Source organism: Brassica napus, unplaced genomic scaffold, assembly GCF_020379485.1.
Source record: "Brassica napus cultivar Da-Ae unplaced genomic scaffold, Da-Ae ScsIHWf_1237;HRSCAF=1767, whole genome shotgun sequence".
In the NCBI taxonomy this organism is placed as follows: domain Eukaryota; kingdom Viridiplantae; phylum Streptophyta; class Magnoliopsida; order Brassicales; family Brassicaceae; genus Brassica; species Brassica napus.
In genome coordinates, this window is record NW_026014658.1 from 610,528 (window position 1) to 754,706 (window position 144,179).

Sequence of the window (144,179 nt, forward strand, 5' to 3'; positions counted from 1 at the left end):
GACCAAATGGGTCTTAGGCTTGGGACAGGGAGTGGGCAAACTTCCAGAGTGTGAGCTGAGGCTCAGTGATCGATTTGCCAAAGGAAGAAAAGGGGAGAAACCGCCAATGGGCGGTTATGGGGCGGTTATGGGGCAGTTTTGGGAAGAAGGGATGTGATTGGTTGGTAACTGTTCGCCCAGGCGGTTGGGGACAGTTTAAATCGTCTTCTCCCTCTCATTTCTGCCATTCTGGTCGATTTTTACTCAACTAGACACAGAGAGAAACACAGAGAAAATTCAAGAGAGAAAGAGAGACACAAACCTTGGATTGGCCGATTTGATCCAAGAGATTGCTCTTGAGTGTTCCTGGTGTGTTTGGGCGTGTGATCAAGAGAATGGATTTGAGACAGAAAGACAAGGAGAAGGCAAAGGAGAAAGAGAAGGAAGTCGCCCCTGGAGACCGAACTCCTAAGGTGAGAGGTGTGGCCAAGAGTAACCGGACAAGGCCGCGGATGATGGCCGTGTGAGCCTGGCCGGTTTGGATCGATTGGCCACTCCTTACTCTGACTTCTTCTACTCTGTTTCTTCATATATGTTGTGCTATGGATTGTTTTATGATGTTACAGGGAAGGATCCATTGATCTTAAGGCCTTGGCCTGATCAAATCCCCATGAAAGTCCCTTGTTCTTGTGTGGGCTGTTCATGGCCGAGATCACTATGATCTGAGCCGATTCTTTTGAATCTGATTATGGGAATATTTTTCTTCTGAATTATCATGAGTTTTCATGAATTTTATTTGGTATTTGGATCTCTTTTTAGAGGGGTCAGATTTGACATTTTTGATGATTGTTCTTGATTAGATTGGATCCGACCATGCAATGTGATTGATGCTTGTTTTGTAATCTAACCTTGCGATTGTGTGTTTGTTTGTGTTGGATCCAGGACCAGAAATGGACCGTGGTAAGGGAAAAGCACCATGAGGACCGCGGCCATGGGAAGATGTGTGGTGATTGGGTTGATTCTGAAAATTGTGTGATTATTGTAGCCTATTGTGCAACTTGTGAACTTATGCGATTCTAGTGTGTATTCTATTTATTAGGATGATGAATGATGTATGAACCTTGGTTAATATCTATGAAATATCTATTTGCATTAGTTGTTGCTTGATTGTTTAAGTGTGAACGTTGGAACCTCCAAAACTCTGAAAAAGACTTAGAATTATTTAACACTTGAACTTGAATATGAAACATGGAACTGGTTGTGTTGTTTAGTGAGGCCGCGGTCTGGTTGGATTGAGGAATCCAGGATCGGGTCTTACAGCCACGGACACACACGGACAGCCACAGACGTCCTATGTGTGCTGACGGACAGCAACGGATAGCCACAGACGTGTTGTGTGCGCTGGTGGACACCCACGGACGTCCTGTGTGTACTGAAGATACAGCCCACGTGGGCCTAAATCACCCAAACAGTCCACGGAAAGGGCCAGTGTGCTGAGTCGAAGGACCAACGTGCTGATATGTGTACTGATGGACAGCCACAGATGTCCTATGTGTGCTGACGGACACAGACGAACACACACGAACACACACGGACAGCCACGGATGTCCTGTGTGTGCTGGTAGACACCCACGGACGTCCTGTATGTACTGACCAGACAGCCCACGTGGGCCAAAATCACCCAAACAGTTCACAGGAAGGGTCAACGTGCTGAGTCCAAGGACGAACGTGCTGATATGTGTACTGATGGACAGCCACGGACGTCCTGTGTGTGCTGACGGACACACACGGACGTCCTGTGTGTGCTGAGGGACACACACACGGACGTCCTGTGTGTGCTGACGGACACCCACGGACGTCCTGTGTGTACTGAACAGACAGCCCACGTGGGCCCAAATCACCCGAACAGTCCACGGGAAGGGTCAGCGTGCTGAGTCCAAGGACCAACGTGCTGATATGTGTACTGACGGCACCCACGGACGTCCTGTGTGTGCTGACGGACACCCACGGACGTCCTGTGTGTACTGAACAGACGCCCACGTGGGCCAAAATCACCCGAACAGTCCACGGAAGGGTCAGCGTGCTGAGTCCAAGGACCAACGTGCTGATATGTGTACTGACAGTCACCCACGGACGTCCTGTGTGTACTGAACAGACAGCCCACGTGGGCCAAAATCACCCAAACAATCCACGGGAAGGGCCAGCATGCTGACTCCAAGGACCAACGTGCTGATATGTGTACTGATGGACAGCCACGAACGTCCTTTGTGTGCGGACGGACACAGACGGACACACACGGATGCACACAGACAGCCACAGACGTACTGTGTGTGCTGGCAGACACCCACGGACGTCCTGTGTGTACTGAACAGACAGCCCACGTGGGCCAAATCACCCGAACAGTCCACGGGAAGGGTCAGCGTGCTAAGTCCAAGGACCAACGTGTTGATATGTGTACTGATGGACAGCCACGTACGTCATGTGTGTGCTGACGGACACACACGGACAAACCCAGATGTCCTGTGTGTGCTGACGGACACACACGGACGTCCTGTGTGTGCTGACGGACACCCACAGACGTCATGTGTGTACTGAACAGACAGCCCACGTGGGCCTAAAATCACTCAAACAGTCCACGGGAAGGGCCAACGTGCTGAGTCCAAGGACCAGCGTGCTGATATGTGTACTGATGGACAGCCACGGACGTCCTGTGTGTGCTGACGGCACACATGGACACACATGGACGTCCTGTGTTTGCTGACGGACACACACAGACATCCTGTGTGTGCTGGCGGACAGCCACGGACACACACGGACACACACGGACAGCCACAGACGTCCTATGTGTGCTGACGGACAGCAACGGATAGCCACAGACGTGTTGTGTGCGCTGGTGGACACCCACGGACGTCCTGTGTGTACTGAAGATACAGCCCACGTGGGCCTAAATCACCCAAACAGTCCACGGAAAGGGCCAGTGTGCTGAGTCCAAGGACCAACGTGCTGATATGTGTACTGATGGACAGCCACAGATGTCCTATGTGTGCTGACGGACACAGACGAACACACACGGACACACACGGACAGCCACGGATGTCCTGTGTGTGCTGGTAGACACCCACGGACGTCCTGTATGTACTGACCAGACAGCCCACGTGGGCCAAAATCACCCAAACAGTTCACAGGAAGGGTCAACGTGCTGAGTCCAAGGACGAACGTGCTGATATGTGTACTGATGGACAGCCACGGACGTCCTGTGTGTGCTGACGGACACACACGGACGTCCTGTGTGTGCTGAGGGACACACACACGGACGTCCTGTGTGTGCTGATGGACACCCACGGACGTCCTGTGTGTACTGAACAGACAGCCCACGTGGGCCCAAATCACCCGAACAGTCCACGGGAAGGGTCAGCGTGCTGAGTCCAAGGACCAACGTGCTGATATGTGTACTGACGGCACCCACGGACGTCCTGTGTGTGCTGACGGACACCCACGGACGTCCTGTGTGTACTGAACAGACAGCCCACGTGGGCCAAAATCACCCGAACAGTCCACGGGAAGGGTCAGCGTGCTGAGTCCAAGGACCAACGTGCTGATATGTGTACTGACGGTCACCCACGGACGTCCTGTGTGTACTGAACAGACAGCCCACGTGGGCCAAAATCACCCAAACAATCCACGGGAAGGGCCAGCATGCTGACTCCAAGGACCAACGTGCTGATAAGTGTACTGATGGACAGCCACGAACGGCCTTTGTGTGCGGACGGACACAGACGGACACACACGGATGCACACAGACAGCCACAGACGTACTGTGTGTGCTGGCAGACACCCACGGACGTCCTGTGTGTACTGAACAGACGGCCCACGAGGGCCAAATCACCCGAACAGTCCACGGGAAGGGTCAGCGTGCTAAGTCCAAGGACCAACGTGTTGATATGTGTACTGATGGACAGCCACGGACGTCCTGTGTGTGCTGACGGACAGCCATAGACAGCTACGAACGTCCTGTGTGTTCTGGCGGACACACACAGACACACACGGACACACACGGACAGCCACAGACGTCCTATGTGTGCTGACAGAGAGCCACGGACAGCCACAGACATGCTGTGTGCGCTGGCGGACACCCACAGACGTCCTGTGTGTACTGAACATACAGCGCACGTGGGCCTAAATCACCCAAACAGTCCACGGGAAGGGCCAGTGTGCTGAGTCCAAGGACCAACGTGCTGATATGTGTACTGATGGACAGCCACGGATGTTCTATGTGTGCTGACGGACACAGACGAACACACACGGACACACACGGACAGCCACGGATGTCCTGTGTGTGCTGGCGGACACCCATGGACGTCCTGTATGTTCTGACCAGACAGCCCAAGTGGGCCAAAATCACCCGAACAGTTCACGGGAAGGGTCAACGTGCTGAGTCCAAGGACGAACGTGCTGATATGTGTACTGATGGACAGCCACAGACGTCCTGTGTGTGCTGACGGACACACACGGACGTCATGTGTGTGCTGACAGACACACACACGGACGTCCTGTATGTGCTGACGGACACCCACGGACGTCCTGTGTGTACTGAACAGACAGCCCACGTGGGCCAAAATCACCCGAACAGTCCACGGGAAGGGTCAGCGTGCTGAGTACAAGGACCAACGTGCTGATATGTGTACTGACGGACACCCACGGACGTCCTGTGTGTGCTGGGGGAAACCCACGGACGTCCTGTGTGTACTGAACAGACAGCCCACGTGGGCCAAAATCACCCAAACAGTCCACGGGAAGGGCCAGCATGCTGACTCCAAGGACCAACGTGCTGATATGTGTACTGATGGACAGCCATGGACGTCCTTTGTGTTTGGACGGACACAGACGGACACACACGGACGCACATAGACAGCCACGGACGTATTGTGTATTCTGGCAGACACCCACGGACGTCCTGTATGTACTGAACAGACAGCCCACGAGCGCCAAAATCACCCGAACAGTCCACGGGAAGGGTCAGCGTGCTAAGTCCAAGGACCAACGTGTTGATATGTGTACTGATGGACAGCCACGGACGTCATGTGTGTGCTGATGGACACACACGGACACACACGGAAAGCCCCGGATGTCCTGTGTGTGCTGACGGACACACACGGACGTCCTGTGTGTGCTGACAGACACCCACAGACGTCATGTGTGTACTGAACAGACAGACCACGTGGGCCAAAATCACTCAAGCAGTCCACGGGAAGGGCCAGCGTGCTGAGTCCAAGGACCAGCGTGCTGATATGTGTACTGATGGACAGCCACAGACGTCCTGTGCGTGCTGACGGACACACACAGACGTCCTGTGTGTGCTGACGGAAAGCCACAGACAGCTACGAATGTCCTGTGTGTGCTGGCGGACACCCACAGACACACACAGACACACACGGACAGCAACAGATGTCCTATGTGTGCTGACAGACAGCCACAGACGTGCTGTGTGCACTGGCGGACTCCCACGGACATCATGTGTGTACTGAACAGACAGCCCACGTGGGCCAAAATCACCCAAACAGTTCACGGGAAGGGCCAGCATGCTGAGTCCAAGGACCAACGTGCTTATATGTGTACTGATGGACAGCCACGGACGTCCTGTGTGTGCTGACGGACATAGACGAACATACACGGACACACACGGACAGCCACGGATGTCCTGTGTGTGCTGGCGGACACCCACGGCCGTCCTGTGTGTACTGACCAGACAGGCCACGTGGGCCAAAATCACACGAACAGTCCACGGGAAGGGTCAACGTGCTGAGTCCAAGGACCAACGTGCTGATATGTGTACTGATGGACAGCCACGGACGTCCTGTGTGTGCTGACGAACACACACAGACACACACGGACAACCCGGACGTCCTGTGTGTGCTGACGGACACACACGGACGTCCTCTGTGTGCTGACGGACACCCACAGACGTCATGTGTGTACTGAACAGACAGACCACGTGGGCCAAAATCACTCAAACAGTCCACGGGAAGGGCCAGCGTGCTGAGTCCAAGGACCAGCGTGCTGATATGTGTACTGATGGACAGCCACGGACGTCCTTTGTGTGCTGACGGACACAGACGGACACACACGGACGCACACAGACAGCCACGGAAGTACTGTGTGTGCTGGTAGACACCCACGGACGTCCTGTGTGTACTGAACACACAGCCCACGAAGGCCAAAATCACCCGAACACTCCGCGGGAAGGGTCAGCGTGCTGAGTCCAAGGACCAAAGTGTTGATATGTGTACTGATGGACTGCCACGTACGTCCTGTGTGTGCTGATGGACACACACGGACACACACGGACAGCCCCAGATGTCCTGTGTGTGCTGACAGACACACACGGACGTCATGTGTGTGCTGACGGACACCTACAGACGTCATGTGTGTACCGAACAGACAGCCCACGTGGGCCAAAATCACCCAAACAGTCCACAGGAAGGGACAGCGTGCTGAGTCCAAGGACCAGCGTGCTGATATGTGTACTGATGGACAGCCACGAACGTTCTGTGTGTGCGGAATGGCACACATGGACACACACAGACATCCTTTGTGTGCTGACGGACACACACAGACGTCCTGTGTGTGCTGACGGACAGCCACAGACAGCTACGAACGTCCTGTGCGTGCTGGCGGACACCCACAGACACACACGGACAGCCACGGACGTCCCGTGTGTGCTGACGGACAGCCACAGACAGGCACAGACGTGCTGTGTGTGCTGGCGGACTCCCACGGACGTCCTGTGTGTACTGAACAGACAGCCCACGTGGGCCAAAATCACCCAATCAGTCCACGGGAAGGGCCAGCATGCTGAGTCCAAGGACCAACGTGCTGATATGTGTACTGATGGACAGCCACGGACGTCCTGTGTTTGCTGACGGACACAGACGAACACACACAGACACACACGGACAGCCACGGATGTCATGTGTGTGCTGGCGGACACCCACGGCCATCCTGGGTGTACTGACCAGACAGCCCACGTGGGCCAAAATCACCCACAGTCCACGGGAAGGGCCAGTGTGCTGATATGTGTACTGATGGACAGCCACGGACGTCATGTGTGTGCTGACGGGCACACATGGACACACACGGACGTCCTGTGTGTGCTGACGGACACAGACAGACGTCCTGTGTGTGCTGACAGACAGCCACGGACAGCTACGAACGTCCTGTGTGTGCTGGCGGACTCCCACAGACACACACGGACACACACGGACAGCCACAGATGTCCTGTGTGTTCTGATGGACAGCCACAGACGTGCTGTGTGCGCTGGCGGACACCCACGGACGTCCTGTGTGTACTGAACAGACAGCCTACGTGGGCCAAAATCACCTAACCAGTCTACAGGAAGGGCCAGTGTGCTGAGTCCAAGGACCAACGTGCTGATATGTGTACTGATGGACAACCACGGATGTCCTATGTGTGCTGACGGACACAGACGAACATACACGGACACACACGGACTGCCACGGTTGTCCTGTATGTGCTTGCGGACACCCATGGACGTCCTGTGTGTACTGACCAGACAGCCCACGTGGGCCAAAATCACCCGAACAGTTCACGGGAAGGGTCAACATGCTGATTCCAAGGACCAACGTGCTGATATGTGTACTGATGGATAGCCACAGACGTCTTGTGTGTGCTGACGGCCACACACAGACACACACGGACAGCCTTGGACGTCATGTGTGTGCTGACGGACACACACGGACGTCCTGTGTGTGCTGACGGACACACACGGACGTCCTGTGTGTGCTGACGGACACCCACGGACGTCCTGTGTCTGCTGGCAGACACCCACGGACGTCCTGTGTGTACTGAACAGACAGCCCACGTGGGCCAAAATCACCCAAACAGTCCACGGGAAGGGCCAGCGTGCTGACTCCAAGGACCAACGTGCTGATATGTGTACTGATGGACAGCCTCGGACGTCCTTTGTGTGCTGACGGACACAGACGGACACACATGGACAGCCCCAGATGTCATGTGTGTGCTGACAGACACACACGGACATCCTGTGTGTGCTGATGGACAGCCACAGACGTCATGTGTGTACCGAACAGACAGCCCACGTGGGCCAAAATCACCCAAACAGTCCACAGGAAGGGACAGCGTGCTGAGTCCAAGGACCAGCGTGCTGATATGTGTAATGATGGACAGCCACAGAGGTCCTGTGCGTGCGGAATGGCACACATGGACACACACAGACGTCCTGTGTGTGCTCAGACGTCCTGTGTGTGCTGACGGACGCACACGGACGTCCTGTTTGTGCTGACGGACAGCGACAAACAGCTACGAACGTCCTGTGCGTGCTGACAGACACCCAGATACACACACGGATAGCCACGGACGTCGTCTGTGTGCTGACGGACAGGTACAGACGTGCTGTGTGTGCTGGCGGACTCCCACAGACGTCCTGTGTGTACTGAACAGACAGCCCACGTGGGCCAAAATTACCCAAACAGTCCACGGGAAGGGCCAACATGCCGAGTCCAAGAACCAACGTGCTGATATGTGTACTGATGGACAGCCACAGACGTCTTATGTTTGCTGACGGGACACAGACGAACACACACGGACACACACGGACAGCCACATATGTCCTGTGTGTGCTGGCGGATACCCACAGCCGTGTGTGTACTGACCAGACAGCCCACGTGCGCCAAAATCACCCAAACAGTCCACGGGAAGGGTCAACGTGCTGAGTCCAAGGACCAACGTGCTGATATGTGTACTGATGGACAGCCACGAACGTCCTGTGTGTGCTAACGGACACACACAGACACACACGGACAGCCCCGGACGTCCTGTGTGTGCTGACGAACACACACGGACGTCCTGTGTGCTGACGGACACCCACAGACGTCCTGTGTGTACTGAACAGACAGCCCACGTAGGCCAAAATCACCCGAACAGTCCACGGGAAGGGTCAGCGTGCTGAGTCCAAGGACCAATGTTCTGATATGTGTACTGACGGACACCCAAAGACGTCCTGTGTGTGCTGACGGACACACACGGACACACACGGACAGTCACGGACATCCTGTGTGTGCTGACGGACAGCCACGGACTTCCTGTGTGTGCTGGCAGACACCCACGGATGTCCTGTGTGTACTGAACAGACAGCCCACGTGGGCCAAAATCACCCAAGTAGTCCACGGGAAGGGCCAGCGTGCTGAGTTCAAGGACCAACGTGCTGATATGTGTACTGATGGACAGCCACAGACGTCCTCTGTGTGCTGACGGACACAGACGGACACACATAGACAGCAACAGACGTCCTGTGTGTGCTGGCGGACACCCACGGACATCCTGCGTGTACTAAACAGACAGCCAAAATCACCCGAACAGCCAACGAGAAGGGTCAGCGTGCTGAGTCCAAGGAACAACGTGCTGATATGTGTACTGATGGACAGCCACGGACATCCTGTGTGTGCTGACGGACACACACGGACAGCCACGAACATCCTGTGTGTGCTGACGGACACCCATGGACGTCCTGTGTGTGCTGACGGACACCCACGGACGTCCTGTGTTTGCTGAACAGACAGCCCACGTCGGCCAAAATCACCCGAACAGTCCACGGGAAAGGACAGCGTGCTGATATGTGTACTGATGGACAGCCACGGACGTCCTGTGTGTGCTGACGGACACACACAGACACACACGGACAGCCACAGACGTCCTGTGTGTGCTGACGGACACCCACGGACGTCCTGTGTGTGCTGACGGACGTCCTGTGCGTGCTGGCGGACACCCACAGACACACACGGACAGCCACGGACGTCCCGTGTGTGCTGACGGACAGCCACAGACAGGCACAGACGTGCTGTGTGTGCTGGCGGACTCCCACGGACGTCCTGTGTGTACTGAACAGACAGCCCACGTGGGCCAAAATCACCCAAACAGTCCACGGGAAGGGCCAGCATGCTGAGTCCAAGGACCAACGTGTTGATATGTGTACTGATGGACAGCCACGGACGTCCTGTGTTTGCTGACGGACACAGACGAACACACATGGACACACACGGACAGCCACGGATGTCATGTGTGTGCTGGTGGACACCCACGACCGTCCTGTGTGTACTGACCAGACAGCCCACGTGGGCCAAAATCACCAAAACAGTCCACGGGAAGGGTCAACGTGCTGAGTCCAAGGACCAACATGCTGATATGTGTACTGATGGACAGCGACGAACGTCCTGTGTGTGCTGACGGACACACACAGACACACACGGACAGCCCCTGACGTCCTGTGTGTGCTGACGAACACACACAGACACACACGGACAGCCTCGGACGTCCTGTGTGTGCTGACGGACACACACGGACGTCCTGTGTGTGCTGACGGACACCCACAGACGTCCTATGTGTACTGAACAGACAGCCCACATGGGCCAAAATCGCCCAAACAGTCCACGGGAAGGGTCAGCGTGCTGAGTCCAAGGACCAACGTGCTGATATGTGTACTGACGGACACCCACGGACGTCCTGTGTGTGCTGACGGACACACACGGACACACACGGACAGTCATGGACGTCCTATGTGTGCTGACGAACAGCCACTGACAGCCACGGACGTCCTGTGTGTGCTGGCAGACACCCACGGATGTCCTGTGTGTACTGAACAGACAGCCCACGTGGGCCAAAATCACCCAAATAGTCCACGGGAAGGGCCAGCGTGCTGATATGTGTACTGATGGACAGCCACAGACGTCATGTGTGTGCTGATGGGCACACATGGACACACACGGACGTCCTGTGTGTGCTGACGGACACAGACGGACGTCCTGTGTGTGCTGACAGACAGCCACGGACAGCTACGAACGTCCTGTGTGTGCTGGCGGACTCCCACAGACACACACGGACACACACGGACAGCCACGGACGTCCTGTGTGTGCTGACGGACAGCCACAGACGTTCTGTGTGCGCTGGCGGACACCCACGGACGTCCTGTGTGTACTGAACAGACAGCCCACGTGGGCCAAAATAACCCAAACAGTCTACGGGAAGGGCCAGTGTGCTGAGTCCAAGGACCAACGTGCTGATATGTGTACTGATGGACAACCACGGATGTCCTATGTGTGCTGACGGACACAGACGAACACACACGGACACACACGGACAGCCACGGTTGTCATGTATGTGCTTGCGGACACCCACGGACGTCCTGTGTGTACTGACCAGACAGCCCACGTGGGCCAAAATCACCCGAACAGTTCACGGGAAGGGTCAACGTGCTGAGTCCAAGGACCAACGTGCTGATATGTGTATTGATGGACAGCCACAGACGTCTTGTGTGTGCTGACGGCCACACACAGACACACACGGACAGCCTTAGACGTCATGTGTGTGCTGACGGACACCCACGGACGTCCTACGTGTACTGAACAGACAGCCCATGTGGGCCAAAATCACCCGAACTGTCCTCGGGAAGGGTCAGCGTGCTGAGTCCAAGGACCAACATGCTGATATGTGTACTGACCGACACCCACGGACGTCCTGTGTGTGCTGGCAGACACCCACGGACGTCCTACGTGTACTGAACAGACAGCCCACGTGGGCCAAAATCACCCAAACAGTCCACGGGAAGGGCCAGCGTGCTGACTCCAAGGACCAACGTGCTGATATGTGTACTGATGGACAGCCACGGACGTCCTTTGTGTGCTGACGGACACAGACGGACACACACGGACAGCCCCAGATGTCCTGTGTGTGCTGACAGACACACACGGACGTCCTGTGTGTGCTGATGGACAGCCACAGACGTCATGTGTGTACCGAACAGACAGCCCACGTGGGCCAAAATCACCCAAACAATCCACAGGAAGGGACAGCGTGCTGAGTCCAAGGACCAGCGTGCTGATATGTGTACTGATGGACAGCCACGGACGTCATGTGCATGCGGAATGGCACACATGGAAACACAGACGTCCTGTGTGTGCTGACGGACACACACGGACGTCCTGTTTGTGCTGACGGACAGCCACAAACAGCTACGAACGTCTTTTGCGTGCTGGCAGACACCCACAGACACACACGGATAGCCACGGACGTCGTGTGTGTGCTGACGGACAGGCACAGACGTGCTGTGTGTGCTGGCGGACTCCCACAGACGTCCTGTGTGTACTGAACAGACAGCCCACGTGGGCCAAAATCACCCAAACAGTCCACAGGAAGGGCCAACATGCTGAGTCCAAGGACCAACGTGCTGATATGTGTACTGATGGACAGCCACAGACGTCTTATGTTTGCTGACGGGACACAGACGAACACACACGGACACACACGGACAGCCACAGATGTCCTGTGTGTGCTGGCGGATACCCACGGCCGTGTGTGTATTGACCAGACAGCCCACGTGCGCCAAAATCACCCAAACAGTCCACGGGAAGGGTCAACGTGCTGAGTCCAAGGACCAATGTGCTGATATGTGTACTGATGGACAGCCACGAACGTCCTGTGTGTGCTAACGGACACACACAGACACACACGGACAGCCCCGGACGTCCTGTGTGTGCTGACAAACACACACGGACGTCCTGTGTGTGCTGACGGACACCCACAGACGTCCTGTGTGTACTGAACAGACAGCCCACGTGGGCCAAAATCACCCGAACAGTCCACGGGAAGGGTCAGCGTGCTGAGTCCAAGGACCAATGTGCTGATATGTGTACTGACGGACACCCACGGACGTCCTGTGTGTGCTGACGGACACACACGGACACACACGGACAGTCACGGACATCCTGTGTGTGCTGACGGACAGCCACAGACTTCCTGTGTGTGCTGGCAGACACCCACGGATGTCCTGTGTGTACTGAACAGACAGCCCACGTGGACCAAAATCACCCAAATAGTCCACGGGAAGGGCCAGCGTGCTGAGTTCAAGGACCAACGTGCTGATATGTGTACTGATGGACAGCCACAAACGTCCTCTGTGTGCTGACGGACACAGACGGACACACATAGACAGCAACGGACGTCCTGTTTGTGCTGGCGGACACCCACGGACGTCCTGCGTGTACTAAACAGACAGCCAAAATCACCCGAACAGCCAACGAGAAGGGTCAGCGTGCTGAGTCCAAGGAACAACGTGCTGATATGTGTACTGATGGACAGCCACGGACATCCTGTGTGTGCTGACGGACACACACGGACAGCCATGAACATCCTGTGTGTGCTGACGGAAACCCATGGACGTCCTGTGTGTGCTGACGGACACCCACGGACGTCCTGTGTGTGCTGAACAGACAGCCCACGTCGGCCAAAATCACCCGAACAGTCCACGGGAAAGGACAGCGTGCTGATATGTGTACTGATGGACAGCCACGGACGTCCTGTGTGTGCTGACGGACACACACGGACACACACGGACAGCCACAGACGTCCTGTGTGTGTGACGGACACCCACGGACGTCCTGTGTGTGCTGACGGACACCCACAGTCGTCCTGTGTGTACTGAACATACAGCCCACGTGGGCCAAAATCACCCGAACAGTCCACTGGAAGGGCGAGCGTGCTGAGACCAAGGACCAGCGTGCTGATATGTGTACTGATGGACAGCCACGGACAGCCACGGACGTCCTGTGTGTGCTGGCGGACACCCATGGACGTCCCGTGTGTACTGAGCAGACAGCCCACAAGGGCCAAAATCACCCGAACAGTCCACAGGAAGGGTCAACGTGCTGAGTCCAAGGACCAATGTGCTGATATGTGTACTGATGGACAGCCACGGACGTTATGTGTGTGCTGACGGACACACACGGACACACACGGACAGTCACGGACGTCCTGTGTGTGCTGACGGACACACACGGACGTCCTGTGCGTACTGAACAGACAGCCCAAGTGGGCCAAAATCACTCAAACAATCCACGGGAAGGGCCAGCGTGCTGATACGTGTACTGATGGACAGCCACAGACGTCCTTTGTGTGCTGACGGGCACACATGGACACACACGGACGTCCTGTGTGTGCTGACGGACACAGACGGACGTCCTGTGTGTGCTGACAGACAGCCACGGACAGCTACGAACGTCCTGTGTGTGCTGGCGGACTCCCACAGACACACACGGACACACACGGACAGCCACGAACGTCCTGTGTGTGCTGACGGACAGCCACAGACGTTCTGTGTGCGCTGGCGGACACCCACGGACGTCCTGTGTGTACTGAACAGACATCCCACGTGGGCCAAAATAACCCAAACAGTCTACGGGAAGGGCCAGTGTGCTGAGTCCAAGGACCAACGTGCTGATATGTGTACTGATGGACAACCACGGATGTCCTATGTGTGCTGACGGACACAGACGAACACACATGGACACACACGGACAGCCACGGTTGTCATGTATGTGCTTGCGGACACCCACGGACGTCCTGTGTGTACTGACCAGACAGCCCACGTGGGCCAAAATCACCCGAACAGTTCACGGGAAGGGTCAACGTGCTGAGTCCAAGGACCAACGTGCTGATATGTGTACTGATGGACAGCCACAGACGTCTTGTGTGTGCTGACGGCCACACACAGACACACACGGACAGCCTTAGACGTCATGTGTGTGCTGACGGACACCCACGGACGTCCTACGTGTACTGAACAGACAGCCAATGTGGGCCAAAATCACCCGAACTGTCCTCGGGAAGGGTCAGCGTGCTGAGTCCAAGGACCAACATGCTGATATGTGTACTGACCGACACCCACGGACGTCCTGTGTGTGCTGGCAGACACCCACCGACGTCCTGTGTGTACTGAACAGACAGCCCACGTGGGCCAAAATCACCCAAACAGTCCACGGGAAGGGCCAGCGTGCTGACTCCAAGGACCAACGTGCTGATATGTGTACTGATGGACAGCCACGGACGTCCTTTGTGTGCTGACGGACACAGACAGACACACACGGAGAGCCCCAGATGTCCTGTGTGTGCTGACAGACACACACGGACGTCCTGTGTGTGCTGATGGACAGCCACAGACGTCATGTGTGTACCGAACAGACAGCCCACGTGGGCCAAAATCACCCAAACAGTCCACAGGAAGGGACAGCGTGCTGAGTCCAAGGACCAGCGTGCTGAGTCCAAGGACCAGCGTGCTGATATGTGTACTGATGGACAGCCACGGACGTCATGTGCATGCGGAATGGCACACATGGACACACACAGACGTCCTGTGTGTGCTGATGGACACACACGGACGTCCTGTTTGTGCTGACGGACAGCCACAAACAGCTACGAACGTCTTTTGCGTGCTGGCAGACACCCACAGACACACACGGATAGCCACGGACGTCGTGTGTGTGCTGACGGACAGGCACAGACGTGCTGTGTGTGCTGGCGGACTCCCACAGACGTCCTGTGTGTACTGAACAGACAGCCCACGTGGGCCAAAATCCCAAACAGTCCACAAAAAGGGCCAACATGCTGAGTCCAAGGACCAACGTGCTGATATGTGTACTGATGGACAGCCACAGACGTCTTATGTTTGCTGACGGGACACAGACGAACACACACGGACACACACGGACAGCCACAGATGTCCTGTGTGTGCTGGCGGATACCCACGGCCGTGTGTGTATTGACCAGACAGCCCACGTGCGCCAAAATCACCCAAACAGTCCACGGGAAGGGTCAACGTGCTGAGTCCAAGGACCAATGTGCTGATATGTGTACTGATGGACAGCCACGAACGTCCTGTGTGTGCTAACGGACACACACAGACACACACGGACAGCCCCGGACGTCCTGTGTGTGCTGACGAACACACACAGACGTCCTGTGTGTGCTGACGGACACCCACAGACGTCCTGTGTGTACGGAACAGACAGCCCACGTGGGCCAAAATCACCCGAACAGTCCACGGGAAGGGTCAGCGTGCTGAGTCAAGGGACCAATGTGCTGATATGTGTACTGACGGACACCCACGGACGTCCTGTGTGTGCTGACGGACACACACGGACACACACGGACAGTCACGGACATCCTGTGTGTGCTGACGCACAGCCACAGACTTCCTGTGTGTGCTGGCAGACACCCACGGATGTCCTGTGTGTACTGAACAGACAGCCCACGTGGGCCAAAATCACCGAAATAGTCCACGGGAAGGGCCAGCGTGCTGAGTTCAAGGACCAACGTGCTGATATGTGTACTGATGGACAGCCACAAACGTCCTCTGTGTGCTGACGGACACAGACGGACACACATAGACAGCAACGGACATCCTGTGTGTGCTGGCGGACACCCACGGACGTCCTGCGTGTACTAAACAGACAGCCAAAATCACCCGAACAGCCAACGAGAAGGGTCAGCGTGCTGAGTCCAAGGAACAACGTGCTGATATGTGTACTGATGGACAGCCACGGACATCCTGTGTGTGCTGACGGACACACACGGACAGCCATGAACATCCTGTGTGTGCTGACGGACACCCATGGACGTCCTGTGTGTGCTGACGGACACCCACGGACGTCCTGTGTGTGCTGAACAGACAGCCCACGTCGGCCAAAATCACCCGAACAGTCCACGGGAAAGGACAGCGTGCTGATATGTGTACTGATGGACAGCCACGGACGTCCTGTGTGTGCTGACGGACACACACGGACACACGCGGACAGCCACAGACGTCCTGTGTGTGTGACGGACACCCACGGACGTCATGTGTGTGCTGACGGACACCCACAGTCGTCCTGTGTCTACTGAACATACAGCCCACGTGGGCCAAAATCACCCGAACAGTCCACTGGAAGGGCGAGCGTGCTGAGACCAAGGACCAGCGTGCTGATATGTGTACTGATGGACAGCCACGGACAGCCACGGACGTCCTGTGTGTGCTGGCGGACACCCATGGACGTCCTGTGTGTACTGAGCAGACAGCCCACAAGGGCCAAAATCACCCGAACAGTCCACAGGAAGGGTCAACGTGCTGAGTCCAAGGACCAATGTGCTGATATGTGTACTGATGGACAGCCACGGACATTATGTGTGTGCTGACGGACACACACGGACACACACGGACAGTCACGGACACCCTGTGTGTGCTGACGGACACACACGGACGTCCTGTGTGTACTGAACAGACAGCCCAAGTGGGCCAAAATCACTCAAACATCCACGGGAAGGGCCAGCGTGCTGATACGTGTACTGATGGACAGCCACGGACGTCCTTTGTGTGCTGACGGGCACACATGGACACACACGGACATCCTGTGTGTGCTGACGGACACACACGGACATCCTGTGTGTGCTGACGGACAGCCACGGACAGCTACGAACGTCCTGTGTGTGCTGGTGGACACACAAAGACACACACGGACACACACAGACAGCCACAGACGTCCTATGTGTGCTGACGGACAGCAACAGATAGCCACAGACGTGCTGTGTGCGCTGGCGGACACCCACAAACGTCCTGTGTGTACTGAACATACAGCCCACGTTCTGATATGTGTACTGAGGGACAACCACGGACTTCCCGTATGTGCTGACGGACACACACGGACAGCCACAGACGTCCTGTGTGTGCTGGCGGAGACCCAGGGACGTCCTGTGTGTACTGAATAGACAGCCCACGTGATAGAACCCAGGTGATCCGGATTTGTGGTCAAATCCTTTTGAAGAGGGAGGGAATGATAGAACCAAGGACCTGGACCAGGTCGTGGAGCAGACTCAGCATGGTGACCAGGACGATCAGATCAGTCCAACTGAGGTTCAGCCATTCATCCGTACCAGATCAACGGACAGAGTCGTGTACCGGATCGACCCGCGTGCACCCGGACGTGATCTAAGGATGGATCCACGACCTGATGACCAAATCAGCCAAACCACAGGCGTTCTTCCCCGACCCATTCGCCATTCTAGAGCCAACAGTCAAGCCAGAACCCATGATCATCGAGAAGAATTAGATTTCGGACTTAGCCTATCTTTCCTGGCCCGTTTGGGACGTACCGCACGCCCAGATCAGGCTGATCACGACCTTTCCAACCACTTTGATGATTTCATGATGATCGATGCTTCCAACTACTGCAAAGGAAGGATACTTAAGCTCTCTGAAGATTTGGGTCGAGCTATCTCTGCATCCGTTCATGGATCATCGACGATCAACCATGCGGGTAGCCTTACATCCATCCTGCTCCTTACCACGGACGACCTGATCACCACAGAATGAACCTGGACATCTTTGTGAATCTGGACCAGTCAACACAAGAATCCGCACCTTGACCAGTCTTTAGTCAAAGTCTTCATTTCTAGTTTCTATGTCTTGTTTTCATTCATTTCTATCTTCTATGTTGTCTTTTCCCACAAATGTCTTTATGTTTCCTTGACTCACAAACCTTATAAGTATGTGATGATCCCCCTTAATAAAATCACATCGATTTTCCTTTGCTTCTTTTGAGTCTTCTCTCATTGTTCTTTGCTTAGAACATTCATACTTCTCTTGGTGAGGTCATCTCCAAGCGAACCACTTCGTTGTGTTGGACCGGTGCGTCACATCCGGCAACCTTCGAATCTATGGTAGTATCTTTGGGCTATTCCGCAACCCTTAGTGTCACCCCTCGATCCATCAGTTCTCAATCCTCTCGGATCTGAGTTCATATCAACCTTACCGAAAGAGTGATCCTTATTTTGGTTATATCAAGTGGTATCAGTGCCACTCTCTCGGTAACTGTTTTTCAATCCATTTCATTTCATCTTCCATATTCTTCATCTAAATTTCTTATCTCTCTATCTTGAACCCGGGCCCCTCATTACCCCCATATATAAAAAAAAAGAGAAAGATCTATATAAAAAAAAAGAAAAGTATAAAAAAAAAAGGATATTCCAAAGTTTGATTTGTTTGTGGTGTGGTGGTGGAAGAGAAAGCCTCCTGGCCGAAGAGAAATCCGGTATTTGATGTGGTTAAGGCGGGTTCCCCTCTAAATCTCTTATCTTTCTCTCTTCATCTTTGGTTCACTTGGATTTGCTCATTGGGTGATCTAGTTTTCTCTCTTAGAACTTTGGGAGGAACTCTCTTGTGTGATTACCAACAAAAATTGAGTGAAACACGTGTGTGGGTGAGAACACCTGAGTGTGTGAGGTTTTTAATCTAACTTTACCTTGTTTAAGTTTTCAGGTAACCATGGATAGTGAAGAAGAAAGAAACCGACCCGAAAATTCATATGCCGGATTATCTAACTTGCAAATGTGTGCTCTCAATGATTATATGTCTAACGTGTTGAATACAGGTTTGGAGGCGATCCATCAGAGGCTTGATGAACTTTAGGGCCGTCCAACTCAGTCACGAACCAGAACCAGACGTGACCATCCAAGGAGGAACATCCGGTCCGACCTAGAAATCCGAGAAGAGTCTTATGATAATGATCGATCCATCAACCGTCCAAGGAGAGTTCCTGTAAGACCCGATCCCGGCCGCCTAGGCCGCGGTCGATGCCTCACGTCGCTCGGTCCAATTCCTGGACGAACCTCTTAATTTTTGCCCTTTACTTATAATATCGCCCACAGGCGAGGGCTAACTTAAACCTTAGCTAAAGACTTCCCTAGTCATTAATAGCTTAGATCCTTTCAACAGATACACAGCGGATTATTTTCTAATTAACCATTGGTCTAAAACCAATCTAACACTTGTTTGCTCGAATCACCTTAGCCTTGGTCAGTTTACTCAACTACCAATTAGCTTAAAGGTCAATCCTAAACCCAAACCAAGTCATACGATTCTGAGGTTTCATTCCCCTAAATCAATCTATCTAGCTCTACATAAGTAAATTCTAGATCATACCTTTGCCACATCTATGTAGCTTATTAGCTCATCGGTCCTCCATTGACTCGAATTGCTCTTGCTTGACAGCTGGACCACGATCACTCCATGATCTTACTTAAGGTCCTTGTCATGACTCCTGCATCAAACAACTCCCCTAGGTACTTAGTCATTCAACCAACCATCCCCACAGACATAAGAAACCTTTGAGAAGGCTTTGAAAGGATAAGGGTTTGCATCTGGCCTTTCTCGGCTCATGCACAATCGAAATCCTTTTGCCTTATAGGAAATAGTACCAAGTCCATCTTCTGGACTGACAAAGCTCATTATATCCTAAGCCAATCAACCAATCCTCACATGACTTGGAACTGATGAGTCATCATCTGGCCTGACCGGCCTTGGGACTTAACCCAGGCAACATATATGATTTGTTCATACCAACCGATGCATTCCTTAATCAGATTAGTTCCGACACCTTGAACCATCATTCAGAGGTCAGGTCGTCCATACTCAACCATGATCAGATCTTACACGGCTTTCCTTGAACAACCATACTTAGGCTCAATACTTATGGTCTACGACACATAGTACTAGCCACAGGCTTCGTCATGACTCTTACCCAAACTCGAAGCTATCAACACCAAGGTTGATATATAGAAGCATCACATCAATACTCTTACTCCAGCAACGTGACTATCCATACTAGTGTTCGGCCATCGAACCATCGTCATGAAACATGATCCGACCACTAGACTTGATAAGCCATCATCCAGTTAGCATGTACTGATAGAACCGGCCTTCCATTGCCATCATGTAGGTCTACTCCCTCCATAAGACATATGGCGCCTATCCTACTCACCAACCCAAAGTTGATTGTAAGATATCCCACTTAGCCTTTGCGACCAGAACCATCCAACCATAGCTGGATCATCCATAGTCCCGTCTAACCGTCTGGTTAAGATCTAGGTGCGATCGACCAGTTATAAGTCCGGCCCAAAGGCTCACGGTCCTTCTTACCTGATCCGACCCAAAGCCTGGATCCATACCACAGAGTAAGGCCCAAGACCAAACCGGATTGCCTTGCAACCAATCAGACCTTGCGATACAACACTCCGGTTAAACTAACCGTCCGTCCGTTCGACTATGCAGCCGCGGACTGTCCACTTGTTTTGGCCTAAGCCTTGAACCAATGGCACCGTTTGGAACTCACACCCTTTGGGAACTAGTACCCTTTGGACACACGTGCCTCTTGGCAACTCATGACCCTTGGCAACTCGCACCCATTCAGATGATCCAACCGTTCGACCTAACTGTCCTTATGGACTGTCTGGTCTGTACGTGTGTCCGGCCTATGGCCAAAGGACCACGCCTTAACCTACACAAGTCATGAACCATTGTGACTGTTCAGGTAAGGGTTGCAACCGTCCAGAACAGAACAGAACCGCCTCTATCCAATCGGATCATCTGAGGCCAGTTTAGACCATGCGCGCGCCTAACTCGACGGTTATGGACCGCGACCGCATTACTCAACCAGAACCACGGTTATAACCAATCCCAACATATCCACAAGGCCACGCCAATGTACAGAAGGAGTAGAAGAAGAATTGGATGAAAAGAATAAGAAGAATGGGATACAATCCAAACGCCCATGGCTAGACCGGTTCGGACTGTCCGATGGTCTTAGGCGACGAGTCGGTGGTTACCCCACTGACCCTATCTGACTGAACCACGGCTTTGGAGTCCTTCTCCAGACCTTTCTCTATGCCTTGGGTATTCATAACCACACGGCCTCCTCTCTCCTAAACCGTTCTCCTTGCCGGAGATACAAAACCACCACGACCGGCCCTTTTCCGGCCGATCTCTTGGCCGGGACTCTCTCTTTCTCTCTTTCTTTCTCTCTACGTTTTTCTCTGAGTATTTTACTCTGAAATTGGATAATGAAATCGACAGGAGAGCCCCCATATTTATAGAAAACGAGGGGGTAAGTCTTGCCCCACGAACAGGCACGACTTGCTAGCGAATGGGCACCATCGGCCAAGGTTTGTCCCCTTTCGGCCACTTGCATCCCTTCGCCCTTTCTGATTGGGTTTGGGGTCGGTCACAAGCCCAACCCACGCCCCAAGCCTCTTGGACTTAGCCCAAGGCCTTGCCCAAAGACCCAACAGCCCATGGCCTCATGGCCGGACCTCACAGCCCGCCACTGACCCGGACCCGGACCATCGGCGTAAAACCTGAACAGTCCGTCTAGCTGAGATGAGCTGACTCCCAGCTGCCTCATCTGAGTGAGATAGTAGTCCAGCTAGTGGGGCTGACTTAGTAGTGGCTGAGCTGGAGTGAACTCAACCTAGCTTCGTTAAGCTGGTCGAGCTACTTCTCTATCTCGTCCAGCTACCGTCTTACTCGTCTTAGCTGTCTCTTTTATCTTATAAGGTTAAGTCAAAGTTTCCTTATGTCCTTAACCTTCTTTCTTAACCATGGAACGCTTGCCTTGATGTCCTAAGACTGGCTGGTACGTTTCCTCGAACCATGGCCGTCCCGACAATCCTTTCCAGGATTGGGGCGTGACAGTTCCTAGGCATCAAAACCGAGGTGATGTCAATCCTTTTGGTAGAAATGAAAGAACCAATGATGGCTTGATTGGTTTGAAATTGAAAATTCCAAGTTTTGATGGCAAAAATGATCCGGATGCTTTTCTTGAATGGGAAAGAAAAATTGAACTTGTGTTTGATTGTCAAAAATTTTCTTATATTAAAAAGGTTAGACTTGCTGCTGCTGAGTTTACTGGCTATGCTATTAACTGGTATGATCGAGTTGTAACTAGCAGAAGGAGAGCAGGTGAGGCGCCAGTTGATACATGGGATGAGCTTTCCATGCTGATGCGGAGACGCTTTGTTCCCCACCATTACCACCGAGATCTACACCATAAACTCAGGCGTTTGCTTCAAGGTTCTAATTCAGTTGAGGACTATCACCAGGAGATGGAGACCTTGATGATCAAAGCTGATGTAGAAGAGCCCTTAGACGCCACCATGGCCAGAGTTCTTACCGGGCTCAACCGGGACATACAAGACCGCATGGAGCTGGAAGACTATGACAGCATGGAGCAGATGTTACACAAGGCTGTGCTGATCGAGCAACAAGTCAAGAGAAAGGGTCTCAGTAAACCGACCTTTGCTTCTAAACCGACCTTTGCTTCCAAGCCAAACTATCAAGACAAGGGTAAGTCTTCTTCCACAACAAATACAGCTTTTAAGACTAATATCCCTGCTCGTGTTGATAGAGAAAAGAAAGAAGAGGCTACCAAACGAACCAGAGACATCCAATGCTTTAGGTGTCATGGCCTTGGCCACTATGCCAACCGATGTCCAAACCAAAAGGTGATGGTGCTCTTGGAGAATGGAGAAGTCGAATCTGAAGAAGACAAGGAGGATCTCGGACCAGTGTATGATGATGATGATGAGGAAGAAGCACTTGACTTCCCGGTTCATGGTCCCCTTCTTGTTACTAGGAGGGTCTTGGACGACACCACTGATCCCATCTTTGATGAGGATGTCGATGGAGTGATCGATGAGTTTTGCTCGACCTTTGTGGAGAGTTCTGATCCGATCTATGATGAGGATGTTCTTTATGAGCCGAGCCATGGTTCACTACTGGTTACTAGGCATGCCTTGAGTGTCCAACCAAAATCCAATGACAAAGAACAAAGGGAGAATCTCTTTCACTCTAGATGTCTCATTTCTGATAAAGTTTGTTCTTTAATCATTGATGGAGGTAGTTGCACTAATGTGGCTAGTGACACCCTTGTAAAGAAACTTGGGCTTGTTACTCGGCCTCTTTCTCGTCCTTTCAGGTTGGAGTGGCTCAATGAGGCCGGAGAACAGTATGTGAAGGAGCAAGTCACGGTTCCACTCTCCATTGGCCGATATGAGGATGAGGTTGTGTGCAATGTGCTTCCCATGGATGCTTGCCATGTTCTCTTGGGCCGGCCTTGGCAATTTGACAAGAAGGCAGTGCATGATGGTTTCACAAACCGGCATTCATTTGATCATAAGGGAAAGAAGATCACCTTGGTGCCTTTGTCGCCTTCGGAAGTCCATTAAGACCAGGTCCAACTTAAGAAGAACCGAGACCAAGACTCTAAAGCTGATAAACCTGAGACCAGTAGCAGAAACTCCAACTTCTTTGTCAAAGAAAGTCAGGTAAGGAAGTCTCTTTGCTCTCAAAAGCTATTTATCTTACTGATTTATAAAGAGTCTCTCTTGGCCTCATCTTCTTATGACATTGCACCGGAGATTCCGAGTGAGTTTTTAGGTATCTTGCAGGATTATTCTGATGTGTTTCCAGAAGAAAATCCCAAAGGATTGCCACCGGTGAGAGGCATTGAGCATCAGATCGATCTCATCCCGGGCGCCTCTCTACCGAACCGACCAGCGTACCGCACCAATCCGATCGAGACCAAGGAGCTGGAGAAACAGATCAATGACTTGCTTGAGAAGGGATACATCAGAGAGAGTCTCAGTCCCTGTGCCGTGCCTGTTCTACTTGTACCAAAGAAGGATGGCTCCTGGAGGATGTGTGTGGACTGCCGCGCCACAAACAACATCACGGTAAAGTATCGACATCCTATCCCTCGTCTTGATGATATGCTTGATGAACTCCATGGTTCTAAGTACTTTTCTAAGATAGATTTGAGAAGTGGCTATCATCAGATTAGGATGAAAGAAGGTGATGAATGGAAAACGACCTTTAAAACAAAACTAGGTTTGTATGAGTGGCTTGTCATGCCCTTTGGTCTCACTAATGCACCTAGTACTTTCATGCGCCTAATGAATCATGTCTTGAGGTCTTTTATTGGTCATTTTGTTGTGGGTTACTTTGATGACATTTTATTTACAGCAAAAGCCTTGATGAGCACAAACAGCATTTGAAATCTGTTCTTGAAGTCCTTAGAAAGGAACGTTTGTTTGCTAACCTTGGAAAGTGTTCTTTTGGCACAGATCATGTGGTCTTTCTAGGTTTTGTTGTAGGTGCAGATGGCTTGAGCGTGGACGAACAGAAGGTCCAAGCAATCCGGGACTGGCCCATTCCGACCACCATTGGTGAAGTAAGAAGCTTCCATGGCCTTGCCGGCGTCTATAGGTGATTTTTTCAAAACTTCAGTACCTTGGCCGCTCCTCTTACTGAAGTAATCAAGAAGAACGTGGGGTTCAAATGGGGACCAGCTCAGGAAGAAGCATTCGAAATCCTTAAAAGGGAAGTTGACTCACGCCCCTTTACTTGTACTTCTAGATTTTTCTAAAGCTTTTGAAATCGAATGTGATGCTTCTGGTGTTGGTATTGGTGCTGTGTTGATGCAGGATGGAAAACCAGTGGCTTATTTCAGTGAGAAGCTTGGAGGAGCCATGCTCAACTACCACACATACGACCAAGAACTCTATGCCTTGGTGAGGGCCCTTCAAACATGGCAGCACTATCTTTGGCCTAAGGAGTTCATCATCCACACTGATCATAAGTCTCTAAGACACCTTAAGGGTCAGCAGAAGCTCAACAAGAGGCATGCTCGTTGGATGGAGTTCATTGAGACATTCCCTTATGTGATCAAGTACAAACAAGGTAAGGAGAATGTTGTGGCTGATGCATTGTCTCGAAGGTATACTCTTCTCTCAGTCCTTGAAACTAAATTGCTCAAAGGTTGCTTATGGCAAATACTTTCAAAATTCTGGTTTCTTATTCTTTGATAACCGTTTGTGTGTGCCCCAATGTTCTTTGAGGGAGTTGTTTCTCAGGGAAGCTCATGGAGGTGGGTAAGTATGATATCTCTTCAAGTTTTAATGTTTCTGATTTATCTCCTTTTTGCGCAGATGATCCGGATTTGTGGTCAAATCCTTTTGAAGAGGGAGGGAATGATAGAACCCAGGACCTGGACCAGGACGTGGAGCAGTCTCAGCATGGTGACCAGGACGATCAGATCAGTCCAACTGAGGTTCAGCCATTCAGCCGTACCAGATCAACGGACAGAGCCGTGTACCGGATCGACCCGCGTGCACCCGGACGTGACCTAAGGATGGATCCACGACCAGATGACCGAATCAGCCAAACCACAGGCATTCTTCCCCGACCCATTCGCCATTCTAGCCAGAACCCATGATCCTCGAGAAGAATCAGATTCCGGACTTAGCCTATCTTTCCTGGCCCGTTTGGGACGTACCGCACGCCCGGATCAGGCTGATCACGACCTTTCCAACCACTTTGATGATTTCATGATGATCGATGCTTCCAACTACTCCAAAGGAAGGATACTTAAGCTCTCTGAAGATTTGGGTCGAGCTATCTCTTCATCCGTTCATGTATCATCGACGATCAACTATGCGGTCAGCCGTACATCCGTCCTGCTCCTTACCGCGGATGACCTGATCACCACAGAATGAACTTGGACATCTTTGTGAATCTGGACCAGTCAACACAAGAATCCGCACCTTGACCAGTCTTTAGTCAAAGTCTTCATTTCTAGTTTCTATGTCTTGTTTTCATTCATTTCTATCTTCTATGTTGTCTTTTCCCACAAATGTCTTTATGTTTCTTTGACTCACAAACCTTATAACTATGTGATGATCCCCCTTAATAAAATCACATCGATTTTCCTTTGCTTCTTTTGAGTCTTCTCTCATTGTTCTTTGCTTAGAACATTCATACTTCTCTTGGTGAGGTCATCTCCAAGCGAACCACTTCGTTGCGTTGGACCGGTGCGTCACATCCGGCAACCTTCAAATCTCTGGTAGTATCTTTGGGCTATTCCGCAACCCTTAGTGTCACCCCTCGATCCATCAGTTCTCAATCCTCTCGGATCTGAGTTCATATCAACCTTACCGAAAGAGTGATCCTTATTTTGGTTCTATCACCACGAGGGCCAAAATCACCCGAACAGTCCACAGGAAGGGTCAGCGTGCGGAGTCAAAGGACCAACGTTCTCATATGTGTACTTATGGACAGCCACGGACGTCATGTGTGTACTGACGGACACACACGGACACATACGCACAGCCATGAACGTCCTATGTGTGCTGACTGACACACACAGACGTCCTGTGTGTGCTGACGGACACCCACGGACGTCATGTGTGTACTGAACGGACAGCCCACGCACGCCTAAATCACCCGAACAGTCCATGGGAAGGGTAAGCGTGCTGAGTCCAACAACCAACATGCTGATATGTGTACTGATGGACAGCCACGGACGTCCTGTGTGTGCTGACGGACACACGCGGACACACAAGGAGAGCCACGGACGTGCTGTGTGTGCTGGCGTACTCCCACAGACGTCCTGTGTGTACTGAACAGACAGCCCACGTGGGCCAAAATCACCCAAACAGTCCACGGGAAGGGCCAACATGCTGAGTCCAAGGACCAATGTAAGACCCGAACCTGACCCTTAGGTCCCACTAGGTCCGTGCCTTACCTAAACCATGTTTCTAAGTTCCATCAGTTTTAAAGTTCCATATTCACTAAGTCATTTTCGAAATCTTGAGGTTCATTCAATCAATGCACGACCAGATAGACAAGAGAAAACATTCATTGTATAAATATAAACATGTGATCCATACAATCAGTCAGTTGCACAATAGGCTAAGTCATAAGTCATAATACAATACTATCCCATAACCCACACATCCATCCACAGCTAGGTCCTCACGGTTCCTTGGCCTTGCCACGGTCCTGGTCCGATCCTGAAACCACAACACACACACAACACAACAACATAAGTACATAACAAACCGATACCCTAGTAAGCTCATCTAACATTGCATGGTTTGGTTCCCTTAAACTAAGTTCTCTAAGCTAACCGATCAGTCAACAAAGCACTCGGCCATACTCAGGACATCAACTAAGACATCCCAAACAACCATTTAACACACGGCCAGACTGATCCAATGTGATCTAACCCATCAATCACACTGAACCACAAACGACCAAGGCTAAATCCCATTTCTGGCCATTTTTAATACATCTCCAAAAACTAAATAAAATTCATGACAATTACTGATAATTCCCAACTAAGAAGAATCCACAATCAGATTAGACAGAACCGGCCTCCTTCACCTAGAACTCGGCCAAATTCCACTAAACCGGCCATAACTGACCACCATCAAATCGGACTGATAAATCCAATTAGAAACCATGATAATTCATGATAAATCATCACTAAGAACAATCCATGGTCGGATCCCAATAATCCCTTCAGGAACTATGAGATCTCAACACACCAGCCCAACCAAGGCCATGGAGGGTTTCTGGGTACCGACCAAGACCATGGCTCAGTCAGAACGTGTCTGAATCATCCAACACATTCAGAACATAGAAGAGATGAAGTAGAATAGTAAGGGAAAAGGAAGAGATGGGTCTGGTCCAACCAATCCGACCACAGCCTACACGGAATTCCACCGCGGCCATGGTAGGATGGTTCGGTCCATCCCACTCACCTTGGGCGTGCGCTCAGGAGTGCTCAAGCCCTTCTCCAGATCCTTCTCCTTGCCTCTGGTTGCCATCACCAAATGCTCTCCTCTTCCCACAGACCAACTTCTGGTCGGAGTCCGATCACCACCACCCACAGTCTCGGTTTGGCCGGCCTTCTTCTCTCTTTCTCTCTTTCTTTCTGTCACGATTTTGGCAGAGTTTTCCCTAAGGAATTTGATGCCATTTTCGACACCCAAGTGTCTGTATTTATAGAGAAAGGTCGGCCAATAACTGCCTGGGCGGACAGTTGCAACCGGTTGGAAGGGAAAAGACACAAACTGCCCAATTCCCACCTTTTCGCCCATCAACCGTCCAACTGCTCCCTTTGGCGTGTGGGCTGTCTGGAAATAGGCCCAATGCCTCAATCTGCATCCCAAGTACATCCACCAAGACCCACGGACCCAATAAAGACCCATAGGCCCTTAGTGGTTCAGCCACCACCCAGCCGGACCCTTGACCGCCCATGGACCGGCAACACTGGCCCGGACCATAACACTCCACCCAGCTGAGTTGAGCTGAGTGCCAGCTTCCCCAGCTGAGGGAGCTAGTGATCCAGCTACTGGAGCTGACCCAAGCTAGTGTGAGCTACACTAAGCTTGTCCTAGCTGACTGAGCTGCTTCCCATCATCGTCCAGCTGCCTTAGAACTCATCCAGCTCTTATTTCCTTGTCTCCATCCGATTCTGGTCAAGTCTCAGCATACTGATGCACTTAACCATCCATTCCAGCCATGATACGCTTGTCTTTAGGTCTTACGACCTGACTAGCACGTCTCCCCGTACCATGGCTGTGCCCGAAGGCTCTATCTAGAATCAGGGACATGACAAGTCTCCCCCACTTGAGATGGATTCGTCCTCGAATCCAAGTCTAGACTTGTCTCCATCATAAACTGACCATACCACTCTGGATAGTCAGCTTTCATTCTCATCTCGGTTTCCCAAGTGACTTGTTCTTGCCCACTGCATTCCCACACGACTTTGACCATTTGAATGGTCTTGTTCCTCATTGCTTTTTCCATCCTGTCTACAATCCGAACCGGCCTTGTCTCCAAGGTGAGGTTCGTGCCTAGATCAGATGGAATTTCCGGTATCACAATGTCTTGATCTGAAAGACATTTTCTCAATTGAGACACATGGAATACATTATGAAATGCTTCCATCTCAGTTGGTAGGTTAAGCTTGTAAGCCACCGAACCAACTCTCTCAATGATCCGGAATGGACCCAAGTACCTTGGATCCAACTTCCCTCGGCCAGAAACCCTTTTCCGACCTCTGAAAGTAATCATCTTGAGGTAGACCATGTCGTCCACCTCAAACTCAACATGTTTCCTTCTCTTATCCGCATAAGACTTGTGACGGTCCTGTGCCTCCTTCATCTTGTCACGGATGAACTTAATCTTCTCCGTGGTCTCCTCCACTATCTCAGGTCCTATCATGCTGCGCTCCCCCACTTGGGTCCAGCATAATGGTGTCCTGCAGGGCCGTCCGTACAAAGCTTCGTAGGGCGACATCCCAATACTGGTATGGAAGCTGTTGTTGTAAGCAAACTCTACCAATGGCAAGTGTCTTTCCCAGGAATTTCCCCAGTCCAAGACACAAGCCCTTAACATGTCTTCCAACGTCTGGATGGTTCTTTCAGACTGACCATCCGTTTGGGGGTGATAGGCTGTGCTCATGTGCACTCTTGTTCCCAAGGCCTTTTGGAAAGCCTTCCAGAAATAAGAAGTGAACCGAGGGTCCCTATCCGACACAATACTGGCTGGTACACCATGCAGGCGTACCACCTGATCCATGTAAATCTGTACCAAGGGCTCCACACCATCAGTCTTCTTGATTGGTATGAACAGAGCTGACTTGGTCAGACGATCCACCACTACCCAAACCGAATCCTTTCTATTCCTGGTCATGGGAAAACCTGACACAAAGTCCATGGTGATGTGATCCCACTTCCATTCTGGAATAGGTAGATTCTGGAGTAATCCACTGGGTACTTGGTGCTCAGCCTTGACGAGTTGGCAAGTAGGACACTTAGCCACCCACTCGGCCACATCCGTCTTCATACGGATCCAATGATAGTACCTCTTGATATCCTTGTACATCTTGTTCAGTCCCGGGTGCACAGAGAACTTAGACTTATGAGACTGACTCATAATCTCTTCCTTTAGTTCCCTTACATTCGGAACACTGATCCTCCCATGGACCAAAATCGTACCATCACTCGCAACCTGGTACTCGGTTTTATCATTCAGAGCAACCTTCTGGAGGTTCTCATCCAAGCTTTGTGCTTGCCTGATCCTGGTAAGGAGATCAGCCTGGTTCACTGCTTCTAAACCCAACGGCTCGTCCTCGCTGGCCAGTGTGTTTAAATGCAATGTCCTAACCATCCCTTCCAGCACCTCTGCTTCCCTCTCGGCTGATACCTCAGCTCTCCTACGGCTTAAGGCATCGGCCACTAGGTTTGCTTTACCTGGATGGTAAGCAATATCCAGATCATAATCGGCCACGAACTCCATCCATCTCCTTTGCCTCAAATTCAACTCAGGTTGAGTGAATATATACTTGAGACTCTTGTGGTCGGTCAAAATCTGAACCTTGGCACCATACAAGTATGATCGCCATATCTTGAGGGCGAACACCACTGCGGCCATCTCAAGGTCGTGGGTTGGATAGTTCCCCTCATGCTTCCTCAACTGCCTAGAGGCATAAGCGATGACCTTCCCATGTTGGGTTAATACACATCCTAATCCGGTTATGGAGGCGTCTGTGTAAACCACATATGGTTGGTCTGCCTCTGGCAACACCAATACCGGTGCACTTGTCAACATGTGCTTAAGTGCAGAGAAACATTCCTCACATTTCTCAGACCATACAAACCTCACGTCTTTCCCAGTCAGTTGTGTCATAGGTTGAGCCAAGCTGGCAAACCCCTTGACAAACTTCCTGTAATAACCGGCCAGACCTAGAAAGCTCCTGACTTCAGTTGCACTCTTAGGTCTAGGCCATTCTTGTATGGCCTTAATCTTTTCCGGGTCCACGGAGACACCTTGGTCGGATACAATGTGACCCAGGAACCCAACACTTCTTTGCCAAAAACTGCACTTGCTCAATTTGGCATAGAGCTGTTGTTCCCTCAATCGTCCCAACACTGCTCTTAGATGTCTCTCATGATCCTCTTTGGTCTTGGAGTAGACCAAGATATCATCAATGAAGATGATTACAAACTCATCCAGGAAATCCCTGAATATGCTGTTCATCATCTTCATGAAAGCTGCTGGTGCATTGGTTAATCCAAATGGCATGACCACAAACTCATAGTGGCCATACCTGGTTCGGAAGGCTGTCTTCCTTACATCATTTGGTTCAATGGGAATCTGATGATACCCTGAAGCCAAATCGATTTTAGAAAACCATTTTGCACCCTTGAGCTGATCCAACAACTCATCTATCCGAGGCAATGGGTACTTGTTCTTCACAGTCACCCGGTTTAACCCTCGATAGTCAATACACAATCTGAAGCTACCATCCTTCTTCTTCACAAAGAGGACTGGTGCTCCCCAGGGTGACACACTAGGCCGTATGAAACCCTTATCCAGCAACTCTTCAAGTTGCTTCTTAAGCTCGGCCATCTCGGCAGGAGCCATTCTGTAGGGACTTTTGGATAATGGGGCCGTCCCTGGTTCGAGTTCTATTATGAATGGATCCAACCTATCAGGGGGAATGCCCTGTAGCGCCCTAAACACATCCTGGAACTCACCAACCAGCGGTATTCCCTCCGGGTCACCACCCCCTACGACCTCCTTAGTGGCGATTGTGGCCAGATAAGCCTCACAACCCTTCCTCAGCATCCTCTCAACATGGATAGCTGACACCACCAAGCATCCAGAGATCGGACGTATACCTTGGAACCTGATCGGAGCCCCACACCCACTCTCAAAAAGCACACGCCCCCGGTGACAGTCAAGAGTGGCCCGATACTTTCCAAGCCAGTCCATACCCAAGATCACCTCGTGATTCTTTAGGTGGACTACCACAAGATCCACAGGCATGACCCTGTCCTGGATCATTACTGGGACGTCCTGAATCACCCCTAGCGAATGCATCACTTGCCCACCGGCCGCATTCACTACCCCAGGACAATCCCCCGTTCCCAACTGGAACAACCCCTTTCCGAGCATCCCTGGACTCACAAAACTATGTGTAGCTCCAGTATCGAAAAGTACATGTGTTTCCACACCACCAATACTTAGGGTCCCTACACATGACCCAAACTAAGTATCTAACCGTCCTAGGTTCCATACCATGCAATTCTACTGAATTGAAAGAATAAGATCAGACACATTACCAGTGATCGCGAGGAATGGTCCAGCCTTGTCCTCATCCTTGGACAGCTCATAGACGCGGGGTGCAGAGGTCTGACCGCGGTTCTGGTCTGGCTTGTTGCCCTCACCACGGCCCTTGCTCGACCCGGCTGCTAACTTGGGACAATCCTTACGGAGATGTCCCTTCTTTCCACAGTAGTGGCAAGTCCTGGTATCACCACCAGCTCCTTGCTCCTGTCTAGGACAGTCCCGAGCTGAGTGATCCATCTTACCACATCGAAGACAAGCTCCCATTGCTCTCCAACATTCACCTCCATGGTGTCGGCCACACTTGGGACACACAGGCCTACCACTTGAGGTTTTACCCTCTTCAGCCTGGTCCCTTTTCCTCTTCCGGTCACCACTCTGGCTTGAAGCCACCACCACACTTTTGACCTTCTGCTTATGCTCATCCGCAAGGTTGACCTCAAGCAAGGCCATCCTCTCAACCAGCTCAGACACAGTGGAGAAGGTACGGACTGAGCAATAGGTCCGGAGTTCAGCCCTAAGGCCTCTGATGAACCGGCGAACCTGAACTGCCTCGTCCTCCAACTCCTTACCCACATAGCGCCTGAGTCGGTTGAACTCTTCTTCGTACTCACGTACCGTCCTGCGTCCCTGAACCAAGTCCAGGAACTTAGCTTCCAAACGGTCCCATGCCTCAGCTGGGAAGTACTTGTGGTTGAACTCAACCTCAAAGTCCTCAAAGCGCTCTATGGTACCATTGGTGCGCTTGTCAAGAGCCAACCACCAGTTGTGGGCATCTCCCTCCAAGAAGTGAACCGCAATGTCCTTCTGGTAGTCCTCTGGGCAGCGGCTTGAGCTGAAGTTACGAGCCAACCTGCTCCTCCACTCATCCGCCTCAAGAGGGTCAACACTTCCAGCAAAGTGTTTAGTGCCCATACGAGTGATGTGCTCCAGCACCTTCAAGTAATCCACCTTCCTGGTCGCCCTAGCTGGGGGGTCAATCTCAATCACCTCAGCTTCCTGTTCCCCATGAACCGGAGCTGCTCCACCAGCTACCGGAGCTGCTGCTGCTCGGCCAGCCTGCTGGTTCCTTATAGGAATAGCAGTATGAGTCGGTATGTCCTGACCCAAAGGTGTAAACGCCTGAGTCAAAGCCAACATTTGAGTACTCATAGCTCTCATGACCTCCAGAACCTCATGCATGGATGGTTCCGCAGCCTGGTTCACCGGACCAGCTGCCCTGCCGTCCGCAGCCCCATTACGGTCACCAAGACGGCCAGTCTGTGAAGATTCGCCTTCACCTTCCAGCCCATCCTGTTGCTGCCGTCCATTCCCATCAGCTCCATTAGCTCCATCAGCTCGTTCTGGCTCATGTTCCAGCTGGAACTCAGCTCCATCCACACGAACCTCAGTAGGGTTGAGCTGAACCGAAGGCAATCCAGTCCCAACATTAACCCCATCCGCTTGGATTGGCAATGTTGCGGCCAGATTCACATCATCTGCACCCACTGGACCGGATGCCCCAGCTCCATCCTTACCCTTCCGAGATCTGGACTTGCTTTTTCCACCCTTGGGATTCAACACATGTAAACAATCATGTCAGCTCACAAAATAAATCACAACAATCCCTAAGGCTAAGCAAAACGACCAGACCTTACCATGAGAACCAGCCGGATGTGTGGTGACTAACCCAAACCCAAACAAATCCTAGAATCAACTCCGCTCTGATACCAACTTGTAAGACCCGAACCTGACCCTTAGGTCCCACTAGGTCCGTGCCTTACCTAAACCATGTTTCTAAGTTCCATCAGTTTTAAAGTTCCATATTCACTAAGTCATTTTCGAAATCTTGAGGTTCATTCAATCAATGCACGACCAGATAGACAAGAGAAAACATTCATTGTATAAATATAAACATGTGATCCATACAATCAGTCAGTTGCACAATAGGCTAAGTCATAAGTCATAATACAATACTATCCCATAACCCACACATCCATCCACAGCTAAGTCCTCACGGTTCCTTGGCCTTGCCACGGTCCTGGTCCGATCCTGAAACCACAACACACACACAACACAACAACATAAGTACATAACAAACCGATACCCTAGTAAGCTCATCTAACATTGCATGGTTTGGTTCCCTTAAACTAAGTTCTCTAAGCTAACCGATCAGTCAACAAAGCACTCGGCCATACTCAGGACATCAACTAAGACATCCCAAACAACCATTTAACACACGGCCAGACTGATCCAATGTGATCTAACCCATCAATCACACTGAACCACAAACGACCAAGGCTAAATCCCATTTCTGGCCATTTTTAATACATCTCCAAAAACTAAATAAAATTCATGACAATTACTGATAATTCCCAACTAAGAAGAATCCACAATCAGATTAGACAGAACCGGCCTCCTTCACCTAGAACTCGGCCAAATTCCACTAAACCGGCCATAACTGACCACCATCAAATCGGACTGATAAATCCAATTAGAAACCATGATAATTCATGATAAATCATCACTAAGAACAATCCATGGTCGGATCCCAATAATCCCTTCAGGAACTATGAGATCTCAACACACCAGCCCAACCAAGGCCATGGAGGGTTTCTGGGTACCGACCAAGACCATGGCTCAGTCAGAACGTGTCTGAATCATCCAACACATTCAGAACATAGAAGAGATGAAGTAGAATAGTAAGGGAAAAGGAAGAGATGGGTCTGGTCCAACCAATCCGACCACAGCCTACACGGAATTCCACCGCGGCCATGGTAGGATGGTTCGGTCCATCCCACTCACCTTGGGCGTGCGCTCAGGAGTGCTCAAGCCCTTCTCCAGATCCTTCTCCTTGCCTCTGGTTGCCATCACCAAATGCTCTCCTCTTCCCACAGACCAACTTCTGGTCGGAGTCCGATCACCACCACCCACAGTCTCGGTTTGGCCGGCCTTCTTCTCTCTTTCTCTCTTTCTTTCTGTCACGATTTTGGCAGAGTTTTCCCTAAGGAATTTGATGCCATTTTCGACACCCAAGTGTCTGTATTTATAGAGAAAGGTCGGCCAATAACTGCCTGGGCGGACAGTTGCAACCGGTTGGAAGGGAAAAGACACAAACTGCCCAAATCCCACCTTTTCGCCCATCAACCGTCCAACTGCTCCCTTTGGCGTGTGGGCTGTCTGGAAATAGGCCCAATGCCTCAATCTGCATCCCAAGTACATCCACCAAGACCCACGGACCCAATAAAGACCCATAGGCCCTTAGTGGTTCAGCCACCACCCAGCCGGACCCTTGACCGCCCATGGACCGGCAACACTGGCCCGGACCATGACACTCCACCCAGCTGAGTTGAGCTGAGTGCCAGCTTCCCCAGCTGAGGGAGCTAGTGATCCAGCTACTGGAGCTGACCCAAGCTAGTGTGAGCTACACTAAGCTTGTCCTAGCTGACTGAGCTGCTTCCCATCATCGTCCAGCTGCCTTAGAACTCATCCAGCTCTTATTTCCTTGTCTCCATCCGATTCTGGTCAAGTCTCAGCATACTGATGCACTTAACCATCCATTCCAGCCATGATACGCTTGTCTTTAGGTCTTACGACCTGACTAGCACGTCTCCCCGTACCATGGCTGTGCCCGAAGGCTCTATCTAGAATCAGGGACATGACAACCAACGTGCTGATATGTGTACTGATGGACAGCCACAGACGTCTTATGTTTGCTGACGGGACACAGACGAACACACACGGACACACACGGACAGCCACAGATGTCCTGTGTGTGCTGGCGGATACCCACGGCCGTGTGTGTACTGACCAGACAGCCCACGTGCGCCAAAATCACCCAAACAGTCCACGGGAAGGGTCAACGTGCTGAGTCCAAGGACCAACGTGCTGATATGTGTACTGATGGACAGCCACGAACGTCCTGTGTGTGCTAACGGACACACACAGACACACACGGACAGCCCCGGACGTCCTGTGTGTGCTGACGAACACACACGGACGTCCTGTGTGTGCTGACGGACACCCACGGACTTCCTGTATGTACTGAACAGACAGCCCACGTGGGCCAAAATCACCCAAATAGTCCACGGGAAGGGCCAGCGTGCTGAGTTCAAGGACCAATGTGCTGATATGTGTACTGATGGACAGCCACAGACGTCCTCTGTGTCCTGACGGACACAGACGGACACACATAGATAGCAACGGACGTCCTGTGTGTGCTGGCGGACACCCACGGACGTCCTGCGTGTACTAAACAGACAGCCAAAATCACCCGAACAGCCAACGAGAAGGGTCAGCGTGCTGAGTCCAAGGAACAACGTGCTGATATGTGTACTGATGGACAGCCACAGACATCCTGTGTGTGCTGACGGACACACACGGACAGCCACGAACATCCTGTGTGTGCTGACGGACACCCATGGACGTCCTGTGTGTGCTGACGGACACCATGGATGTCCTGTGTGTGCTGAACAGACAGCCCACGTCGGCCAAAATCACCCGAACAGTCCATGGGAAAGGACAGCGTGCTGATATGTGTACTGATGGACAGCCACGGACGTCCTGTTTGTGCTGACGGACACCCACAGACGTCCTGTGTGTGCTGACGGACACCCATGGGCGTCCTGTGTGTGCTGACGGACGTCCTGTGCGTGCTGGCGGACACCCACAGACACACATGGACAGCCACGGACGTCCCGTGTGTGCTGATGGACAGCCACAGACAGGCACAGACGTGCTGTGTGTGCTGGCGGACTCCCACGGACGTCCTGTGTGTACTGAACAGACAGTCCACGTGGGCCAAAATCACCCAAACAGTCCACGGGAAGGGCCAGCATGCTGAGTCCAAGGACCAACGTGCTGATATGTGTACTGATGGACAGCCACGGACGTCCTGTGTTTGCTGACGGACACAGACGAACACACACGGACACACACGGACAGCCACGGATGTCATGTGTGTGCTGGTGGACACCCACGGCCGTCCTGTGTGTACTGACCAGACAGCCCACGTGGGCCAAAATCACCAAAACAGTCCACGGGAAGGGTCAACGTGCTGAGTCCAAGGACCAACATGCTGATATGTGTACTGATGGACAGCCACGAACGTCCTGTGTGTGCTGACGGACACACACAGACATACACGGACAGCCCCGGACGCCCTGTGTGTGCTGACGAACACACACAGACACACACGGACAGCCTCGGACGTCCTGTGTGTGCTTACGGACACACACGGACGTCCTGTGTGTGCTGACGGACACCCACAGACGTCCTATGTGTACTGAAAAGACAGTCCACATGGGCCAAAATCGCCCAAACAGTCCACGGGAAGGGTCAGCGTGCTGAGTCCAAGGACCAACGTGCTGATATGTGTACTGATGGACACCCACGGACGTCCTGTGTGTGCTGACGGACACACACGGACACACACGGACAGTCATGGACGTCCTATGTGTGCTGACGAACAGCCACTGACAGCCACAGACGTCCTGTGTGTGCTGGCAGACACCCACGGATGTCCTGTGTGTACTGAACAGACAGCCCACGTGGGCCAAAATCACCCAAATAGTCCACGGGAAGGGCCAGCGTGCTGATATGTGTACTGATGGACAGCCACGGACGTCATGTGTGTGCTGACGGGCACACATGGACTCACACGGACGTCCTGTGTGTGCTGACGGACACAGACAGACGTCCTGTGTGTGCTGACAGACAGCCACGGACAGCTACGAACGTCCTGTGTGTGCTGGCGGACTCCCACAGACACACATGGACACACACGGACAGCCACGGACGTCCTGTGTGTGCTGACGGGACACAGACGTGCTGTGTGCGCTGGCGGACACCCACGGACGTCCTGTGTGTACTGAACAGACAGCCCACGTGGGCCAAAATAACCCAAACAGTCTACGGGAAGGGCCAGTGTGCTGAGTCCAAGGACCAACGTGCTGATATGTGTACTGATGGACAACCACGGATGTCCTATGTGTGCTGACGGACACAGACAAACACACACGGACACACACGGACAGCCACGGTTGTCATGTATGTGCTTGCGGACACCCACGGACGTCCTGTGTGTACTGACCAGACAGGCCACGTGGGCCAAAATCACCCGAACAGTTCACGGGAAGGGTCAACGTGCTGAGTCCAAGGACCAACGTGCTGATATGTGTACTGATGGACACACACAGACGTCTTGTGTGTGCTGACGGCCACACACAGACACACACGGACAGCCTTAGACGTCATCTGTGTGCTGACGGACACACACGGACGTCCTGTGTGTGCTGACGGACACACACGGACGTCATGTGTGTGCTGACGGACACCCACGGACGTCCTATGTGTACTGAACAGACAGCCCATGTGTGCCAAAATCACCCGAACTGTCCTCGGGAAGGGTCAGCGTGCTGAGTCCAAGGACCAACATGCTGATATGTGTACTGACCGACACCCACGGACGTCCTGTGTGTGCTGGCAGACACCCACGGACGTTCTGTGTGTACTGAACAGACAGCCCACGTGGGCCAAAATCACCCAAACAGTCCACGGGAAGGGCCAGCGTGCTGACTCCAAGGACCAACGTGCTGATATGTGTACTGATGGACAGCCACGGACGTCCTTTGTGTGCTGACGGACACAGACGGACACACACGGACAGCCCCAGATGTCCTGTGTGTGCTGACAGACACACACGGACGTCCTGTGTGTGCTGATGGACAGCCACAGACGTCATGTGAGTACCGAACAGACAGCCCACGTGGGCCAAAATCACCCAAACAGTCCACAGGAAGGGACAGCGTGCTGAGTCCAAGGACCAGCGTGCTGATATGTGTACTGATGGACAGCCACGGACGTCATGTGCATGCGGAATGGCACACATGGACACACACAGACGTCCTGTGTGTGCTGACGGACACACACGGACGTCCTGTTTGTGCTGACGGACGTCTTGTGCGTGCTGGCAGACACCCACATACACACACGGATAGCCACGGACGTCGTGTGTGTGCTGACGGACAGGCACAGACGTGCTGTGTGTGCTGGCGGACTCCCACAGACGTCCTGTGTGTACTGAACAGACAGCCCACGTGGGCCAAAATCACCCAAACAGTCCACGGGAAGGGCCAACATGCTGAGTCCAAAGACCAACGTGCTGATATGTGTACTGATGGACAGCCACAGACGTCTTATGTTTGCTGACGGGACACAGACGAACACACACGGACACACACGGACAGCCACAGATGTCCTGTGTGTGCTGGCGGATACCCACGGCCGTGTGTGTACTGACCAGACAGCCCACGTGCGCCAAAATCACCCAAACGGTCCACGGGAAGGGTCAACGTGCCGAGTCCAAGGACCAATGTGCTGATATGTGTACTGATGGACAGCCACGAACGTCCTGTGTGTGCTAACGGACACACACAGACACACACGGACAGCCCCGGACGTCCTGTGTGTGCTGACGAACACACACGGACGTCCTGTGTGTGCTGACGGACACCCACAGACGTCCTGTGTGTACTGAACAGACAGCCCACGTGGGCCAAAATCACCCGAACAGTCCACGGGAAGGGTCAGCGTGCTGAGTCCAAGGACCAATGTGCTGATATGTGTACTGACGTACACCCACGGACGTCCTGTGTGTGCTGACGGACACACACGGACACACACGGACAGTCACGGACATCCTGTGTGTGCTGACAGACAGCCACAGGCTTCCTGTGTGTGCTGGCAGACACCCACGGATGTCCTGTGTGTACTGAACAGACAGCCCACGTGGGCTAAAATCACCCAAATAGTCCACGGGAAGGGCCAGCGTGCTGAGTTCAAGGACCAACGTGCTGAGTTCAAGGACCAACGTGCTGATATGTGTACTGATGGACAGCCACAGACGTCCTTTGTGTGCTGACAGACACAAACGGACACACATAGACAGCAACGGACGTCCTGTGTGTGCTGGCGGACACCCACGGACGTCCTGCGTGTACTAAACAGACAGCCAAAATCACCCGAACAGCCAACGAGAAGTGTCAGCGTGCTGAGTCCAAGGAACAACGTGCTGATATGTGTACTGATGGACAGCCACGGACATCCTGTGTGTGCTGACGGACACACACGGACAGCCACGAACATCCTGTGTGTGCTGACGGACACCCATGGACGTCCTGTGTGTACTGACGGACACCCACGAACGTCCTGTGTGTGCTGAACAGACAGCCCACGTCGGCCAAAATCACCCGAACAGTCCACGGGAAAGGACAGCGTGCTGATATGTGTACTGATGGACAGCCACGGACGTCCTGTGTGTGCTGACGGACACACACGGACACACACGGACAGCCACAGACGTCCTATGTCTGTGACGGACACCCATGGACGTCCTGTGTGTGCTGACGGACACCCACAGACGTCCTGTGTGTACTGAACATACAGCCCACGTGGGCCAAAATCACCCGAACAGTCCACTGGAAGGGCGAGCGTGCTGAGACCAAGGACCAGCGTGCTGATATGTGTACTGATGGACAGCCACGGACAGCCACGGACGTCCTGTGTGTGCTGGCGGACACCCATGGACGTCCTGTGTGTACTGAGCAGACAGCCCACAAGGGCCAAAATCACCCGAACAGTCCACAGGAAGGGTCAACGTGCTGAGTCCAAGGACAAATGTGCTGATATGTGTACTGATGGACAGCCACAGACGTTATGTGTGTGCTGACGGACACACACGGACAGTCACGGACGTCCTGTGTGTGCTGACGGACACACACGGACGTCCTGTGTGTACTGAACAGACAGCCCAAGTGGGCCAAAATCACTCAAACAATCCACGGGAAGGGCCAGCGTGCTGAGTCCAAGGACCAGCGTGCTGATACATGTACTGATGGACAGCCACGGACGTCCTTTGTGTGCTGACGGGCACACATGGACACACACGGACATCCTGTGTGTGCTGACGGACACACACGGACATCCTGTGTATGCTGACGGACAGCCACGGACAGCTACGAACGTCCTGTGTGTGCTGGTGGACACACAAAGACACACACGGACACACACAGACAGCCACGGACGTCCTATGTGTGCTGACGGACAGCAACAGATAGCCACAGACGTGCTGTGTGCGCTGGCGGACACCCATAAACGTCCTGTGTGTACTGAACATACAGTCCACATTCTGATATGTGTACTGAGGGACAGCCACGGACTTCCCGTGTGTGCTGACGGACACACACGGACAGCCACAGACGTCCTGTGTGTGCTGGCGGAGTCCCAGGGACGTCCTGTGTGTACTGAATAGACAGCCCACGTGATAGAACCCAGGTGATCCGGATTTGTGGTCAAATCCTTTTGAAGAGGGAGGGAATGATAGAACCCAGGACCTGGACCAGGTCGTGGAGCAGACTCAGCATGGTGACCAGGACGATCAGATCAGTCCAACTGAGGTTCAGCCATTCATCCGTACCAGATCAACGGACAGAGTCATGTACCGGATCGACCCGCGTGCGCCCGGACGTGATCTAAGGATGGATCCACGACTTGATGACCGAATCAGCCAAAGCACAGGCGTTCTTCCCCGACCCATTCGCCATTCTAGAGCCAACAGTCAAGCCAGAACCCATGATCATCGAGAAGAATTAGATTTCGGACTTAGCCTATCTTTCCTGGCCCGTTTGGGACGTACCGCACGCCCGGATCAGGCTGATCACGACCTTTCCAACCACTTTGATGATTTCATGATGATCGATGCTTCCAGCTACAGCAAAGGAAGGATACTTAAGCTCTCTGAAGATTTGGGTCGAGCTATCTCTTCATCCGTTCATGGATCATCGACGATCAACCATGCGGGCAGCCTTACATCCATCCTGCTCCTTACCGCGGACGACCTGATCACCACAGAATGAACCTGGACATCTTTGTGAATCTGGACCAGTCAACACAAGAATCCGCACCTTGACCAGTCTTTAGTCAAAGTCTTCATTTCTAGTTTCTATGTCTTGTTTTCATTCATTTCTATCTTCTATGTTGTCTTTTCCCACAAATGTCTTTATGTTTCCTTGACTCACAAACCTTATAAGTATGTGATGATCCCCCTTAATAAAATCACATCGATTTTCCTTTGCTTCTTTTGAGTCTTCTCTCATTGTTCTTTGCTTAGAACATTCATACTTCTCTTGGTGAGGTCATCTCCAAGCGAACCACTTCGTTGTGTTGGACCGGTGCGTCACATCCGGCAACCTTCGAATCTATGGTAGTATCTTTGGGCTATTCCGCAACCCTTAGTGTCACCCCTCGATCCATCAGTTCTCAATCCTCTCGGATCTGAGTTCATATCAACCTTACCGAAAGAGTGATCCTTATTTTGGTTATATCAAGTGGTATCAGTGCCACTCTCTCGGTAACTCTTTTTCAATCCATTTCATTTCATCTTCCATATTCTTCATCTAAATTTCTTATCTCTCTATCTTGAACCCGGGCCCCTCATTACCCCCATATATAAAAAAAAAGAGAAAGATCTATATAAAACAAAAAGAAAAGTATAAAAAAAAAAGGATATTCCAAAGTTTGATTTGTTTGTGGTGTGGTGGTGGAAGAGAAAGCCTCCTGGCCGAAGAGAAATCCGGTATTTGAGGTGGTTAAGGCGGGTTCCCCTCTAAATCTCTTATCTTTCTCTCTTCATCTTTGGTTCACTTGGATTTGCTCATTGGGTGATCTAGTTTGCTCTCTTAGAACTTTGGGAGGAACTCTCTTGTGTGATTACCAACAAAAATTGAGTGAAACACGTGTGTGGGTGAGAACACCTGAGTGTGTGAGGTTTTTAATCTAACTTTACCTTGTTTAAGTTTTCAGGTAACCATGGATAGTGAAGAAGAAAGAAACCGACCCGAAAATTCATATGCCGGATTATCTAACTTGCAAATGCGTGCTCTCAATGATTATATGTCTAACGTGTTGAATACAGGTTTGGAGGCGATCCATCAGAGGCTTGATGAACTTTAGGGCCGTCCAACTCAGTCACGAACCAGAACCAGACGTGACCATCCAAGGAGGAACAGCCGGTCCGACCTAGAAATCCAAGAAGAGTCTTATGATAATGATCGATCCATCAACCGTCCAAGGAGAGTTCCTGTAAGACCCGATCCCGGCCGCCTAGGCCGCGGTCGATGCCTCACGTCGCTCGGTCTACTTCCTGGCCGAACCTCTTAATTTTTGCCCTTTACTTATAATATCGCCCACAGGCGAGGGCTAACTTAAACCTTAGCTAAAGACTTCCCTAGTCATTAATAGCTTAGATCCTTTCAACAGATACGCAGCGGATTATTTTCTAATTAACCATTGGTCTAAAACCAATCTAACACTTGTCTGCTCGAATCACCTTAGCGTTGGTCAGTTTACTCAACTATCAATTAGCTTAAAGGTCAATCCTAAACCCAAACCAAGTCATACGATTCTGAGGTTTCATTCCCCTAAATCAATCTATCTAGATCTACATAAGTAAATGCTAGATCATACCTTTGCCACATCTATGGAGCTTATTAGCTCATCGGTCCTCCATTGACTCGAATTGCTCTTGCTTGACAGCTGGACACGATCACTCCATGATCTTACTTAAGGTCCTTGTCGTGACTCCTGCATCAAACAACTCCCCTAGGTACTTAGTCATTCAACCAACCATCCCCACAGACATAAGAAACCTTTGAGAAGTCTTTGAATGGATAAGGGTTTGCATCTGGCCTTTCTCGGCTCATGCACAATCCGAAATCCTTTTGCCTTATAGGAAATAGTACCAAGTCCATCTTCTGGACTGACAAAGCTCATTATATCCTGAGCCAATCAACCAATCCTCACATGACTTGGAACTGATGAGTCATCATCTGGCCTGACCGGCCTTGGGACTTAACCCAGGCAACATATATGATTTGTTCATACCAACCGATGCATTCCTTAATCAGATTAGTTCCGACACCTTGAACCATCATTCAGAGGTCAGGTCGTCCATACTCAACCATGATCAGATCTTACACGGCTTTCCTTGAACAACCATACTTAGGCTCAATACTTATGGTCTACGACACATAGTACTAGCCACAGGCTTCGTCATGACTCTTAGCCAAACTCGAAGCTATCAACACCAAGGTTGATATATAGAAGCATCACATCAATACTCTTACTCCAGCAACGTGACTATCCATACTAGTGTTCGGCCATCGAACCATCGTCATGAAACATGATCCGACCACTAGACTTGATAAGCCATCATCCAGTTAGCATGTACTGATAGAACCGGCCTTCCATTGCCATCATGTAGGTCTACTCCCTCCATAAGACATATGGCGCCTATCCTACTCACCAACCCAAAGTTGATTGTAAGATATCCCACTTAGCCTTTGCGACCAGAACCATCCAACCATAGCTGGATCATCCATAGTCCCGTCTAACCGTCTGGTTAAGATCTAGGTGCGATCGACCAGTTATAATTCCGGCCCAAAGGCTCACGGACCTTCTTACCTGATCCGACCCAAAGCCTGGATCCATACCACAGAGTAAGGCCCAAGACCAAACCGGATTGCCTTGCAACCAATCAGACCTTGCGATACAACACTCCGGTTAAACTAACCGTCCGTCCGTTCGACTATGCAACCGCGGACTGTCCACTTGTTTTGGCCTACGCCTTGAACCAATGGCACCGTTTGTAACTCACACCCTTTGGGAACTAGTACCCTTTGGACACACGTGCCTCTTGGCAACTCATGACCCTTGGCAACTCGCACCCATTCAGATGATCCAACCGTTCGACCTAACTGTCCTTATGGACTGTCTGGTCCGTACGTGTGTCCGGCCTATGGCCAAAGGACCACGCCTTAACATACACAAGTCATGAACCATTGTGACTGTTCAGGTAAGGGTTGCAACCGTCCAGAACAGAACAGAACCGCGTCTATCCAATCGGATCATCTGAGGCCAGTTTAGACCATGCGCGCGCCTAACTCGACGGTTATGGACCGCGACCGCATTACTCAACCAGAACCACGGTTATAACCAATCCCAACATATCCACAAGGCCACGCCAATGTACAGAAGGAGTAGAAGAAGAATTGGATGAAAAGAATAAGAAGAATGGGACACAATCCAAACGCCCATGGCTAGACCGGTTCGGACTGTCCGATGGTCTTAGGCGACGAGTCGGTGGTTACCCCACTGACCCTATCTGACTGAACCACGGCTTTGGAGTCCTTCTCCAGACCTTTCTCTATGCCTTGGGTATTCATAACCACACGGCCTCCTCTCTCCTAAACCGTTCTCCTTGCCGGAGATACAAAACCACCACGACCGGCCCTTTTCGGGCCGATCTCTTGGCCGGGACTCTCTCTTTCTCTCTTTCTTTCTCTCTACGTTTTTCTCTGAGTATTTTACTCTGAAATTGGATAGTGAAATCGACAGGAGAGCTCCCATATTTATAGAAAACGAGGGGGTAAGTCTTGCCCCACGAACAGGCACGACTTGCTAGCGAATGGGCACCATCGGCCAAGGGTTGTCCCCTTTCGGCCACTTGCATCCCTTCGCCCTTTCTGATTGGGTTTGGGGTCGGTCACAAGCCCAACCCACGCCCCAAGCCTCTTGGACTTAGCCCACGGCCTTGCCCAAAGACCCAACAGCCCATGGCCTCATGGCCGGACCTCACAGCCCGCCACTGACCCGGACCCGGACCATCGGCGTAAAACCCGAACAGTCCGTCTAGCTGAGATGAGCTGACTCCCAGCTGCCTCATCTGAGTGAGATAGTAGTCCAGCTAGTGGGGCTGACTTAGTAGTGGCTGAGCTGGAGTGAACTCAACCTAGCTTCGTTAAGCTGGTCGAGCTACTTCTCTATCTCGTCCAGCTACCGTCTTACTCGTCTTAGCTGTCTCTTTTATCTTATAAGGTTAAGTCAAAGTTTCCTTATGTCCTTAACCTTCTTTCTTGACCATGGAAAGCTTGCCTTGATGTCCTAAGACTGGCTGGTACGTTTCCTCGAACCATGGCTGTCCCGACAATCCTTTCCAGGATTGGGGCGTGACAGTTCCTAGGCATCAAAACCGAGGTGATGTCAATCCTTTTGGTAGAAATGAAAGAACCAATGATGGTTGATTGGTTTGAAATTGAAAATTCCAAGTTTTGATGGCAAAAATGATCCGGATGCTTTTCTTGAATGGGAAAGAAAAATTGAACTTGTGTTTGATTGTCAAAAATTTTCTGATATTAAAAAGGTTAGACTTGCTGCTGCTGAGTTTACTGGCTATGCTATTAACTGGTATGATCGAGTTGTGACTAGCAGAAGGAGAGCAGGTGAGGCGCCAGTTGATACATGGGATGAGCTTTCCATGCTGATGCGGAGACGCTTTGTTCCCCACCATTACCACCGAGATCTACACCATAAACTCAGGCGTTTGCTTCAAGGTTCTAATTCAGTTGAGGACTATCACCAGGAGATGGAGACCTTGATGATCAAAGCTGATGTAGAAGAGCCCTTAGACGCCACCATGGCCAGATTTCTTACCGGGCTCAACCGGGACATACAAGACCGCATGGAGCTGGAAGACTATGACAGCATGGAGCAGATGCTACACAAGGCTGTGCTGATCGAGCAACAAGTCAAGAGAAAGGGTCTCACTAAACTGACCTTTGCTTCTAAACCGACCTTTGCTTCCAAGCCAAACTATCAAGACAAGGGTAAGTCTTCTTCCACAACAAATACAGCTTTTAAGACTAATATCCCTGCTCGTGTTGATAGAGAAAAGAAAGAAGAGGCTACCAAACGAACCAGAGACATCCAATGCTTTAGGTGTCATGGCCTTGGCCACTATGCCAACCGATGTCCAAACCAAAAGGTGATGGTGCTCTTGGAGAATGGAGAAGTCGAATCTGAAGAAGACAAGGAGGATCTCGGACCATTGTATGATGATGATGATGAGGAAGAAGCACTTGACTTCCCGGTTCATGGTCCCCTTCTTGTTACTGTTGGGGTCAAAAACGGTTACGACAAATTTAAACATTCAAAACGTTCGAAGAAGAAAATAAGAGTTTCTCCGAAGAGTACTTTTCGAAATAGGTTCTTCCTTACGAAAAAGCTTTGCGGAAGAAAGAATCGAGACGTCCGACGAAAGCTCGAAACAGGTCGTTACGCAGCGACTGAACGTCCGTCCCGCTCGGTCGCTACGTAGCGACCGAGCGCTCGAGCCAAAGCTCGGTCGCTACGTAGCGACCGAGCGATCGTCCCGCTCGGTCGCTACGTAGCGACCGAGCTCGAGCCAAAGCTCGGTCGCTACGTAGCGACCGAGCGATCGTCCCGCTCGGTCGCTACGTAGCGACCGAGCTCAGCCAAGCTCGGTCGCTACGTAGCGACCGAGCGATCGTCCCGCTCGGTCGCTACGTAGCGACCGAGCTCGAGCCAAAGCTCGGTCGCTACGTAGCGACCGAGCGATCGTCCCGCTCGGTCGCTACGTAGCGACCGAGCTCAGCCAAGCTCGGTCGCTACGTAGCGACCGAGCGATCGTCCCGCTCGGTCGCTACGTAGCGACCGAGCTCGAGCCAAAGCTCGGTCGCTACGTAGCGACCGAGCGATCGTCCCGCTCGGTCGCTACGTAGCGACCGAGCTCGGCCAAGCTCGGTCGCTACGTAGCGACCGAGCGATCGTCCCGCTCGGTCGCTACGTAGCGACCGAGCTCGAGCCAAAGCTCGGTCGCTACGTAGCGACCGAGCGATCGTCCCGCTCGGTCGCTACGTAGCGACCGAGCTCAGCCAAGCTCGGTCGCTACGTAGCGACCGAGCGATCGTCCCGCTCGGTCGCTACGTAGCGACCGAGCTCGAGCCAAAGCTCGGTCGCTACGTAGCGACCGAGCGATCGTCCCGCTCGGTCGCTACGTAGCGACCGAGCTCAAGCCGAAGCTCGGTCGCTACGTAGCGACCGAGCACTCGTTTCGCTCGGTCGCTACATAGCGACCGGGCTCGAGCCAAAGTTCGGTCGCTGTGTAGCGATTGAACCTTTCCGAACATCGATACGACACCAGTCCTTGCATTCTCGTCAAACCTTCGAATGCTATCTCCCGAAGACCGTAGCAAGCTCAGTCTATGTTTCCCGCTATTCTAATTCATCGATCAAACTTCGCGGATTAGAAACCGCGGAAAACTCGTAGTAAACGTGTCGAGTCGGAAGACGGCCCAAAGGGACCTAAAACACGACTCGAGGCCCATCCTACGATTTTTCCTAACCAAAAGCCCGTGAACCACAGCATGGTTCGCGCTTGGCCCGCGAGGAAGGATAAATGTCAAGTTTCCGCGGATAAATACGGAAGTTTTGAAGATAATTGTGAAGATCGGGAAAAATGGAATATCTCCATTTTTATGCTATGACGGCTTAAGGGCAGAAGAGTAAAAGCGTAAACCGACCTTGGAGCTAGTATATAAGGAGTCCTAGGCGAGGAGCAAGAGGAGAACTTTTTCAGAGCAAACTTAGCACTTAGAGCGATTTAGGCAACTTTCCGTTTTTGTTATTTCGAGCTGCGACTCAATTAGGTTTAGCCGTCTTAGGGTTGCTAGAACTAGGAATCTCGCCGACAGCTCTCGAGCCCAGGCTTATACCTTGTTGTAACGCTCATACGCAGATTCGGAATAAGATCTACTTTGCTCTCTTTTCGATTTCTTATTTTTATCGTTGTTATTCTCGTGTTCTGATTGCTTGACGTGTGGTAATTAACAGATATCCGGGTCCTCTGGGAAACTAGGGTTTTCTTAGTTTCCTTATTTAAACGGAAATCGACAGTGCGAATTTCGGTTCCCACAGTTTGGCGCTAGAAGGAGGGGGACTTACGGATCAATCTAACCCGCAAAAACCACTCAACGATCAGGAACGACATGCGAGGTTCGACGTGCGCGAATGTCATCTCATTCAGGGGGGGAGAAACGGTCGATCGAGCCAAACCTCGGAACGATCTCCTTGTTATCGAGTTGACAATTCGAGATATCGACGTCGCTAGAGTACTAATCGATACCGGAAGCTCGGCCGATATCATCTTCAAAGACACTCTTGAAAAGATGGGGATCAGTCAATCCGAGATCGCAAAATGCCCAAGCCCACTGCTAGGGCTTTCGGGGGAAACGACCATGGCCTACGGATCGATTAGACTCGCTGTCAAAGCCGGAACCGTGACAAACATCACAGAGTTTCTAGTCGTCGACCGCCCCGCATCTTACAACGTTATCATGGGGACGCCATGGCTGAACACCATGCGCGCAATCCCATCAACCTACCATCTTTGCCTCAAGTTCCCGACCCCTAACGGAGTCGAGGTAATCTGGGGAAATCCAAGAGTTTCTCAGGTCTGTTTCGCCGCGGAACTAAAACGAAAGAGACCGATCCTCGAAATTACTCCTAAGAAAGCGGAGAAAGAGACCTCCAGCAAAGATACGCGAAGTCAGGATTCAGCGGAATTCTTCTGGCAATCTCGTATCTTCGCAGCTCTAGATGAAAAACGCGAGCCAACTTGTGAACCCGTGGTAACGATCTGTCTCGACGAAGCCTTCCCAGAACGCTGCGTCGAGATCGGAGCCAATCTCCACGAGCCTTTAAAGACAGAACTCATAACCTGTCTTAAAAAGAACCTTAATACTTTCGCGTGGGCTGCGGAAGATATGCCAGGAATCGACATTAACATAACATGTCACGAGCTGAACATCGACCCAACATTCAAACCCGTCAAACAGAAAAGACGGAAGCTGGGACCCGAACGTGCTACCGCAGTAAACGATGAGGTCGAAAAACTGCTTAAAGTTGGGTCGATAACGGAAGTAAGATACCCCGACTGGCTCGCCAACCCCGTAGTAGTCAAAAAGAAAAACGGGAAGTGGCGAGTTTGCGTAGATTTTACCGACCTAAACAAGGCATGTCCAAAGGATAGCTTCCCTCTACCACATATCGATCGACTGGTAGAAGCAACGGCGGGCAACGAACTCCTATCCTTCATGGACGCTTTCTCAGGCTATAATCAAATTAGGATGAATCCCGACGATCGTGAGAAGACTGCGTTCATTACCGATCGCGGAACCTATTGCTATGAGGTAATGCCCTTCGGCCTCAAAAACGCTGGAGCAACTTACCAACGACTCGTGAACCGAATGTTCTCCAAACAACTCGGAAAAACGATGGAAGTTTATATCGACGACATGCTTGTCAAATCCCTCAAAGCAAGGGATCACGTGTCACATCTCGAAGAATGTTTCGCACAACTAAATTCCCATAACATGAAGCTCAACCCGACGAAATGCAGATTCGCCGTGGCATCAGGAGAATTCCTCGGCTACTTGGTCACCAACCGCGGTATCGAAGCAAATCCAAAACAGATCAACGCTCTAATCGAGATGGCTTCGCCAAAGAATAAACGGGAAGTCCAAAGACTGACCGGCAGAATCGCAGCACTTAACCGATTTATCTCACGATCAACAGATAAGTGCCTGCCCTTCTACGACGTCCTGCGAGGAAATAAAAAATTCGAATGGACGGAAGAGTGCGAAAACGCCTTCCAACAGCTGAAGCGTTATTTAGCTACTCCTCCAGTCCTCGCAAAACCCGTGGAAGGAGAGCCTTTGTTCTTGTACATCGCGGTATCGGCAACAGCCGTAAGCGGAGTCCTGATCAGGGAAGAACGCGGGGAGCAGAAACCTATTTTTTACATAAGCAAAACCTTGCTGGATGCCGAATCTAGGTATCCGTTGATGGAAAAATTGGCATGCGCGGTCGTAACATCGGCCCGAAAACTACGACCATATTTCCAATCCCACACGATTGTTATCCTCACGACTTTTCCCTTACGGACAATTTTGCATAGCCCAAGTCAATCAGGCCGATTGGCGAAGTGGGCGGTCGAGTTGAGCGAGTATGACATCGAATACCGACCAAGGACGAGCGCAAAATCACAGGTGCTCGCGGACTTTTTGGTCGAACTTCCAACGGGAGCAATAACCAACGAGGAACCAAATTCCACCTGGCTCCTCCACGTCGACGGATCTTCATCCAAGCAAGGATCGGGTATCGGGATCCGTCTCACATCTCCAACAAGCGAGATCCTGGAACAATCGTTCAGACTGGAATTCCATGCCTCAAACAACGAGGCCGAATACGAAGCATTGATCGCAGGTCTACGTTTGGCTCACGGCTTAAAAATACGCAATCTCCACGCTTACTGCGACTCCCAGTTAGTGGCCAGTCAATTCAGCGGAGAATATGAAGCCAGAGACGAACGGATGGACGCGTACCTCAAACTGGTCCAAGGTCTAGCTCAAGACTTCGACTGTTTCGCCCTTACCCGGATCCCCCGTTCCGAGAATGTCCAGGCGGACGCCCTCGCGGCCTTAGCATCAAGTTCCGATCCAGGACTCAAAAGGGTAATTCCGGTCGAGTTCATCGAACATCCGAGTATCGGACCCCCAGTCATTGTCAATCTCATAGAGGGTCAAGACGACGAGGAAGAGATTACGATACCACCACCATCGGAGCAATCCGATTACGGTTGTGATACCCCATGGCTTCAGACGATTCGAGACTACATTATCGACGGGCAACTGCCCGCCGAAAAATGGTCAGCTCGCAAGATCCGAACACAGGCCGCACGCTACGTAACAGTGGACGGCGAAATCTACAAGTGGAGATTCTCCGGACCGCTCCTGACGTGCCTGGAAGGGGAAAAGGCGAGGAAAGTAATGGAGGAAATACATTCCGGCTCATGCGGCAACCATTCCGGCGGAAGATCACTAGCCGTGAAAATCAAACGCCACGGGTACTATTGGCCAACAATGATCGGAGATTGCGAAAAATTCGCACGAAAATGCGAAAAATGCCAAAGGCATGCGCCAACTATCCGACAACCCGCCGAAGTTCTTTCCTCCATCACGTCGCCTTATCCCTTTATGCGCTGGGCCATGGATATTGTCGGACCTCTGCATAATTCAAAGCAAAAGCGTTTCCTTCTAGTCCTTACCGATTTCTTCTCAAAATGGGTAGAGGCGGACTCGTACGCAAGTATAAAAGACGTCCAAGTCGAGAATTTCGTATGGAAAAACATCATCTGTAGGCATGGAGTTCCTTACGAAATCGTAACCGATAACGGGTCTCAATTTATTTCCACCCGATTCGAGGCATTCTGCGAAAAGTGGAAGATACGACTCAACAAGTCAACTCCCAGATATCCGCAGTGCAACGGACAGGCTGAAACAATCAACAAGACCATTCTCGACGGACTGAAGAAACGCTTGGAGGCCAAAAAAGGTAGATGGGCCGACGAACTCGAGGGAGTCCTCTGGTCTCACCGTACCACCCCAAGGCGAGCAACGGGAGAAACTCCCTTCGCCTTGGTATACGGCACGGAGTGCATGATTCCCGCAGAAGTAGAATTTCCCGGTGTTCGAAGAAGGTTCTTACCCGAACGAGAGGAACTCAACAATGCTATGCTCTTGGACGATCTCGACCTCATTAACGAACGCCGGGATCGAGCGCTCATCCGAATTCAAAACTACCAGCACGCCGCTGCAAGATACTATAACTCCAACGTACGGAACCGAAGGTTCAATCAGGGAGATCTGGTCCTTCGCAAAGTCTTCCAAAACACCGCTGAACGAAACGCGGGAAAACTCGGAGCAAACTGGGAAGGTCCCTATAAAATCGAAAAAGTCGTCCGACCAGGTTCTTACGAAATAGCCAACATGCAGGGCATAAAAATCCCTAGAACCTGGAATGCGATGCATCTCAAAAAATACTATCACTAAACGAACCAACTCGCAATCACTGAACTACGAGACGGCTTGATCTCCGCAAGGAGTACGTAGGCAGTTTGCCGAAAGGCAAATTCAGCTGTCCTCCCTTATTAAAAAGGGGGGAGTGGGTACGTATACTCGTATACTCCCAAAAAATCGAAAAACTTCTTACCGCACTTTTGGTGTTTTCGACTTATCAAAACATCCTCACCCGCGAAATCGCAACGAGGTCTTCGGAAATTGGTCGGCCGCTTGGGAGAATCGAACCTTTAGCATCGCGAGACGTCGCAAAAGATGCCTCAAAATTGATTTCTTCCGAGCAAACGAAATCTCCGCAAAAAGACACATATATGCACACATTAACATTTATTTTGCGCAAATTAATCAAAACAACGGCACACGCCACCAAGTCCGATGCTGATCACATCGAACTCACAAACGTCCTAAACAGACATAGCCATCTCATGGAGATGACTCTCTTACATCCGACACAAGGATAATAGCGCTATAAAAGAAATCCGAAATTTTGGTCTAGCACTTCCGGTCTCCGGAGAGATGCTCGATTCGTATCAAACAAGTCGTATAAGCCGAGAACTTTTCGCGGACTTTACATCGATACGAATCAGGAAGAAATCGCGACAGGAAAAACGATAGCCGGTTAGTCACCGCACAATCCTTAAACCGAAAGTAAACCTAGGTCTTGCCCTAAACCCAGCGCACTGGTCTCTAACATCTCAAAGGCATGATATCAAAAGATAAGAGATTCTTAAACCACGCCTCTATGTTTACGTTCGATACCTTCAGCGCCCCCGCAGAGTTCACATCTCGCGGAAGAACTCTCGAAACAGGTCTCGAATAAAACATTTCACAATCGAAGAAGGATATGAGACGACAACTCATCACCTTCCTCCCCACTATTCACAAATTCATAAAAACGTTATCCGATTATCATACCATAAAGCCGCGGAGCGGCAGGGATTCAAAGCCACACACGGCCAGTCCCGAAATACAAACAAGGCCGTTCAAGGCCGAAGCATAAAGACAAAAAAAAAAAAAACAAATCTCTCGCAAGAGATCTAACCCAAGTCACCCTCAGAACTTACGCTCCCTCTTCACCCGCCGCCTCGTCCGAGCCTGGAGCCACGTCGCTTCCGTTCTCTCCGACCATCGGATCTTTCCCCTCTGGGTCTTCTGGACACGTCGGAAGGAAGCAAGCGGATTTTAGGTCGGCCAGGATGAGATCGAAATCGCCATCCTCGGCCGCCATATCTCCCTTGCAGCCGGACAGTCGGGCCTCTTCGGCCTCCAAGGTCGGGGGAGTCTCACTTTGGAGCGACCGAACCACGGCCATCCCGCCCTCAATCGTCGCCAAAGCGAAATCCCTGCACCGGATACGCTCGAGGGAACCCAGGGAAGCAGAAATCTTCGCCAAGCGAGCCTGAAACTCCGCACGAAGGGCATCCGTAGCCTCTTGGATCCCGCGGCGCGCTAGTCCAGCGTCACTCTCGATCTGACGCTGGAGTCGACGCACCTCCGAGGATTTGGCCTTCCTGGTTTTCTTTTCCTTAAGCAAGGAACTCGCCGTCTTCCCGAGGTCCCTCTCAAGCTCTCCTATCGCAACCTCGAGCTTCGACACTTTCGCAGAGTGAGAGTCCTCGACAGCCGTCAACATAGCCTCGGTTTCGGACCATCTGCCCTGAAGCTCCACCAACTCCCCGGAAAGACGACTGGTCTCAGAACCACATTCGCTGATCATCCCATCGATCAACGATATGAACTGCGAACAAAAAAAATTCTTAAGACTAAGTCCATGAAAAGAATGCACGACAGACGATCGAGAATTCAAACAAGAAACAAACCTTTCCGCGAAGTCCCGACGCTAGGCTCGACCCACCTCGCTGCGAAGTCTCCCCGTCACCGCTCTTGGCCAGTTTCCTCTTCCGACTCTTAGGCTGAGTAGCCTGGACAGCGCTAGGAGCACGCAATGCCAGAACGATTTCTTTTCTGGCTGGAGGCGGAGGCATAGAGTCAGCGGCCTTCTCTTTGTCCTCGACGAGGATCGGAGTCGTGGAAGATCCCGCAGGTAGGACTTGCGGGGAAAGAGCCGCGAAGCCGGTCCCGTGACACGGGGCAACGACCTGCGCGGAGGAAGACGGGAACTCGGAGCCAGTCTGAGCCAATTCTTTCTCGGCTTGGCGACGAACTAGTTTCTCTCGGAAAGAAAGATGACCGGCAACACAAGCCGGCACTTCCGCCGGAGAAGTTGGAACCGGAGCCAGAGAGGTGGCCTCACCCATCTCGACGTCGGAATCCTTCTTATCACCTTGGGAGGAAGACATGTTGAAAGGAAAGTTATGAAACTAGAGAGGTTTTGAAGAAAATGAAGGAGGAAAGGTGTGAAGAGAATGAATGACAAGAGCTCACTACTTATAGAAGTATGGGTTCGGAATGTCGCCTCGACAACTTTTTTCCGCGGAGTTTTAACTGTAAATTTCGTCCAATACACTTAACCTTGTCAAAGTCATCTATCCGCCCGCTAGAGTCACAACTCTAACGGGCTGGGGGGCTAACTGTTGGGGTCAAAAACGGTTACGACAAATTTAAACATTCAAAACGTTCGAAGAAGAAAATAAGAGTTTCTCCGAAGAGTACTTTTCGAAATAGATTCTTCCTTACGAAAAAGCTTGGCGGAAGAAAGAATCGAGACGTCCGACGAAAGCTCGAAACAGGTCGTTACGCAGCGACTGAACGTCCGTCCCGCTCGGTCGCTACGTAGCGACCGAGCGCTCGAGCCAAAGCTCGGTCGCTACGTAGCGACCGAGCGATCGTCCCGCTCGGTCGCTACGTAGCGACCGAGCTCGAGCCAAAGCTCGGTCGCTACGTAGCGACCGAGCGATCGTCCCGCTCGGTCGCTACGTAGCGACCGAGCTCAGCCAAGCTCGGTCGCTACGTAGCGACCGAGCGATCGTCCCGCTCGGTCGCTACGTAGCGACCGAGCTCGAGCCAAAGCTCGGTCGCTACGTAGCGACCGAGCGATCGTCCCGCTCGGTCGCTACGTAGCGACCGAGCTCAGCCAAGCTCGGTCGCTACGTAGCGACCGAGCGATCGTCCCGCTCGGTCGCTACGTAGCGACCGAGCTCGAGCCAAAGCTCGGTCGCTACGTAGCGACCGAGCGATCGTCCCGCTCGGTCGCTACGTAGCGACCGAGCTCGGCCAAGCTCGGTCGCTACGTAGCGACCGAGCGATCGTCCCGCTCGGTCGCTACGTAGCGACCGAGCTCGAGCCAAAGCTCGGTCGCTACGTAGCGACCGAGCGATCGTCCCGCTCGGTCGCTACGTAGCGACCGAGCTCAGCCAAGCTCGGTCGCTACGTAGCGACCGAGCGATCGTCCCGCTCGGTCGCTACGTAGCGACCGAGCTCGAGCCAAAGCTCGGTCGCTACGTAGCGACCGAGCGATCGTCCCGCTCGGTCGCTACGTAGCGACCGAGCTCAAGCCGAAGCTCGGTCGCTACGTAGCGACCGAGCACTCGTTTCGCTCGGTCGCTACATAGCGACCGGGCTCGAGCCAAAGTTCGGTCGCTGTGTAGCGATTGAACCTTTCCGAACATCGATACGACACCAGTCCTTGCATTCTCGTCAAACCTTCGAATGCTATCTCCCGAAGACCGTAGCAAGCTCAGTCTATGTTTCCCGCTATTCTAATTCATCGATCAAACTTCGCGGATTAGAAACCGCGGAAAACTCGTAGTAAACGTGTCGAGTCGGAAGACGGCCCAAAGGGACCTAAAACACGACTCGAGGCCCATCCTACGATTTTTCCTAACCAAAAGCCCGTGAACCACAGCATGGTTCGCGCTTGGCCCGCGAGGAAGGATAAATGTCAAGTTTCCGCGGATAAATACGGAAGTTTTGAAGATAATTGTGAAGATCGGGAAAAATGGAATATCTCCATTTTTATGCTATGACGGCTTAAGGGCAGAAGAGTAAAAGCGTAAACCGACCTTGGAGCTAGTATATAAGGAGTCCTAGGCGAGGAGCAAGAGGAGAACTTTTTCAGAGCAAACTTAGCACTTAGAGCAATTTAGGCAACTTTCCGTTTTTGTTATTTCGAGCTGCGACTCAATTAGGTTTAGCCGTCTTAGGGTTGCTAGAACTAGGAATCTCGCCGACAGCTCTCGAGCCCAGGCTTATACCTTGTTGTAACGCTCATACGCAGATTCGGAATAAGATCTATTTTGCTCTCTTTTCGATTTCTTATTTTTATCGTTGTTATTCTCGTGTTCTGATTGCTTGACGTGTGGTAATTAACAGATATCCGGGTCCTCTGGGAAACTAGGGTTTTCTTAGTTTCCTTATTTAAACGGAAATCGACAGTGCGAATTTCGGTTCCCACAGTTACTAGGAGGGTCTTGGACGACACCACTGATCCCATCTTTGATGAGGAGGTCGATGGAGTGATCGATGAGTTTTGCTCGACCTTTGTGGAGAGTTCTGATCCGATCTATGATGAGGATGTTCTTTATGAGCCGAGCCATGGTTCACTACTGGTTACTAGGCGTGCCTTGAGTGTCCAACCAAAATCCAATGACAAAGAACAAAGGGAGAATCTCTTTCACTCTAGATGTCTCATTTCTGATAAAGTTTGTTCTTTAATCATTGATGGAGGTAGTTGCACTAATGTGGCTAGTGACACCCTTGTAAAGAAACTTGGGCTTGTTACTCGGCCTCTTTCTCGTCCTTTCAGGTTGGAGTGGCTCAATGAGGCCGGAGAACAGTATGTGAAGGAGCAAGTCACGGTTCCACTCTCCATTGGCCGATATGAGGATGAGGTTGTGTTCAATGTGCTTCCCATGGATGCTTGCCATGTTCTCTTGGGCCGGCCTTGGCAATTTGACAAGAAGGCAGTGCATGATGGTTTCACAAACCGGCATTCATTTGATCATAAGGGAAAGAAGATCACCTTGGTGCCTTTGTCGCCTTCGGAAGTCCATCAAGACCAGGTCCAACTTAAGAAGAACCGAGACCAAGACTCTAAAGCTGATAAACCTGAGACCAGTACCAGAAACTCCAACTTCTTTGTCAAAGAAAGTCAGGTAAGGAAGTCTCTTTGCTCTCAAAAGCCATTTATCTTACTGATTTATAAAGAGTCTCTCTTGGCCTCATCTTCTTATGACATTGCACCGGAGATTCCGAGTGAGTTTTTAGGTATCTTGCAGGATTATTCTGATGTGTTTCCAGAAGAAAATCCCAAAGGATTGCCACCGGTGAGAGGCATTGAGCATCAGATCGATCTCATCCCGGGCGCCTCTCTACATAACCGACCAGCGTACCGCACCAATCCGGTCGAGACCAAGGAGCTGGAGAAACAGATCAATGACTTGCTTGAGAAGGGATACATCAGAGAGAGTCTCAGTCCCTGTGCCGTGCCTGTTCTACTTGTACCAAAGAAGGATGGCTCCTGGAGGATGTGTGTGGACTGCCGCGCCATAAACAACATCACGGTAAAGTATCGACATCCTATCCCTCGTCTTGATGATATGCTTGATGAACTCCATGGTTCTAAGTACTTTTCTAAGATAGATTTGAGAAGTGGCTATCATCAGATTAGGATGAAAGAAGGTGATGAATGGAAAACGACCTTTAAAACAAAACTAGGTTTGTATGAGTGGCTTGTCATGCCCTTTGGTCTCACTAATGCACCTAGTACTTTCATGCGCCTAATGAATCATGTCTTGAGGTCTTTTATTGGTCATTTTGTTGTGGGTTACTTTGATGACATTTTTATTTACAGCAAAAGCCTTGATGAGCACAAACAGCATTTGAAATCTGTTCTTGAAGTCCTTAGAAAGGAACGTTTGTTTGCTAACCTTGGAAAGTGTTCTTTTGGCACAGATCATGTGGTCTTTCTAGGTTTTGTTGTAGGTGCAGATGGCTTGAGCGTGGACGAACAGAAGGTCCAAGCAATCCGGGACTGGCCCATTCCGACCACCATTGGTGAAGTAAGAAGCTTCCATGGCCTTGCCGGCGTCTATAGGTGATTTTTTCAAAACTTCAGTACCTTGGCCGCTCCTCTTACTGAAGTAATCAAGAAGAACGTGGGGTTCAAATGGGGACCAGCTCAGGAAGAAGCATTCGAAATCCTTAAAGGGAAGTTGACTCACGCCCCTTTACTTGTACTTCCAGATTTTTCTAAAGCTTTTGAAATCGAATGTGATGCTTCTGGTGTTGGTATTGGTGCTGTGTTGATGCAGGATGGAAAACCAGTGGCTTATTTCAGTGAGAAGCTTGGAGGAGCCATGCTCAACTACCACACATACGACCAAGAACTCTATGCCTTGGTGAGGGCCCTTCAAACATGGCAGCACTATCTTTGGCCTAAGGAGTTCATCATCCACACTGATCATCAGTCTCTAAGACACCTTAGGGTCAGCAGAAGCTCAACAAGAGGCATGCTCGTTGGATGGAGTTCATTGAGACATTCCCTTATGTGATCAAGTACAAACAAGGTAAGGAGAATGTTGTGGCTGATGCATTGTCTCGAAGGTATACTCTTCTCTCAGTCCTTGAAACTAAATTGCTCAAAGGTTGCTTATGGCAAATACTTTCAAAATTCTGGTTTCTTATTCTTTGATAACCGTTTGTGTGTGCCCCAATGTTCTTTGAGGGAGTTGTTTCTCAGGGAAGCTCATGGAGGTGGGCTTATGGGACACTTTGGTGTCAAGAAGACTTACAAGGCGGTTCATGACCATTTCTACTGGCCGAGCCTGATGAAAGATGTTGAGAGGATCTGTAGCCGATGTGTGGTGTGCAAGAAGTCTAAGCCTAAAGCATCACACCGCGGTTTGTACTCAGCTCTACCCATTCCCTCTCATCCTTGGGTAGACATTTCTATGGATTTTGTGCTTGGATTGCCTAGGTCTAAAGCTGGACGAGATTCTATCTTTGTGGTTGTTCATAGGTTCTCGAAAATGGCTCATTTCATTCCTTGTCACAAAACTGATGATGCTGTGCAAGTTGCAGATTTATTCTTTAAGGAAGTTGTTAGATTGCATGGAATGCCTAAGACCATTTTCTCTTATCGTGATGCTAAGTTCCTTAGCTATTTTTGAAAGACCTTGTGGTCTAAGCTAGGTACTGGATTAATGTTCTCTACAACTTATCATCCGCAAACTGATGGGCAAACTGAAGTAGTTAACCGAACCTTGTCTGCTTTGCTTAGATCTTTGGTTAAAAAGAATCTTAGGACTTGGGAAGAATGTTTGCCTCATGTTGAATTTGCTTATAACCATGCTTTGCATTCAGCTACTAAGTTTTCTCCTTTTGAGGTTGTTTATGGATTTAATCCCTTGTCTCCACTTGATCTTTTACCTTTGCCTTTGAGTGAACGAGTTAATACAGATGGCAAGAGGAAGGTGGACACGATCAAGAAGCTGCATGAACAGGTCCGTGCCAACATTGAAGCCAAGACCGAGGGCTACAAACGACTTGCAGACAAGAAAAGGAAAGAAGTGATCTTCCAGGAAGGTGATCTTGTTTGGGTCCACATGAGGAAGGAACGATTACCGGAACAAAGGAAGTCCAAACTCATGCCCCGGGTCGATGGTCCATTCCAGATTCTCAGGAAACTCCATGACAATGCTTACCAGCTTGATCTTCAGGGTAAGTATGATATCTCTTCAAGTTTTAATGTTTCTGATTTATCTCCTTTTTGCGCAGATGATCCGGATTTGTGGTCAAATCCTTTTGAAGAGGGAGGGAATGATAGAACCCAGGACCTGGACCAGGACGTGGAGCAGTCTCAGCATGGTGACCAGGACGATCAGATCAGTCCAACTGAGGTTCAGCCATTCAGCCGTACCAGATCAACGGACAGAGCCGTGTACCGGATCGACCCGCGTGCACCCGGACGTGACCTAAGGATGGATCCACGACCAGATGACCGAATCAGCCAAACCACAGGCATTCTTCCCCGACCCATTCGCCATTCTAGCCAGAACCCATGATCCTCGAGAAGAATCAGATTCCAGACTTAGCCTATCTTTCCTGGCCCGTTTGGGACGTACCGCACGCCCGGATCAGGCTGATCACGACCTTTCCAACCACTTTGATGATTTCAGGATGATCGATGCTTCCAACTACTCCAAAGGAAGGATACTTAAGCTCTCTGAAGATTTGGGTCGAGCTATCTCTTCATCCATTCATGTATCATCGACGATCAACTATGCGGTCAGCCGTACATCCGTCCTGCTCCTTACCGCGGATGACCTGATCACCACAGAATGAACTTGGACATCTTTGTGAATCTGGACCAGTCAACACAAGAATCCGCACCTTGACCAGTCTTTAGTCAAAGTCTTCATTTCTAGTTTCTATGTCTTGTTTTCATTCATTTCTATCTTCTATGTTGTCTTTTCCCACAAATGTCTTTATGTTTCTTTGACTCACAAACCTTATAACTATGTGATGATCCCCCTTAATAAAATCACATCGATTTTCCTTTGCTTCTTTTGAGTCTTCTCTCATTGTTCTTTGCTTAGAACATTCATACTTCTCTTGGTGAGCTCATCTCCAAGCGAACCACTTCGTTGTGTTGGACCGGTGCGTCACATCCGGCAACCTTCAAATCTCTGGTAGTATCTTTGGGCTATTCCGCAACCCTTAGTGTCACCCCTCGATCCATCAGTTCTCAATCCTCTCGGATCTGAGTTCATATCAACCTTACCGAAAGAGTGATCCTTATTTTGGTTCTATCACCACGAGGGCCAAAATCACCCGAACAGTCCACATGAAGGGTCAGCGTGCGGAGTCAAAGGACCAACGTGCTGATATGTGTACTTATGGACAGCCACGGACGTCATGTGTGTACTGACGGACACACACGGACACACACGCACAGCCATGAACGTCCTATGTGTGCTGACTGACACACACAGACGTCCTGTGTGTGCTGACGGACACCCACGGACGTCCTGTGTGTACTGAACAGACAGCCCACGCACGCCTAAATCACCCGAACAGTCCATGGGAAGGGTAAGCGTGCTGAGTCCAAGGACCAAAATGCTGATATGTGTACTGATGGACAGCCACGGACGTCCTGGGTGTGCTGACGGACACACACGGACACACAAGGAGAGCCACAGACGTCCTTTGTGTGCTGGCGGACACCCACGGATATCCTGTGTGTACTGAACAGATAGCCCACGTGGGCCAAAATCACCCAAACAGTCCACGGGAAGGGCCAGCGTGCAGAGTCCAAGGACCAACGTGCTGATATGTGTACTGATGGACAGCCACGAACGTCCTGTATGTGCTGACGGACACACACGGACAGCCACAGACGTCCTGTGTATGCTAATGGACACACACGGACATCCTGTGTGTGCTGAAGGACACCCACGGACATCATGTGTGTGCTGACAGACACACATGGACACACAAGGACGTCCTGTGTGTGCTGACGGACAGCCACAAACAGCCACGGACGTCTTGTGTGTGCTGGCGGACACCCACGGACGTCCTGTGTGTACTGAACATATAGCCCACGTGGGCCAAAATCACCCAAACAGTCCACGGGAAGGGCCAGCGTGCAGAGTCCAAGGACCGACGTGCTGATATGTGTACTGATGGACAGCCACGAACGTCCTGTGTGTGCAGATGGACACACACGGACAGCCACGGACGTCTTGTGTATGCTGACGAACACACACGGACGTCCTGTGTGTGCTGACGGACACCCACAGACGTCCTATGTGTTCTGACAGACACACATGGACACACACGGACGTCCTGTGTGTGCTGATGGACAGCCACAAACAGCCATTGACGGCCTGTGTGTGCTGGCGGACACCCACGGACGTCCTGTGTGTACTGAACAGACAGCCCACGTGGAATAAAATCACCCAAACAGTCCACGGGAAGGGCCAGCGTGCTGAGTCCAACGACCAACGTGCTGATATGTGTACTGAGGGACAGCCACGGACCTCATGTGTGTGCTGACGGACACAGATGGACACACACGGACAGCCACGATGTCCTGTGTGTGTTGGCGGACACCCACAGACGTCCTGTGTGTACTGAACAGACAGCCCACGATGGCCAAAATTACCCGAACAGTCCATAGGAAGGGTCAGCGTGCGGAGTCAAAGGACCAACGTGCTGATATGTGTACTGATGGACAGCCACAGACGTCATGTGTGTGCTGACAGACACACACGGACACACACGCACAGCCACGAATGTCCTGTGTGTGCTAACGGACACTCACGGACGTCCTGTGTGTGCTGACAGACACCCACAAACGTCCTGTGTGTACTGAACAGACAGCCCACGTGGGCCAAAATCACCCAAACAGTCCACGGGAAGGGCCAGCGTGCTGAGTCCAAGGACCAGCGTGCTGATATGTATACTGATGGACAGCCACGGACGTCCTGTGTGTGCTGACGGACACACACGTACCGCCACGGACGTCCTGTGTGTGCTGGCGGACACCCACGGACGTCCTGTGTGTGCTGGCGGACACCCACGGACGTCCTGTGTGTACTGAACAGATAGCCCACGTGGGCCAAAATCACCCAAACAGTCCATGGGAAGGGCCAGCCTGCAGAGTCCAAGGACCAACGTGCTGATATGTGTACTGATGGACAGCCACAGACGTCCTGTGTGTGCTGACAGACACACACGTACAGCCACAGACGTCCTGTGTATGCTTACGGACACACACGAACGTCCTGTGTGTGCTGACCGACACCCACGAACGTCTTGTGTGTGCTGACAGACACACACGGACACACACGGATGTCCTGTGTGTGTTGAAAGACAGCCACAAACAGCCCCGGACGTCCTGTGTGTGCTGGCGGACACCCATGGACGTCTTGTGTGTACTGAACAGACAGCCAACTTGGGATAAAATCTCCCAAACAGTTCACGGGAAGGGCCAGCGTGCTGAGTCCAAGGACCAACGTGCTGATATGTGTACTGAGGGACAGCCACGGACGTCATGTGTGTGCTGACGGACACACACAAGGAGAGCCACAGACGTCCTTTGTGTGCTGGCGGACACCCACGAACATCCTGTGTGTACTGAACAGATAGCCCACGTGGGCCAAAATCACCCAAACAGTCCACGGGAAGGGCCAGCGTGCAGGGTCCAAGGACCAACGTGCTGATATGTGTACTGATGGACAGCCACGAACGTCCTGTATGTGCTGACGGACACACACGGACAGCCACAAACGTCCTGTGTATGCTAATGGACACACACGGACGTCTTGTGTGTGCTGAAGGACACCCACGGACATCCTGTGTTTGCTGACAGACACACATGGACACACATGGACGTCCTGTGTGTGCTGACGGACAGCCACAAACAGCCACGGACGTCCTGTGTGTGCTGGCGGACACCCACGGACGTCCTGTGTGTGCTGAACAGATAGCCCACGTGGGCCAAAATCACCCAAACAGTCCACGGGAAGGGCCAGCGTGCAGAGTCCAAGGACCGACGTGCTGATATGTGTACTGATGGACAGCCACGAACGTCCTGTGTGTGCAGATGGACACACACAGACAGCCACGGACGTCTTGTGTATGCGGACGGACACACACGGACGTCCTGTGTGTGCTGACGGACACCCACGGACGTCCTGTGTGTGCTGACAGACACACACGGACACACACGGACGTCCTGTGTGTACTGACGGACAGCCACAAACAGCCACTGACGTCCTGTGTGTGCTGGCAGACACCCACGGACGTCATGTGTGCACTGAACAGACAGCCCACGTGGAATAAAATCACCCAAACAGTCCACGAAAAGGGCCAGCGTGCTGAGTCCAAGGACCAACGTGCTGATATGTGTACTGAGGGACAGCCACGGACGTCATGTGTGTGCTGACGGACACAGATGGACACACACGGACAGCCACGACATCCTGTGTGTGTTGGCGGACACCCACGGACGTCCTGTGTGTACTGAACAGACAGCCCACGAGGGCCAAAATTACCCGAACAGTCTATAGGAAGGGTCAGCGTGCGGAGTCAAAGGACCAACGTGCTGATATGTGTACTGATGGACAGCCACGGACGTCATGTGTGTGCTGACAGACACACACGGACACACACGCACAGCCACGAATGTCCTGTGTGTGCTGACGGACACACACAGACGTCCTGTGTGTGCTGACGGACACCCACAAACGTCCTGTGCGTACTGAACAGACAGACCACGTGGGCCAAAATCACCCAAACAGTCCACGGGAAGGGCCACCGTGCTGAGTCCAAGGACCAGCGTGCTGATATGTATACTGATGGAAAGCCACGGACGTCCTGTGTGTGCTGACGGACACACACGGACCGCCACGGACATCCTGTGTGTGCTGGCGGACACCCACGGACGTCCTGTGTGTACTGAACAGATAGCCCACGTGGGCCAAAATAACCCAAACAGTCCACGGGAAGGGCCAGCGTGCAGAGTCCAAGGACCAACGTGCAGATATGTGTACTGATGGACAGCCACAGACGTCATGTGTGTGCTGACAGACACACACTGACACACACGCACAGCCACGAACGTCCTGTGTGTGCTGACGGACACACACAGACGTCTTGTGTGTGCTGACGGACACCCACAGACGTCCTGTGTGTACTGAACAGACAGCCCACGTGGGCCAAAATCACCCAAACAGTCCACGGGAAGGGCCAGCGTGCTGATATGTATACTGATGGACAGCCACAGACGTCCTGTGTGTGCTGATGGACACACATGGACACACATGGACTGCCACGGACGTCCTGTGTATGCTGGCGGACACCCACGGACGTCCTGTGTGTACTGAACAGATAGCCCACGTGGGCCAAAATCACCCAAACAGTCCACGGGAAGGGCCAGCATGCAGAGTCCAAGGACCAACGTGCTGATATGTTTACTGATGGACAACCACAGACGTCATGTGTGTGATGACGGACACACACGGACAGCCACAGACATCATGTGTATGCTTACGGACACACACGAACGTCCTGTGTGTGCTGACCGACACCCACGAATGTCCTGTGTGTGCTGACAGACACACACGGACACCCACGGATGTCCTGTGTGTGCAGACAGACAGCCACAAACAACCCCAGAAGTCCTGTGTGTGCTGGCGGACCCCAATGGACGTCCTGTGTGTACTGAACAGACAGCCCACTTTGGACAAAATCACCCAAACAGTCCACAGGAAAGGCCAGCGTGCTGATATGTGTACTAAGGGACAGCCACAGATGTCCTGTGTGTGCTGACGGACACAGACGGACACAGACGGACACACACGGACAGCCACGGACGTCCTGTGTGTGCTGGCGGACACCCACGGACGTCCTGTGTGTACTGAACAGATAGCCCACGAGGGCCAAAATTACCCGAACAGTCCACAGGAAGGGTCAGCGTGCGGAGTCAAAGGACCAACGTGCTGATATGTGTACTTATGGACAGCCACGGACGTCATGTGTGTGCTGACCCAACGGCCGGAGATAGGTCACGCGCTTCAGCGCCATCCATTTTCGGGGCTAGTTGATTCGGCAGGTGAGTTGTTACACACTCCTCAGTGGATTTCGACTTCCTTGACCACCGTCCTGCTGTCTTAATCAACCAACACCTTTTGTGGGCTCTACGTTAGCGTGTAGTTGGGCACGGTAACCCGGCTTCTGGTTCATCCCACATCGCCATTTCTGCTTACCAAAAATGTCCCACTTGGAGCTCTCGATTCCGTGGGATGGCTCAACAAAGCAGCCACCCCGTCCTACCTATTTAAAGTTTGAGAATAGGTCGAGGACATTGCGTCCATGATGCCTCTAATCATTGGCTTTACCCGATAGAACTCGTTTCCGAGCTCCAGCTATCCTGAGGGAAACTTCGGAAGGAACCAGCTACTAGATGGATCAATTAGTCTTTTGCCCCTATACCCAAGTCAGACGAACGATTTGCACGTCAGTATCACTGCGGGCCTCCACCAGAGTTTCCTCTGGCTTCGCCCCGCTCAGGCATAGTTCACCATCTTTCGGGTCCCGACAGGCATGCTCACACTCGAACCCTTCTCAGAAGAACAAGGTCGGTCGGCTGTGCACCCGTGAGGGATCCAGCCAATCAGCTTCCTTGCGCCTTACGGGTTTACTCACCCATTGACTCGCACACATGTCAAACTCCTTGGTCCGTGTTTCAAGACGGGTCGAATGGGGAGCCCACAGGCCGACGCCCTGAGCATGCAGATGCCGAGGCACACCGTGAGGCACATGCTGCAGACCACGATTAAGGCTGTCATGTCCCCGATCCTAGATAGGATCGCCCGGACGGGCCATGGTGCGGGGAGACGCACCAGTCAGGTCATTAGACCTTGAGACAAGCGTATCATGGCCCTGAATGAAGGTTAAGGGCATCAGTAAGCTGAGACTTAACCAGGATACGATGGAAACAAGGGTAAAGGAGTTGAGTGAGTGTTTAGGCAGCTGGACGAGTGTTGGTTTGAGTTCAATCAGCTCGGTTCAGCTGGTATTCAGTTCACCATGATCTGTTCAGCTCACAGGAGCTGGTGGACTAGCTCACTCAGCTGGGAACAGTTGGAGGTCAGCTCAATCCTGTTGGACGGTGCGTTTGTTCGGATCAGTGTGGACGAGTCCGGGACGATTACTGGGCGAACCGATGGTCCGGGTGCAGGACGGTTTGACCAAATTGGTCTTAAGCTCGGGACAGGGAGTGGACAAGCTTCCAGAGTGTGAGCTGAGGCTCAGTGATCGATTTGTCAAAGGAAGAAAATGGAAGAAACCGCCAATGGGTGGTTATGGGAAGAAGGGATGTGATTTTGGTAACTGTTCGCCCAGGCGGTTGGGGACAGTTTAAGTCGTCATCTCTCTCTCATTTCTACCCATTCTGGTCGATTTTTACTCATTTTCACACAGAGAGAAACACAGAGAAAATTCAAGAGAGAAAGAGAGACACAAACCTTGGATTGGCTGTTTTGATCCAAGAGATTGTTCTTGAGTATTCCTGGTGTGTTTGGGCGTGTGATCAAGAGGATGGATTTGAAGCAGAAAGACAAGGAGAAGGCAAAGGAGAAAGAGAAGGAAGTCGCCCCTGGAGACCGAACTCCTAAGGTGAGAGGTGTGGCCAAGAGTAACCGGACAAGGCCGCGGATGATGGCCGTGTGAGTCTGGCCGGTTTGGATCGATTGGACACTCCTTAGTCTGACTTCTTCTACTCTGTTTCTTCATATATGTTGTGCTATGGATTGTTTTATGATATTACAGGGAAGGATCCATCGATCTTAAGGCTTGGCCTGATCAAATCCCCATGAAAGTCCCTTGTCCTTGTGTTGGCTGTTCATGGCCGAGATCACTATGATCTGAGCCGGTTCTTTTGAATCTGATTATGTAAAAAAAATTTTCTGATTTGTCATGAGTTTTCATGAATTTTATTTGGTATTTGGATCTCTTTTTAAAGGGGTCAGACTCGACATTTTTGATGATTGTTCTTGACTAGATTGGATCCGACCATGCAATGTGATTTGATTCTTGTTTTGTAATCTAACCTGGTGATTGTGTGTTTGTTTGTGTTGGATCCCGGACCAGAAATGGACCGTGGTAAGGGAAAAGCACCATGAGGACCGCGGCCATGGGAAGATGTGTGGTGATTGGGTTGATTCTGAAATTTGTGTGATTATTGTAGCCTATTGTGCAACTTGTGAACTTATGCAATTCTAGTGTGTGATCTATCTATTAGGATGATTAATGATGTATGAACCTTTGTTATTAGCTATTAAATATCTATTTACTCTAGTTGATGCTTGATTGTTTAAGTGTGAATGTTGGAACCTCAAAACTCTGAAAAAGACTTAAATTATTTAACACTTGAACTTGAATATGAAAGATGGAACTGGTTGCATCGTTTGGTGAGGCCGCGGTCTGGTTGGATTGAGGAATCCAGGATCGGGTCTTACAAGTTGGTATCAGAGCATTCTCGATTCTAGGATTTGTTGGGTATTGGTTCACCACACACTTGGCCATTTGGACTCATGGTAAGATTGTTGGGTTCTAAGTAATCTTTTGTACTGATTAACTTAGGAGTGATTGAGGTTTATGTGTTCAGTTGTGGACTAACCTTTTGTTTGTGTTGTAACTCCTAAGGGTACAAGAAGGTCTAAATCTCGGAAAGGAAAGGAGGCAACTGGAGCGTCTGGAGCAGTGGGGCAGGATGGTGCTGAACAGACCGGAGTGTTACCAGCTGGAACCATTCCAACCACAGTACTACCGGCTCAGGTGGAGCAGGTGGCCAATGCAACCGGACTTACAGTGAGTGCAACTCTTCCTACTGAGGTTAGTGAAACTAATGGGGATGAGCAGCAAGAGCAAGTCCATGGAGACGATGCTGGGTCGTCCAACGTTGGTGCTGACAGTGGCCAGAATGTTGATGCAAACAATGTTCGGGTCACTGGTGCAGAGGAGGTCATTGAGCCGACCATAAGGGGCTTGGTGGAGGCTATGCAGATCATGGGAGCTCAGATAGCCTCCTTGACACAGGCGTTCACAACATTGGTGAACTCGTCCGTGGGACAGGCTAATCCTCCGGTTCGGGTTGCTGCTGGCGTGGCTGATGTTGGTGCTGGCCGTGTGGCTGAGGTGATTGAGATTGACCCACCGGCCAGGCCAGTGCATGGTATGGACTACCTGAAGGTGCTGGAGCATATCTCCAAGTTGGGGACCAAACACTTTGCTGGAAGTGTTGATCCTATTGAGGCGGACGAGTGGAGAACCAGGTTGGTTCGAAACTTCAAGTCCACACGATGTCCTGAGGATTACCAGAAGGACATAGCAGTACACTTCCTGGAGGGAGATGCACATAATTGGTGGTTAGCTTTGGACAAGCGTACCAATGGTACCATTGAGCACTTTGCTGACTTTGAGGTTGAGATCAACCATAAGTACTTTCCTGCTGAGGCGCGGGATGGTTTGGAGACCAAGTTCCTGGACTTGACTCAGGGACGGAGGACGGTTCGTGAGTATGAAGAAGAGTTCAACCGACTCAAGAGGTATGTGGGAAGAGAACTGGAGGATGAGAAGGTTCAGGTCCGAAGGTTCATCTGAGGCCTAAGGGTGGAGCTTCGAGCCTACTGTTATGTTTGTAAGTTCCACACGGTTTCTGAGTTGGTTGAGAGGATATACCTCACTTCCTATTCCCGTCTCTCAAATCATTCATATCATCATATTTATATATATATATACCAGACCCGAGAAACCACAAAGGCTAAACAAGTCTAGCGAGTTAGCATCACCATCATCGCCATCAGATATTCAAAGATCGAACATCTAACACTTCATGCAGTTACACGGCCTCCAGGGTGCGACCCCATCATCGTGTCTTCGTGACCTTGTTCCATATCGCAGGACCAATTCACGGTAATCATCATTCATACGGGAATATTTTGGAAGACAGGTTTATAATAAGACTTCACATGATTAATACTTCCATACATAATTATATTTAATACTATACATATGTATTAGTACTTGAGAACAAGTACTAAGGTTTGGAATAAACCTCTATGATCATTCATAAATATTTAATAAGTGTTTACACTAAGTAAACACCTTACCAATTCAATATTGATCAAGAGACAAAGCCTATTGTGGGAACCAAAATTCGCACTGTCGATTTACGTTAAATTCAGGAAACTAAGGAAACCCTAATTTCCCAGAGGTCCCGGATCTCTGCGAGAGCCAACGACAAGTGACCAAATATATGTGGAAATCGTGAAAAGATAACAAACGAGTTTAGAGAAAACAGTAGATCTTATTTGGAATCTGCGTAAGAGCGTTGCGATCATTACAAGAGATCATAAAAGCTTTGGCCGTAAAGGCTGTCAGCGAGTTACCTAGTTCTAGCGGCCTAAAAGCTCAAACCTAGTTAAGTCGCAGCTCGATAACAAAAGACGAAAAATATACAAAAAAGGTTTTTGATTGATTTCGGACTGAACCTTGTTAAAGGCTGCCTACGTACCCCTTTCGAGGATCAAGCCGAACGTAGTTCAATTAATAGAGCTGGACAAGAGATCGAACTGCCTGGGCGAGTTCGTCTAGTAGTTGAGTGCCAGTCATAGAAACCGAACTTCTCGAGAATAAAGCCTAAAGTTTCTAAGTGCAGAGAATTCCGAGTCTAAAAAGCTCTTTTTCATGCTCCTCGCCTAGAACTCCTTATATACTAGCTCCTAGGTCGGTTTACGCTTTTACTCTTCTGCCCTTAAGCCGTCATAGCATAAAAATGGAGATATTCCATTTTCCCGATTTTCACAATTATCTTCAAAACTTCCGTATTTATCCGCGGAAACTTGACATTTATCCTTCCTTGTGGACCAAGCGTAAACCGTGCTGTGGTTTACGGGCTTTTGGTTAAGAAATCGCAGGATGGGCCTCGAGTCGTTTTTTAGGTCCCTTTGGGCCATCTTCCGACTCGAAGCGTTTACAATGATTTCTTTCGACAAAGAAAGAACTTTCCGCGGTTTCTAATCCGCGAAGTTTGATCGATGATTTAGAATAGCGGAAAACATAGACTGAGCTCGCTACGGTCTTCGGGAGATAACATTTGAAGGTTTGACGAGAATGCATGTACTGATGTCGTACCGATGTTCGGAAGAGCTCGGTCACTACGCAGCGACCGAAATTTGGCTCGAGCCCGGTCGCTACGTAGCGACCAGTGCGCTGGGTTTAGGGCAAGACCTAGGTTTACTTTTGGTTTAAGGATTGTGCGGTGACTGGCCGGCTATCATTTTTCCTGTTGCAATTTCTTCCTGATTCGTATCGATTTAATGTCCGCGATAGGTTCTCGGCTTATACGACTTGTTTGATACGAATCGAGCATCTCTCCGGAGACCGGAAGTGCTGGACCAAAATTTCGGATTTCTTTTATAGCGCTATTATCCTTGTGTCAGATGTAAGAGAGTCATCTTCGAGAGATGGCTATGTCTGTTTAGGACGTTGAGAGTTTGTTGTGATCAGCAACAAACTTAATGGAAAAAAATACTGTTTCGAGTCTTCGCGAAGAATATTTTTTGAGAAGATGTTAGTGCGTATGACTGTTTGGTCTTCCATGAAGGTATTTTTATCGAGGAAGGAAATTTCGTCGAAGAACTTATCTTCAGGCGTCTGCGACGTCTCGCGATGCTGAAGATTTGTTATTCTTTCGTATGCCACGTTTCGTGCTTGAAATGTTCGTGGGCTTGAAGATATTTCGCGATGTTGCAAGGGTTTAGTCTTAGCCATGCGTTTGAAAAACATTCTAGTTTGACTACGAATGTTCGCAGCCAAAATTGTTGTTCATGTTTGGATGCTAATAGTTTTATTTGCGATCGAGGAATTATGACTGAGGTGTCGTGTAAATTTGTCCATGGGAACAAGCGTTTTCCTTCATAGTGCTTTGTGAAGTGTTGGCCTTCCGAGATGTATTTCGTGCATTTTTTAGGATGTTTCGTATAGCTCTAGAAGCTTTGTTACGAATTTTTCCTTACATGCCGCGTATTATGGTTAAAACGTTGCGGGCTTAAAGTGAATTGTGGAGCGTATTGAACTTGGTCAATTTTCGAAAAGTTTAGATTTTCCGTTAACTGTTTGGTTGTTAGGACTTAGTTTCGTTACGAAGAATTTATCATATGATTTCCGACTGTGGGCTATACGATAATTTATCATATCATATCACCGATTTTACGAAGGTCGTAAATCAGTGATATGTATACATATGTCAAAGTAGCATTGTTTCTGCGGGTTTTACGAGAAACCTTCCCGCTGTGATTTTGATGTTAGGTGAAAGTTGCTTGGAGTTACTCATGGAGTATTACCAAAGTTTATTTCAATACGATCTAGTCGCGGAACGTTTTTCATAGGTTTTTCGAGAGAATTCTCATGACACATTGGTTTTTGAACGAATTGGTCAACCAGAGGTGGATCTAGCTAACCATCGGGAGGAAAGTGATCCTTTTAATGTGCACGATGCTACATATATTCTCGAGTTTTCTTTGTCGCAAATGTTTTCGATGCTTTTCCGTGACTTACTTGGTACAACGGAAACTGAAAGAAATGCTTTGGTGATTGAAGATTTCTCGTAGAAATTTTTAAAACGAAACTGGCTTTCTGCAGCCGGAAAAGGCTTCAATACTTTGGCTAATCGTCGAGTTTCAGTTTGATATTGGTACAAGTTTTCTGTACGCATGATTTCGACAAGAAATGATGTATAGTTTTTGAGATTATGTTCATGATCGTCTGGATATGTTGCTAGCGTTTAGACGAATATTAAGATTGTCGTTTGCCTATTCTTGTCGATTTGCAGAAGTTTTTTGAAGTTTGGGAGTATACGAGTATAGTATACGTACCTACTCCCCCTTTTTTTTTTACGAAAGAAAATGGTTGAACCGAGATACTTTGAAGGGTTGTGTACGTTTCCTCTTCTGATGTTTGGAATGATCGATAATTCGGGGCGATTTATAGACGACGCTTGGACTGTGATTTGGTTGTTTCCACGTTGACGACTTGGGATATGTCGGTTCCGAGAAAATTGCCAGAAACGAATCGGTTTTATGACGACGTTCATGTCTCTAACTTTTTCTCTCTTTAGGAAGCGAGCTTGATATGCGTGGTGATCGTTTCTTGACTTTCGGAGAGTTTAGATCGGTTTGCAAGATCTTGATGAACAATTATGGAACAATATATCGAGACAGGAAAAATCGCTTAAAACTTAGTTCGCTAGACTATCCGCCTAGGTTTTACGTTCCCTAAAGTTCTATGGCAGCCTCAAAGTAATTTCCTACGAAAATTCCAAGTCTGATTTCAAAAATTTCAAGTCGGAAATACTTTAATTCTCTAGAAGATGCAGTTTTGTCCCTTCTCAGTTTTGCGTGCTCATTTCCGTTTCCTATTCTCGTGTATGTTCGCCATTTCCGATATTGGTGTTTATCCTTTAAAACTTGAAATTTATCTTTCCAACTTGACTGTTATCTTCTCCTTAGATAAGACGTCGATTTTTGTAAAAAGGTTCAACGTAATCGTATAGTTAAGGCGGCTAAGGTGTTAAGTTAACTGTTGCCGTTTTATACGATTAATCTGAATTTATGCGAGGAAACAGGTCTTTGCGGTTTTTTTTATATCATAAAGTCTCAATGGTAGCTTCAATCGAGGCGAAACAAGAAACGTTTCGATCGAGATTCGAAAGTGAACGCAAAGATGGAGGTAGGGCGAGCAGGAACAAGCCAAGGAGTTTAAGATGAGTTTTACTTGTTTTCGTCGTAAAATCTCAACGGAAACTCTGATTGAGACGAAACGAAAAGCGTTTCGATGAGGAATCAAAGGAGAACGCAAAGGAGGACCCCTTTTAGGCCTGACAGGTCGCTATAGCGAGTGAGGATGTAATCTCGGTCGCTATAGCGAGTGGAAGGGAGCCAAGACGAGTCCAACTTGTTTTTGTCGTAAATTCTCGATGGAAACTCCGATTGAGACGAAACGAAAAGCGTTTCGATGAGGATTCAAAGGAGAACGTAAAGGAGGACCCCTTTGAGGCCTGACGGGTTGCAATAGCGAGTGAGGATGTCATCTCGGTCGCTATAGCGAGTGAAAGGGAGCCGAGACGAGTCCCACTTGTTTTCGTCGTAAAATCTCAACGGAAACTCCGATTAATATGAAATGAAAAGTGTTTCGATGAGGATTCAAAATAGAACCCAAAGGAGAACCTCTCGGAGGCCTTAGAGGTCGCTACGTAGCGACAGGACGGTCTGACAGGTCGCTACGTAGCGAGTGGAAGCAAGCCAAGAAGAGTCCTACTTGTTTTCGTCGTAAAATCTCAACGGAAACTCCGATTGAGACGAAACGAAAAGCGTTTCGATGAGGATCCGAAAGAGAACCCAAAGGAGGACCTTTCTGGGCCTTACAGGTTGCTATGTAGCGACTGACGGTCTGACAGGTCGCTACGTAGCGAGTGGAAGCAAGCCAAGAAGAGTCCTACTTGTTTTCGTCGTAAAATCTCAACGGAAACTCCGATTGAGACGAAACGAAAAGTGTGGCGATGAGGATTCACAAGAGAAACCAAAGGAGGACCTTTCTGAGGCCTTACCGGCCGCTACGTAGCGAGTGGAGAGTTGGCTTGAGCTCGGTCGCTACGTAGCGACCGAGCGGTGTGCGTGCTCGGTCGCTACGTAGTGACCGAGCAGTGCGTGCTCGGTCGCTATGCAGTGTGCGTGCTCGGTCGCTACGTAGCGACCGAGCGGTGTGCGTGCTCGGTCGCTACGTAGCGACCGAGCAGTGTGTGTGCTCGGTCGCTACGTAGCGACCGAGCAGTGTGCGTGCTCGGTTGCTACGTAGCGACCGAGCTAGGTAATCGTTTTGTTGTGTTTCTTTTTTCCGCGATTAACCAAAGGGTTTTTCAGCGGTTTTTGGGAGAACAAGTTTTATCCTTCCAAATGTCAACGGAAAACGTGTTTTGGTAAAACCCTTACGCATCGAGATTTCTTTTGTTCGATAATGAGCCAAACTCACGGGGTTTGATAAGATTTATCGTTTCCTTTTACGTTTAGAAAGAGAAATCGCGAGCTTGTTTTAGTGCTCTTCCTGTGGCGGAAGGTCGCAGCAAGGCTTTCAATTTTGTTGAACATTGGAGCAGTCAGTGCTGCCAGTTTGTCTTTCATATATCCAGACATAGTTTCGATCAAGCGTTTTGTGGCCATGAGTAAGAGTAATCCGTAACCCACCCTCCTTCTAGCGCCAAACTGTGGGAACCGAAATTCGCACTGTCGATTTACGTTTAAATCAGGACACTAAGGAAACCCTAATTTCCCAGAGGTCCCGGATCTCTGCGAGAGCCAACGACAAGTGACCAAATATATGTGGAAATCGTGAAAAGATAACAAACGAGTTTAGAGAAAACAGTAGATCTTATTTCGAATCTGCGTAAGAGCGTTGTGATCATTACAAGAGATCATAAAAGCTTTGGCCGCAATGGCTGTCAGCGAGTTACCTAGTTCTAGCGGCCTAAAAGCTCAAACCTAGTTAAGTCGCAGCTCGATAACAAAAGACGAAAAATATACAAAAAAGGTTTTTGATTGATTTTGGACTGAACCTGTTAAAGGCTGCCTACGTACCCCTTTCGAGGATCAAGCCGAAAACGGAAGAAACCGCCAATGGGTGGTTATGGGAAGAAGGGATGTGATTTTGGTAACTGTTCGCCCAGGCGGTTGGGGACAGTTTAAATCGTCATCTCTCTCTCATTTCTACCCATTCTGGTCGATTTTTACTCATTTTCACACAGAGAGAAACACAGAGAAAATTCAAGAGAGAAAGAGAGACACAAACCTTGGATTGGCCGTTTTGATCCAAGAGATTGTTCTTGAGTAATTCTGGTGTGTTTGGGCGTGTGATCAAGAGGATGGATTTGAAGCAGAAAGACAAGGAGAAGGCAAAGGAGAAAGAGAAGGAAGTCGCCCCTGGAGACCGAACTCCTAAGGTGAGAGGTGTGGCCAAGAGTAACCGGACAAGGCCGCGGATGATGGCCGTGTGAGTCTGGCCGGTTTGGATCGATTGGACACTCCTTAGTCTGACTTCTTCTACTCTGTTTCTTCATATATGTTGTGCTATGGATTGTTTTATGATATTACAGGGAAGGATCCATCGATCTTAAGGCTTGGCCTGATCAAATCCCCATGAAAGTCCCTTGTCCTTGTGTTGGCTGTTCATGGCCGAAATCACTATGATCTGAGCCGGTTCTTTTGAATCTGATTATGGGAATATTTTTCTTCTGAATTGTCATGAGTTTTCATGAATTTTATTTGGTATTTGGATCTCTTTTTAAAGGGGTCAGACTCGACATTTTTGATGATTGTTCTTGACTAGATTGGATCCGACCATGCAATGTGATTTGATTCTTGTTTTGTAATCTAACCTGGTGATTGTGTGTTTGTTTGTGTTGGATCCAGGACCAGAAATGGAACGTGGTAAGGGAAAAGCACCATGAGGACCGCGGCCATGGGAAGATGTGTGGTGATTGGGTTGATTCTGAAATTTGTGTGATTATTGTAGCCTATTGTGCAACTTGTGAACTTATGCGATTCTAGTGTGCGATCTATCTATTAGGATGATTAATGATGTATGAACCTTGGTTATTAGCTATGAAATATCTATTTACCCAAGTTGATGCTTGATTGTTTAAGTGTGAATGTTGGAACCTCAAAACTCTGAAAAAGACTTAAATTATTTAACACTTGAACTTGAATATGAAAGATGGAACTGGTTGCATCGTTTGGTGAGGCCGCGGTCTGGTTGGATTGAGGAATCCAGGATCGGGTCTTACAAGTTGGTATCAGAGCATTCTCGATTCTAGGATTTGTTGGGTATTGGTTCACCACACACTTGGCCATTTGGACTCATGGTAAGATTGTTGGGTTCTAAGTAATCTTTTGTACTGATTAACTTAGGAGTGATTGAGGTTTATGTGTTCAGTTGTGGACTAACCTTTTGTTTGTGTTGTAACTCCTAAGGGTACAAGAAGGTCTAAATCTCGGAAAGGAAAGGAGGCAACTGGAGCGTCTGGAGCAGTGGGGCAGGATGGTGCTGAACAGACCGGAGTGTTACCAGCTGGAACCATTCCAACCACAGTACTACTGGCTCAGGTGGAGCAGGTGGCCAATGCAACCGGACTTACAGTGAGTGCAACTCTTCCTACTGACGTTAATGAAACTAATGGGGACGAGCAGCAAGAGCAAGTCCATGGAGACGATGCTGGGTCGTCCAACGTTGGTGCTGAGAGTGGCCAGAATGTTGATGCAAACAATGTTCGGGTCACTGGTGCAGAGGAGGTCATTGAGCCGACCATAAGGGGCTTGGTGGAGGCTATGCAGATCATGGGAGCTCAGATAGCGTCCTTGACACAGGCGTTCAGAACATTGGTGATCTCGTCCGTGGGACAGGCTAATCCTCCGGTTCGGGTTGCTGCTGGCGTGGCTGATGTTGGTGCTGGCCGTGTGGCTGAGGTGATTGAGATTGACCCACCGGCCAGGCCAGTGCATGGTATGGACTACCTGAAGGTGCTGGAGCATATCTCCAAGTTGGGGACCAAACACTTTGCTGGAAGTGTTGATCCTATGGAGGCGGACGAGTGGAGAACCAGGTTGGTTCGAAACTTCAAGTCCACACGATGTCCTGAGGATTACCAGAAGGACATAGCAGTACACTTCCTGGAGGGAGATGCACATAATTGGTGGTTAGCTTTGGACAAGCGTACCAATGGTACCATTGAGCACTTTGCTGACTTTGAGGTTGAGATCAACCATAAGTACTTTCCTGCTGAGGCGCGGGATGGTTTGGAGACCAAGTTCCTGGACTTGACTCAGGGACGGAGGATGGTTCGTGAGTATGAAGAAGAGTTCAACCGACTCAGGAGGTATGTGGGAAGAGAACTGGAGGATGAGAAGGTTCAGGTCCGAAGGTTCATCTGAGGCCTAAGGGTGGAGCTTCGAGCCTACTGTTATGTTTGTAAGTTCCACACGGTTTCTGAGTTGGTTGAGAGGATATACCTCACTTCCTATTCCCGTCTCTCAAATCATTCATATCATCATATTTATATATATATATATATATACCAGACCCGAGAAACCACAAAGGCTAAACAAGTCTAGCGAGTTAGCATCACCATCATCGCCATCAGATATTCAAAGATCGAACATCTAACACTTCATGCAGTTACACGGCCTCCAGGGTGCGACCCCATCATCGTGTCTTCGTGACCTTGTTCCATATCGCAGGACCAATTCACGATAATCATCATTCATACGGGAATATTTTGGAAGACAGGTTTATAATAAGACTTCACATGATTAATACTTCCATACATAATTATATTTAATACTATACATATGTATTAGTACTTGAGAACAAGTACTAAGGTTTGGAATAAACCTCTATGATCATTCATAAATATTTAATAAGTGTTTACACTAAGTAAACAACTTACCAATTCAATATTGATCAAGAGACAAAGCCTATTGTGGGAACCAAAATTCGCACTGTCGATTTACGTTAAATTCAGGAAACTAAGGAAACCCTAATTTCCCAGAGGTCCCGGATCTCTGCGAGAGCCAACGACAAGTGACCAAATATATGTGGAAATCGTGAAAAGATAACAAACGAGTTTAGAGAAAACAGTAGATCTTATTTCGAATCTGCGTAAGAGCGTTGCGATCATTACAAGAGATCCTAAAAGCTTTGGCCGTAAAGGCTGTCAGCGAGTTACCTAGTTCTAGCGGCCTAAAAGCTCAAACCTAGTTAAGTCGCAGCTCGATAACAAAAGACGAAAAATATACAAAAAGGTTTTTGATTTATTTCGGAATGAACCTTGTTAAAGGCTGCCTACGTACCCCTTTCGAGGATCAATCCGAACGTAGTTCAATTAATAGAGCTGGACAAGAGATCGAACTGCCTGGGCGAGTTCGTCTAGTAGTTGAGTGCCAGTCATAGAAACCGAACTTCTCGAGAATAAAGCCTAAAGTTTCTAAGTGCAGAGAATTCCGAGTCTAAAAAGCTCTTTTTCATGCTCCTCGCCTAGGACTCCTTATATACTAGCTCCAAGGTCGGTTTACGCTTTTACTCTTCTGCCCTTAAGCCGTCATTGCATAAAAATGGAGATATTCCATTTTTCCCGATTTTCACAATTATCTTCAAAACTTCCGTATTAATCCGCGGAAACTTGACATTTATCCTTCCTTGTGGACCAAGCGTAAACCGTGCTGTGGTTTACGGGCTTTTGGTTAAGAAATCGCAGGATGGGCCTCGAGTCGTTTTTTAGGTCCCTTTGGGCCATCTTCCGACTCGAAGCGTTTACTATGATTTCTTTCGACAAAGAAAGAACTTTCCGCGGTTTCTAATCCGCGAAGTTTGATCGATGATTTAGAATAGCGGAAAACATAGACTGAGCTCGCTACGGTCTTCGGGTGATAACATTTGAAGGTTTGACGAGAATGCATGTACTGATGTCGTACCGATGTTCGGAAGAGCTCGGTCACTACGCAGCGACCGAACTTTGGCTCAGGCTCGGTCGCTACGTAGCGACCGAGCGAGACGGACGCTCGTTCGTTACGTAGCGACCGAGCTTGGCTCGAGCTCGGTCGCTACGTAGCGACCGAGCGGGACGGACGCTCGGTCGCTACATAGCGACCGAGCTGTGTGCATGCTTGGTCGCCGCGTATCGATCGAGCTTGGCTTGTCCACAGTCTGATTTCCATACTTGAGTTTGTCCGCGGCCGATTTGGATACATGTCCGTTGCCTTCGGACAATCGGTATTTAGTGGTTCGATTGAGATTTGGACGATATTTTACTGCAAGGCTCTTCGTAAAGATATCTTTACGAAGATTACTTTTCGTAAAAACGTTTATGCTGATTTTTACGGACTTTCAGACATTTATTCCGTCGTGACCAATTTTGACCCCAACAGTTAGCCCCCTAGCTCGTTAGAACCATGAGCTTCTAGCGTGAGGTTCTAGCGAGTGGCTTGGCAAGTTAGGCAAGTTAGGTGAGTTAGGCGGAATTAATGGTTGAAAAGGTCTGTGGTAAGTGATCTTCTCGCTCTCCTAAAAGTAGAAAAAGCGATAAGATTGGGGCTGCGCCTTATGACGGCTGCCTACGTACCCTTGTTGAAGGGATCAAGCCTTTCGTAGTTCGTCTTGGAGTTAAGGTTCTTATGACTAGTTTTCCAGTAGGACCTTTATGGTCTAGTTTTTATGTAGCGGTTATAAGGCGTGTTGCTGCCGATGGCATTTTGTATGGGTGTAGAGGGAAGACTACGAGTTGTCGTCTCGTAATCTAACTCTGTGTGAATTGCCATATCCATAATCTGTTTCGAGAGTTTTCCGCAGTGTGTAAACTTGCGGGATTTTCTGAAGACGTTCGAACATTGGCAAAGAGACAAATTTTGGGATCTCGTATCACAGTGTTTGATACTATGCCTAGAGATGTTAGAGACCAGTGCGCTGGGTTTAGGGCAAGACCTAGGTTTACTTTCGGTTTAAGGATTGTGCGGTGACTGGCCGGCTATCATTTTTCCTGTTGCAATTTCTTCCTGATTCGTATCGATTTAAAGTCCGCGATAGGTTCTCGGCTTATACGACTTGTTTGATACGAATCGAGCATCTCTCCGGAGACCGGAAGTGCTGGACCAAAATTTCGGATTTCTTTTATAGCGCTATTATCCTTGTGTCAGATGTAAGAGAGTCATCTTCGAGAGATGGCTATGTCTGTTTAGGACGTTGAGAGATTGTTGTGATCAGCAACAAACTTAATGGAAAAAAATACCGTTTCGAGTCTTCGCGAAGAATATTTTTTGAGAAGATGTTAGTGCGTATGACTGTTTGGTCTTCCATGAAGGTATTTTTATCGAGGAAGGAAATTTCGTCGAAGAACTTATCTTCAGGCGTCTGCGACGTCTCGCGATGCTGAAGATTTGTTATTCTTTCGTATGCCATGTTTCGTGCTTGAAATGTTCGCGGGCTTGAAGATATTTCGCGATGTTGCAAGGGTTTAGTCTTAGCCATGCGCTTGAAAAACATTCTAGTTTGACTACGAATGTTCGCAGCCAAAATTGTTGTTCATGTTTGGATGCTAATAGTTTTATTTGCGATCGAGGAATTATGACTGAGGTGTCGTGTAAATTTGTCCATGGGAACAAGCGTTTTCCTTCATAGTGCTTTGTGAAGTGTTGGCCTTCCGAGATGTAATTCGTGCATTTTTTAGGATGTTTCGTATAGCTCTAGAAGCTTTGTTACGAATTTTTCCTTACATGCCGCGTATTATGGTTAAAACGTTGCGGGCTTAAAGTGAATTGTGGAGCGTATTGAACTTGGTCAATTTTTGAAAAGTTTAGATTTTCCGTTAACTGTTTGGTTGTTAGGACTTAGTTTCGTTACGAAGAATTTATCATATGATTTCCGACTGTGGGCTATACGATAATTTATCATATCATATCACCGATTTTACGAAGGTCGTAAATCAGTGATATGTATACATATGTCAAAGTAGCATTGTTTCTGCGGGTTTTACGAGAAACGTTCCCGCTGTGATTTTGATCTTAGGTGAAAGTTGCTTGGAGTTACTCATGGAGTATTACCAATGTTTATTTCAATACGATCTAGTCGCGGAACGTTTTTCATAGGTTTTTCGAGAGAATTCTCATGACACATTCGTTTCTTGAACGAATTGGTCAACCAGAGGTGGATCTAGCTAACCATCGGGAGGAAAGTGATCCTTTTAATGTGCACGATGCTACATATATTCTCGAGTTTTCTTTGTCGCAAATGTTTTCGATGCTTTTCCGTGACTTACCTGGTACAACGGAAACTGAAAGAAATGCTTTGGTGATTGAAGATTTCTCGTAGAAATTTTTAAAACGAAACTGGCTTTCTGAAGCCGGAAAAGGCTTCAATACTTTGGCTAATCGTCGAGTTTCAGTTTGATATTGGTAGAAGTTTTCTGTACGCATGATTTCGACAAGAAATGATGTATAGTTTTTGAGATTATGTTCATGATCGTCTGGATATGTTGCTAGCGTTTAGACGAATATTAAGATTGTCGTTTGCCTATTCTTGTCGATTTGCAAAAGTTTTTTGAAGTATGGGAGTATACGAGTATAGTATACGTACCTACTCCCCCTTTTTTTTTTACGAAAGAAAACGGGTTAACCGATACTTTGAAGGGTTGTGTACGTTTCCTCTTCTGATGTTTGGAATGATCGATAATTCGGGGCGATTTATAGACGACGCTTGGACTGTGATTTGGTTGTTTCCACGTTGACGACTTGGGATATGTCGGTTCCGAGAAAATTGCCAGAAACGAATCGGTTTTATGACGACGTTCATGTCTCTAACTTTTTCTCTCTTTAGGAAGCGAGCTTGATATGCGTGGCGATCGTTTCTCGACTTTCGGAGAGTTTAGATCGGTTTGCAAGATCTTGATGAACAATTATGGAACAATATATCAAGACAGGAAAAATCGCTTAAAACTTAGTTCGCTAGACTATCCGCCTAGGTTTTACGTTCCCTAAAGTTCTATGGCAGCCTCAAAGTAATTTCCTACAAAAATTCCAAGACTGATTTCAAAAATTTCAAGTCGGAAATACCTTAGTTCTCTCGAAGATGCAGTTTGTCCCTTCTCAGTTTTGCGTGCTCATTTCCGTTTCCTATTCTCATGTATGTTCGCCATTTCCGATATTGGTGTTTATCCTTTGAAACTTGACATTTATCTTTCGAACTTGACTGTTATCTTCTCCTTAGATAAGACGTCGATTTTTGTAAAAAGGTTCAACGTAATCGTATAGTTAAGGCGGCTAAGGTGTTAAGTTAACTGTTGCCGTTTTATACGATTAATCTGAATCCATGCGAGGAAACAGGTCTTTGCGGTTTTTTTTATATCATAAAGTCTCAATGGTAACTTCAATCGAGGCGAAACAAGAGACGTTTCGATCGAGATTCGAAAGTGAACGCAAAGATGGAGGTAGGGCGAGCAGGAACAAGCCAAGGAGTTTAAGATGAGTTTTACTTGTTTTCGTCGTAAAATATCAACGGAAACTCCGATTGAGACGAAACGAAAAGCGTTTCGATGAGGAATCAAAGGAGAACGCAAAGGAGGACCCCTTTTAGGCCTGACAGGTCGCTATAGCGAGTGAGGATGTCAACTCGGTCGCTATAGCGAGTGGAAGGGAGCCAAGACGAGTCCAACTTGTTTTTGTCGTAAATTCTCGATGGAAACTCCGATTGAGACGAAACGAAAAGCGTTTCGATGAGGATTCAAAGGAGAACATAAAGGAGGACCTCTTTTAGGCCTGACGTGTTGCAATAGCGAGTGAGGATGTCATCTCGGTCGCTATAGCGAGTGAAAGGGAGCCGAGACGAGTCCCACTTGTTTTCGTCGTAAAATCTCAACGGAAACTCCGATTAAGATGAAATGAAAAGTGTTTCGATGAGGATTCAAAAGAGAACCCAAAGGAGAACCTCTCGGAGGCCTTAGAGGTCACTACGTAGCGACAGGACGGTCTGACAGGTCGCTACGTAGCGAGTGGAAGCAAGCCAAGAAGAGTCCTACTTGTTTTCGTCGTAAAATCTCAACGGAAACTCCGATTGAGACGAAACGAAAAGCGTTTCGATGAGGATTCAAAAGAGAACCCAAAGGAGGACCTTTCTGGGCCTTAAAGGTTGCTATGTATGGACTGACGGCCTGACAGGTCGCTACGTAGCGAGTGGAAGCAAGCCAAGAAGAGTCCTACTTGTTTTCGTCGTAAAATCTCAACGGAAACTCCGATTGAGACGAAACGAAAAGCGTGGCGATGAGGATTCACAAGAGAAACCAAAGGAGGACCTTTCTGAGGCCTTACCGGTCGCTACGTAGCGAGTGGAGAGTTGGCTTGAGCTCGGTTGCTACGTAGCGACCGAGCAGTGCGTGCTCGGTCGCTATGCAGTGTGCGTGCTCGGTCGCTACGTAGCGACCGAGCGGTGTGCGTGCTCGGTCGCTACGTGGCGATTGAGCGGTGTGCGTGCTCGGTCGCTACGTAGCGACCGAGCAGTGTGTGTGCTCGGTCGCTACGTAGCGACCGAGCAGTGTGCGTGCTCGGTCGCTACGTAGCGACCGAGCTAGGTAATTGTTTTGTTGTGTTTCTTTTTTCCGCGATTAACCTAAGGGTTTTTCAGCGGTTTTTGGGAGAACAAGTTTTGTCCTTCCCAAAATGTCAACGGAAAACGTGTTTTGGTAAAACCCTTACGCATCGAGATTTCTTTTGTTCGATAATGAGCCAAACTCACGGGGTTTGATAAGATTTATCGTTTCCCTTTACGTTTAGAAAGAGAAATCGCGAGCTTGTTTTAGTGCTCTTCCTGTGGCGGAAGGTCGCAGCAAGGCTTTCAATTTTGTTGAACATTGGAGCAATCAGTGCTGCGAGTTTGTCTTTCATATATCCAGACATAGTTTCGATCAAGCGTTTTGTGGCCATGAGTAAGAGTAATCCGTAACCCACCCTCCTTCTAGCGCCAAACTGTGGGAACCGAAATTCGCACTGTCGATTTACGTTTAAATCAGGAAACTAAGGAAACCCTAATTTCCCAGAGGTCCCGGATCTCTGCGAGAGCCAACGACAAGTGACCAAATATATGTGGAAATCGTGAAAAGATAACAAACGAGTTTAGAGAAAACAGTAGATCTTATTTCGAATCTGCGTAAGAGCGTTGCGATCATTACAAGAGATCATAAAAGCTTTGGCCGCAAAGGCTGTCAGCGAGTTACCTAGTTCTAGCGGCCTAAAAGCTCAAACCTAGTTAAGTCGCAGCTCGATAACAAAAGACGAAAAATATACAAAAAAGGTTTTTGATTGATTTCGGACTGAACCTGTTAAAGGCTGCCTACGTACCCCTTTCGAGGATCAAGCCGAACGTAGTTCAATAAATAGAGCTGGACAAGAGATCGAACTGCCTGGGCGAGTTCGTCTAGTAGTTGAGTGCCAGTCATAGAAACCGAACTTGTCGAGAATAAAGCCTAAAAAGCTCTTTTTCATGCTCCTCGCCTAGGACTCCTTATATACTAGCTCCAAGGTCGGTTTACGCTTTTACTCTTCTGCCCTTAAGCCGTCATAGCATAAAAATGGAGATATTCCATTTTTCCCGATTTTCACAATTATCTTCAAAACTTCTGTATTTATCCGCGGAAACTTGACATTTATCCTTCCTTGTGGACCAAGCGTAAACCGTGCTGTGGTTTACGGGCTTTTTGTTAAGAAATCGCAGGATGGGCCTCGAGTCGTGTTTTAGGTCCCTTTGGGCCGTCTTCCGACTCGAAGCGTTTACTATGATTTCTTTCGACAAAGAAAGAACTTTCCGCGGTTTCTAATCCGCGAAGTTTGATCGATGATTTAGAATAGCGGAAAACATAGACTGAGCTCGCTACGGTCTTCGGGAGATAACATTTGAAGGTTTGACGAGAATGCATGTACTGATGTCGTACCGATGTTCAGAAGAGCTCGGTCACTACGCAGCGACCGAATTTTGGCTCGAGCCCGGTCGCTACGTAGCAACCGAGCTTGGCTCGGGCTCGGTCGCTATGTAGTGACCGAGCGAGACGGACGATCGGTCGCTACGTAGCTACCGAGCTTGGCTCGAGCTCGGTCGCTACGTAGTGGCCGAGCGGGAAAGACGCTCGGTCGCTACGTAGCGACAGAGCTTGAGCCAAGCTCTGTCGCTACGTAGCGACCAAGCGAGACGGATGCTCGGTCGCTACGTAGCGACTGTGCTTGCTCGAGCTCGGTCGCTACGTAGAGACCGAGCGGGACGGACGCTCGGTCGCTACGTAGCGACCGAGCTGTGTGCATGCTTGGTCGCCGCGTATCGATCGAGCTTGGCTTGTCCGCGGTCTGATTTCCATACTTGAGTTTGTCCGCGGCCGATTTGGATACATGTCCGTTGCCTTCGGACAATCGGTATTTAGTGGTTCGATTGAGATTTGGACGATATTTTACTGCAAGGCTCTTCGTAAAGATATCTTTACGAAGATTACTTTTCGTAAAAACGTTTATGCTGATTTTTACGGACTTTCAGACATTGATTCCGTCGTGACCGATTTTGACCCCAACACCTATCAATCATCTGCAATCAGTACATTCAATCAAGAAATATTCATTCACTACTCATCAATCATCTATCTAGACTCACCTTTGATTCTTTGAGATTGGCTAATCAAGACTAGACTCGAGCTCAAGCTAATCACACCCCACTTCTGGTACACTTGAGATTCAAAACAGTCACAATTATCTGACTGATCCGACCACTCTCCTTGATATTTGAATTCAAACCAAGTGACTGAGCGGCTACAAGGAGTGACTGGACCAGTCTAGCAAAACTCCACAACCAACTAGACAGAAAACGGTTTTACTTGATGAACCAGTCTTATTCTTCAACTTTACTCGACCACTGACCTGAAACAGAGCAGTTCATAACAAGATCTTCAATCCAACAGTTCGGTTCTGAAGAAGATGTTTAAATCAGTTCCTACAACTCGGTTTACAACAAGGTTAATCATTTCAGCTCAGGTGTAGTCCAGACCATGACCAGTTCAGTTCAGATTAAATCCAATCAGTTCATAATAGATGAGGTAATTCTATTCCAGCAAACTGATTTATTTATTAATCCGAAATAATTAAATCTGAACCGAAGAAATGCTTAGATAATTGATCAATGACAACAGCTTAACTAAACAACATCTGATGTTGATCAAGAGATGACTGAGACAAGAGACTTAAGCTTACAACAACAACTGGTGGCCAGATGAACTGAGATGATTCTCTTCTTCAAGCTTAGCTCACAGCTGGACTGATTTCAAAGAGACATCAAGTTTCAGTTCAGATCAGAAACAGAACAAGACCTAGGTTTTATTCTGAATATCTCACCTTTTTATCTTCCACACATCATCAGACTGAACTAAGGTGATGAAGAAAAATCATCCAAGGAGTTTTCTGAATTTTCTCTGATTTTTCTCAGATTTTTCTCTCAATCTTTCTCACTGATTTTCTCTGAATATTTTCTCTGCTTTCTTGTGGTTATGGACGACCAGAAGAGAGAAGATGGTGTTTTATAACATAAGAAGTTGCTTCAGGTGAGGGTTTCACTCAGCACAAAGCAAGGCTGAGAAAGGACATGTGGAGAGCAGCTTCAGCACTTCCAACAGCTAGCTGCTGTCCTTTCCCTCCCAAGAAGAAAGCTGCAAGCAGCGGGTGACAATCATGTGACTGAATTAATGAGCAAGAAGGCAAGCTAGTAGGTGCAGGTCATGTGACCTAATTACTGAGGAAGCAAGTAGGCTAGAAGGTGCAAGACATGTGACTGTTCAGAAATAATTTTCAGAGTTTTGTCGATATTTTTCGGACTGTTTCGACTAAATATTTTTCATCATTCAAATCTCATCCTGCTCTGAATAAACTCGCCCAGCCTGAATAAAAATCGACAATAATAATTAACACTCGACTAGAACCATCAAGAGATGGTTTTTCGACCAAAACACAGCCCCGTCGAGAGATTAATTCCCCGTGTCGATTTGTATTTAAATTCTGATCGATCAATCTTCTAACTGATCTTAAAGAATTTTCTTGACCAAAATTCTATATGCTCGTGAGGGTTATTACACTAGCTGACTTCTTTCTCTTATAAGGTTAAGTCTCAGCATCCTGACGTCCTTAACCTTCTATCTTGGCCATAGAACGCTAGCCTTAAGGTCTTAAGACCGGCTGGTTCATTTCCTCGAACCATGGCCGTCCCGACGGTCCTTATCCTGGATCGCGGATGTTACAAGTCTCCCCCACTTGAAATGGATTCGTCCTCGAATCCGGTGGTGATTATATCTTGTCCGAAGACAAAATACTCCAACCGACTTATCCTAGTCTTGATCAGGGAATAGAACAAGCTTGATTCAGAACCACCAAATGACCACTTCGACGATCAAATTCCTTTGACCATCGTTGTAGAAGTCTCCCCCACTTGATAAGGATTTAACCACAAAAATCCTATCAAGTGGTCCTTTCTGGTTTAGCTTATGACACCCTTTCTTGTCTAATTCGACCACAGTCGAGGGTCCATCAAGCATCCATTCAAGTGATACTTGTAAATCCATCCAAAGACATTCCTTGTGTCACTGACAGAACTCTCCAGGTTGCGGTCTTAGTATCCAACAAGTCTATGTCTTTCTTTTGAATATCATCTTCTTCAGATTTTATTCTTTCTCTGATCATAGTCCATGACTAGATCATAACCAGTCTCTAGGAACATGCTGCATACTCGAGCCTTAGTAGATTTGGCCAATCCCATCGCCACTCAATGTACCAGTCAAGTCCTCACGAACTCGTTCCAATCTTTAGGCTGCTCGTCCTACAACGAGTCCTAACAGATTGTTATGGTTCTTTTGTCCTTCATGGACAATAAGGTTCATGACCTCAACCACAACGTACTGGATCATCCCCTTAACTAGCCCCAACCTTTCAAGGCCTGGCCACATTGCGATCTTAGTCCCTCCAGACTTAAAACACCTCAGACTTGACTTCTGTCCTTTACTGGACTTTGTCATAATTCGATCCTGGTCCATTTACGGACGTGATCGTATTCCGGTTCTGGTCCACTCAGGGACTCGACCGTTTCACCCCGACCATAGGTCCATCTCCGAATAGGTCGTGGCCTGATCCTCGTCCATTACTGGACTTGATCATTCTCAACCATAGGTCAAACTCCGACTTGGTTGTACTGCGACCATGGTCCTCTCTCGGACATGGTCAACTTCTGCTCTGCCATCTCGGCCGGAGCCAAAGAAACGAACTCTAGGACAGCAGAGCTGTCCCTGGTTCCAGTTCAATCAGAAAGGGATCGGACCTATCATGGGGGACACCCTGTAGCCCCTGGAACACATCCTGGAACTCGGACACCAACGAATCCTCGCGTGGGTCTAATAGAAAACCAGAACTGTCAGGCTCTGTAGTTGTAATTGTAGCCATGAATGACTGATAACCCTGTTCCAGCATCCGAATCGCTCGATCTGCTGAAACCACTACTTTCTCTTGAGCCTGACACATACCTTGGTATTCTACCGGGTGAAGTCCATTATCCAATTGCACACGACCCTTATGGCAATCGAGAGTGGCTCGGTATTTTCCCAATCAGTCCATACCTAAGATCACTCTTGATTCTTTAGGTGGACACCGACCATATTCATAGGGAAGACCTTACCCTGGATCTGTACTGGGATATTTGACATGAGACCTAGTGAGTTCATGACTTGCCCACCGGCTGCCCTCACTATCCCAAAATTATCACCAGCATCCAGACAGAACAGACCCTTTCCGACCAGTCACGGACTCACAAAACCTATGTGTAGCCCTGCGTCGGAAAGTACGTGGGGTTTTACCCCACTGACCATGAGGGTTCCTATCAGAGACCCCCATCAGAATCTCCTAGACCACATTCTAGGTTCCAGACCAAGCATTACTACTTGAATGTAAAAACATAAATTTAGAGATTGCCAGAGATCGAATCAAAAGATCCGGAAGCTCCATCGTCTCGTAACAGTTTATACACCCTCGGTGTTGTGGTTGGTTTGCCTTGGGACTCCTTGCCTGTGTCTCCACGGCCCTTCCCCTGACTTCCTTGCAGGTTGGGACACTCCGATTGGAAATGTCGTTGCTGGCCACAGTGAAAACAGATCATCTGGCCGCTTCTCCCAGACTGGTTCGGTCGAGGACAGTTCTGAACCCCATGGTCCATGCTGCCACAACGAACACAAGCCCCCTTGGCCTTCCAGCACTCACCAGGATGGTTCCGTTCACATTTGGAACACGCAGGTCGGCCACCATAGGTCTTGCCTCCGTCCACCCGGTCCCATTTTCTCTTTTTATCATTAGTCTTGCCCGATGGGCCAGACTGTGGCTTAGCCTTAAGCTTAGCTTCTTCAGCCAAGTTAGACTCCAACAAAGCCACCCGTTCCACTTCCAGTGGGTACCTAGATGCGGAGGATTTCGGTTTGATCACACATTTGTAAAACGTCCCATACCATTCTCCTAAGCGTCTTACTATTGCGAATGCTCACACAATTCACAACAGCAACTATAATATACCTCAATCCCCATCATACTAAGATACTTAACATCATGTTCTTCCAATGATTGGAACGAACACACTGAGTTTCCTCATTATTTCTTTGGACGGATTCAGATTGGAATTGATTCATTCCATCTGACTCGATCAATGGAAACCTACCTTGACTTATACCGAGTCCTAACTGATCTATCTGATCAGAAGTCCACTCGTGTGCTGGTCATGTAGTGGTAGTGTCTCCCTTGAGTCAGATTTTAATATTGCATATGCTTTACTTATTATGAACGGCCATCAAGGGATAACACTTAACTTCAGTAGAATGCGGCACGTTTATTTCAACCTAAGCCACTCTCTGGTCCATGTTACTTCCCTTGTTTAGGTCATCCATAAACAAGTATTGCATTGCTTCCATCCCTTCCAACCCGTCTATTACTTCTAAATACTAGATCGACCAACCTTTCTGTTTTTAGGTTCTTGCCCTTGGAAAATGTATCTTGGCTAAGCCGGTTCATCTTAGAATTCCCACATTCACAAGCATGATACCCTAGCTTACCTCAACTATTTCTTGGCTCACCCCAACTAAGGTTTCATAGTCATCATAGTTTTGGAAATAATTTCGGTATGGAACGCATAATCATAGAGCGTTGTCCTAAACATGATCAAGCATGCTCTGATACCAACTTGTAACACCCCGATCCGGCCGACTAGGCCATGGTCGAAGCCTTACGTCGCTCGGTCCACTTCCTGGCCGAACCTCTTAATTTTTGCCCTTTATTTATAATATCGCCTAAAGTCGAGGGCTAACTTAAACCTTAGCTAAAGACCTCCCTAGTCATTAATAGCATAGATCCTTTCAACAGATACACAGCGGATTATTCTCTATTTAACCATTGGTCTAAAACCAATCTAACACTTGTCTGGTCGAATCACCTTAGCCTTGGCCAGTTTACTCAACAACCAATTAGCTTAAAGGTCAATCCTAAACCCAAACCAAGCCATACGATTCTGAGGTTCCATTCCCCTAAACCATTCTATCTAGATCTACATAAGTAAATGTTAGATCATACCTTTGCCACATCTATTGAGCTTATTAGCTCATCGGTCCTCCATCGACTCGAATTGCTCTTGCTTAACAGCTGGACCACGATCACTCAATGATCTTACTTATGGTCCTTATCTTGACTCCTGCATCAAACAACTCCCCTAGGTACTTATTCATTCAACCAACCATCCCCACAGACATAAGTAACCTTTGAGAAGTCTTCGAAAGGATAATGATATGTATTTGGCCTATCTCGGCTCAAGCACAATCTGAAATCCTTTTGCCTTATAGGAAATAGTACCAAGTCCATCTTCTGGACTGATAAAGCTCATGAGATCCTAAGTCAATCAACCAACCATCCTCACATGACTTGGAACTGATGAGTCATCATCTGGCCTGACCGGCCTTGGGACTTAACCCAGACAACATATATGACTTGTTCATACCAACCGATGCATTCATTAATCAGGTTAGTACTGACACCTTAGACCATCATACAGAGGTCAGGTCGTCCATACTCAACCATGATCAGATCTTACACGGCCTTCCTTTAACAATCACACTTAGGCTCAGTATCTATGGTCTACGACACATAGTACTAGCCATACACTTCGTCATGACTCTTAGCCAATCTCGAAGTTATCAACACCAAGGTTGATATCTAGAAGCATCACATCAATACTCTTACTCCAGCAACGTGACTATCCATACTAGTGTTCGGCCATTGGACCATCGTCATGAAACATGATCCGACCACTAGACTTGATAAGCCATCGTCCACTTAGCATGTACTTATACAACCGGCCTTCCATTGCCATCATGTGGGTCTACGCCCTACATAAGGCATATGGCGCCTATCCTACTTACCAACCCGAAGTTGATTGTAAGATGTCCTACTTAGCCTTTGCGGCTAGAACCATCCAACCATAGTCGGATCATCCTGTCACGCCCCCAATCCTGAGTAGGATTGTTGGGAGGGCCATGGTTCGAGGGAACGTGCAAGTCAGTCTTAGGACATCAAGGCAAGCGTTCCATGGTCGAGAAAGAAGGTTAAGGACATAAGGAAACTTAGACTTAACCTTATACAAGCTAAGAGACAGCTAGGACGAGTAAGACGGTAGCTGGACGAAGTGGACGAGTAGCTCGGCCAGCTCAATGAAGCTAGGTTCAGTTCACTCCAGCTCAGTCCCTACTAAGTCAGCTCCACTAGCTGGACTACTAGCTCACTCAGCTGAGGCAGCTGAGAATCAGCTCATCTCAGCTAGACGGACTGTCCGGCCTTTAGGCCGATGGTCCGGGTCCGGGTCAGTGGCGGGCTGTGAGGTCCGGCCATGAGGCCATGGGCTGTTGGGTCTTTGGACAAGGCCGTGGGCTAAGTCCAAGAGGCTTGGGGTGTGGGTTGGGCTTGTGACCGACCCCAAACCCAATCAGAAAGGGCGAAGGGATGCAAGTGGCCGAAAGGGGACAACCTTTGGCCGATGGTGCCCATTCGCTAGCAAGTCGTGCCTGTTCGTGGGGAAAGACTTACCCCCTCGTTTTCTATAAATATGGGGGCTCTCTGGTCGATTTCATTATCCAATTCCTGAGTAAAATACTCAGAGGAAAACGTAGAGAGAAAGAAAGAGAGAAAGAGAGAGTTCCGGCCAAGAGAAAGGCCGATTGCGGTGGTGTTGTGTTCCGGCGACTCTGATAGTTTGATAACTAACTCCGGTCAAGAATGGGAGATTAAGACAAGGAGAAGAGCATGGAGAACCCAGACGTGGTTCACAAGGTATGTGATGGGCCGTGGCTCCATCCGACCGAACGGACGGTCCATGTGACCGCACCGCGGCTCTGCTCGGTTCCTAAGTCCCATCCGGCTCTCCTTATCTGTTTCAATTCGTTTCTCTTCTCTTCTCTCTGGTTAAACACGAAAGGTTGTGTTGGTTGAGTCCAAGGGACACGTCCCTAGGCTTTGGCCGAACATAATCAAACCGCTAGCCTAGACACGGGTCGGTTAGTCGGATGATCCGATCGCACCAAGACTGGGCGGTTAGGACGAACGGTTGGGAATGACCCAAAGGGCACGAGTTGTCAAGAGTCATGAGTGTCCATGAGGCACGAATGGCTAAAGGGTGCATGTTTCCAAACGGTGTCTTTTGGGACAGGTTAGGACCGATCCTTATGGATCAGCCTATGGCTTGTCTAGTTAAGACAAGGTCACGGTTTGTCTAAGCCAAGGTAGAGTTGCAAAGTCTGACCGGTTGCTAAGCCTTCCGGATTAGGCTTGAGGCTTGCTCGGCTGATTGGATCCAGGCCTAAGGCCGGATCAGGTAAGGGAGTCTGTTGGGCCATTGAGCCGGACTCCATTGGCCGGTCGCACGTAGATTCTATCCGGTTAGACGGATTGGTCTTTGGGGACGATCCGGATCTGTTCATGTGTTCTGTTTATCTATTCTGGACTATCTATCTGATTCTAAGGCAAGGGGTGGTTGGTTGAATGACTTAGGATACGGTAGGTAGGTTCATACGTTTTGTGATTATGTTGACTGAGGTTTATCTAAGTTCTAGGAACCAAGCCAAGCATTGTAGAATCAATCCGTTCTATTCTCGGTTATGATTAATGCTTATCTGGTTGTGGTTTCAGGAACTAAGGATGGTTCTGGTCAAGCCAAGGAGCCGTGAAGGCTCGGTCAGTGAGAGGCTGTGTAATGTGTGGTTAGATGATGCTAGGGATGAACTAGTGATTGTCTATGAGACTGTTAAGAAGTTGTGTATTGATCCTCATGTTTCTAAGTAATACAAAGTTTATACATTGTTATTCCGCTGTGCAATCTATTCCTTTGTTTATGAACCTCATATTCGAATATGACTTAGTAACTAAAAGACTTAAAATGGTTCAAACAAGCAAAGAAATTAATAAGTAAGCCTGCGGACACCATTAGGTCGAGAGGCCAGGGTTCGGGTCTTACACATCCATAGTCCCGTCTAACTGTCTGGTTAAGATCTAGGTGCGATCGGGCCAGTTATAAGTCCTTCCCAAAGGCTCACGGACCTTCTAACCTGATCCGACCCAAAGCCTGGATACATACCACAGAGTAAGGCCCAAGACCAAACCGGATTTCCTTGCAACCGATCAGACCTTGCGACACAACACTCCGGTTAAACCAACCGTCTGTCCGTTCGACTATGCAGCCGCGGACTGTCCACTTGGTTCGGCCTAAGCCTTGAACCAATGACACCGTTTGGAACTCACACCCTTTGGGAACTAGTACCCTTTGGACACACGTGCCTCTTGGCAACTCATGAGCCTTGGCAACTCGCACCCATTCAGATGTTCCAACCGTTTGACCTAACCGTCCGTATGGACTGTCTGGTCCGTGCGTGTGTCCGGCCTATGGCCAAATGACCACGCCTTAACCTACACAAGTCATGAACCATTTTGACTGTTCAGGGAAGGGTTGCAACCGTTCAGAACAGAACAGAACCGCCCCTATCCAATCAGATCACCTGAGGCCGGTTTAGACCATGCACGCGCCTAACTCGTCGGTTACGGACCGCGACCGCATTACTCAACCAGAACCACGGTTATAACCAATCCCAACACATCAACAAGGCCACGCCAATGTACAGGAGGAGTAGAATAAGAAATAGATGAAAAGAATAAGAAGAATAGGACACAATCCAAACGCCCATGGCTAGACCGGTTCGGACTGTCCGATGGTCTTAGCCGATGAGTCGGTGGTTACCCCACTGACCCTATCTGACTGAACCATGGGGTTGGAGTCCTTCTGCAGACCTCTCTATATGCCTTGGGTATCCATAACCCCACTGCCTCTTCTCTCCTAAACCGTTCTCCTTGCCGGAGATACTAAACCACCACAACCGAGCCTTTTCCGGCTTGGATCCTCGGTTCTCATTGGGGGACCCCTTTGTTTAGGACGTGTGTCCTTTGTCTCAGACAGAATGAGACTGAATAATACTCAATGCATTGATCTCTGGTCGTGCATCTTATATATAGGCAACCAAAGGTCATGTGCGAAGGGACAGATTTTGGCCATCGATTACAATCAACGGTCCAGATCGTACCTGTTTGGAAATGGAAGGTTCCAGACCTTATAAGCACGTCCAACCCAAGCCCAGACTTGATACCCAAGCCCACGGCCTGTCCACAAGAGCCCAACGACTCATGGACCACATGACCGGACCTCATGGCCCGCCACTGACCCGGACCCGGACCATCAGCCCGAAACCCGAACAGTCCGTCGAGCTGAGATGAGCTGACTCCCAGTTGCCTCAGCTGAGTGAGCTAGTAGTCCAGATAGTTAAGCTGACTTAACTTGGAACGAGCTAGGCTGAGCTTGACCGAGCTACGTCTAGCTGATCGAGCTTCTCATAAGCATCGCCCAGCTTCTGTACAGCTTATCCTAGCTGACTTCTTTCTCTTATAAGGTTAAGTCTCAGCATCCTGACGTCCTTAACCTTCTATCTTGGCCATGGAACGCTAGTCTTAAGGTCTTAAGACCGGCTGGTTAATTTCCTCGAACCATGGCCGTCCCGACAGTCCTTATCCAGGATCGCGGATGTTACACGTCTTGTGTGTGCTGACGGACACCCACAGACGTCCTGTGTGTACTGAACAGACAGCCCATGTGCGCCAAAATCACCCAAACAGTCCACGGGAAGGGCCAGCGTGCTGAGTCCAAGGACCAGCGTACTGAGTCCAAGGACCAGCGTGCTGATATGTGTACTGATAGACAGCCGCAGATATCATGTGTGTGCTGACGGACACACACGAACACACACGGACAGCCAAGGACGTCCTGTGTGTGCTGGCAGACACCCACGGACGTCCTGTGTGTACTGAACAGACAGCCCACGTGGGCCAAAATCCCCCGAACAGTCCACGCGAAGGGTAAGTGTTCTGAGTCCAAGGACCAACGTGCTGATATGTGTACTGATGGACAGCCACGGACGTCCTGTGTGTACTGACGGACACACAAGGACAAACACGGACAGCCACAGAAGTCCTGTGTGGGCTGATGGACACCCGCGGTCGTCCTGTGTGCGCTTACGGACACCCACGGACGACTTGTGTGTACTGAACAGACAGCCCACCTGGGCCAAAATCACCCGAGCAGTCCACAGGAAGGGCCAGCGTGCTGAGTCCAAGGACCAGCGTGCTGATATGTGTACTGATGGACAGCCACAGACGTCTTGTGTGTGCTGACAAAACCCACACGGACACACACGGACAGCCATGAACGTCCTGTGTGTGCTGACGGACAGCCACAGACATCCTGTGTGTGCTGGCGGACACCCACGGACGTCCTCTGTGTATTGAACAGACAGCCCACGTGGGCCAAAATCACCCAAACAGTCCACGGGAAGGGCCAGCGTGACCAACGTGCTGATATGTGTACTGATGGACAGCCAGACATCCTGTGTGTGCTGACGGACACACACGGACACACACGGACAGCCACGGACATCCTGTGTGTGCTGGCGGACACCCACAGACGTCCTGTGTGTACTGAACAGACAGCCCACGTGGGCCAAAATCACCCGAAAAGTCCACGGGAAGGGTCAGCTTTCTGAGTCCAAGGACAAACATGCTGATATGTGTACTGATGGACAGCCACGGACGTCCTGTGTGTGCTGACGGACCCACACGGCCACACACAAACAGCCACGGACGTCTTGTGTGTGCTGACGGACACACACGGACGTCCTGGGTGTGCTGACAGACACCCACAGACGTCCTGTGTGTACTGAACAGACAGCCCACGTGGGCCAAAATCACTTGAACAGTCCACGGGAAGGGCCAGCGTGCTGAGTCCAAGGCCCAGCGTGCTGATATGTGTACTGATGGACAGCCACGGACATCCTGTGTGTCCTGACAGACACACACAGACACACACGGATTGCCACAGACATCCTTTTTTGTGTTGACGGACAGCCACGGACAGCGACGGACCTCCTGTGTGTGCTGGCGGACACTCACGGACATCTTGTGTGTACTGAACAGACAGCCCACGTGGGCCAAAATCACCCAAACAGTCCACGGGAAGGGCCAGCATGCTGAGTCCAAGGACCAGCGTGCTGATATGTGTACTGATGGACAGCCGCGGACGTACTGTGTGTGCTGACGGACACACACGGACACACACGGACGTCCTGTGTGTGCTGACGGACAGCCATGGACAGCCACATACGTCTTGTGTGTGCTGGTGGACACCCACTGACTCACACGGACACACACGGACAGCCATGGACGTCCTGTGTGTGCTGACGGACAGCCACGGATAGCCACAGACGTCCTGTGTGCTGGCGGACACCCGTGGACATCCTGTGTGTACTGAACAGACAGCCCACGTGTGCAAAAATATCCCAAACAGTCCATGGGAAGGGCCAGCGTGCTGAGTCCAAGGACCAACATGCTGATATGTGTACTGATGGACAGCCACAGACGTCCTGTGTGTCCTGACGGACACACACAGACACACACGGACAGCCACAGACGTCCTGTGTGTGCTGGCGGACACCCACTGACGTCCTGTGTGTACTGAACAGACAGCCCACGTGGGCCAAAATCACCCGAATAGTCCACGGGAAGGGCCAGCGTGCTAAGTCCAAGGACCAACGTGCTTATATGTGTACTGATGGACAGCCATTGACGTCCTGTGTGTGTGCTGATGGACACACACGGACGTCATGTATGTGTTGACGGATACACACGAACACACACGGACAGCCATGGACGTCATGTGTGTGCTGACAAACAGCCACGGATAGCCACCGATGTCCTGTGGGTGCTTGCGGACACCCACGGACGTCCTGTGTGTACTGAACATACAGCCCACGTGGGCCAAAATCACCCGAACAGTCCACGGGAAGGGCCATCGTGCTGAATCCAAGGACCAACGTGCTGATATCTATACTGATGGGACATCCATAGACGTCCTGTGTGTGCTGACGGACACCCACGAACGTCCTGTTTGTACTGAACAGACAGCCCACGTGGGCCAAAATCACCCGAACAATCCACGGGAAGGGCCAGCATGCTGAGTCCAAGGACCCGCGTGCTGATATGTTTACTGATGGACAGCCACAGACGTTCTGTGTGTGCAGATGGATACACAAGGACACACACAGACACACACGGACAGCCACGGACGTCCTGTGTGTGCTGACGGACAGCCACAGGCGTCCTGTGTGTACTGGCGGACACCCACGAACTTCCTTTATGTACCAGACAGTCAACGTGCGCCAAAATCACCCAAACAGTCCACGGGAAGCGTCAGCGTGCTGAGTCCAAGGACCAACGTGCTGATATGTGTACTGACGGACACCCACAGACATCCTGTGTGTGCTGACGGACACACACGGACACACACGGACAAATACGGACAGCCACGGACGTCTTTTGTGTGCTGGCGGACACCCACGAACGTCCTGTGTGTACTGAACAGACAGTCCACGTGGGCCAAAATCACCCGAACAGTCCACGGGAAGCATCAGCGTGCTGAGTCAAAGGACCAACGTGCTGATATGTGTACTGACGGACACCCACAGACGTCCTGTGTGTGCTGACGGAGAGCCACGGACATCCTGTGTGTGCTGGCGGACACCCACGGACGTCCTGTGGGTATTGAACAGACAGCCCACGTTGGCCAAAATCATCCAAACAGTCCACGGGAAGGGCCAGCGTGCTGAGTCCAAGGACCAACGTGCTGATATGTTTACTGATGGACAGCCAGACGTCCTGTGTGTGCTGATGGACACAGACGGACACACACAGACAGCCACGGATGTCCTATGTGTGCTGGCGGACACCCACGGACATCCCGTGTGTACTGAACAGACAGCCCACGTGGGCCAAAATCAGCCGAACAGTCCACGGGAAGGGTCAGCATTCTGAGTCCAAGGACAAACATGCTGATATGTGTGCTGACGGACACACACGGACGTCCTGGGTGTGCTGACAGACACCTACGGACGTCCTGTGTGTACTGAACAGACAGCCCACGTGGGCCAAAATTACCTGAGCAGTCCACGGGAAGGGCCAGCGTACTGAGTCCAAGGACCAGCGTGCTGATATTTATACTGATGGACATCCATAGACGTCCTGTGTGTGCTGACGGACACCCACGGACGTCCTGTTTGTACGGAACAGACAGCCCACGTGGGCCAAAATCACCCGAACAGTCCACGGGAAGGGCCAGCATGCTGAGTCCAAGGACCCGCGTGCTGATATGTGTACTGATGGACAGCCACGGACGTTCTGTGTGTGCTGACGGATACACACGGACACACACTTACAGCCACGGACGTCCTGTGTGTGCTGACCGACAGCCACAGACGTCCGGTGTGTGCTGGCGGACACCCACGGACTTCCTGTGTGTACTGACCAGACAGCCCACGTGGGCCAAAATCACCCAAACAGTCCACGGGAAGGGCCAGCATGCTGAGTCCATGGACCAACGTCCTGATATGTGTACTGATGGACAGCCACAGACGTCATGTGTGTGCTGGTGGACACACACGGACACACACGGACACATACAGACCGCCACGGACGTCCTGTGTGTGCTGGCGGACACCCACGAAGGTCCTGTGTGTACTGAACAGACAGCCCACGTGGGCCAAAATCACCCGAACAGTCCACGGGAAGCGTCAGCGTGCTGAGTCCACGGGAAGCGTCAGCGTGCTGAGTCCAAGGACCAACGTGATGATATGTGTACTGACGGACACCCACAGACGTCTTGTGTGTGCTGACGGACAGCCACAGACATCCTGTGTGTGCTGGCGGACACCCACGGACGTCCTGTGTGTATTGAACAGACAGCCCACGTGGGCCAAAATCACCCTAACAGTCCACGGGAAAGGCCAGCGTGCTGAGTCCAAGGACCAACGTGCTGATATGTGTACTGATGGACAGCCAGACGTCCTGTGTGTGCTGACGGACACAGACGGACAGACACGGACAGCCACGGACGTCCTGTGTGTGCTGGCGGACACCCACGGACGTCCTGTGTGTACTGAACAGACAGCCCACGTGGGCAAAATCACCCGAACAGTCCACGGGAAGGGTCAGCATTCTGAGTCCAAGGACAAACATGCTGATATGTGTACTGATGGACAGCCACGGACGTCCTGTGTGTGCTGACGGACACACACGGACACACACGGCCACACACAGACAGCCACGTACGACTTGTGTGTGCTGACGGACACACACGGACGTCCTGGGTGTGCTGACAGACACCTTCGGACGTCCTGTGTGTACTGAACAGACAGCCCACATGGGTCAAAATCACCTGAACAGTCCACGGGAAGGGCCAGCGTGCTGATATGTGTACTGATGGACAGCCACGGAAATCCTGTGTGTGCTGACAGACACACACAGACACACACAGATAGCCATGGACATCTTTTTTTGTGCTGACGGACAGCCATGGACAGCGACGGACCTCCTGTGTGTGCTGGCGGACACCCACGGCCATCTTGTGTGTACTGAAAAGACAGCCCACGTGGGCTAAAATCACCCAAATAGTCAAGGGAAGGGCCAGCGTGCTGAGTCCAAGGACCAACGTGCTGATATGTTTACTGATGGACAGCCAGACGTCCTGTGTGTGCTGATGGACACAGACGGACACACACAGACAGCCACGGACGTCCTATGTGTGCTGGCGGACACCCACGGACATCCCGTGTGTACTGAACAGACAGCCCACGTGGGCCAAAATCAGCCGAACAGTCCACGGGAAGGGTCAGAATTCTGAGTCCAAGGACAAACATGCTGATATGTGTGCTGACGGACACACACGGACGTCCTGGGTGTGCTGACAGACACCTATGGACGTCCTGTGTGTACTGAACAGACAGCCCACGTGGGCCAAAATCACCTGAACAGTCCACGGGAAGGGCCAGCGTACTGAGTCCAAGGACCAGCGTGCTGATATTTATACTGATGGACATCCATAGACGTCCTGTGTGTGCTGACGGACACCCACGGACGTCCTGTTTGTACGGAACAGACAGCCCACGTGGGCCAAAATCACCCGAACAGTCCACGGGAAGGGCCAGCATGCTGAGTCCAAGGACCCGCGTGCTGATATGTGTACTGATGGACAGCCACAGACGTTCTGTGTGTGCTGACGGATACACACGGACACACACGGACAGCCACGGACGTCCTGTGTGTGCTGACCGACAGCCACAGACGTCCGGTGTGTGCTGGCGGACACCCACGGACTTCCTGTGTGTACTGACCAGACAGCCCACGTGGGCCAAAATCACCCAAACAGTCCACGGGAAGGGCCAGCATGCTGAGTCCATGGACCAACGTCCTGATATGTGTACTGATGGACAGCCACAGACGTCATGTGTGTGCTGGTGGACACACACGGACACACACGGACACATACAGACCGCCACAGACGTCCTGTGTGTGCTGGCGGACACCCACGAAGGTCCTGTGTGTACTGAACAGACAGCCCACGTGGGCCAAAATCACCCGAACAGTCCACGGGAAGCGTCAGCGTGCTGAGTCCAAGGACCAACGTGATGATATGTGTACTGACGGACACCCACAGACGTCTTGTGTGTGCTGACGGACAGCCACAGACATCCTATGTGTGCTGGCGGACACCCACGGACGTCCTGTGTGTATTGAACAGACAGCCCACGTGGGCCAAAATCACCCAAACAGTCCACGGGAAAGGCCAGCATGCTGAGTCCAAGGACCAACGTGCTGATATGTGTACTGATGGACAGCCAGACGTCCTGTGTGTGCTGACGGACACAGACGGACAGACACGGACAGCCACGGACGTCCTGTGTGTGCTGGCGGACACCCACGGACGTCCTGTGTGTACTGAACAGACAGCCCACGTGGGCCAAAATCACCCGAACAGTCCACGGGAAGGGTCAGCATTCTGAGTCCAAGGACAAACATGCTGATATGTGTACTGATGGACAGCCACGGACGTCCTGTGTGTGCTGACGGACACACACGGCCACACACAGACAGCCACGTACGACTTGTGTGTGCTGACGGACACACACGGACGTCCTGGGTGTGCTGACAGACACCTACGGACGTCCTGTTTGTACTGAACAGACAGCCCACATGGGCCAAAATCACCTGAACAGTCCACGGGAAGGGCCAGCGTGCTGATATGTGTACTGATGGACAGCCACGGAAATCCTGTGTGTGCTGACAGACACACACAGACACACACAGATAGCCATGGACATCTTTTTTTGTGCTGACGGACAGCCATGGACAGCGACGGACCTCCTGTGTGTGCTGGCGGACACCCACGGCCGTCTTGTGTGTACTGAAAAGACAGCCCACGTGGGCTAAAATCACCCAAATAGTCAAGGGAAGGGCCAGCGTGCTGAGTCCGAGGACCAGCGTGCCGATATGTGTACTGATGGACAGCAACGGACGTACTGTGTGTGCTGACGGACACACACGGACACACACGGACGTCCTGTGTGTGCTGACGGACAGCCATGGACAGCCACAGACGTCCTGTGTGTGCTGGCGGACAACCACAGACTCACACGGACACACACGGACAGCCATGGACGTCCTGTGTGTGCTGACGGACAGCCACGGATAGCCACAGACGTCCTGTGTGCTGGCGGACACCCGTGGACGTCCTGTGTGTACTGAACAGACAGCCCACGTGGGCAAAAATAACCCAAACAGTCCACGGAAAGGGCCAGCGTGCTGAGTCCAAGGACCAACATGCTGATATGTGTACTGATGGACAGCTACAGACGTCCTGTGTGTCCTAATGGACGCAGATGGACACACACGGACACACACGGACAGCCACAGACGTCCTGTGTGTGCTGCCGGACACCCACGGACGTCCTGTGTGTAATGAACAGACAGCCCACGTTGGCCAAAATCACCCGAACAGTCCACGGGAAGGGCCAGCATGCTGAGTCCAAGGACCAACGTGCTTATATGTGTACTGATGGACAGCCACGGACGTCCTGTGTGTGCGGTGACGGACAAAGACGGACACACATGGACAGGCACGGACGTCCTGTGTGAGCTGGCAGACAACCACGGACGTCCTATGTGTGCTGAACAGACAGCTCACGTGGGCCAAAATCACCCGAACAGTCCACGGGAAGGGTCAGTATGCTGAATCCAAGGACCAACGTGCTGATATGTGTACTGATGGACAGCCACGGACGTCTTGTGTGTGCTGACGGACACACACGGACGTCCTGTGAGTGCTGACGGACACCCACGGACGTCCTGTTTGTACTGAACAGACAGCCCACGTGGGCCAAAATCACCCGAACAGTCCACGGGAAGGGCCAGCATGCTGAGTCCAAGGACCCGCATGCTGATATGTGTACTGATGGACAGCCACAGACGTTCTGTGTGTGCTGACGGATATAAACGGACACACACGGACAGCCACGGAAGTCCTGTGTGTGCTGACGGACAGCCACAGACGTCCTGTGTGTGCTAGCGGACACCCACGGACTTCATGTGTGTACTGACCAGACAGCCCACGTGGGCCAAAATCACCCAAACAGTCCACGGGAAGGGCCAGCATGCTGAGTCCATGGACCAACGTGCTGATATGTTTACTGATGGACAGCCACAGACGTCCTGTGTGTGCTGACGGACACAGACAGACACACACGGACACATACAGACAGCCACAGACGTCCTGTGTGTGCTGGCAAACACCCACGAATGTCCTGTGTGTACTGAACAGACAGCCCACGTGGGCCAAAATCACCCGAACAGTCCACAGGAAGCATCAGCGTGCTGAGTCCAAGGACCAACGTGCTGATATGTGTACTGATGGACAGCCACGGACGTCCTGTGTGTGCGGAAGGACACACACGGACGTCCTACGTGTGCTGACGGACACCCACAGACGTCCTGTGTGTACTGAACAGACAGCCCACGTGGGCTAAAATCACCCAAACAGCCCACGGGAAGGGCCAGCGTGCTGAGTCCAAGGACCAGCGTGCTGATATGTGTACTGATGGACAGCCACAGACGTCCTGTGTGTGCTGACGGACATACATGGACAGCCACGGACGTCCTGTGTGTGCTGGCGGACACCCACAGACGTCCTGTGTGCACTGAGCAGACATCCCACGTGTGCCAAAATCACCCGAACAGTCCACGGGAAGGGTCAGCGTGCTGAGTCCAAGGACCAACGTGCTGATATGTGTACTGATGGATAGCCACGGACGTCCTGTGTGTGCTGACAGACACACACGGACAGCCACAGACGTCCTGTGTGTGCTGACGGACACCCACGGACGACTTGTATTTACTGAACATACAGCCCACCTGGGCCAAAATCACCCAAACAGTCCATGGGAAGGGCCAGCATGCTGAGTCCATGGACCAACGTGCTGATATGTGTACTGATGGACAGCCACACACGTCCTGTGTGTGCTGACGGACACAGACAGACACACACGGACACGTACAGACACACACAGACACATACAGACAGCCACGGCTGGGATTCAGGCTACTCAAATGGACGGACTGAGGTTCAAGAACTCGGACTGGACAGGACGGACGGATGGCTATGGAGGGGCTAGACGGACGCGATGGAGAGGGAGATGGCCGATCTGGTTCCTGAAACAAAAGAGAGTTATTTTTATGAGTTTTTATGAATCAAAATGATGAACAGAAAGAAAACTAAATGATAAATGAGGAACAGAAGCAAATATGACTTTTGGCGGGTTTTTATATTGAATGGAAAATCTAGAACTATATGATGCAAAATGAAACAAAATAAGAGAAGGATAGAGATGGCTGATGGATTCAAGTCGCTGGACTGATGTCTCTCTCAAGCCGGATCAAGGGATGGATTGAAGTGGATTTGCGGATAAGGTTTTGATTGAATCTCTCAATCTGATGAAATGGATCGAATTGATTGACTCTCTCAATCTGTGTACTGAGCTTGTTTGATTTGCACAAACAAACTAGACTCACGAAATCAATAGAACAACAAAGAATCTCTCTTTGAATCCTAAAGACCGATATTTTATACAAAGAACAATCTTTGATAAAAACTGAATAAACTTTTTATTAACTTGGTGATTGAAGGTTCTTCTTTACAAGGACGACAATGAGCTTATATAATGATCAGAAACAAAGACTCTAATGTTCTAAAAAGATAAGAAAGGAAACAAATCAAAGACAAAGCAATAAATTGAAAAACTAGCTGTTGGAGCTTTTTGTGGGATGTTGGCTCTAAGTGAAGAAACTTGATTTGCTTGAATTTGGACAGTTAAAGGGGATAAGAGAGCTTTCTTGGGACCTTCTTGAATGCTTGGTAGATGCTGATCTCGTCCTTGCCTTGGTAGAAAAAGAGCTCTTGGAGTTTGAATGCAAGAGACTCCAAATAAGGCAGTTTGGTGATAATGGGGATCTTCTTATTCCTATGTGGGCTGGTGCATGGGATGAAGTTGTAGAACTCTTCTGGCTCGTGTATAATGTTTCCGGGATGTCATGGTTTAGTCTGGACGTCGTCTGGTTCTCCTGGTTGGATTGGAATTGCTTGGAATGGATCAAACCAAAAGATTGTCCAATCTTTCCATAAATAGCTCCGGTTGGATTTAAGTGATTCTCCATTGAACCGACTGATCTCCTGAGTTCTGGTGCAGCTAAGGACTTCTGGAATACCTCCTGATTGGTTGAAATGATCTCCTGATCGCCAATGTCTTGTTTGAAGCTGATTGAACCGGTTAGCTTCCAATTGAGGCAAGTGTAGAACTGGTTTGACCGGTTTTGAAGATTGGATCATAACTTCATAATTCCGTGGCCATTTCTCCTGATCTTGGGCTTTATGGAAAGGTGATAAACTCCTATTGACTCCTATGATGGGCTTTGCTTCAGGCCGCTCCTTAATTGAGCTTGAATCTTCTTCTAAGGTCGGGTACTCGCAGATGGACGGGTTGGGAAACCTCTGAATTGTAAAATTCATAACTTCTTGCTCCGTGATTATATTGGCCCAATTCCAATTAGCCTGGACTCCATCTTGAGTGAAGAATCCATAAAAATTAGACTCGTGATTTAAACCCTCCTGGTTTGTAAGATATGGCTTTTTTAGTGCACATATATCCTGGTTGGCGCCTTGGCTGGTTGAGTAGGGTGTTGGGTCGACCTCTGGTTCAGCTGCTGAATTGCTGGCCGCAACATTCCCTCCCCCTTGAAAAGGTTTCGACCTTGAAACTGTATAACCTGCACCAAGATAGAGCAAGTCAGCTTTCATACTCATTTGATATTCTAAGGTCTTACCTTGATATTGTTTCGGTTTGGGGATGGATTGTGCATCTGGTGGCTCTTCTTTCAGAAAATAGGATAGGATCACGCCTCTGCTATTGACTTTGGCATTTTTTATCTCCTTCAGTGGATGGTCCTTCATACTCCTAGTAGGCTCAGTTCTGACCATCTTTGGGTTTGATTCTCCTAGCAACAAAAGATTATCCGGTGGGATTTCTTTGAAGCTTTCTCCTTTGCATTATATCTGTGTTTGGACACTGATAAAAACAATTTGAAATTTCCAGACTTACTTTGATAGCTTCCACAAGTTGAAGAATGATTTTCTTCTTTGGAAAACTTGTTTTTGTTTGCTGCCTTCTTTGCATCTTTTGACCTTGGTGGTTATGAACTTCAACTTCTTTTATTCCTGGATCAAAACTTTTTGGCAAAGACAAGTGCATTATATCTGGATAATCAAGTGTCTTGGACGTTTTAAGATCAGAGAAGATTACCTTAAGTCTTGGCATTTGAACACATTGTTCAACACTAGACTTCCACTTGTGAGGTGGTTCATGGCTGGGCTTATGGTCTGGTTCTTTCCTTGGAACTTCAGTAAGAAAATAGCTTTCATATTTACTCTCTACATCAAGAACACACATGTCAATACCAGTATCTCTAGGTGGTGTTTGACACTTACCTTGGTTTGATACTTTATTTACTGGTTTTGCTTCTTTAAGCAACATGAACTGCATTGTGTCTTGAACCTTCTCCTGGTTCGTCACTGGTGTGGCGCCTGGTGGCTCTTCTCCTTTGAATTCATGCTCTTTAATTCCTGTTACAACACCTTTTGACAAAGACAAGTGCATTACACAAGAATTTGGAACCAACAAATCAGATTGAATAAAACTATCACTCTTCATAGATAAATCTGTTTTCTTTTCTAGTGATGTTTCTATCAATACTTGCTTAGTAGGACAAACTACAGCATAGTGTCCTTTCTTATGACATCTATAACATGTCTGATATTTTAAATCCTCAGATTTAGAAGACTTACCTTGGCTTGATGGGTCTTCTTCCTTTGGGTTTAAAATCTCCTTGTCTCTTGGACTTAAATCATGGACAACTTTGGATCTCAACAAGGATGTGGAGATCGTGTCTTTCTAGACCTCAGGACCTGGCTTAGCATCCTTGGACAAAGACAAGTGACTCATACCAGTTGTAGATGATTTATAAACAAATTTATCAAGTATTGGACTTACCTTGGCCTTTTCTTGAAAAATCGGTTTGTCTGATTTTTCTTTGTGTCTGGCCAACGTGTCTTGGCTGACAAAGTTCTTTCTCTCCATGGTCTTTGGGACCTCATAAGGTTGGGATTGATCATAGAAAACCGTGTGCCCCTGGTTTGGCCGAATCTGATCTTGATGGATCAAGCTTCTATGGCCTTGTTGTGGCACCACTCTCTTTGCCTCTTTGGACCCATGGCTTGAAAACCTCCTTGGGTACCTTTCTCTAATATCTGGTGTTGGAAGTGAGGATACATACTTCCTGATCATGGCCTCTTTAAGATCTTCCCACGTTTTGATAGTCTCTCTTTGACTCTTCCATCTTGCACTATCTACACCTTTCCACCATTTGTCTGCACTTCCGGTGAGTTGTTTGATGGCATGGCTCAGCTTTTCTTTCTTTGGCACGCCATGGTATGAATACCAATCATCCATGGTTCTTTCCCATTAGAGATAGTCATCTGGCCAATTGCTTCCTTAAAAAGAATAAATCTTAACTTCATTAGCAGATTTAAAATCAAGATAAGTATTAGTTAAGTATTTATGAGTTGAAGAAGTATGGTGTGGGGTGATCCATGAAGGATCTGGTGGCTTGGGCTCAACATAGCCAGCCTCTGGTGCATCTCCAAATCTTCTTTCTCCATGTTGTGGTCGTCGGCCTTGTGGCTTAGTCCTTTTTCCCAACTGAGCAATCTTATCTGAGCTCTTGTATAGCTATTAGTTGTTGGCTCAGAGTGGCCTCTATGGTTTGGCCGTGTGCTTCTCCTACCATTGCTCCCTGAAATCAATCTCAAAGATCAAGTGAAGTATGGGAAGTTTTTGTCGAGCATAAAAACAATGAACAATGCAAAACTATTTTAAACTAAACCGAGAACAAATGCAAGTATGAACCGATATGAAATAACTATGCAACAAAAATAATTTTTCTTTTGGTTTTCTTAATGTGAACTCGAGATTAAACTAGATGATATGATATTAAACACAAACGGAAAGAAAATATGGAAACAAACTAACAAGGATATTTTTTTTTTGAATTTTCTTAGGATGAAATGCGAAAACCGGAAATGGAAACTAAAATGTATGCTTGGACCAAAATGATATAAACTAAGCTGAATGATATATATATATATATATATATATTTTTTTTTTTTTTTTTAAATGCAAATAAGAGACTTATGAAACAACTATGGTTTGCACGAAATTAAAAAAAAAATGCTATGCCTTTTTATTTTTATTTTTATGCAAGATTCAAACAAGAAACAAATATGGAATGTAGATTTTTTTTGTTTTTTTTAAATGAATGCACAAAATCTAAAAATGGAAAGTGGAGCTGGGGAATGAATGCAAACACAATATGAGATTTCTTTTTCAAATTTTCGTGAATCAAATGCAAGAAACTTCTTCTCTTTTGTTTTTCTTTTCTTAAAAACAATAACAATGCAAAAACTGTTTTTTTTTTATTTTTGGCTTTTTGAATTAATGATGAAACAAATGCAAGCAAGTATGAATGATGCAAGGATAGAATGGACCTGACTCAAGAACCTTTCGGCTCTGATACCAAATGTTACAGGCTGGGATTCAGGCTACTCAAATGGACGGACTGAGGTTCAAGAACTCGGACTGGACAGGACAGACGGACGGCTATGGAGCGGCTAGACGGACGCGATGGAGAGGGAGATGGCCGATCTGGTTCCTGAAACAAAAGAGAGTTATTTTTATGAGTTTTTATGAATCAAAATGATGAACAGAAAGAAAACTAAATGATAAATGAAGAACAGAAGCAAATATGACTTTTTATGGGTTTTTATATTGAATGGAAAATCTAGAACTATATGATGCAAAATGAAACAAATTAAGAGAAGGATAGAGATGGCTGATGGATTCAAGTTGCTGGACTGATGTCTCTCTCAACAAGAACAGGGGATGGAGATGGAGTGAAGGTGGGATCTTGCTTGCTGAACTGATGTCTCTCTCAAGCCGGATCAAGGGATGGATCGAAGTGGATTTGCGGATGAGGTTTTGATTGAATCTCTCAATCTGATGAAATGGATCGAATTGATTGAGTCTCTCAATCTGTGTACTGAGCTTGTTTGATTTTGTAAGACCCGTTCCTGGTCTCTTGACCCAACTGGATACGAATGCTTACTTATTAATTTCTTTGCTTGTTTGATCCATTTTAAGTCTTTTATTTGCTAAGTCATATTCGAATATGAGGTTCATAAACAAAGGAACAGATTGCACAGCGGAATAACAATCTTTAAACTTTGTATTACATAGAAACATGAGATTCAATACACAACTTCTTAACAGTCTCATAGACAATCACTAGTTCATCCCTAGTATCATCTAACCACACGTTACACAGCCTCTCACTGACCGAGCCTTCACGGCTCCTTGGCTTGACCAGAACCATCCTTAGTTCCTGAAACCACAACCAGATAAGCATTAATCATAACCGAGAATAGAACGGATTGATTCTACAATGCTTGGCTTGGTTCCTAGAACTTAGATAAACCTCAGTCAACACAATCATAAACAGTATGAACCTACCTACCGTATCCTAAGTCATTCAACCAACCACCCCTTGACTTAGAATCAGATAGATAGTCCAGAATAGATAAACAGAACACACGAACAGATCCGGATCGTCCCCAAAGACCAATCCGTCTAACCGGATAGAATCTAGGTGCGACCGGCCAATGGAGTCCGGCTCAATGGCCCAACGGACTCCCTTACCTGATCCGGCCTTAGGCCTGGATCCAATCGGCCGAGTAAGCCTCAAGCCTAATCCGGAAGGCTTAGCAACCGGTCAGACCTTGCGACTCTACCTTGGCTTAGACAAACCGTGACCTTGTCTTGACTAGACAAGCCATAGGCTGATCCATAAGGATCGGTCCTAACCTGTCCCGAAAGACACCGTTTGGAACATGCACCCTTTGGCCATTCGTGCCTCTTGGACACTCATGACTCTTGACAACTCGTGCCCTTTGGGTCATTCCCAACCGTTCGTCCTAACCGCCCAGTCTTGGTGCGATCGGATCATCCCACTAACCGACCCGTGTCTAGGCTAGCGGTTTGGTTATGTTCGGCCAAAGCCTAGGGACGTGTCCCTTGGACTCAACCAACACAACCTTTCGTGTTTAACCAGAGAGAAGAGAAGAGAAACGAATTGAAACAGATAAGGAGAGCCGGATGGGACTTAGGAACCGAGCAGAGCCGCGGTGCGGTCGCATGGACCGTCCGTTCGGTCTGATGGAGCCACGGCCCATCACATACCTTGTGAACCACGTCTGGGTTCTCCATGCTCTTCTCCTTGTCTTGATCTCCCATTCTTGACCGGAGTTAGTTCTCAAACGATCAGAGTCGCCGGAACACAACACCACCACAATCGGCCTTTCTCTTGGCCGGAACTCTCTCTTTCTCTCTTTCTTTCTCTCTACGTTTTCTCTGAGTATTTTACTCTGGAATTGGATAATGAAATCGACCAGAGAGCCCCCATATTTATAGAAAACGAGGGGGTAAGTCTTGCCCCACGAACAGGCATGACTTGCTAGCGAATGGGCACCATCGGCCAAGGGTTGTCCCCTTTCGGCCACTTGCATCCCTTCGCCCTTTCTGATTGGGTTTGGGGTCGGCCACAAGCCCAACCCACGCCCCAAGCCTCCTGGACTTAGCCCACGGCCTTGTCCTAAGACCCAACAGCCCATGGCCTCATGGCCGGACCTCACAGCCCGCCACTGACCTGGACCCGGACCATCGGCCTAAAGCCCGGATAGTCCGTCTAGCTGAGATGAGCTGACTCTCAGCTGCCTCAGCTGAGTGAGCTAGTAGTCCAGCTAGTGGAGCTGACTTAGTAGGGACTGAGCTGGAGTGAACTGAACCTAGCTTCATTGAGCTGGCCGAGCTACTCGTCCACTTCGTCCAGCTACCGTCTTACTCGTCCTAGCTGTCTCTTAGCTTGTATAAGGTTAAGTCTAAGTTTCCTTATGTCCTTAACCTTCTTTCTCGACCATGGAACGCTTGCCTTGATGTCCTAAGACTGGCTTGCACGTTTCCTCGAACCATGGCCGTCCCAACAATCCTATTCAGGATTGGGGGCGTGACAAGTCTCCCCCCCTTGGGATGGATTCGTCCTCGAATCCGAATCGAATGCTTCCTCGGAAACAAACTGATCCAACCACTCTGGGTACTCTGCTTTCATTCTAGCTTCGGTTTCCCAAGTGATTATATCCTGACCATTACAGTCCCAGACGACCTTGACCATCTGGACCGTCTTCTTCCTTGTTGCTTTTTCCATCCTATCTATGATTCGAACTGGCCTCGTTTCCAAGGTTAGGTTCTTACCAAGATCGTCTGGAATGGCAGGAAGAGCGATGTCTTGGTCCGTCAAACATTTCCGAAGTTGGGAGACGTGGAACACATTATGGAATGCGTCCATCTTGGCCGGCAAGTCCAACTTGTAGGCCACCATCCCAACTCTTTCAATGACCTTGAACGGCCCCAAGTATCTCGGATCTAACTTCCGTCTTCCGGAAATCCGGACTCGTCCTTTGAAGGTAATCATTTTGAGATACACCAAGTCACCTACTTGGAACTCGAGATCTTTCCTTCTTCGATCTGCATAGTTCTTTTGGCGGTCTTGTGCCTGTCTCATCTTGTCCCTCAAGAACTTGATCTTTTCGGTTGTCTCTTCGACAATCTCCGGACCAATCATGCTGCGTTCCCCAACTTGGGTCCAGCATAAGGGTGTCCTGCATGGACGCCCATACAGAGCTTCGTATGGCGACATGCCAATACTACTATGGAAGCTATTGTTGTAAGCAAATTCTACCAGAGGTAGATGTTTCTCCCAGGAATCACCCCAGTCTAGAACACATGCTCGCAACATATCTTCCAATGTCTGGATCGTACGTTCAGACTGTCCATCCGTCTGTGGGTGATAGGCTGTACTCATGTTCACTCTTGTTCCTAAAGCTTTTGGAAAGCCTTCCAGAAGTAAGATGTGAACCTTGAATCCCTATCTGAAACTATGCTTGCCGGCACACCATGTAGTCGGACGATCTCATCAATGTACTTACGTACAATCTGATCTACCCCATCCGACTTTTTGATAGCCAGGAAGTGTGCTGATTTGGTTAGGCGATCAACCACAACCCAAACCGCATCTTTCTTATTCCTCGTGGTAGGGAACCCAGTCACAAAGTCCATTGTGATGTGATCCCATTTCCATTCCGGAATAGGCAAGCTTTGTAATAACCCACTAGGCACTTGATGTTCTGCTTTGATGAGTTGGCAAGTGGAACACTTGGCCACCCATTCCGCGACATCAGCCTTCATACGGATCCAATGATAGAACTTCTTAAGGTTCTGGTACATCTTGGTCGCACCAGGATGAACCGAGAATCTGGATTTATGAGCCTCCCTCATAATCTCTTCCTTTAGACTCATATCATTAGGAACACTGATCTGACCGTTTACTAGGATGGTACCATCCTTTGCAGTTTGGTACTCCGTCCTATCATTCTGAGCAACCTTGTTTAGGTTCTCGTCCTGACCTTGAGCCAACCGAATTCGGGTAAGCAGGTCGGCCTGATTGACCGCCTCTAATCCGAGTGGTTCAGACTCTTTGGTCGATGCGTTCAACCGTAGGGCACGAACCGTACCGTCCAGGTCGTCCGCTTCTCGTTCGGCTGATACGTCGGCCCTTCTCCGGCTCAAGGCATCTGCGACCAGATTAGCCTTTCCCGGATGATAGGTGATATCCAGATCGTAATCAGCTACAAACTCCATCCACCTTCTCTGCCTTAAGTTTAACTCAGGCTGGGTGAATATATACTTAAGACTCTTATGGTCCGTAAGTATCTGAACCTTGGCACCATACAAGTATGATCGCCAAATCTTTAAGGCGAACACTACCGCAGCCATTTCAAGGTCATGGGTGGGGTAGTTTCCCTCATGTTTTCTCAACTGCCTTGACGCATAGGCGATGACCTTCCCATGCTGGGTTAATACGCAACCTAGTCCTGTTATGGACGCGTCCGTATAAACCACATAGGGTTGGTCGGCCTCTGGAAGAACCAGAATGGGTGCGCTAGTCAGCATGTCCTTAAGCGCGGAAAAACATTTCCCACACTCCTCAGACCATGTGAACTTAACGTCCTTCCCGGTCAACCGTGTCATAGGCTGAGCCAAGCTTGCGAATCCTTTCACAAACTTTCTATAATAACCTGCCAGCCCTAGGAAGCTTCTGACTTCCGTGGCACTGCGTGGTCGAGGCCAATCCTTGATTGCCCTGATCTTCTCTGGATCCACCGAGACGCCCTCACCGGACACAATGTGGCCGAGAAACCCAATGCTCTTCTGCCAAAAACTGCATTTACTGAGTTTTGCATAGAGCTTGTGTTCCCGTAATCGTTCCAGCACGGCTCTCAGGTGTTTCCGATGAGATTCCTCATCCTTGGAGTAAATCAGGATATCATCAATGAAGATGATCACTGATTCGTCCAGGAAGTCTCGGAACACGCTGTTCATCATTTTCATGAATGCAGCAGGCGCATTGGTCAGACCGAATGGCATAACCACAAACTCGTAGTGGCCGTACCTGGTCCGGAATGCTGTCTTTCTAATATCATTTGGCTCTATAGGGATCTGATGATACCCTGAGGCCAAATCAATCTTAGAAAACCACTTGGCTCCTTTGAGTTGATCCAACAACTCATCTATTCTGGGCAACGGGTACTTGTTCTTCACAGTAACCCTGTTCAACCCTCGATAGTCAATACACAGACGCATGCTACCATCCTTCTTTTTCACAAAGAGGACTGGTGCACCCCAAGGAGAGCTACTTGGACGTATGAACCCCTTGTCCAGCAATTCTTCTAATTGCTTCTTTAGCTCGGCCATCTCGGCCGGAGCCATTCGGTACGGACTCTTGGACAGCGGAGCTGTCCCTGGTTCTAGTTCAATCGTAAATGGATCCGACCTATCAGGGGGGACACCCTGTAGTGAACGGAACACATCTGGGAACTCAGACACCAACGGGTCCTCAGTTAGATCTTTCTGATCATCAGACCTGCCGTGCTCCATAGTGGTAATTGTGGTCAAATATGCTTCACAACCCCGTCTAAGCATCCGTTCTGCTCGGATTGCTGACACCACTACTCTATCCAGAGCCGGACTCATATTCAGACTTTGGTACTGGATCGGGTGAGGTCCAGTCTCCAACCGTACACATCCTCTGTGGCAGTCGAGAGTGGCCCGATACTTTCCCAACCAATCCATGCCTAGGATCACATCGTGATTCTGTAGGCGCAACACAATCAGATCTACAGGCAGATTTTTCTCCTGGATCATTACCGGGATATTAGTCATGAGCCCTAATGAGTGCATGATTTGCCCACCGGCCGCCCTCACTAGTCTCGAATTATCCCCAGAACAGAGGCAGAACAGACCCTTTCCGACCAGTTCCGGACTCACAAAACTATGTGTAGCCCCTGTGTCGAAAAGTACGTGGGTTTCAACACCACCAATCATGAGGGTCCCTATAAGAGACCCACATCAGAATTCCCTAGCCACTCTAGGTTCCAGACCAAGCATTCTATTGAATGTAAACAGATAAATTCAGAAATTACCAGAGATCGAATCAAACGATCCAGAAGCGCCGTCGTCTCGGGACAGCTCATACACCCTTGGTGTTGTGGTCGGCCTGCTCTGGGTCGACTTTCCCGTGTCTCCACGACCCTTCCCTTGTCCTCCTTGCCGCTTAGGACATTCACTTTGGAAGTGTCCGCTTTGGCCGCAATGGAAACAAGTCCGAGAGCCGCTGCCACTGGATTGGCCCTGAGTCCGGCTTGGTCGAGTGCAATCTCGGATGGAATGATCCAAGCTGCCACATCTCACACAAGCTCCCATGGCTTTCCAGCATTCACCTGGATGGTTCTTACCACACTTGGGACATTCAGGTCGTCCACTAGAGGCCTTGCCTCCGTCAACCTGGTCCCACTTCCTCTTTCGGTCGTTAGTCTTACCCGTCGGGACAGACTGCGACTTTGTCTTAAGCTTGGCTTCTTCGGCCAAGTTAGACTCCAAAAGAGCGACACGTTCAACCAGCTCTCCGACGGTGCTGAAGGTGCGGATCGAACAGTGGGTTCTCAGCTCCGGCCTTAAGCCTCGAATGAACCGACGAACCTGGACTGTCTCGTCCTCAAGTTCCCTTCCAACAAAACGTCGGAGCCGGTTGAACTCCTCTTCGTACTCACGTACGGCCCTGCGGCCTTGGGTAAGGTCTAGGAATCTACCTTCCAGACGGTCCCAAGCCTCTGCAGGAAAGTATTTGCGGTTGAATTCATCTTCAAAATCCGCAAAACTCTGGAGACTTCCATTGGTGCGCTTGTTCACAGCCAGCCACCAATTATGCGCGTCCCCTTCCAGGAAGTGAACCGCAATGTCTCTCTTGTAATCCTCGGGACAACGAGTTGAGCTGAAGTTTCGGACTAGCCTACTCCTCCACTCGTCTGCCTCAATAGGATCGGTGCTTCCTGAGAAATGCTTCGTCCCTAGACGGGAGATGTGCTGAAGCAAACTCAGATAGTCCACCTTTTTCCCGGTCCTTTCTGGTGGATCAATCTCGATCACCTCGACCGTTTCCACAACTGGACCATTGGTGTTGGGGGCGGTCGTAGCCACAGGCGTAGCTTGGCCAACTGAGGAGTTCACTAATGGCGTGAACAGTTGGGCCATAGCCGCCACCTGAGTCCCCATTACCTTCATGGCCTCTAACAAGTCCTCTTTGGACAGTGTTGCGGTTACATTGGCCGTACCATCGGCCACTTTCTCACGCTGGCCACCATCACGGTTAGCGTTCGAGGATTCCACTTCCTCATCACTCTCCTGATGTTCCTGACCATCCTGTTGCGTCCCCGTAAGATTAGCCTGATCAGTTGGCAACACATTTTGAGCGTTAGCCGCGGCCAGATCGGTTTGCAAACCGGACAGATTAGTTCCGTCCACGGCCACTTGGCTAGACTGACCGGCCATTCTCTTACTTCTTCGGGACTTTCCCGATTTGCTTTTTCCAGCCTAAGGATTCAGACAATGTTAGTACAAAACACACTAACATAAACAGAACAAAACAATCCCTAGACTAAGCAATCAAACCTCACCGTGAGACCTAATCAGCTGGCTGCGTGTGTGTGTGGACTACATAACCCAACTATCCTAGAATCAAGCATGCTCTGATACCAACTTGTAAGACCCGTTCCTGGTCTCTTGACCCAACTGGATACGAATGCTTACTTATTAATTTCTTTGCTTGTTTGATCCATTTTAAGTCTTTTATTTACTAAGTCATATTCGAATATGAGGTTCATAAACAAAGGAACAGATTGCACAGCGGAATAACAATGTATAAACTTTGTATTACTTAGAAACATGAGATTCAATACACAACTTCTTAACAGTCTCATAGACAATCACTAGTTCATCCCTAGTATCATCTAACCACACGTTACACAGCCTCTCACTGACCGAGCCTTCACGGCTCCTTGGCTTGACCAGAACCATCCTTAGTTCCTGAAACCACAACCAGATAAGCATTAATCATAACCGAGAATAGAACGGATTGATTCTACAATGCTTGGCTTGGTTCCTAGAACTTAGATAAACCTCAGTCAACATAATCATAAACGTATGAACCTACCTACCGTATCCTAAGTCATTCAACCAACCACCCCTTGACTTAGAATCAGATAGATAGTCCAGAATAGATAAACAGAACACACGAACAGATCCGGATCGTCCCCAAAGACCAATCCGTCTAACCGGATAGAATCTAGGTGCGACCGGCCAATGGAGTCCGGCTCAATGGCCCAACGGACTCCCTTACCTGATCCGGCCTTAGGCCTGGATCCAATCGGCCGAGTAAGCCTCAAGCCTAATCCGGAAGGCTTAGCAACCGGTCAGACCTTGCGACTCTACCTTGGCTTAGACAAACCGTGACCTTGTCTTGACTAGACAAGCCATAGGCTGATCCATAAGGATCGGTCCTAACCTGTCCCGAAAGACACCGTTTGGAACATGTACCCTTTGGCCATTCGTGCCTCTTGGACACTCATGACTCTTGACAACTCGTGCCCTTTGGGTCATTCCCAACCGTTCGTCCTAACCGCCCAGTCTTGGTGCGATCGGATCATCCCACTAACCGACCCGTGTCTAGGCTAGCGGTTTGGTTATGTTCGGCCAAAGCCTAGGGACGTGTCCCTTGGACTCAACCAACACAACCTTTCGTGTTTAACCAGAGAGAAGAGAAGAGAAACGAATTGAAACAGATAAGGAGAGCCGGATGGGACTTAGGAACCGAGCAGAGCCGCGGTGCGGTCGCATGGACCGTCCGTTCGGTCTGATGGAGCCACGGCCCATCACATACCTTGTGAACCACGTCTGGGTTCTCCATGCTCTTCTCCTTGTCTTGATCTCCCATTCTTGACCGGAGTTAGTTCTCAAACGATCAGAGTCGCCGGAACACAACACCACCACAATCGGCCTTTCTCTTGGCCGGAACTCTCTCTTTCTCTCTTTCTTTCTCTCTACGTTTTCTCTGAGTATTTTACTCTGGAATTGGATAATGAAATCGACCAGAGAGCCCCCATATTTATAGAAAACGAGGGGGTAAGTCTTGCCCCACGAACAGGCATGACTTGCTAGCGAATGGGCACCATCGGCCAAGGGTTGTCCCCTTTCGGCCACTTGCATCCCTTCGCCCTTTCTGATTGGGTTTGGGGTCGGCCACAAGCCCAACCCACGCCCCAAGCCTCCTGGACTTAGCCCATGGCCTTGTCCTAAGACCCAACAGCCCATGGCCTCATGGCCGGACCTCACAGCCCGCCACTGACCCGGACCCGGACCATCGGCCTAAAGCCCGGACAGTCCGTCTAGCTGAGATGAGCTGACTCTCAGCTGCCTCAGCTGAGTGGGCTAGTAGTCCAGCTAGTGGAGCTGACTTAGTAGGGACTGAGCTGGAGTGAACTGAACCTAGCTTCCTTGAGCTGGCCGAGCTACTCGTCCACTTCGTCGAGCTACTGTCTTACTCGTTCTAGCTGTCTCTTAGCTTGTATAAGGTTAAGTCTAAGTTTCCTTATGTCCTTAACCTTCTTTCTCGACCATGGAACGCTTGCCTTGATGTCCTAAGACTGGCTTGCACGTTTTCCTCGAACCATGGCCATCCCAACAATCCTACTCAGGATTGGGGGCGTGATAGATTTGCACAAACAAACTAGACTCACGAAATCAATAGAACAACAAAGAATCTCTCTTTGAATCCTAAAGACCGATATTTTATACAAAGAACAATCTTTGATAAAAACTGAATAAACTTTTTATTAACTTGGTGATTGAAGGTTCTTCTTTACAAGGACGAAAATGAGCTTATATAATGATCAGAAACAAAGAATCTAATGTTCTAAAAAAATAAGAAAGGAATCAAATCAAAGACAAAGCAATAAATTGAAAAACTAGCTGTTGGAGCTTTTTGTGGGATGTTGGCTCCAAGTGAAGAAACTTGATTTGCTTGAATCTGGACGGTTTAAGGGGATAAGAGAGCTTTCTTGGGACCTTCTTGGATGCTTGGTAGATGCTGATCTCGTCCTTGCCTTGGTAGAAAAAGAGCTGTTGGAGTTTGAATGCAAGAGACTCCAAATAAGGCAGTTTGGTGATAATGGGGATCTTCTTATTCCTATGTGGGCTGGTGCATGGGATGAAGTTGTAGAACTCTTCTGGCTCGTGTATAATGTTTCCGGGATGTCTTGGTTTAGTCTGGACGTCGTCTGGTTCTCCTGGTTGGATTGGAATTGCTTGGAATGGATCAAACCGAAAGATTGTCCAATCTTTCCATAAATAGCTCCGGTTGGATTTAAGTGATTCTCCATTGAACCGACTGATCTCCTGAGTTCTGGTGCAGCTAAGGACTTCTGGAATACCTCCTGATTGGTTGAAATGATCTCCTGATCGCCAATATCTGTTTTGAAGCTGATTGAACCGGTTAGCTTCCAATTGAGGCAAGTGTAGAACTGGTTTGACCGGTTTTGGAGATTGGATCATAACTTCATAATTCCGTGGCCATTTCTCCTGATGTTGGGCTTTCTCGAGAGGTAATAAACTCCGCTTGACTCCTATGATGGGCTTTGCTTCAGGACGCTCCTGAATTGAGCTTGAATCTTCTTCTAAGGTCGGGTACTCGCAGATGGACGGGTTGAGAAACCTCTGAATTGTAAAATTCATAACTTCTTGCTCCGTAATTATATTGGCCCAATTCCAATTGGCCTGGACTCCTCCTTGAATGTAGAATCCAGCCAAATTAGACTCGTGATTTAAACCCTCCTGGTTTGTAAGATATGGCTTTTTAGTGCACATATATCCTGGTTGGCGCCTTGGCTGGTTGAGTAGGGTGTTGGGTCGACCTCTGGTTCAGCTGCTGAATTGCTGGCCGCAACATGTGTGTACTGAACAGACAGCCCACGTGGGCCAAAATAACCCAAACAGTCCACGGGAAGGGCCAGCGTGCTGAGTCCAAGGACCAACATGCTGATATGTGTACTGATGGACAGCCACAGACGTCATGTGTGTCCTGACGGACACAGACGGACACACGGACAGCCACAGACGTCCTGTGTGTGCTGGCGGACACCCACGGACGTCCTGTGTGTACTAAACAGACAGCCCACGTGGGCCAAAATCACCCGCACAGTCCACGGGAAGGGCCAGCGTGCTGAATCAAATAACCAACGTGCTTATATGTGTACTGATGGACAGGCACGGATGTCCTGTGTGTGTGCTGACGGACACACACGGACGTCGTGTATGTGCTGACAGACACACACGGACACACACGGACGGCAATGGTCGTCATGTGTGTGCTGACAGACAGCCACAGATAGCCATGGATGTCCTGTGGGTGCTTGCGGACACCCACGGACGTCCTGTGTGTACTGAACAGACAGCCCACGTGGGCCAAATTCACCCGAACAGTCCACGGGAAGGGCCATCGTGCTGAATCCAAGGACCAACGTGCTGATATGTATACTTATGGACATCCATAGACGTCATGTGTGCGCTGACGGACACAGACGGACAGCCACGGACATCCTGTGTGTGCTGGCAGACACCCACAGACGTCCTATGTGTGCTGAACAGACAGCCCACGTGGGCCAAAATCACCCGAATAGTCCACGGGAAGGGTCAGCGTGCTGAATCCAAGGACCAAAGTGCTGGTATGTGTACTGATGGACAGCCACAGACGTCATGTGTGTGCTGATGGACACACACGGACGTCCTGTGTGTACTGAACAGACAGCCCACGTGGGCCAAAATCACCCAAACAGTCCACGGGAAGGGCCAGCGTGCTGAGTCCAAGGACCAGCGTGCTGATATGTGTTCTGATGGACAGCCACGGACGTCCTGTGTGTGCTGACGGACACACACGGACAGCCACGGACGTCCTGTGTGTGCTGACGGACGCCCACAGACGTCCTGTGTGTACTGAACAGACAGCCCACGTGGGCCAAAATCACCCAAATAGTGCATGGGAAGGACCAGCGTGCTGAGTCCAAGGACCAGCGTGCTGATACGTGTACTGATGGACAGCCACGGCCGTCCTGTGTGTGCTGACGGACACACACGGACAGCCACAGACGTCCTGTGTGTGTTGGTGGACACCCACAGACGTCCTGTGTGTACTGAACAGACAGCCCACGTGGGCCAAAATCACCCAAACAGTCCACGGGAAGGGCCAGCGTGCTGAGTCCAAGGACCAGCGTGCTGATATGTGTTCTGATGGACAGCCACGGACGTCCTGTGTGTGCTGACGGACACACACGGACAGCCACGGACGTCCTGTGTGTGCTGACGGACACCCACAGACGTCCTGTGTGTACTGAACAGACAGCCCACGTGGGCCAAAATCACCCAAATAGTGCATGGGAAGGACCAGCGTGCTGAGTCCAAGGACCAGCGTGCTGATACGTGTACTGATGGACAGCCACGGCCGTCCTGTGTGTGCTGACGGACACACACGGACAGCCACAGACGTCCTGTGTGTGTTGGTGGACACCCACAGACGTCCTGTGTGTACTGAACAGACAGCCCACGTGGGCCAAAATCACCCGAACAGTCCACGGACGTCATGTGTGTGCTGACGGACACCCACAGACGACTTGTGTGTACTGAACAGACAGCCCACCTGGGCCAAAATCACCCGAGTAGTCCACAGGAAGGGCCAGCGTGCTGATATGTGTACTGATGGACAACCACAGACTTCCTGTGTGTGCTGACGGACACACACGAACACACACGGACAGCCATAGACGTCCTGTGTGTGCTGACAGACAGCCACGGACAGCCACAAACGTCCTGTGTGTGCTGACGGACACCCACAGACGTCCTGTGTGTACTGAACAGACAGCCCACGTGGGCCAAAATCACCCGAACAGTGCATGGGAAGGACCAGCGTGCTGAGTCCAAGGACCAGCGTGCTGATACGTGTACTGATGGACAGCCACGGCCGTCCTGTGTGTGCTGACGGACACACACGGACAGCCACAGACGTCCTGTGTGTGTTGGTGGACACCCACAGACGTCCTGTGTGTACTGAACAGACAGCCCACGTGGGCCAAAATCACCCGAACAGTCCACGGACGTCATGTGTGTGCTGACGGACACCCACGGACGACTTGTGTGTACTGAACAGACAGCCCACCTGGGCCAAAATCACCCGAGTAGTCCACAGGAAGGGCCAGCGTGCTGATATAAGTAATACAAAGTTTATACATTGTTATTCCTCTGTGCAATCTGTTCCTTGGTTTATGAACCTCATATTCGAATATGACTTAGTAACTAATAGACATCAAAATGGATCAAACGAGCAAAGAAATTAATAAGTAAGCCTTCGGACTCCATCAGGTCGAGAGGCCAGGGTTCGGGTCTTACAAGTTGGTATCAGAGCATGCTTGATTCTAGGATAGTTGGGTTAGGCAGTCCACACACACACACGCAGCCAGCTGATTAGGTCTCACGGTGAGGTTTGATTGCTTAGTCTAGGGATTGTTTTGTTTTGTTTATGTTAGTGTGTTTCGTACTAACATTGTCTGAATCCTTAGGCTGGAAAAAGCAGATCGGGAAAGTCCCGAAAGAGTAAGAAAACAGCCGGTCAGTCTAGTCAAGCGGCCATGGACGGGACCAATCTATCCGGATTGCAAACCGATCCGGCCGCAGCTGACACTAGAGACGTGTTGCCAACTGATCAGGCTAATCTTACGGGGACGCAACAGGATGGTCAGGAACATCGGGAGAGTGACGAGGAAGTGGAATCCTCGAACGCTAACCGCGATGGTGACCAGCATGAGAGAATGGCCGATGGAACGGCTAATGTGCCCACAACACTGTCCAAAGAGGACTTGTTAGAGGCCATGAAGGTAATGGGGACTCAGGTTGCGGCCATGGCGCAACTGTTCACGCCACTAGTGAACTCCTCGGTTGGCCAGGCTACGCCTGTGGCTACGACCACCCCCAACACCAATGGTCCAGTTGTGGAAACGGTCGAGGTGATCGAGATCGATCCACCGGAAAAGTCTGGAAAGAAGGTGGACTATCTGAGTCTGCTTCAACATTTATCCCGGTTGGGTACGAAGCATTTCTCCGGTAGCACCGACCCTATTGTGGCAGACGAGTGGAGGAGTAGGTTGGTCCGAAACTTTCAATCAACTCGCTGTCCAGTGGATTACAGATGCGACATTGAGGTTCACTTCCTGGAAGGGGACGCGCATAACTGGTGGCTTGCGGTGGACAAGCGCAAATACTTCCCTGCTGAGGCTTGGGATCGTCTGGAAGCTCAGTTTCTAGATTTGGCCCAAGGCCGCAGGACCGTACGGGAGTACGAAGAAGAATTCAACCGGCTCAGACGGTTTGTTGGAAGAGAGCTGGAGGACGAGGCAGTCCAGGTCCGTAGGTTCATCCGAGGCCTAAGGCCCGAACTGAAGACCCATTGCTCGATCCGCACTTTCAACACCGTCGGGGAACTGGTGGAACGGGTGGCTTTGCTAGAGTCTAACTTGGCTGAAGAAGCTAAGCTTAAGGCTAAGTCACAGTCTGGCCCGTCGGGCAAAACAAATGATAAAAAGAGAAAGTGGGACCAGGTGGACGGAGGTAAGACCTCTGGTGGCCGACCTACATGTCCCAAGTGTGGAAAGAATCATCCCGGTGAGTGCTGGAAGGCCATGGGGGCTTGTGTGCGATGTGGCAGCATGGATCACACGATCCAAAACTGCACTCGACCAAACCGATTCTCAGACCAGTCCAGTGGCAGCGGCTCCGTGACTTGCTTCCTATGTGGCAAGACTGGACACTACAAGTCAGATTGTCCTAAGCTACAAGGAGGACAAGGGAAGGGCCGTGGAGACACAGGCAAGTCGACCCAGAGTAGGCCGACCACAACACCAAGGGTGTATGAGCTATCCCGGGACGACGGCGCTTCTGGATCGTTTGATTCGATCTCTGGTAATTCCTAAATTTTTCTTTTTACATTCAAGTAGAAAATGCTTGGTATGGAACCTAGAATGTCTAGGGGATTCTGATGAGGGTCTCTGTTAGGAACCCTCATGATTGGTGGTGTGGAAACCCACGTACTTTTCGACACAGGGGCTACACATAGTTTTGTGAGTCCGGGACTGGTCGGAAAGGGTCTGTTCTGTCTGGACGCTGGAGATAATTTTGGGATAGTGAGGGCGGCCGGAGGGCAAACCATGAACTCACTAGGTCTCATGTCAAATATCCCAGTGTCAATACAGGGAAAGGTATTCCTTGTGGATTTAGTCTGTGTCCACCTAAAGAATCACGAAGTGATCCTAGGTATGGACTGGTTGGGAAAGTATCGGGCCACTCTCGATTGCCATAAAGGTCGTGTGCAATTGGAGACTGGGCTTCGACCGATCCAGTACCAATGTCTGTGTCCGGCTCAAGAGAAAGTAGTGGTTTCAGCAGTTCGAGCGATTCGGATGTTGGAACAGGGTTGTCAGTCCTTTTTGGCTACAATTACAACTACAGAGCCGGGCAGTTCTGTCTGTCTGAAAGACCTTTCAGAGGATTCGTTGGTGTCGAAATTCCCAGATGTGTTCCAGGTACCTCAGGGTGTCCCCCCTGATAGGTCGGATCCATTTACGATTGAACTAGAGCCAGGGACAGCTCCGCTGTCCAAGAGTCCGTACCGGATGGCTCCGGCCGAGATGGCCGAGCTAAAGAAGCAATTGGAAGAATTGCTTGACAAGGGGTTCATACGGCCAAGTAGCTCCCCTTGGGGTGCACCAGTCCTCTTCGTGAGAAAGAAGGATGGTAGCATGCGTCTGTGCATCGACTATCGAGGGTTGAACAGGGTCACTGTGAAGAACAAGTACCCGTTGCCCAGGATAGACGAACTGTTGGATCAACTCAAAGGAGCCAAGTGGTTTTCCAAGATTGATTTGGCTTCAGGGTATCATCAGATCCCTATAGAGCCAAATGATATTAGGAAGACGGCATTTAGGACCAGGTACGGTCATTACGAGTTCGTAGTGATGCCGTTCGGTCTGACCAATGCGCCTGCCGCTTTCATGAAAATGATGAACAGCGTGTTCCGAGATTTCTTGGATGAATTCGTGATCATCTTCATTGATGATATCCTAATTTATTCCAAGGATGAGGAATCTCATAAGAAACACTTGAGAGCCGTGCTGGAACGATTACGAGAACACAAACTCTATGCTAACTCAGTAAATGTAGCTTTTGGCAGAAGAGTATTGGGTTCCTCGGCCATATTGTTTCCGATCAGGGCATCTCGGTGGATCCAGAGAAGATCAGGGCAATCAAGGATTGGCCCCGACCACGCAGTGCTACGGAAGTCAGAAGCTTCTTAGGGCTGGCAGGTTACTATAGGAAGTTTGTGAAAGGATTCGCAAGCTTGGCTCAGCCTATGACGCGGTTGACTGGGAAGGACGTTAAGTTCACATGGGCTGAAGAGTGTGAGGAATGTTTCTCCGCACTTAAGAACATGCTGACTAGCGCACCCGTCCTAGTGCTTCCGGAGGCCGACCAACCATATGTGGTCTATACGGACGCGTCCATCACTGGACTAGGTTGCGTATTGACCCAGCATGGGAAAGTCATTGCCTATGCGTCCAGGCAATTGAGGAAACATGAGGGAAACTACCCCACCCATGATCTCGAAATGGCTGCGGTAGTATTCGCCTTAAAGATTTGGCGATCATACTTGTATGGCGCCAAAGTTCAGATACTTACGGACCATAAGAGTCTTAAGTATATATTCACCCAGCCTGAGTTAAACTTAAGGCAGAGGAGGTGGATGGAATTCGTAGCTGACTACGATTTGGACATCACCTACTATCCGGGAAAGGCTAATCTGGTAGCAGACGCTTTGAGCCGGAAGAGGGCTGATGTATCGGCCGAACGGGAGGCGGACGACCTGGACGGTATGGTCCGTGCTCTGCGGCTGAATGTGCTGACTACGACAACCGAAGCTTTGGGGTTGGAGGCGGTTAACCAAGCCGACCTGCTTACTCGAATCCGGTTGGCTCAAGGTCAGGACGAGAACCTGAATAAGGTTGCTCAGAATGATAGGACGGAGTACCAGATCGCAAAGGATGGTACCATCCTAGTAAACGGTCGGATCAGTGTTCCTAATGATAGGAGTCTAAAGGAAGAGATTATGAGGGAAGCTCATAAGTCCAGATTCTCGGTTCATCCTGGGGCGACCAAGATGTACCAGAACCTTAAGAAATTCTATCATTGGATCCGTATGAAGGCAGATGTAGCGGAATGGGTGGCCAAATGTTCCACTTGCCAACTCATCAAAGCAGAACATCAGGTGCCTAGTGGGTTATTACAAAGCTTGCCTATTCCGGAATGGAAATGGGATCACATCACAATGGACTTTGTGACCGGGTTCCCTACCACGAGGAATAAGAAGGATGCGGTTTGGGTTGTGGTTGATCGACTAACCAAATCAGCACACTTCCTGGCCATCAAGAAGTCGGATGGGGTAGATCAGATTGTACGTAAGTATATTGATGAGATCGTCCGTCTACATGGTGTGCCGGCAAGCATAGTCTCGGATAGGGATTCAAGGTTCACATCTTACTTCTGGAAGGCTTTCCAAAAGGCCTTAGGAACAAGGGTGAACATGAGTACAGCCTATCACCCACAGACGGATGGACAGTCTGAACGTACGATCCAGACATTGGAAGATATGTTGCGAGCATGTGTTCTAGACTGGGGTGATTCCTGGGAGAAACATCTACCTCTGGTAGAATTTGCTTACAACAATAGTTTCCATAGTAGTATTGGCATGTCGCCATACGAAGCTCTGTATGGGCGTCCATGCAGGAGATCCCTATGCTGGACCCAAGTTGGGGAACGCAGCATGATTGGTCTGGAGATTGTCGAAGAGACAACCGAAAAGATCAAGTTCTTGAGGGACAAGATGAGACAGGCACAAGATCGCCAAAAGAACTATGCAGATCGAAGAAGGAAAGATCTCGAGTTTCAAGTAGGTGACTTGGTGTATCTCAAAATGATTACCTTCAAAGGACAAGTCCGAATTTCCGGGAGACGGAAGTTAGACCCGAGATACTTGGGGCCGTTCAAGGTCATTGAAAGAGTTGGGATGGTGGCCTACAAGTTGGACTTGCCGGCCAAGATGGACGCATTTCATAATGTGTTCCACGTCTCCCAACTTCAGAAATGTTTGACGGACCAAGACATCGCTCTTCCTGCCATTCCAGACGATCTTGGTCAGAACCTAACCTTGGAAACGAGGCCAGTTCGAATCATAGATAGGATGGAAAAAGCAACAAGGAAGAAGACGGTCCAGATGGTCAAGGTCGTCTGGGACTGTAATGGTCAGGATATAATCACTTGGGAGACCGAAGCTAGAATGAAAGCAGAGTACCCAGAGTGGTTGGACCAGTTTGTTTCCGAGGAAGCATTCGATTCGGATTTGAGGACGAATCCATCCCAAGGGGGGGAGACTTGTCACGCCCCCAATCCTGAATAGGATTGTTGGGACGGCCATGGTTCGAGGAAACGTACAAGCCAGTCTTGAGACATCAAGGCAAGCGTTCCAAGGTCGAGAAAGAAGGTTAAGGATATAAGGAAACTTAGACTTAACCTTATACGAGCTAAGTGTTAGCTAGGACGAGTAAGACGGTAGCTAGGACGAAGTGGAGCTCACGAGGAGCTTAAGTCTTTTATTTCCAGCTAAGTCCCTACTAATATTCCACTATGAGGTTCATAAACAAAGGAACAGATTGCACAGCGGAATAACAATGTATAAACTTTGTATTACTTAGAACATGAGATTCAATACACAACTCTTAACAGTCTCATAGACAATCACTAGTTCATCCCTAGTATCATCTAACCACACGTTACACAGCCTGTCACTGACCGAGCCTTCACGGCTCCTTGGCTTGACCAGAACCATCCTTAGTTCCTGAAACCACAACCAGATAAGCATTAATCATAACCGAGAATAGAACGGATTGATTCTACAATGCTTGGCTTGGTTCCTAGAACTTAGATAAACCTCAGTCAACACAATCATAAACAGTATGAACCTACCTACCGTATCCTAAGTCATTCAACCAACCACCCCTTGACTTAGAATCAGATAGATAGTCCAGAACCAGTGTGCTGATATGTGCTGAGTCCAAGGACCAGTGTGCTGATATGTGTACTGATGGACAGCCACGGACGTCCTGTTTGTGCTGACGGACACACACAGACACACACGGACAGCCACGTACGTCCTGTGTGTGCTGGTGGACACCCACAGACGTCCTGTGTGTACTGAACAGACAGCCCACGTGGGCCAAAATCACCCGAACAGTCCAGGGGAAGGGTCAGCGTGCTGAGTCCAAGGTCCAACGTGCTGATATGTGTACTGATGAACAGCCAGACGTCCTGTGTGTGTTGACGGACCCAGACGGACACACACAGACACACATGGACAGCCACGGACGTCCTGTGTGTGCTGACGGACACCCATAGACTTCCTGTGTGTACTGAACAGACAGCCCACATGGGCTAAAATCACCCGAGCAGTCCACAAAAAAGGGCCATCATGCTGAGTCCAAGGAACCGCGTGCTGATATGTGTACTGAAGAACAGCCACGGACGTTCTGTGTGTGCTGACAGACATACAAGGACACACACGGACAGCCACAGACGTCCTGTGTGTTCTGACGGACAGCCACAGACAGCCACAGACGTCCTGTGTTTGCTGGCGGAGACCCAAGGACGTCCGGTGTGTACTAACCCGACAGCCCACGTGGGCCAAAATCACCCAAACAGTCCACGGGAAGGGCCAGCATGCTGAATCCATGGACCAACGTGCTGATATGTGTACTGATGGACAGCCACAAACGTCTTGTGCATGCTGACGGACACAGACGGACACATACAGACACACACAGACAGCCACGGACATCCTGTGTGTGCTGGCGGACACCCACAGACGTCTTGTGTGTACTGAACAGACTGCCCACGTGGGCCAAAATCACCCGAACAGTCCACGGGAATGGTCAGCATGCTGAGTCCAAGGAACAACGTGCTGATATGTGTACTGATGGACAGCCACGGACGTCCTGTGTGTGCTGACGGACACACACGGACGTCTTGTGTGTGCTGACGGACACCCACACACGTCCTGTGTGTACTGAACAGACAGCCCACGTGCCCCAAAATCACCCAAACAGTCCACGGGAAGGGCCAGCGTGCTGAGTCCCAGGACCAACGTGCTGATATGTGTACTGATGGACAGCCACGGACGTCCTGTGTGAGCTGACGGACACACACAGAAACACACGGACAGCCACGGACGTCCTGTGTGTGCTGACGGACACCCACAGACGTCCTGTGTGTACTGAACAGACAGCCCACATGAGCCAAAATCACCCAAACAGTCCACGGGAAGAGCCTGCGTGCTGAGTCCAAGGACCAGCGTGCTAATATGAGTACTGATGGACAGCCAGACGTCCTGTGTGTGCTGACGGACCCAGACGGACACACACAGACACACATGGACAGCCACAGACGTCTTGTGTGTGCTGACGGACACCCACAGAGTTCCTGTGTGTACTGAACAGACAGCCCACATGGGCCAAAATCACCCGAGCAGTCCACAGGAAGGGCCAGCATGCTGAGTCCAAGGACCCGCGTTGTAAGATCTGTTTCTCATCTCTCGACCCAACTGGATACGAATGCTTATTTAATAATTTCTTTGCTTGTCTGATTCATTCTAAGTCTTTTCTTTACTAAGTCATATTTGAATATGAGGTTCATATACAAAGGAATAGATTGAACAGCGGAATAACAATGTATAAACTTTGTATTACTTAGAAACATGAGATTCAATACACAACTTCTTAACAGTCTCATAGACAATCACTAGTTCATCCCTAGCATCATTTAACCACACGTTACACAGCCTCTCACTGACCGAGCCTTCAGGGCTCCTTGGCTTGACCAGAACCATCCTTAGTTCCTGAAACCACAACCAGATAAGCATTAATCATAACCGAGAATAGAACGGATTGATTCTACAATGCTTGGCTTGGTTCCTAGAACTTATATAAACCTCAGTCAACATAATCATAAACGTATGAACCTACCTACCGTATCCTACGTCATTCAACCAACCACCCCTTGACTTATAATCAGATAGATAGTCCAGAATAGATAAACAGAACACACGAACTGATCCGGATTGTCCCCAAAGACCAATCCGTCTAACCGGATAGAATCTAGGTGCGACTGGCCAATGGAGTCCGGCTCAATGGCCCAACGGACTCCCTTACCTGATCCGGCCTTAGGCATGGATCCAATCGGCCGAGTAAGCCTCAAGCCTAATCCGGAAGGCTTAGCAACCGGTCAGACCTTGCGACTCTACCTTGGTTTAGACAAACCGTGAACTTGTCTTAACTAGACAAGCCATAGGCTGATCCATAAGGATTGGTCCTAACCTGTCCCGAAAAACACTGTTTGGAACATGTACCCTTTGGCCATTCGTGCCTCTTGGACACTCACGACTCTTGACAACTCGTGCCCTTTGGGTCATTCCCAACCGTTCGTCCTAACCGCCCAGTCCTGGTGCGATCGGATCATCCCTCTAACCGACCCGTGTCTAGGCTAGCGGTTTGGTTATGTTCAGCCAAAGCCTAGGAACGTGTCCCTTGGACTCAACCAACACAACCTTTCGTGTTTAACCAGAGAGAAGAGAAGAGAAACGAATTGAAACAGATAAGAAGAGCCGGATGGGACTTAGGAACCGAGCAGAGCCGCGGTGCGGTCGCATGGACCGTCCGTTCGGTCTGATGGAGCCACGGCCAATCACATACCTTGTGAACCACGTCTGGGTTCTCCATGCTCTTCTCCTTGTCTTGATCTCCCATTCTTGACCGGAGTTAGTTCTCAAACGATCAGAGTCGCCGGAACACAACACCACCACAATCGGCCTCTCTCTTGGCCGGAACTCTCTCTTTCTTTCTCTCTACGTTTTTCTCTGAGTATTTTACTCTCGAGTTGGATAATGAAATCGACAAGAGAGCTGTAAGACCCGTTCCTGGTCTCTTGACCCAACTGGATACGAATGCGTACTTATTAATTTCTTTGCTTGTTTGATCCATTTTAAGTCTTTTATTTGCTAAGTCATATTCGAATATGAGGTTCATAAACAAAGGAACAGATTGCACAGCGGAATAACAATGTATAAACTTTGTATTACTTAGAAACATGAGATTCAATACACAACTTCTTAACAGTCTCATAGACAATCACTAGTTCATCCCTAGTATCATCTAACCACACGTTACACAGCCTGTCACTGACCGAGCCTTCACGGCTCCTTGGCTGACCAGAACCATCCTTAGTTCCTGAAACCACAACCAGATAAGCATTAATCATAACCGAGAATAAACGGATTGATTCTACAATGCTTGGCTTGGTTCCTAGAACTTAGATAAACCTCAGTCAACACAATCATAAACAGTATGAACCTACCTACCGTATCCTAAGTCATTCAACCAACCACCCCTTGACTTAGAATCAGATAGATAGTCCAGAATAGATAAACAGAACACACGAACAGATCCGGATCGTCCCCAAAGACCAATCCGTCTAACCGGATAGAATCTAGGTGCGACCGGCCAATGGAGTCCGGCTCAATGGCCCAACGGACTCCCTTACCTGATCCGGCCTTAGGCCTGGATCCAATCGGCCGAGTAAGCCTCAAGCCTAATCCGGAAGGCTTAGCAACCGGTCAGACCTTGCGACTCTACCTTGGCTTAGACAAACCGTGACCTTGTCTTGACTAGACAAGCCATAGGCTGATCCATAAGGATCGGTCCTAACCTGTCCCGAAAGACACCGTTTGGAACATGCACCCTTTGGCCATTCGTGCCTCTTGGACACTCATGACTCTTGACAACTCGTGCCCTTTGGGTCATTCCCAACCGTTCGTCCTAACCGCCCAGTCTTGGTGCGATCGGATCACTAACCGACCCGTGTCTAGGCTAGCGGTTTGGTTATGTTCGGCCAAAGCCTAGGGACGTGTCCCTTGGACTCAACCAACACAACCTTTCGTGTTTAACCAGAGAGAAGAGAAGAGAAACGAATTGAAACAGATAAGGAGAGCCGGATGGGACTTAGGAACCGAGCAGAGCCGCGGTGCGGTCGCATGGACCGTCCGTTCGGTCTGATGGAGCCACGGCCCATCACATACCTTGTGAACCACGTCTGGGTTCTCCATGCTCTTCTCCTTGTCTTGATCTCCCATTCTTGACCGGAGTTAGTTCTCAAACGATCAGAGTCGCCGGAACACAACACCACCACAATCGGCCTTTCTCTTGGCCGGAACTCTCTCTTTCTCTCTTTCTTTCTCTCTACGTTTTCTCTGAGTATTTTACTCTGGAATTGGATAATGAAATCGACCAGAGAGCCCCCATATTTATAGAAAACGAGGGGGTAAGTCTTGCCCCACGAACAGGCATGACTTGCTAGCGAATGGGCACCATCGGCCAAGGGTTGTCCCCTTTCGGCCACTTGCATCCCTTCGCCCTTTCTGATTGGGTTTGGGGTCGGCCACAGCCCAACCCACGCCCCAAGCCTCCTGGACTTAGCCCATGGCCTTGTCCTAAGACCCAACAGCCCATGGCCTCATGGCCGGACCTCACAGCCCGCCACTGACCCGGACCCGGACCATCGGCCTAAAGCCCGGACAGTCCGTCTAGCTGAGATGAGCTGACTCTCAGCTGCCTCAGCTGAGTGAGCTAGTAGTCCAGCTAGTGGAGCTGACTTAGTAGGGACTGAGCTGGAGTGAACTGAACCTAGCTTCATTGAGCTGGCCGAGCTACTCGTCCACTTCGTCCAGCTACCGTCTTACTCGTCCTAGCTGTCTCTTAGCTTGTATAAGGTTAAGTCTAAGTTTCCTTATGTCCTTAACCTTCTTTCTCGACCATGGAACGCTTGCCTTGATGTCCTAAGACTGGCTTGCACGTTTTCCTCGAACCATGGCCGTCCCAACAATCCTACTCAGGATTGGGGGCGTGACAAGTCTCCCCCCCGGGATGGATTCGTCCTTGAATCCGAATCGAATGCTTCCTCGGAAACAAACTGATCCAACCAGTCTGGGTACTCTGCTTTCATTCTAGCTTCGGTTTCCCAAGTGATTATATCCTGACCATTACAGTCCCAGACGACCTTGACCATCTGGACCGTCTTCTTCCTTGTTGCTTTTTCCATCCTATCTATGATTCGAACTGGCCTCGTTTCCAAGGTTAGGTTCTTACCAAGATCGTCTGGAATGGCAGGAAGAGCGATGTCTTGGTCCGTCAAACATTTCCGAAGTTGGGAGACGTCAAACACATTATGGAATGCGTCCATCTTGGCCGGCAAGACCAACTTGTAGGCCACCATCCCAACTTTTTCAATGACCTTGAACGGCCCCAAGTATCTCGGATCTAACTTCCGTCTTTCGGAGATCCGGACTCGTCCTTTGAAGGTAATCATTTTGAGATACACCAAGTCACCTAATTGGAACGCAAGATCTTTCCTTCTTCGATCTGCATAGTTCTTTTGGCGATCTTGTGCCTGTCTCATCTTGTCCCTCAAGAACTTGATCTTTTCGGTTGTCTCTTCGACAATCTCCGGTCCAATCATGCTGCGTTCCCCAACTTGGGTCCAGCATAAGGGTGTCCTGCATGGACGCCCATACAGAGCTTCGTATGGCGACATGCCAATACTACTATGGAAGCTATTGTTGTAAGCAAATTCTACCAGAGGTAGATGTTTCTCCCAGGAATCACCCCAGTCTAGAACACATGCTCGCAACATATCTTCCAATGTCTGGATCGTACGTTCAGACTGTCCATCCGTCTGTGGGTGATAGGCTGTACTCATGTTCACTCTTGTTCCTAAAGCTTTTGGAAAGCCTTCCAGAAGTAAGATGTGAACCTTGAATCCCTATCTGAAACTATGCTTGCCGGCACACCATGTAGTCGGACGATCTCATCAATGTACTTACGTACAATCTGATCTACCCCATCCGACTTTTTGATAGCCAGGAAGTGTGCTGATTTGGTTAGGCGATCAACCACAACCCAAACCGCATCTTTCTTATTCCTCGTGGTAGGGAACCCAGTCACAAAGTCCATTGTGATGTGATCCCATTTCCATTCCGGAATAGGCAAGCTTTGTAATAACCCACTAGGCACTTGATGTTCTGCTTTGATGAGTTGGCAAGTGGAACACTTGGCCACCCATTCCGCGACATCGGCCTTCATACGGATCCAATGATAGAACTTCTTAAGGTTCTGGTACATCTTGGTCGCACCAGGATGAACCGAGAATCTGGATTTATGAGCCTCCCTCATAATCTCTTCCTTTAGACTCCTATCATTAGGAACACTGATCCGACCGTTTACTAGGATGGTACCATATGGTATCATCCTTTGCAGTTTGGTACTCCGTCCTATCATTCTGAGCAACCTTGTTTAGGTTCTCGTCCTGACCTTGAGCCAACCGAATTCGGGTAAGCAGGTCGGCCTGATTGACCGCCTCTAATCCGAGTGGTTCAGACTCTTTGGTCGATGCGTTCAACCGTAGGGCACGAACCGTACCGTCCAGGTCGTCCGCTTCTCGTTCGGCTGATACGTCGGCCCTTCTCCGGCTCAAGGCATCTGCGACCAGATTAGCCTTTCCCGGATGATAGGTGATATCCAGATCGTAATCAGCTACAAACTCCATCCACCTTCTCTGCCTTAAGTTTAACTCAGGCTGGGTGAATATATACTTAAGACTCTTATGGTCCGTAAGTATCTGAACCTTGGCACCATACAAGTATGATCGCCAAATCTTTAAGGCGAACACTACCGCAGCCATTTCAAGGTCATGGGTGGGGTAGTTTCCCTCATGTTTTCTCAACTGCCTTGACGCATAGGCGATGACCTTCCCATGCTGGGTTAATACGCAACCTAGTCCTGTTATGGACGCGTCCGTATAAACCACATAGGGTTGGTCGGCCTCTGGAAGAACCAGAATGGGTGCGCTAGTCAGCATGTCCTTAAGCGCGGAAAAACATTTCCCACACTCCTCAGACCATGTGAACTTAACGTCCTTCCCGGTCAACCGTGTCATAGGCTGAGCCAAGCTTGCGAATCCTTTCACAAACTTTCTATAATAACCTGCCAGCCCTAGGAAGCTTCTGACTTCCGTGGCACTGCGTGGTCGAGGCCAATCCTTGATTGCCCTGATCTTCTCTGGATCCACCGAGACGCCCTCACCGGACACAATGTGGCCGAGAAACCCAATGCTCTTCTGCCAAAAACTGCATTTACTGAGTTTTGCATAGAGCTTGTGTTCCCGTAATCGTTCCAGCACGGCTCTCAGGTGTTTCCGATGAGATTCCTCATCCTTGGAGTAAATCAGGATATCATCAATGAAGATGATCACTGATTCGTCCAGGAAGTCTCGGAACACGCTGTTCATCATTTTCATGAATGCAGCAGGCGCATTGGTCAGACCGAATGGCATAACCACAAACTCGTAGTGGCCGTACCTGGTCCGGAATGCTGTCTTTCTAATATCATTTGGCTCTATAGGGATCTGATGATACCCTGAGGCCAAATCAATCTTAGAAAACCACTTGGCTCCTTTGAGTTGATCCAACAACTCATCTATTCTGGGCAACGGGTACTTGTTCTTCACAGTAACCCTGTTCAACCCTCGATAGTCAATACACAGACGCATGCTACCATCCTTCTTTTTCACAAAGAGGACTGGTGCACCCCAAGGAGAGCTACTTGGACGTATGAACCCCTTGTCCAGCAATTCTTCTAATTGCTTCTTTAGCTCGGCCATCTCGGCCGGAGCCATTCGGTACGGACTCTTGGACAGCGGAGCTGTCCCTGGTTCTAGTTCAATCGTAAATGGATCCGACCTATCAGGGGGGACACCCTGTAGTGAACGGAACACATCTGGGAACTCAGACACCAACGGGTCCTCAGTTAGATCTTTCTGATCATCAGACCTGCCGTGCTCCATAGTGGTAATTGTGGTCAAATATGCTTCACAACCCCGTCTAAGCATCCGTTCTGCTCGGATTGCTGACACCACTACTCTATCCAGAGCCGGACTCATATTCAGACTTTGGTACTGGATCGGGTGAGGTCCAGTCTCCAACCGTACACATCCTCTGTGGCAGTCGAGAGTGGCCCGATACTTTCCCAACCAATCCATGCCTAGGATCACATCGTGATTTAGGCGCAACACAATCAGATCTACAGGCAGATTTTTCTCCTGGATCATTACCGGGATATTAGTCATGAGCCCTAATAAGTGCATAATTTGCCCACCGGCCGCCCTCACTAGTCTCGAATTATCCCTAATAAGAGGCAGAACAGACCCTTTCCGACCAGTTCCGGACTCACAAAACTATGTGTAGCCCCTGTGTCGAAAAGCACGTGGGTTTCAACACCACCAATCATGAGGGTCCCTATAAGAGACCCACATCAGAATCCCCTAGCCACTCTAGGTTCCAGACCAAGCATTCTATTGAATGTAAACAGATAAATTCAGAAATTACCAGAGATCGAATCAAACGATCCAGAAGCACCGTCGTCTCGGGACAGCTCATACACCCTTGGTGTTGTGGTCGGCCTGCTCTGGGTCGACTTTTCCGTGTCTCCACGACCCTTCCCTTGTCCTCCTTGCCGCTTAGGACATTCACTTTGGAAGTGTCCGCTTTGGCCGCAATGGAAACAAGTCCGAGAGCCGCTGCCACTGGATTGGCCCTGAGTCCGGCTTGGTCGAGTGCAATCTCGGATGGAATGATCCAAGCTGCCACATCTCACACAAGCTCCCATGGCTTTCCAGCATTCACCTGGATGGTTCTTACCACACTTGGGACATTCAGGTCGTCCACTAGAGGCCATGCCTCCGTCAACCTGGTCCCACTTCCTCTTTCGGTCGTTAGTCTTACCCGTCGGGACAGACTGCTACTTTCTCTTAAGCTTGGCTTCCTCGGCCAAGTTAGACTCCAAAAGAGCTACACGTTCAACCAGCTCTCCGACGGTGCTGAAGGTGCGGATCGAACAGTGAGTTCTCAGCTCCGGCCTTAAGCCTCGAATGAACCGACGAACCTGGACTGTCTCGTCCTCAAGTTCCCTTCCAACAAAACGTCGGAGCCGGTTGAACTCCTCTTCGTACTCACGTACGGCCCTGCGGCCTTGGGTAAGGTCTAGGAATCTACCTTCCAGACGGTCCCAAGCCTCTGCAGGAAAGTATTTGCGGTTGAATTCATCTTCAAAATCCGCAAAACTCTGGAGACTTCCATTGGTGCGCTTGTTCACAGCCAGCCACCAATTATGCGCGTCCCCTTCCAGGAAGTGAACCGCAATGTCTCTCTTGTAATCCTCGGGACAACGAGTTGAGCTGAAGTTTCGGACTAGCCTACTCCTCCACTCGTCTGCCTCAATAGGATCGGTGCTTCCTGAGAAATGCTTCGTCCCTAGACGGGAGATGTGCTGAAGCAAACTCAGATAGTCCACCTATTTCCCGGTCCTTTCTGGTGGATCAATCTCGATCACCTCGACCGTTTCCACAACTGGACCATTGGTGTTGGGGGCGGTCGTAGCCACAGGCGTAGATTGGCCAACTGAGGAGTTCACTAATGGCGTGAACAGTTGGGCCATAGCCGCCACCTGAGTCCCCATTACCTTCATGGCCTCTAACAAGTCCTCTTTGGACAGTGTTGCGGTTACATTGGCCGTACCATAGGCCACTTTTTCACGCTGGCCACCATCACGGTTAGCGTTTGAGGATTCCACTTCCTCATCACTCTCCTGATGTTCCTGACCATCCTGTTGTGTCCTCGTAAGGTTAGCCTGATCAGTTGGCAACACATTTTCAGCGTTAGCCGCGGCCGGATCGGTTTGCAAACCGGATAGATTAGTTCCGTTCACGGCCACTTGGCTAGACTGACCGGCCATTCTCTTACTTCTTTGGGACTTTCCCGATTTGCTTTTTCCAGCCTAAGGATTCAGACAATGTTAGTACAAAACATACTAACCATAAACAGAACAAAACAATTCCTAGACTAAGTAATCAAACCTCACCGGGAGACCTAATCAGCTGGCTGCGTGTGTGTGTGTGTGGACTACATAACCCAACTATCCTAGAATCAAGCATGCTCTGATACCAACTTGTAAGACCCGTTCCTGGTCTCTCGACCCAACTGGATACGAATGCTTACTTATTAATTTCTTTGCTTGTCTGATTCATTCTAAGTCTTTTCTTTACTAAGTCATATTTGAATATGAGGTTCATAAACAAAGGAATAGATTGCACAGCGGAATAACAATGTATAAACTTTGTATTACTTAGAAACATGAGATTCAATACACAACTTCTTAACAGTCTCATAGACAATCACTAGTTCATCCCTAGATCATCTAACCACACGTTACACAGCCTCTCACTGACCGAGCCTTCACGGCTCCTTGGCTTGACCAGAACCATCCTTAGTTCCTGAAACCACAACCAGATAAGCATTAATCATAACCGAGAATAGAACGGATTGATTCTACAATGCTTGGCTTGGTTCCTAGAACTTAGATAAACCTCGGTCAACATAATCATAAACGTATGAACCTACCTACCGTATCCTAAGTCGTTCAACCAACCACCCCTTGACTTAGAATCAGATAGATAGTCCAGAATAGATAAACAGAACACACGAACAAATATGGATCATCCCCAAAGACCAATCCGTCTAACCGGATAGAATCTAGGTGCGACCGGCCAATGGAGTCCGGCTTAATGGCCCAACGGACACCCTTACCTGATCCGGCCTTAGGCCGGGATCCATTCGGCCGAGTAAGCCTCAAGCCTAATCCGGAAGGCTTAGCAACCGGTCAGACCTTGCAACTCTACCTTGGCTTAGACAAACCGTGAACTTGTCTTAACTAGACAAGCCATAGGCTGATCCATAAGGATCGGTCCTAACCTGTTGCGAAAGACACCGTTTGGAACATGTACCCTTTGGCCATTCGTGCCTCTTGGACACTCACGACTCTTGACAACTCGTGCCCTTTGGGTCATTCCCAACCGTTCGTCCTAACCGCCCAGTCTTGGTGCGATCTGATCATTCCTCTAACCGACCCGTGTCAAGGCTAGCGGTTTGGTTATGTTCGGCCAAAGCCTAGGAACGTGTCCCTTGGACTCAACCAACACAACCTTTCGTGTTTAACCAGAGAGAAGAGAAGAGAAACGAATTGAAACAGATAAGGAGAGCCGGATGGGACTTAGGAACCGAGCAGAGCCGCGGTGCGGTCGCATGGACCGTCCGTTCGGTCTGATGGAGCCACGGCCCATCACATCCCTTGTGAACCACGTCTGGGTTCTGCATGCTCTTCTCCTTGTCTTGAACTCCCATTCTTGACCGGAGTTAGTTCTCAAACGATCAGAGTCGCCGGAACACAACACCACCACAATCGGCCTTTCTCTTGGCCGAAACTCTCTCTTTCTCTCTTTCTTTCTCTCTACGTTTTTCTCTGAGTATTTTACTCTCGAGTTGGATAATGAAATCGACCAGAGAGCCCCCATATTTATAGAAAACGAGGGGGTAAGTCTTGCCCCACGAACAGGCATGACTTGCTAGCGAATGGGCACCATCGGCCAAGGGTTGTCCCCTTTCGGCCACTTGCATCCCTTCGCCTTTTCTGATTGGGTTTGGGGTCGGTCACAAGCCCAACCTACGCCCCAAGCCTCCTGGACTTAGCTCACGGCCTTGCCCAAGGACCCAACAGCTCATGGCCTCATGGCCGGCCCTCACAGCCCGCCACTGACCCGGACCCGGACCATCGGCCTAAAGCCCGGACAGTCCGTCTAGCTGAGATGAGCTGACTCTCAGCTGCCTCAGCTGAGTGAGCTAGTAGTCCAGCTAGTGGAGCTGACTTAGTAGGGACTGAGCTGGAGTGAACTGAACCTAGCTTCATTGAGCTGGCCGAGCTACTCGTTCACTTCGTCCAGTTACCGTCTTACTCGTCCTAGCTGTCTCTTAGCTTGTATAAGGTTAAGTCTAAGTTTCCTTATGTCCTTAACCTTCTTTCTCGACCATTGAACGCTTGCCTTGATGTCCTATGACTGGCTTGCACGTTTCCTCGAACCATGGCCGTCCCGACAATTCAATTCAGGATTGGGGGCGTGACAAGTCTCCCCCCCCCCCTTGGGATGGACTCGTCCTCGAATCTGAATCAAATGCTTCCTCGGAAACAAACTGACCCAACCACTCTGGGTACTCTGCTTTTATTCTAGCTTCGGTTTCCCAAGTGATTATATCCTGACCATTACCGTCCCAGACGACCTTGACCATCTGGACCGTCTTCTTCCTTGTTACTTTTTCCATCCTATCTATGATTCAACTGGCCTCGTTTCCAAGGTTAGGTTCTTACCAAGATCGTCTGGAATGGCAGGAAGAGCGATGTGTTGGTCCGTCAAACATTTCCGAAGTTGGGAGACGTGGAACACATTATGAAATGCGTCCATCTTGGCCGGCAAGTCCAACTTGAAGGCCACCATCCCAACCCTTTCAATGAACTTGAACGGCCCCAAGTGTCTCGGATCTAACTTCCGTCTTCCGGAAATCTGGACCCGTCCTTTGAAGGTAATCATTTTGAGATACACCAAGTCACCTACTTGGAACTCGAGATCTTTCCTTCTTCGATCTGCATAGTTCTTTTGGCGGTCTTGTGCCTGTCTCATCTTGTCCCTCAAGAACTTGATCTTTTCGGTTATCTCTTCGACAATCTCCAGACCAATCATGCTGCGTTCCCCAACTTGGGTCCAGCATAAGGCTGTCCTGCATGGACGCCCATACAGAGCTTCGTATGGCGACATGCCAATACTACTATGGAAGCTATTGTTGTAAGCAAATTCTACCAGAGGTAGATGTTTCTCCCAGGAATCACCCCAGTCTAGAACACATGCTCGCAACATATCTTGCAATGTCTGGATCGTACGTTCAGACTGTCCATCCGTCAGTGGGTGATAGGCTGTACTCATGTTCACTCTTGTTCCTAAAGCCTTTTGGAAAGCCTTCCAGAAGTAAGATGTGATCCTTGAATCCCTATCTGAAACTATGCTTGCCGGCACACCATGTAGTCGGACGATCTCATCAATGTACTAACGTACAATCTGATCTACCCCATCCGACTTTTTGATAGCCAGGAAGTGTGCTGATTAGGTTAGGCGATCAACCACAAACCAAACCGCATCTTTCTTATTCCTCGTGGTAGGGAACCCAGTCACAAAGTCCATCGTGATGTGATCCCATTTCCATTCCGGAATAGGCAAGCTTTGCAATAACCCACTAGGCACTTGATGTTCTGCTTTGATGAGTTGGCAAGTGGAACACTTGGCCACCCATTCCGCGACATCTGCCTTCATACGGATCCAATGATAGAACTTCTTAAGGTTCTGGTACATCTTGGTCGCACCAGGATGAACCGAGAATCTGGACTTATGAGCCTCCCTCATAATCTCTTCCTTTAGACTTCTATCATTAGGAACACTGATCCGACAGTTTACTAGGATGGTACAATCCTTTGCAGTTTGGTACTCCGTCCTATCATTCTGAGCAACCTTGTTTAGGTTCTCGTCCTAACCTTGAGCCAACCAAATTCGGGTAAGCAGGTTGGCCTGATTTACCGCCTCTAATCCGAGTTGTTCAGACTCTTTGGTCGATGCGTTCAACCGTAGGGCACGAACCGTACCGTCCAGGTCGTCCGCTTCTCGTTCGGCTCAAGGCATCTGCGACCAGATTAGCCTTTCCCGGATGATAGGTGATATCCAGATCGTAATCAGCTACAAACTCCATCCACCTTCTCTTCCTTAAGTTTAACTCAGGCTGGGTGAATATATACTTAAGACTCTTACGGTCCGTAAGTATCTGAACCTTGGCACCATACAAGTATGATCGCCAAATCTTTAAGGCGAACACTACCGCAGCCATTTCAAGGTCATGGGTGGGGTAGTTTCCCTCATGTTTTCTCAACTGCCTTGACGCATAGGCGATGACCTTCCCATGCTGGGTTAATACGCAACCTAGTCCTGTTATGGACGCGTCCGTATAAACCACATAGGGTTGGTCGGCCTCTGGAAGACTCAGAATGGGTGCGCTAGTCAGCATGTCCTTAAGCGCGGAAAAACATTTCCCACACTCCTCAGACCATGTGAACTTAACGTCCTTCCCGGTCAACCGTGTCATAGGCTGAGCCAAGCTTGCGAATCCTTTCACAAACTTTCTATAATAACCTGCCAGCCCTAGGAAGCTTCTGACCTCTGTGGCACTGCGTGGTCGAGGCCAATCCTTGATTGCCCTGATCTTCTCTGGATCCACCGAGACGCCCTCACCGGACACAATGTGGCCGAGAAACCCAATGCTCTTCTGCCAAACACTGCATTTACTAAGTTTTGCATAGAGCTTATGTTCCCGTAATCGTTCCAGCACGGCTCTCAGGTGTTTCGGATGAGATTCCTCATCCTTGGAGTAAATCAGGATATCATCATTGAAGATGATCACTGATTCGTCCAGGAAGTCTTAGAACACGCTGTTCATCATTTTCATGAATGCAGCAGGCGCATTGGTCAGACCAAATGGCATAACCACAAACTCGTAGTGGCCGTACCTGGTCCGGAATGCTGTCTTTCTAATATCATTTGGCTCTATAGGGATCTGATGATACCCTGAGGCCAAAACAATCTTAGAAAACCACTTGGCTCCTTTGAATTGATCCAACAACTCATCTATTCTGGGCAACGGGTACTTGTTCTTCACAGTAACCGTGTTCAACCCTCGATAGTCAATACACAGACGCATGCTACCATCCTTCTTTTTCACAAGGAGGACTGGTGCACCCCAAGGAGAGCTACTTGGACCTATGAACCCCTTCTCCAGCAATTCT

General features: G+C 49.7%; 1 pseudogene; it reads right to left on the minus strand.

Annotated features, from left to right (window-relative positions):
- Positions 1-32,592: 32,592 nt before the first annotated feature.
- On the minus strand, positions 32,593-115,662 carry LOC125596591 (annotated as a pseudogene).
- Positions 115,663-144,179: the final 28,517 nt, after the last annotated feature.